Genomic DNA, 144,179 nt, shown 5'->3' on the forward strand with positions numbered 1-144,179 from the left:
AATGAAAGTATTAAACACGTTGATTTTATTCAGGGGTTTTCCCAGACTTTTTGTCCTTTTTAATGTGTTTTTTTATTTTTACAAAAAAACAGTATTTTTTTTTTAATTTTAACCAATTTATTTAATATTCCAAATACACTGATCAATTCTATCATTAATGTTTTAATATATGCATAATACATAAAAAAACAAACAGTATGCTCAACCTGGGCCCACAGCTTGGTGTCAGACCTGAGTCGTCAGCTCTGTGTTTTGGGTGCAAACAAAATAAGTGAAAACCAACCAGCGATTCTGTCAGTCAGTAAAACAAATCCCTCCCCCTTCTTGTTGAACAGTACAGTGAGCCCACAGCATCTCTTTGGTCTGACTTGTAAGTGGCTGACTTAATGAGCATATCAGGCTGGAGACAGACAGCTGGCTCCTAATTATAGCCTCATCCAAAGCTTGACTCCTGTGCCTTTTAGAGAGGCTCATTGATCTCCTCTGTTTACATGTTGCTTCTCTCAAGAACGGAGCTGGGTTGCGATCGAGTCTCAGAGGCCTCGCTTTAATCAGATGAGCGAGCCGAAGCGTGCGCATTTCCTCCCTTTCTGATGATGTCCCGTAATTGAACACTCGAAGCCTCTCATTAGTCATCATTATCTCCAGAAGTACGTAAACACTGTTCACATTCTTTCCATTAGGGTGGCTGCCATTCATCAAGGTGATTTGTTCCTTAATGTGCAGCATCACATTCAAGAGCATGTCGCCTTATGATGAAGTGTGTGGAAGCTTGTATAGCAAGCGCACTGAATACACCTGTAATTTCATGTTTCCGGGTAGGAACACACCCACTCCACATTTTTTAGTTCATGGTGATTCGTCTGTTCGGTAATGAGCCTTATAATCCGACTGAATTGCCATTTTGTCGATTCATTCATTGGATCACTGAGCAAATCTGAGACGTGTGATTCAAAAATGAGGATAAAATGTACCTGGATATCCAAAAAAACTATTACACAGCTTTCCACCAGAGAGAAGGGAGGGAAGTCGGGTCATGAAATGAGAAAACAATGTATTTGGGTTTTGGAGGGTTTCCCCCAACTCCTGTTTCTGACAACATAATGATGAATACATGATGAGAATGTATTAATGTTTAGTCACACATTCCACACTAAATTGTGTCGACGATGTTGAAGAATTGCTGAAACATTCTCAAATTACATATTGAATGACGTTCAACTGTCACGACCGGGTGTGGTAGGGCAGAGACTCAGATGCAGAAGGAAAATGACAGGAGTCACAGTGAGGCCACAATCAGAAAGTACTTTACTTAGTCACAAAAACAAATACAAAAAAGGGCAGGCGGGGAATCCAGAGTGAAAGACAGACAGATAAGGAATAGCAACAAAAAGCGTTTCATTGGTTTGACGCGTTTGACAGCTTGAACGTTTTGGCACCAAACTCTGCTTCATAAGACGCCTCAGTGTCCATCAACAATGTGGGGTTTGAGAGAGGAGATAGCGATAATTGTGAGTTCATAAGCACGTTCCAATGCCACTTCTATGAAATCTTACCTCACTAAAATGAGCTATAAAGGACAAATACTATTTATAATTCTGTTGGCATAAAAGTTTAGAGCGATAAAAATGTGAAGAAATCTACTCATTTGTAAATGTCTCCATAGTATAGTGGGTTACGTACATGCAGAATGGTCTATTTTGTTCTGTGTGGAGAGGTTCGAATCCCATCATGAACACGTCGTTTCATATTATTGACCTGCATTTAGTTTCATTGCAATATAAAAAACGACAGAAGCAACATCGATTATGGTTGTATATAACTTCAAATCTGTGAATGAACACGCAGCTTTCATTGACTTTTACTGCAGAGATGTGAGATTGAAACATTGAGGTGTTGTTCTAGTGCTTTGGTCACACTGTTAAACGGCTGCTTTGACTCCAGTCGGCCATCAGATGTCGCCATTTTTCTTCAAAGTGAAGTCCCAAAGCTTTGAATCATTTTCGGTACAAATAGGAAGAAAGCCTCAATGCTTCACAAGACTTCATCCGCCCATCCCTAGGAAACACAGGTGCAGAGCATGAACAATCAGGAGCCACAGAGAGGGGAAACACATGTGTAGGACATGAACAATCAGGACACACACAGAGGGGAAACACAGGTGCAGAGCATGAACAATCAGGACACAGAGGGGAAACACAGGTGTAGAGCATGAACAATCAGGACACAGAGGGGAAACACAGGTGTAGAGCATGAACAATCAGGAGACAGAGAGGAAACACAGGTGTAGAGCATGAACAATCAGGACACAAAGAGGGGAAACACAGGTGTAGAGCATGAACAATCAGGACACAAAGAGGGGAAACACAGGTGTAGAGCATGAACAATCAGGACACAGAGGGGAAACACAGGAGAAGGGAATGAACAATCAGGAGACACTCATACACACATAGAACTAACAGGGTGTTACATCAACATGACGACGGTATGACCAACGAACTTCTCGTGATGCGTGGCAAACGTTACAGTCATCCCTTCGATAAAGATATTTCACTCTGAATTATGAATGTCATTCTCATGATGGAGCTCGACAAAAAAATCAGGGGATCACCAGAGTTAGGATTCGTCCTCTGGGGACCACGAATGTACGTGTCAAAAATCATGTAGTTGTTGAGATATTTCAGTCTGAACCGAATTGATTTACCCTTAGCATTGCTCTCCACAAAGCCACGACTTTAGTATTGCAAAAAAAAAGAAAAGCCAATATCCAAACAGGTTCTCCTACAATAATAACACATTTAGATTATCCCTCACTCAGAGGTTTGTGCTCTCTGAGCGCTTCATACATGTGAAGTTTCTTTCACTCTGCACTGCATGCTAGAGTTGACGAGTTTGTGGCAGCTGTGGTTCTGCTTGTAAAGACACAAATGGAGCTCTGGGGAAGCGACTGCATGTTTCTCAAAGTGCCAATATTAAGGTTGTGAATCCGTGATACATAAAGCGGGAGATTAAGAGAAGACCTGCGGCCTGTGGGGGAATCGATCAGGGGTTTCTCACTAAAAGCTACGTCTCATGTGAAGCTCATCTCTGTTTATTGTGATGGATCAGCTGCCGTCCCTCGGGCAGCTTCTCTCTGAGCACGACACCAGGCAGACATGCTTTATAATCTATCATTATCCGCCAACTTCTTCTTTAAAAATGTTCAATCACATACTTCCTCATTCATGTGCCAGTCTCACTGCCGTCACGCGTCTCAGCTGTCCGGGGTTCTTAAAAGGAGAACATGGAAATATAAACCCACTCTGGGAGAAACTTTTGAAGTTGCAAATGAGACGGCGTTAACCTTTACGGTGCTAAATTATGCAGATTTAACATTGGCCAGCTGCCCCCTTTGTGAATACTTCCCATGGAGGGAAATGCTCATCATGATGGATGTCGATCCCAGTCCGACAGGAGCTGATGACATATGAAGCTCATAGAATAATCAAAGATCACCGAATTAATTTCAGTCTCAAGAGACATAAGCCACAAAGAGCCCTGTAAAGACAACTGTATTAACCCAGCTTGTGTGCTTTAATGACTTTTATGAGCACTAATGCTGACAGGTAATGAAAAGAACATACGGCTATATGAAAGTCATAATTCTCACAGGTGGAGAGGGGGAGGGGACAATAAAAGCCTTTCCTCTCATGGGAGAAGAGGAACTTTTTTATGTGTGTGAATTGATTTAAAGTGGATGGAGGTGTCCATAATAGCTTTAATGAATGTGTGATCTTTAATGCAAATGGTTTATTATAAGGAAAGAGGCAGGAGAAAAAAAGAAAAAAAAGACTCATTCAGATTTTTTTTTTAAAGGAAAAGGTGTGAATTACGGTCAGAAATAAAAATGTCCTAATAAATAAAATGATCGACTAGAAAAGCGTTGCCTACTCAGTAGAGTAAAGATCCCCCAAAAAAGCAAAGGTCGAATCCCATTCAGAGTGCTGCAGCAACAGGTCCTAAAACCAAACCAACCAATGAGTCACAATTTGTTTTTGCCCTTCCGGTTCCCTCGATTTGAAAGTCACTGGGTGCCTGAAATAAGGTATGTGGTTAACCTAAGCTTAAGATATATTTACGTTTTGTTCTATGTTATAAAATGCGCCTTTAGCTTAGTGGGGATGACGTGATGTTGTGCGACCGTAAAGGAGGAGTCCATTTATTCTCTAATGTTGCTCCGGAAGTCCTAAAAGTGGTGTTCATGTGAGAAGAAAACTTGCGTGACCCAAAAACTTGTACGTTTAATGAATCATAAATGTGTGTTTGCCACAGAGTTTATTTTCTGCAACTCAAAATGGCTTTTGGTCGAGGGATTGTTGTGATGCTAACTTCGGTTCCAGCCTCGTCCCTCAAGGCTCCTTTACAGTCAAAATGGTGGCGAACATACAAAAACAGGGGATTTATTCATCTCATATCGGGCCTTACTGGATCGTAACATATCGGCTGTGGGATCAATCTGCAGATGCACAAGTTCAAAATGAGACCCAGATTGTCTCCTTTTGAAATCCAGCTCAGATCTGGATTCATGTGTCAGAGTCTGCGTTGAGGACAGCAGAAAGACGTCATGTGACTTCCAGTCCATCAAGGCTGATAGTATTTGTTCCCCTTCCTACTGGAAGCTTCCTGACTGCACAGTGAGGACAAATGTGTTCAGATCTGAGATGGATAACAAGGACACACGATGTATTACGGAGCAGTATTTCTAATTTGTAGGGATCAGCAGGGAGGCGAATGTATTATTAGAGTTATACGAGTGCAGCTTTTCAATGTGCACTAGGGGACGTTTGTCTACTCTCCTTTGCACGACACCACCTTTAATTTATATATCCTTATATATATGTGCATATATATTGGTATTTTATGAGGTTTGTTTTTTGCCTAATACTTTCTTGTTTGTAATTACTGTTTCATGAGTGGGACATCCAAACTTTTACCATTTAAATATGCAATCTACAACAAGATGTGTGTATTACTGTGACCTGCAGACTCTCTGCATTCAGAGCGCATTATAGCGAGAAGTACTGCCGCTTCGGTCGTGTGTGTTTTATTACGCAGGCTCTATCTTCTTTCAACAAACCAATAACTTCAACTATGGCGCTCAGACCGGCACAACTCTCCCCAAAGCAATGTAAACACACACATGCAGGATCTGTACTTCTTTTTGCATAATGATGAATATGCTGGAAAATGCTGATCCGTGGAGTTGCGGGGCCGTATATTAAGACAAGGCTGCTCCGCTTGCCGTAGCTGGCCGTGCCCTCGGGTATACAAAAGAACCCACCTCATCACTGAGCACAGCACAGCACAGCACTCCTAACTAGCGTAGAGGTCAAACGCAGAGCTGATCACAGCGAGGCGGAGGGGGAGGGGGGGAACGCGGTGGACTGCAGGATCAAAAGCATCCGGAACCAAGACAAATATCCACTGAGGCATCGTTTGGAGAAAAAAAAAAAGATGAGACAGACAGAGTGAGAGGGCTGAGGAGAAGTACACTTTATAATGTAAAAATCCTTGCCGTGTATTCACGGCACGTGAAGTGGCGGTGCGAGAAACGCTGGACCGATGGAGATGAGGCTGCCGTGACACCAAAGCGCACACTTGAAAGCTGACGAAGCGGCGGTTTTTTTGTTGTACCTTAAGTGTAACAGACATTCCACACCCCAGCGAGCTTGTGAATCTGACTGTATGCCTTTTGAAGTGTGCAAAACAGTTAATTTCCTTCTTGTTTCACCGCTTTGCTTTCAAAAGGAGAAACACTCAAGTCAGCATGCGAGATGTGTGTTTGCAGCGAGTCAGAATCGGTGGAGGCGAACCCACGGAGAAAAGAGATCAGACTCTGTTGCATGCCAAGGTCATTGGATTTTCTCTAACTATTATTTTAATTAATTTAAAATTCCTAGTATTATAACAAGAAAATAGCTGTGGATGTGACCTCTGGTGACACAAGCCACTACTTTCAAGAGCTTGATCTTCATCTGAAAGTAGTCTCCTCAGTTGTGCTTATGTGAATAGATTAATGCTTTGGGATTGCCATTCATGACCGTACTCCTTCACAAGAGGAAACGAGGCTTGAAGAACAGGACTATAAATTGTATCCTATACTCTGATAATTGGTAAGGCATTGACGCTGTATGTGAATCTTGATCTGCAGAATTGTCCAACATGGGTATCGTTTATCAGGAGAATCGGTTAACCGTTTTGGCCACATTTGTAAACCAAGCAACCCAACTCAGGGAAATGTTTTTCTCCAAAGCATTTTGAAAAACCTTTCCAAGAGCAGTTCATATTTTATTGTTGATTTATGCGCTTGGGTCAATTGTTTCAAGAGAATACAGCTCACTCTCAGCATGGCCATCCCTCACAGACACATACAGAGGTACATATCTCACCTGCTGCCAAACATCCAGTAAACCTCAGTTCCATTGATCTTGCATTCAGGTACACCAATTTAAATTTTTTTTTTTTATTGTATTAAATGTCTAGATGTTTCATGTATACCACTTTAAATATGTTTTCAGTGCTTTGATAAAACCTCATCATATTTTTATTATATACGTATATATCTGATATGATGGGCTGGACTGGACAAAAGCGTACATTTTGAATTCAATCAATTGAACAACCAGAAGGTTTTTGTAAGATGACATGATGACCTGGTCTGGCTCATATCCGACTAGTCAGATATAGACAAAGAGGGAAAAGTAAAATTGTATTATCCCCCTTAAAATTGACATAAAACCAAAGCAAGGAGATCTGAGGACTGGTGGAATGACATCAGATTTTCACATTTAGTTTTAAAAAAGAAAATTGAAAGTACTGGGAGATAGATTTACAAACAAACTTTTACACGAAAATATGTTTTAAAAGGTACTTTACGTATTTTTCAACCTGGACCCTATTTTCCCAGGTTTTTGTGTCTAAATCTAGTTTCATTCTGAAATATTGCGTTGTATCCACTTTGTCATTGATTTCCATGACATAGAAATTAATTTAGAGAACACTAATCTCTGCTTTCTGTACTCCAAGACAACAAACTCTGACAACACCGGCACTCCTCTCTCCAGCTCTCATTCACAGCCACAAGTCACATGACGCACTACGAAAACGAAAGGTGAGATAGATCAGGAAAATGTAATGCTGCCGCATACAAAGCTCTGGAAATCAACGTCACAAATCAGAATTAAGGTTTGGGACCTGTGAGGTACTTTACAGAGACAGAAATGAGAACATATTTCCTGCTATTGAGGCACCAATACACATAATATATGTTTTGTCATTATTAAGTTGAAGGAAACTGTAAGACATCCAAGTTCATTTATGTCTTTAATACACTCAACCATTGACTTGGATGGCCTCCCTTTTCAGAAGAGAGAATACAAGTAGAAAGCTGAGCGTCATCAGCATATTTGATAGTAATATTGTAGTAAGCATGTCCAAACGGGAAGAGTTCCTGGGGGAAACCTAACAGTCAACCTTTATTGGGCAGATGAAGGACTTCCTCACAAACGTTTTACTTAATTTCAGGCCGTGGCCTTCTTCAATACAAATTCAGCAATTTGACACGTTTTAAAGTGTCTTGAGGGGAACTTGCAAGTATGATTCATATTTCTGTTTAACATGTTTTTTTTCTCCGCTCCACTGGTGCTCATGCAAGGGTGAGCAGTGCGCATCAAGATGGGAGTGAAACATATTCCCAGATTCACCTATACAGGTTTAACTTGCATGATGATCCACGGACTTGATGGGTACAATATTAATTAATTTTCATATTCCATGTTCAAAGGAATCTGAACAAGTGTTACTGTAAACCCAGATTTAAAAGAAAGCATTAAGGCACAATGGTGAGCTTGCTGAGCAAATCAATATCATTGTGTTTACAATAGCCCTGTTAAGTTAAATGTATTAAATCATTACTATGCTGTCTTCTTTGGTAGATTTTTTCATCTGCAACACCCATGCAATCTCAGTATAAAAATTGTAAATATAACTTTTATAGATAATTATCAAACACCAAGAGGAAACAGTAAACTACAAAAGCTTAATATTATAGTGCAACATTTGTCTTTTCTCCCAGATGCCAATAGCAGTGATTGTCAATTTTTTAAATGCAAAATGATTTCAATTCATACTCTTTTTTTCCTAAAGTATAGCAGACATGAAACCATGATAATGAATTCCCGGCCCCAGTGCAGACAATTGTACATATACGTATATATACACAGACACAAGTTTAAAATGGTTATGTCTGTACTTCCATACATTCTTTAAGAATAACAAACCAATCCGCAAATGTCATTACAAGAGCAGCGCAGGAGACACGTTTTTGTCTTTCTTCAAATTTACATTTTGTGCAATGAGCAAGCTGTGGGCTGGCGTCCCCTCAGCGATAGAGACACATGCTGGTGCTCTGATACAGGTACATGTAGGCGTCACAAAAGAGACGTTTGGCCACACCTTTCATGTCTCGAGGCACCTGATTGGCCAGCTCCACGGGAGACATTTCCAGGTACATGCCGACTTCAGGGCAGGCGTGAACCTCCGGGATGTTGAATCCGTCTCTCTCTCCTGAACACAACGCACACATGAGCCACTGAACGCCCTCATAAACGGTGACACGTGATGAGACGATGCATACAAAAAACCGGACTCACCTTGTCGGTCCGCCATGCTGTCAAAGAAGATCCAGTCTTGGTTGTCGGGTCCGTACTTAATGAAGGACACGTAGTGGCTCGTCTCGATGCACAGGACAGCGAACAGCTCCAGCTTGTCTCGGGTTAGAGCGTGAGGAATGCTGCGATCCAAATAACCCTTGGGGATGTCCAGAGCAGCCGGTTGATGGGACCGCCTTTGATGATGAGAGTGCACCTGGAAAAGCAGAAAACAAACAAAAGCTGTCGGGGCTGCATTTAAATGTTATGTTCATAATAGAATTAAAGGAATGTTGTTTGTTTTTACTGAAACATCCAACTGATTGCCAAAATCGTTATTGACTAATATTTGTCTCAATTGCCAGAGTTTCAGGACTACATACACCGTATGCAAAGTCTCCACTATTCCCACTCCCCCCTCAGTGGCAAACATGAAACAAGCAGCATCTGCTCTGGTTCTTTCAGTGGGTGGAAGAAAAGAAAAAACTGTAAGAAGCCGTTTCTGCTCGGTGGGAAACACTTTCTGCACAAACGGATTGAGCCACAGAAACAGAGTCACAAAGAATTCAACCATATTTTCTTTTTACAGGGCTGGTGAAGCGGTGCCGGACAGCAGACGGACGACACAAACACCGCACCTGAGATGAACACGTCGTGCAGAAGATTTTGAATCCCGTCTGGCCGAATATGGGATCTTTAAAACAGTCGGTGCAGTCTACCTGGGCCAAGTCTCCACACAGCATGCACTGCTGAGGACCTAAAACACACACACACACACACACACCACACGTTGTGTTCACTGTTTGCTTTCGACCACGTGAGTCCAAGTGTGTTGCTTGTGTGCGTTTAACAGTACCTTCAGAGAGGAGGTCGGTAATGTCCAGCTCCAGAGACGGAATGATCTTGTCAAACATCTTGAATTTCTTCCCGAAGCGAGGCATCTGGAGGATGAGGCAGGATGGCACCTGCAATTATAAGACAATCAAATAAAAAAAAAGATCACACACACACACTGACGCCATGCACACACACACCAAAGTGAACTCATTCCAGGAGACCTGCTAAGAAAACTGTCCAACAGGGACATCTACTGGAGAATCAAAGGAAAGCATCAAATATTTGATTTATGCAGAAAACGAGTTTTACATTTTGTGACACAGATCAGCATCAATTGAGTTGACACAGCAGCACAAACACCAGCCGTTAAATCTAGGAAAATGTTGCTACTAAAACAAATAGTTCTTTAAATTGATTATTTCATTATTACTTGTTCTACACAAGTATCCCATATCAAAAATGTGTCATAGAGTGATCTCACCTCTGCCAGCTTGAGTCCTGCCGTGTGGAAGGAATGCTCCAGCAGCTGCTGGACGGTCGGCAGCACCAGGCTGTGGTTCTGGTCTAAGAAGATCTGATAGCAGTAACTCTCCTGCACTTTACCCCCCGCTGAGCTAAATGGGAAAGAGGGAGGGGAATGCGAGGCGTGAATGCGAAATCCTTCGCAAGACGTATTGTATTTTAAAGCGATGCAGTGGGAGGTGGTATTAAAGCCGCGGTGGAACTGTACAGTTTGAGGAGAGGATCCAGCGCTAGAATGTGGTGCATGATGACGGTAAGAAACTCCTCTGGATCTGAGAGATTAAAAAAAAAAGAAGCCACATAAACAGTCACTTCAAACCAGAAAAACAAAAATCCGAGGTTTGAAAGCTTCCAGATTAAACGGACCCTTCTCATCTGTGGTGAAGGATTTACAGTAGCCGTGTTTCTGTAGCTGCTGCCGGAGCTTCATGATGTGCCGCCCTTCCACAAAGCCCTTACTGCAGAGAGCATGCACACGAGAGTATTTACACGTTATTCAAGTACCACAAAACCATTATTAAATGTTTTGCAAAAAATGCATAACGACGCACACATACTTGCGGAGGGGATTAACAATATCGTGGAGCAGTGTGCTTTGAATGGGGGCATCTTGAGGTTCTGTTGATTTAAACAGCATGGTGTCCAACACAGAGGAGCAGGAAAACAAGCTGAAAGCACAGACAAAAAGGAAAGAGTGTGGAGTTAAGTATTACATTCGGTTTCCTTTCAAATTTCTATTCCTGTCAGTGTGCTTACAGGGATCTGGAACCAGCCAATGAAAAAGACCAATCCTTGCAAATGCATTACCACTGACCATGATAAAGCTTCCCCTAAAAAAATATTGTAAGCAACTCAAGCATGTGTCTTGTGGCAAGACAAATTCCATAACGTGCAGAAATTAAAAGCCGTCAAAAATATATTGATGCGACTTGGATGATGGTCTGAAATAATGTTCAATGCAGGTGATTTGTAGAATAAATGGGATACAACCAGCCGAACCTTAAAGCGCACACTATTTGCCATCATCCTGACCTGAAGAGCGTGGCGTCCATGTAGCAGGAGTTGTAGTGGCCTTGGATCCCCTTCATTCGTCCAATCAAAATCTGGCTGACCTGCTTTGTGCTGATGGGAGGAACAGTCCCCAGCTTGTGCTCTTCATCAGTCTCTACAGGAACACACATGTAAATCATTACTGATGCAGCGTCGCCTCTTGTACAGTGATTAGAGAAACAGTTAACATACAATAAGCGTGTTCTGCACTATTCATGCCGTCTTCACACCTAAGTGTGTTTTTGTGTCTGGAGCTGTCTTTCATGATTGGCCCCTCACTGTGTGTACAACTTTATTGGTAATGTTTCTTGTTCTTTTACTTTATAAACTGTATCGGAGCTGACATATTGTTTTCGAAGACATTTCATCTATTAAACTCAGATAAATGTAACATGAATAACATTAAAACCTGATATGTTGCATCACTGTGTCCACAAGGGGGCACTGACTGACTTAAACTTGACCCATATAAGAGCACATGGATTTTCAGCACTCAACAACACAACAAAACTGTGAACAAAGGAGTTGCTCAAGACTGAGCCGAAACCGTTGGTCAGTGTTGTTCTGACCTGGGTCGTCCTGTTTCAGCGTCCTCTCGCTGCAACCGGCTGATGCGCTCTGAAACCGCGAGTCGGGACGGCAGGATCGAAGCTTCACGAACAGGGCTTTCTTCGGCGGACAGTCAAAGTAACGCTCCCTCTTGAAGGTGCCGTCACTCACCCCGTCGTCTTCGTCCTGGAGACGGACACAGGAAAGAGATTAATTTCATCCACGATCAAATGGAAGGAACCAAACAATGAAAAAGAAAAGCAATAATTTGCCATGGATCAGACTTACCAGCTCGAGTCCAGCCATGGTGTCCTTAACACCAGGCAGAGTGCCGATCCAGCGGATGATTCCATATGACGTGCCTTTGCCCAAGGTCACCTCCACCACAGAGTTCAGGCTCAGATCGCCACTGTCTTTTTCCACTGGTGTTGTATCAACGTCCATCCCCTCTGGCTCTACAGCGAAGAATACATTGGAGTCAGATTTCTTATACAAATGTAAAGAATAGCTTCACACATCATCATGTAAAAAGTTGCTCAAACCTTGGGGCACCTCCCCCTTCGCAACCAAATATAGTGGGACATCCACTTCGCCGCCTCTCTTTCCATTCTCATCTGTGTCCTGAAAACGGCAACAAAGACAAAATTATCAATGCGCTGTTGAATGAAGTGGCTCATCTCAATTCAAATCTGAACTGCTGGTTGTGTAAGAGAACTGGAGGACGAGCAGGAGCACATAAACTGTGACAGTGTGGCGATTCATAGCTAAAAGAAAACATGTGCATGGATGCGAGGAAGACAACAAACAGGATAATTGCAAGTTTTAGGATGTTTCAGACCTCAATTTTGAATTCCAAAAATAGATTAAAAAGCATACCAAAGTAGTCACACAATTTAAAATGAACAAAGCTCCCTCTTTACAAAGTTTGAAACCATCTTTTCTAAGATGTTTTGTATTATTTTACCCAATAAACATATAATAGTACTCGCCGAGGATATCCGAACAATATGTTCTCCGTCCTTCTCCTGCACATGCAGCACCATGCCATGGCGACAATTATCCCCGATGAAGTACGTGACCCGATCTCCTTGGGTTAGCTCTTCTGCTGTTTGAGAGTGCTCAGCGTTGGAGGGGGACAAGGAGCTGGGAACCACCGGCCTGACTCTGGAGAACGGGGCGAAAATGCCACAATCCTTCTTGCAGGAGAAGAGGGTTTTGTATTGGCATTTCCCATCAGTATTCCCCTTCCCCTTGTCTTCACCCTAGGTGGAACGAAGCAGAGCAGCACACACTTAACCACAAACCCAATTACATTTTGTGTTTGGGGTTTTCAGAGGTGAATGCAAGGCAGTAACAGTTTTGAAAGTCCCCACCTGTAGTTCAATGCCAAAGAACGTGCCTGGTGGACAGGAGTAGGATGGATCCTTCGTTCTTCCGATGTAGCGCACGATACCTCGGAGCCGCTCTCCTTCCTCGTCCACGGTCACGGTCACGGCGGTGCCCACGGAGAGTCCCCTCGCCGCTCGGAGGGCATCTCTCTCCAGGTACCACTTCAGTTTCTCGGCGTCCCCGGACAGGCCCAGCAGCAGCTCGGCTTCCTCTACGCTCAGCGGCTCCATGCAACTCGTCTCCAACTCGCACTCACGCCTGGCATGCGAGCCCACGAAGAAGACGGGCAACTTCACGGGAGAACATGTTCTCGTAAGTGAACTGTACTTGTGTTCAGTTAGGTAGCAGATGCTGCCAGGTTGGCTCAGATCACGGTATTCCGGATGTTTTGTTAGGATGAAGTACCGTTTGTTTGTTGACGTCATTGCCAAACAGAGGAACTGTATAGAAACACAAACACGCACAAACAGACACAATTTACACAGGTGTTGCTGCAACAGCGATACGAATATTATCTACTTTGTACAAAACGTTCAAGCTAGCTCGCTAACTAGCTAAGACTGAACTCGCAGTTAGCTGCCGTTAACTGAGCCGTTTCACCGACATGTGACGTCACAGCTTTGCTCTCGTGTCGCTCCGGCGGTTTCCCCTTTCTTTTCCCGTTTTGCGTGTGACAAGGTGAGCCTTACCTTGTGAGAGCTAGGCAACTTTTAAATGGGATTCCTGCGTTGCCTCCGAGCTTCTCTGTTTGGGTCCAAACCAGTTACTGTATAGTTTCACTTCCTCTTTCATTTCAGTTGACATGCGGCGTCATCGACATGTCGCGCTCTTCCTGATATAAATGTTTGTTGTTTGTTTTGGTTGTAGACCACTGAAACAACTTCTTGGCAATGTTTGGTCATTAATGTTGGGAACACATTTCCCAAGTGATGTTGTTTTAAAATCAGTTGACAGCCAGCAGCCGCTCGATGGCGTGGGCAGCTTGAGCCCCACAGTACGGTCTTACAGACAACCAGTAAGAAGGCCATTCACGCGGCTGCCGTGTTCAAATCCGGTTTCATGAGGCGTGCTGTTTGCTCCCTCCAAACTTCACTCTGCAGTTAATTATAGCTGAAAGTAGGTGCATTGTCACACGGACACAATCTATAATGTTGGCATCTTGGTTGAGCATACTGTCATTGTGTTATCCTGGATATTCTGTGAGCTACACTGTTTATAACCTTGTCATGCGGGGAGAGAGGGCCATCCTCAGTTGCTCCAATTAATGTTTCTTATATTTCTCCCGTCAAAATCAAGGGTATACGGTCAGGGGGCGTTGTATGCTTGAGGCAAATTTGTGATTTGTGGTATTGGGAATTAAAATTGCCCTGTATACCAGAACCATTGTGTTATGGTTGCAATGGTATTTTCATAACAATGTACAGCTTTGAATGGTCATCCCCATCAGAACAGCTCTCAAATGTGAGCAAACATTTTAGCTTTCTCTCCTTACTGGAATCCATCCATGTAGTTTTGGTTTGGTTTAGAGCAGTGGTTCTCAACTGGTCTGGCACCGGGACCCACCACCTCCCCTGAATGACAAGCCGCGACCCAAATCGAGGAACATTCTCAACTTCTCAAATTTATATAATGAAAAGATGGTGCAGTTTGACAAGTTTAATGATTAACTAAAACGAGCAGCTAGTGGCGATGCTAGAGTGGGAACTATTCCCTTTTACACTCAAATAGCTGGATTTGAATTAAAAACCAAAAAGTGCATCTTCAGGACACGAGGTATTACAACATACATAACAATTCAGAATCTTCATCCATTTTTAAATAAACTCAACAGCTTTCATGCACAAACAAAAAGTCCAACAACTAAGAAGTAGTTTCAAAAAGACTCAAATGACCTAACTTTAACTGAGAATACACACTCACTGAATCTATGACAAACACTTTTCTATGGAACCAGTCACTGTCTTGAAGAGCAGCTTTTCCACAAATTCAAAATAAATTAATTCAAAAGGATTCATGTATACAAAATTAACTTTCCTTGTGATTACCTCATCAGTAGGTAAATACTGAAAAACATTGTGCTTTACAGAAAATTAAGCAGCACTCAATTCTCCTCACAACCCCATTTTTCCTGTCATGCAGGCAGCGCCATCAGTTGTGGATTTTATATTCAGTAGGCTGTTTGATTTAATTATCCTACAAACCCAGAGTCTCCCCCATATCAGTATGGTTTGACCCAACCTGGCACACACTGCGGAAAACATGGAGGACAAGTGCAAAACAAGTTGAGACCAGAGCCGGCAAAATAACGACACTCCGCTGCATAGAAATAATATATTTTTAGAGATATCTTTCCTTTGATTTCTGAATTGTTTTTCTTTGTTGCACGTGTAGTATTACACAACAGCATTTCGTCTGCAGAGAAACATTCGCCCCAATGACTCCACAGACTGAATTGAGTACAGTTTTTACTGGAACTGCTTTCTGGCAAAAAAGGAGCTGAAAGTAAGGCCTGTGGATTAATTTGATGAAGGGCATTACATACTTCATATTCCATCATATAGTCTGGAGATACTGAAAAAACTAATTCTTTGCAAAACTGAAGAGACTTGAGATGCAAAAAACAAAAAAATCCAATCAACGAGTGTTTTGAACACTATATTTTGACAAAAGACATTTCTTCACTTCTTGAACACCAATTCTTGCTGGCTGTCACCTATGCCTAAATTATTGGTGTTTTGATCGACAGACTTTGGAAATCAGTTGTGTCAATATACATGAGCGAAACAAAACATACATAATTTTACAATTGACAAATGTATTATTTTATTTACAATTTACATACGCTGTCTTTTGTGTTGCTAATCATTGACAATTATTAATTTCATAATGTATTGTCTTTATTACTAATATCTGACACTTAACTATTGATGATTGTTTACTTCATAATGTCTCTTGTCGCTGTAACTAATGTACATTGTCCCTGGTTTTATTTTGTCCAGGGACAATTGGCCCCACAGATTTGACAGTGAATGAAGTGCCAACCTGTAAGACATGACTGAGGAATTAGAACCCTAATACAACGACCGCGTTCTGTGATTGGACGATGAAAGACGCATCATCCGTAAAGGCCTGTTTCGTCGCAGTCAGATGACGAAACGTTTCGGGTGTAAACATGGAGGAGAGAGAAGCGCTGAAGAGGCAAATTGAACTTCTACAAAGTAAAGCTCCCTGTACACTCCCGTTTCGGATGTTTGGTAGAAAGCGGGTTAGGCTACAGTTTTTTTAAATGAGCTGTCGTGTGGCTGCTGGGCGTTTTGAAGTAGTGTTACTGGTTTTATATAACAACTATTAACTGTTAGCTTTGCTGCACACATCGAAGAAGAGAGATGTTGGTGCCTTTATCTGACGTCAGCTTAGTGTACTGCATTTAGAGATACGTAGTGGTAGTTTGGTCATATATTCTAATAATAACTAGGTCGCTTTTTATGCAGTCAACAGGTTAGTTTAGCTCAGTTAACAAAACGTTAACAAATTGGCGCTAACATAGTTCTTGATTACATTTGGCGGTATTTAGCTGGCGCTGTATGCCATGGTATCGAGTAGATGGCACTGGTGGGTGACGAGGAAAAAGTAAAAACGCCACCAAGCAGGTGTTGCTCCAGAACAGTCCGCCAAAACAGCTTCAGTATTATGTTCACATTGACGTATAGCGTTATATATATATATATATATATATATATATATATATATATATATATAAATATATATATCCATAGAATTCCTTTCATCTTCAAGCTAAATTCCTCTCAAGCAAAGTGAGAAGTAGATTTTGTCCGCTGAATCGATCGACTCTTTTACATGGTTTGTGTGTCCTTATGCTCCTGTATCCCCTGTGATACGATTGTGCAACTACATAACTCCTATTTTTCAAATTCCCAGATCTCATCAATGAACATAAGAGTGTCCATGGCGACACGCCGTTTGCAAGAGATGAGCCGAGGCAACCGGAAGCTACAATGTCAGCGGGAGGCAGAGGTCACAAGGCATCTGTCGTCCAGCCTCCCAGCTCCAGAGGGGGACTGTATGCTCCTCAGAGCCGTGGAAGTTGGAGGAAGACGTACTCGCTGAGCAACAAGAACCCCCAGCCATCTGTCGGGCGTCCCTCAGCTTCTACTTTCTCCACTGTATATCAGTCCAGTTCCCACAGTGTGTCTCACAGCGCCTCACTGCCCACTACTGCCCAGCCACTGCCCCAACAAAAGGATGAGCGACATATAAACAGCACCACAGGGGGAGTTGCAACTGAGAATGAGAAAAAACCCACGGATACTCTTACAAAAACAGGACCAGCTGTGTCTCGATATGAAGATGTAATAGGAGAGTCAAGATCAACAAGCACGAGTGAGCCACATGAAACGATGCATAGACAGACTCAAGATCTGCAGCAGAGTACCGAAAGTAGGCGTGCAGTCCTGCCAGAGAAGAAAGTCAGTAGTTCTTTAGAAGTGCCGTCCTCAGTTAAGGCCAACACCTCGACCAGTTTGCAGAGCATCCCTCAAGCGCGGATCAAACCTACCATGGCATGCCAAACCAGCAGTACTGAGACCAAACCAACTATTACCAAGCCAACTCCAGCAGTTCCTAATGCCAACGCCATACCACCTCTCGCTGCTCTGCCTGATGTGTCAAAGCATTCAATCGACCCCGCATCTCACACCAGCCAGGGCCAAGTCAATGCCTCCTTTTTGAAGAAGTCTAAGTTCACTTGGATAAAGAGCCAGAACGTAAGAGGTGTGGGGCTGAAACAAGCCAGCTCAATTTCCTCCCCCACTTCAGTCTCGAAAGCTGGAGTTGCCAGTGGAAGCTCCCCCTCATTCACAGCGAAGAGAACGCCCGGCAAGAAGTTACCTCGAAAGCTAAGCTTACTCAATGTAGCCCCCAAAACCTCCAAGTACAGGTGGGTCTCCATCTCCGCTGGAGCCCAAGCTAAAATGCCTCGAAAGTCCATATCGCCCAAAGCCCTGGCTCTTGCCCAAAGAGCTCTGGAGAAGGGAGAGGTTAACAAGAAGCTAAGAGCAGAAGATAAGACAAAAAAGGGAGTCACGGGTTCCTCTGCCAGCTCCTCGCCGATTAGCCGTTACCGCTGGAAGGCTGGAGGTCAGAGTACCTCTGGGGCAGCGGCAGGAGGGGCAACAGTGGCCCGTCGTCGATCTGCCTTCCACTGGACGTCAGAAAGAAGCAACAAAGGAGGGAAAGGAGGGCTTGCTCCTTCCCCGTCTGGAACCCAACGTTCCCAACGTACCCACCTGATGCCATCCTCCTCCCCTTCTGGGTTCAAGCTCCGAAGCAGGATGAAAATCATTAGGAAGTCTGCTACTAGGTAAGTTTTGGAAACCTGGACATGATCTGCTTTACTGTCCTCTCGTCTATCTGTACTTTGACACCTCTTTTTAATATGCCAGACGGTGGCAGAATGCTTTCATTAAATAGATCTTTCTCAATGTAATTAGCTAAATCGCAGCTTCTAGTGTATTGCTCATCGCACCGTTTCTCCTTTGCCGTCTGTCCTGTGACCACAGTGGAAGTGGGTCAGAGGTGAAGTGCTCCCCGCGGGGCCGGTTGCCCAGCTCGAGCAGGAGTCCCGTCGGAGCGAGGAGGACACCCACCAGGGAGCTTGTGTCTTTTGGCCGACACAAGTTGAGGCGGCTCTCCCCCACCTCATCCAGGACAAGTAAGAAGCACGCACTTCAGACTGTCGTCTATGGTGTTGCTCCGCTCGGTTTCACAAAGAGCATTTACTCTCCACAGTTCTTCTCTCATTGGTTTACCATAACAGATTACTCCAAATGAGCTGTCACCTAAATGCTCATCCATGGTCAAGAGGGAACATATCTAATCTGGCTGGTGACGGTACAACTGTGTTGTCTGCGGTCTGATGGTAGAAATTATAGAACTGTGTAGTTACTTCTGATGAATCTATTTTTAATACTCCTTCACCTCTCCCTCACTTACAAGTATGTGGGTCTAAATTCTCACCCACTACTTAGTCCATAAGAATTACACCTTATGACCATCTGGTGGTGCTGTGACAACTTGTTTTAACGGTCCATCAGGCATTCAAGTTCTTAAATCACAACCAAATTACACAATTAATATGTATGTTTAATCTGCCAAACGAGCAGGTTTGTTCTTTATGTAATTACACAGAATCATAAAAGTACTTTGTCTTTTTGTATGCCTTTTTTTTTTTTTTATTTACACCGTTGCAATGATTCACACAGTCACTATGTTTGCTAGATTTGCCACGACAAATATGACAAACATCCAATCAAACTGATGCTTACCGTAGACTCTCTGCCAAAGATGTTTTGTTTTGTGCTCTGTTCTGTCATAAAAATATCAGTGCATTTGCATTAAGCTCTTACAGCCTAAAGAAAACAAAGACTTGCTAATGGGCTTTGGCATCCTCATACATAGAAGCGACCCTCAGAGGGCACAGTTTTCTCTCTCTCCCAGTCCATACATACAAGATGTATTTGTTGCCACTTTCTTTGTCAGCCTCTGAAACATCACTGTGTATCACGCACAGAGATTTTTCTGTGGATTCTCACTTGGTTTGTTTCTCTTTGCTTTTTGTTGACTTCATTTTCTTTCCCCTGTTTATGGCATCGTCTCCCTTTCGGTGCTTGTTTTCAGTTCTGCTCAACCTGTGCCCCAGTGTTATCGCACTACTGCCTCTACTATGTACGAGAATATCGTTTGCACTACTGCTTATTGTCGTAGTGCATTGTTTTTTTTCTAGTTGATGTAATACACGTGCTGACCATTCAATTAACCTGAGATTTTGATGTAATGCTGCAGGGTTCCCTCCCCCCCCCATTAGTATACTTTTATTCTTTAATTTTTCCAGTGTGAGCACACTACTTAACTGGTATGTTGTCTGGAATTGGGAGAAAGCGGCTCTGACAGCGGCTGTTACAGCTCTCTCCAGTAGAGGGCAGGAGCTCACATCCTAGTGGTCCTAGTAGGGGCTTTGTGTTGCTGTCTGTCAGTATATCGAAGCTTACAGGCACGCTTTAAGAGGAGGAGGAGGAGGTGGGGGGAGGTTAATTGATTGCCCAATTCAGCCGTGATGGCGAACAAGTGCCGATAGCGGGTAATTTGCAGAGGTGGAGGCGGGCAGCGCCACTGCTATCAAGCCCTGGCACCGCTCTCCCTCCAGTAGATAAAAAGGAGCTAATGCATAATTATCCTTTTGCAAATTGGATTGTTTTAACGAACTGTAGAATATAGGCTTAACCTGATGGAAAGCAATCATTGTTTTTTTTGTTGTTTTTTTTCCGCCCCTCCCCCTCCTCCTCTTGCCCCTCCACCCCTCCGGTCATTCTGCGTGTACCCTACACGCCTCATGCCCGTCTTGGTGTAATCTCCCATACTCAATGAAGTCAGAAGACATTAGAAAAGCCATCACTATTAACATTAGGTTGTATTCGTCCCAATGGCTCTGCGTCCATCAGTCTGCCTCTCTTTTTCTGGTTCTTTAACTTTTTGTGTCCTTCCTCACACCACCTGCATCCTCCACCCCCTCCTCCCCTTTCCCCTTCATCGTTTCTCCGTGCACTTTTAACGTTTGGGGACCCTGCATGGCCCGCAGCGGGAACACAGGCGCCTCTAATTAAAGACGGGGACTCCGAATGGGAGACACGGGAAAGGTGGAGCAGGGGTGCGCGCAAAGGAAGATGGAGTGAGGAAAGCTGCTCGTAGCCGTCTGTGCCTCCGATAAGAGCTGCTAATAAAGAGCAAATTGAATTACTAATGATGGGAAGCAAGAGTCCCTATAGATGAGCCCGTTAAAAAAAACAACCTTATGACCACTCACACATGCATGATAATACGCTCGCAAACAATGTTTCTTAATTTCCTCCCCAATGGCCGGCTCGAGCCTTTCCTCTCTCCGCGTTAGGGGGACGGGGGGATTTCCTGAGGTGTTCGGTTATCTGTGGTTTAATTTAAAGAGGGCATAAACCTAAGTAAGCAGTTAGGCCTGTAATGAATCCAGAGGTGTGTGTGAATGAATACATCTGTGCTTGCGTGTGCTCGGAGACAGCCACGTAGCCCAGATAATCTAATAAAGCAGATAAATGTCAGGAGCGGTCGGAACACGGAGAGGAAGAGTGCTGAGCCGTGCGCCTTCAAGCCCCATGTGACGGGCTTCTAGAGCGTTTTTAGGTCTCTATCTCGCTCCGGTTTCTCTCCCCCCTCCTCACCATCTCTCATCCAGTCTTTTTTTCTCCGTGGTTGTCGTCACCGTTCTGCTAATATGCCTTGTGACTTTTTAAGCCCAGCACCGCGAATCACTTTGCAGACTGCAGGCAATTTCTGCAAAATCGTATTCTTAGTCTGAAGTGAAATGTCAAGGGAGTTCATCTGACTGTAGGAATTACTTTCTGGAGAAAAACAATAAATCTTAAGAGTTATCAAACCCATCATACAATCTTTATTTACTATATGGGGTATTGTTTCCTATTTATTTGCTAAATTTTTTTTGCCAACTAACCATCTCAACTCTGCAGGGACTATTAGCACCTGAAGGAAGATCTGCCCCTTTTTTATTTGATCAAAAAGACACTTAAATATGAAACTGCCACAACATATTATCGTAAAAAAAAAACAGAAGCTATAGTTGTGCAAAAGTTACGTGAGCATTCCAATGGAAGTCGTTGTACATGAAGGTTAAAAGGAAATGTCGCTCATCATCGTCCAGTAGAAACGCACACGTCCAAGTTTTGGAAATACATTTCACATTTGTCTTTGTTTGAAAGTCCACATCCGCGGTTTATGTTGATGATGGTGCTATTGATCGAATAAGTGCAGGAGCACATTCCTGGTAGAGGTATCATGAATGGTGCAATTTAACTGTTTACATCGCGACTGTCGAGGCTGAGGGTGAAATAATGTTGCATTGGAGTTGTAAAATCCTGTCTTTGGTTTGGTGTCCCGTGCATCTTAAAACGAGTTAGTAACTTTAATGAAAATACATTTTCTTCACATTTGCTCAAACTGTCACTATATCCTGACAGAAGTACACAAGATGGATAATCGTTGGGGAAAAAAAAACGGGTTCCTTTTTCTCCCCCTAGTGCTCCTAATGGCACTTCCACCGCTCCCGTAGGAAGCGACCAAAGACTTGAGCTGTTGATCACTGCACGTGAAGCGCGTGAACTCCGATCCAACAGCCAAACTAGGCATCGCTGATCAAACTTGAATCGACACTCGGTTACTGTATTACCCATTTCTCGCCTCAAATGTTTCCAGATAGACATTTGAGCTTTTTGTGACCGCTCCGCTGTAAATTGAGTGTTTTCTGTGGGCGGTGGACTCTTGCAAAGGCCATTCAGAGCTCCAGGGGGAGGCAGAGGAACCAGTCTTGCGTAGCACTTGTCAAGATAATGTTACATTTTGAGCACGTGTGACAAAGAGTTATGTTCAATAAAGTGACCAGCTGTGGCCGTAAAATGGGACTCTTCTCCGGTACCTGCAGCAACACGCCGTCACCAATTCAGACCCCCTACATCTTTTTTTTTCTCCAAACTAAACTCTTCTCTTATTTCTCCTGAGTTATGTATTTAGAATTGGATGTATCCATTGGCCACTCTAGTTTTACTGCTCGGCTCGTACCCTGTTTGTGTAAGTCATAAAACATGCGCGCACACACACGCACACTTGTCAGATTGTTTGTGTGCTGTAGTAGGAGTGGCTCTCTTACAGTGGCAGCGTACCAACACGCTGAACCCCCGCCCAAACCCAATACCTTGGAGCCCATTACCACCACATACTAATCCCTCCTGCTCCTTCAGGGATCCTGTTACCGTGCCTACAGTGATCCCATTTATTTCACCCATAAATCATGTGTGCTGCTCTGCATCGGGGTCTGGCTCCCTCTGACCTTTTCCCACTTTCTCCAGTGATCTGCATGTACCAACTACTGTATGTACGCCACGTGCAAACACGGATGAAACTTCCGCGTATAACAGAAATTCTGCAGATTGCGGGTTCTCTAAATGAAGGAGGGCACCGACATCGTTTGACAGGCGTCAAAACACGCGTCAATGCTTCTCAAAGTCGTTGTGCTCGTTGTTGTGCACGCACTCATCAGGGTGAACCTACTTCCCAGCATTGATGCACTGAAACGCTTCAGAAAAAAAAAACATAGGCTGATTTCTGGCATATTTTGTTTTTCCATAAACAACTCACATCTAATAGTACTGGTCGTTGGATGTTTGTCAGCCGATTACAGCAGAAGTTTACTGTCCATGTTCTGAATATTCCTAAAATGAACTTGCTGATTTAAATGTAGTTCAGGTCCCACCCATGACATTTGTGATTGGTTCAAGGAATTTCCAAAATTCAGACTGTAGTAGTAGAGAAGAGATAGTTTACTCCCACCTTTTCGTTCTTTAAGACTTTGAGATGTAAAAGGGAAATTTAACGACATTCAGATGAACGTTAGATGTACCTGCTGCAGCTGCACAGAGGGGGACTATTTTTGCACTGCTGTCTGTGCAGACCAATTTGTAAACATCTAACTCTACTTTTGCCACACAATATTACAGCTTTGTATATCGCGAGTCGTCTCTATGTTCTCTTGTGTCGGCCTCAGTCTGGATTAGAACAATGCTTAGTGGCTGCACCTTGTGCCAGAAAGTAAGAAAATTAGCAAAGTTTTTCTTTCCGACGTTGCTCTTTTTAATATGATGCGTATGTGCAAAGCAAAGAGAATCACCTCGTCTTTGGGACTGCACTCTAAAGCCCAGTCTGTCCTTTTTTGACTTCATCTTTGCTCGACGCCCGCTCGTTTATTTTTGTTTGTTTCTTCGCATCACTCTCTGGTTCACACTTGCTCCAGTTTCTCCCACTTTTCCTTCACACCGCGCTCCCCTCTCGCATGCACACGCACACAGAAACGGCTTATAGAGAGGTCCTTTGGACATTAACTCACTGTTTGTTTGGACATCGCGGCACACAGCTGGTATTGCTATGTGCATACTGGAAGCGCCACTCTATATCTAATGTGTGTGTGTGTGCGTCTATGCTGATCTTTCTCAGAACATTTTATTGGCCAAATCATTTTAATAGTTTGTTTGTCGGTATGTGTGTATATATGTATGTGTGTGTGTTTGTTGGTGACATGTTTAATTCTCCCATCAGCTGCTTTTCTGCATACCGTTCTCTGAATGCCATTCTCTAGTGCTCTCATAGTATTATCAGTTGGATGACACACACACACACATTTGCACTGTGTGGACCTTAACCTAATGGACACACAGACGCACACAACCACGCACACACTGGCATTCTGCTCATTCCTCTGCACTTTCTCAGGCTCTCTGTGTCAAACAGGTGGACCCCTGTCCTCTCTGTGTCTGTGTCTCTGTCTGTGGCGTTCGTTCTCCTCCTTTCTCTTTATATCTGTCACCATTTGTCTCACACACACACGCACGCTCTGCAGGACACCCACACACATTCATCGAATCCCGCGTCCAGAATTAGGCGATTACCATAATGATTAGGGCAGAAACTGCTGTTGCCAGAGTAGGAGTGGTCCAAATGTTTTTGATTGTTTTTCTGTGGGGGAAGTATAGCTCCAACTGTTGCGTTTATCTTAGTGCCTGCTATAAACGGTATAGCTATTCGGTTGCGTGAATGATTCAGTTTCTCATGTTAGATGGTGTCTTGTGCAGGACGGGCTCAGTATAGCTCTCCGCTACGGTGCACAGTAACATTTGGCATTTTGATTAACCTCTAAGGACCCAGGGAGGCCAGTGATCAGAGCCCTGTACCTACAGTATGTCCACATGAGTAACTCCTACCCATCTGTGTTTTGCGAGACTCCTTCCTCCCTTCACGCACTCTCATCAAACTGTCAACTGGCCATAATTAAAGACCGGACTCATTTGAGATCTCGCTGGCCCTCGAGGGCGACTGGAGATTAGTGAGCACGCGAAACCATGATCAAATGACTTTTTATGTTTAAAAAAAAATTCTTATGGTTCTTGATGTTGCAACAGTGCCATTTGGTGTTTTTATCCTATGCATCTACGTGGGTAGAGGGGGTTAGCGGCATGTGTTGAAATGTGTTATCAATACTATTGACTCCATAAACTTTAGCCTGAGATGACTGTGCCTCCTACCCAGTTAAGGAGGTAAATGTTTTCTTGGTATCCAGAGGAGCGGCCCGTGTGCCAGGCTGTCTGAGTAAATCAGAAACCTAACAGCACGCAGGCAGAGCCTTACTAATTATTTGAGAACACATGACTGGCACCGCCAGTGTCATTGATTTGGTAAATGGCTTGGGTTGGGGGTGTCGCAGTTTTTTAGCTTTAGGGATATGAATTCTGCCGATAGTCAAACTTTCCAGTATTTAATAAAGATTCCTCATGATGTCGTCTTCTGCCTACAGACTGAAATAAATAGCACACTGCAAAGTCATCAAACATCGGAATCATCGCGCGTGTGTGTGTGTGTGTGTGTGTGTGCGCGTGTGTGCGCGTGCGTGCGTGTGCGTGCGTGTGCGTGCGTGTGCGTGCGTGTGCGTGCGTGTGCGTGCGTGTGTGTGTTCTGGTAACAGGGCGGGGAAAAGTTAAAGAGGCCATTAGGCGCAACTCCATAAATCTTCACCTTTTGTCAGCTGGAGAGCAGGCTGGTATAGCTGCCCAGCCCTTCACCCTGCTGTACTCCCGACCCTATGAGGGTAACCCTATCTCTCTCTCTCTCTCTCTCCATATGTCTGCACTCACTGACGTGTTACCATAATAATCATTGGGGGTTTGTCGTTTACGTGGGAAGACGAGCAAAGAGCCTGAGAAGCGCTTGGCATGTTAATTATGTCGCGCACACACAGGCACATGGACACATGGACACATGGGAGTGCAGGGATTGTATGACTGGGGGGGGTCGCTGCTCATTATGACCAGGGCAGGGTTATCTGGGCACTGGGCATAGCTGTTGACATGATGGGTGGTTTATGACTTCAGGGTCTTGTTGGAGATTTCTCGGAGGTTTATAAATTGCTTTTGTTTAATTGTGTAACGCAATCTTTTTTAAAGGGTTTAACTTGAGGACCTCTATATCAGCCTTACAGAGTCGAGCTGCGGCTTCGTCTAAATCAGTCGTCGGGCCTTTCTTTTTGCTTGAGGCGCTCATTCCAGCAGCCTAATGGGACACTTGTGGACAGATTTTAAAGGCTGTGTAAAAACTCAATTAACAAATATACCTTCTCGCTTACATTCTTACTTTGAGCGACGGCTGCCCGACATGAACGCACACCTGTGACTGGTTTGTTTTCATCAAATGGGAGTTGTCACATTGCTTTTTCTTGTCTTTCTCTCTGGTTTGAAGGGCATGGCTCAGTTTTGGGGGGAAACAGGTGATGCCACCTGTTTCGTTATACTGCTGTCAACCAAGTGTTACCAAACCAACACCCACACAGCCCTCATGATGATTAGCTGATTGTTCTGAGAGTTTCAGTGTCTGATTTTGTGATTACTTTGTCATGTGTTTGTCATGTCATGAACACTTTAACCATGCTTTTAAAGGTTTAAAAAGAAAAACCATGGAGACAATATTAGTTTAAATTGTCCTTTGTCATGATATCTTCTGTTGGCCTAGCAGAAACATTTTACTGGCCTACAACTATACGGGTTCCACCTGTTTTCATCTGATTGGTCAACAGAAGTTTTTTTTTTACTCTCGAGTTAAATATTTATCAACATTGAGAACTTGAGTGAGTCAGGTAGTAAAATAACACTTCTCATACAAGCAGAACGCTAAATGCTTCCAATCTTTTATGTCCGCTCTAATTTTATTGTGTGTACATATGCTAATAGCTATAAATGAAAGTTTAGACAACGTGTAGCTCTCATATCAGGATGAAATGTTATGTTAATGCATCACCCAGCTCTTCTGTCTCTGCCACAACTCTAGTGTGATCCTCTGGTGTGATCCACCTCTAGTGTCTCACCGGCCACACACAGAGGGAACACAAGCTATTCTCAATACTTTGCTCACTTCACTCTTCCTCTTTTTGGTCCTCTATCTGCAGTCACATTCTTCTGATTGCTCGCCCGCACCATCACTCTACTACCGTACTTCCTCCCCGTCCACTGGGACTAAACGTATTCCCCTAATGAACGTCTTGGCTGCAAGTCTCGGTATGCTGGTGGAGCCAAGACCCATATTCCTGTAATGTTAGTGAATTTTGTCATGTGAACTGATCATCCCTCCTAGCTCAGTACTCTGGTTTTATGACCGTAAGCTCTTATCGTTTTTATCTCTATCTTTCTGTCTATCTCCATCTTTCTGTCCCACTTTCAATCTTATGCCCTCCCCCCCCGTTCGCTCCACCTGGCTCTCCATCCACAGTCCAGTGCCAGGCTTGAGGTCCAAGTCCCAGGCTGAGGAGAAACCTGATCCTTTATCTTCTTGGCTTTTTTTTTTTTTTGTTGCCATTCCAACTTTCCATTTCAGTCATACCGGCTTGGACAACCGAACCCCCCCGAGTCTATTCTGGTCTTGTTGAGTTAGTCACTGACCCTCTACTATTCCCCCACCACCACCACACCGGCTCCTACTACTCCTTTTCCTCCCATCCAAGTCCTGTCCTTTCTCTCCTTTGCGTCTTTGTCTCTCCCATGGGGAACCTTAAGTGTTGTCCACTCACTCAGCCCCTCCTGGTATTTGACTGTGTTCCTCCAGCCACGATTGGCATGCAAGCCTCTGAGCTCGATTCCCAGACTTTCCCTTATGTCCCTGACCTCCCTACTTGCAGAGAGAGTGTAAGCTTCTTAAGCCCACCATAACCCCCCTAAGCCAACCATAACCTCCCTACAGGTGTGTGTGTGTGTCTCTCTCTCTCTCCCCCCAGATTTAACCATTAGGAAATATGTTGTCGGTGTTTGCTGAAGAATCTGCTCCGGATTCTTCAGCAGAGACACGATGGACAGGTGTAAACCGAATGATTGGTCCTGTCGGCCGCTCTATTTTCTCCCTCTCTTAAAATGCTAATTCTAGTTTAGTACAACTTGTTTTTTTATAGTTTGAAGCCAGCAACCTGTGAATTGTGTTGTGTTGCATCATTCCAAGGATAATGCAATTGAAATTGATGTCAACTGCAACTTGACTGGTTGGCAGGGGCATACAAACGAGAGGCGGTAATTCTAGTTTGTTTTAATATAGGGCTTCCCTTCTGGATATGTTTTTATTTATTGAGCTTTGAGCTTTTTTTAATATAATGATTATCCATAATATTGTAGTGCTGCAGCTTTCAATTATTTCCATTCATCTAGCCGTTATTTTAACAGTCGTGAAAAATGCAGATAACAATTCTTTAAAAAACTGTAAATATGTTCAGTTTATTATCACATAAGACATTTATAAGCAGCAGATGCTCACAAATAAGAAGTTGGAACACAGATAATGTTTAAAAGGTTTGCTTGAATAATGACTAAATAATCAAGTTTCATCTTCAGTTTGTATTTGGTGAATGAAGATGGTGAACTCCCTCACACTATTGAAAAAGCAATGTTTGGCTCAAAGACACAAGGGCTCAGACATTTTCTATTTTGGTAACAACGGCCACTTTAAAGACTAGTTGTCCCATCTGGCTCGCTACTCAGACATGTTAACAATCAGACAATCACAGGTGTTCAGCACATCCCCGGACAGCCAAAGGATATACAATTCTGCTTGCACAGTGTTCCTGTGCAATGAGGGGTTACTACCCACATTTGGGGTTGTTTCTACTCAAAATACAGGGACGTAGATAATGTGGATAAACCGAATGCATCTGCGTATCACTCCAGTCCTAAAAGACCTCCCCTGACTTCTTGTCTCCCAACGGATCAACTACGAACTCCTGCTCTTCACTTACAAAGCCCTTCACCAACTGCCATGGTGGCCGAAACTATGGAAATATGATCCATGTTGCAATAAAGTAGAATTTCTCCATTTCACTCATCTGCTTCTCCCTGTTCCTCAATCCCACCCATCACCCAACTCCCTCACCCCACTCATACCAACAGTGTTTTCATGTCCTCCTCCTCCTCCTCCACAGGGCCTCGGTTGTGTTTTGGTATTTAATAATGGATGATTGTTTGTGTTTGTCAGTCAGCACGCTCTTGTTAAAGGGCTTTAAGATAACTGCTAATTCCAGCAGGGCTGTATTGATTAGCCGCGCTGGGTGTGGATTGTTTTATAGCTGGAGAAGAGCTCTGCATCCCCCTCCATCACCCTTCCCATGCTCCTTCAGTACCCACCCATCTTCGAGGGTCTCTCTCTCTCGCTCTCTCTATTTGGTTGAATAATTAATGCTTAACCTATTTAATTAGTGAGCTTTGCTCTGAACAGAAGCAGAGTAATTGAGTCCTCGACTCTGTGTGCGGTTGTGTGTGTGTGTGTGTGTGAGAGAGAGAGTGAGTGTTTGTGTTTATCTGTGTGTCTGTGTGTATCCGCCGCACGTATCGTGATCGCCGCGTGACGTGGCTCACTTCCTCGCGCTCCCTCCGTTGAAACTGCCCGTGTGATTTACAGTGGCACCGTGGCTTCGACGGGACTGTCAGTGAGTTGACATTAGCGCCATTGGCATCCGCCGGTAGCGGAGGTGTGACCGTTTTGGTATTTGGTATGGCAACTCCGGTGCTGGAAGCTGTGGTACTTTCCAGCAGTGGTCATGCCAGCGGGGGGCTGGCATGGAGGTCGGAGAGGGGGTGGGGGTGTGGGGGGGTATGCAGCGATAGGTGGAGAGTTCAGACTGTGAGCTCTAGTTGTGATATTATTAACTGTTATCAAAGGCCAAAATGGATTTGTTGATCATCTTTGCTGTTGTAATTGAGGCTCAACACTTTGACCCTGCATACTGATCGAATGTTCTGGCACTGAATGTTCCAGGAGTCACACTGCTCTGTCGGGAACATGGCTACCGGGTTGTTGCTTTTTTTCCTGAGATGCCGATATTGTCAATTGAGCACAGCAAGACAGTCATCGAATATGTGCCCCTGTACTACATCCACAATTTCAAACTGATGCAAATGTTTCTGCAGGCACCAAAATGCTGTTATTATATAGGTTCAGAAAAAGGTTTACGCTTGTAAATGTGGAAAGTCTTCAGATGCTGTTATGTGTTTTCGTAGCTGTAGGGCTTGTGATCAATGAATGGACATTTTTATTATATACCACTAAACGTTCATTCTATAAAATGTGAGAAAATTGTGAAAAATGTCTGACTGTTTTGCAGGTGAAACCATTGATATTGAATTTACAATTATATAAATCGGAGAAAAGCACCGCCGCCTCACAGCAAGATGGTTGTTTTTTGCCAATACATTTTCTTATTATTGGTTCAATCAAGTAATTGTTTCAGCAAAACAAACATCGGTGAATATGATAATTGGATGATGTCTTGATGATTAGTTGGTCTGCTCCTAATTTAGAGCCTGGCCGGTGGTGGGGTATCAGTGGTCAGTCAGCTGGCAGTGATAATGGTTTGACTCCGATCCCACATTGAGCCCCAGCAGGCCGCATCACTGAGCTCAGAGAACGCTGTAGGTCTCGATTCCATCACGTCTTCTTGGGTCAGGGGGGGTCAGTACTATTTATACTCACCTGTGAGCGGGTGTTCAAATTCTAGACTCTGAAACACACACACACACACACACACACACACACACACACACACACACACACACACACACACACACACACACACACACACTTAAAACATGCACCTGCAATGTACGCACACATGGACCAGTGGCTCCCACTGCTGCATTCCTGCCAGTGAGCTGCAGAGGGGGCTCTGCACATGTTTACTGCTGGCTCAGCAACCTGAGCAACTGGTGAACTCCTGCCCCTGTGCACTGTTCATTTGACAGTATATATATATATATATATATATATATATATATATATATATATATATACACACACACAAACATTTTTCCAAAGATGTATGTGACAGTGAAGCCGATATATTCACTTACTTACATTCTATGTTCGTGTCTGATTTACATGTGCGTTCACTACGTTGTGCGTCTGCAGCACGCTGTTTTGATCGTATTTCATGCTTGCTACCCCAACAAGTTGTACGGCTACTTGCAATATCTGCAAAGCCAATATTTCGAGGAGTGGGACTAGCACTGCGAAATACAACAAAACCAACGTAATTATGGACCTCCAGTCAAAAACGCAGAAGACAAGATTTGACAAAACAATTATTTTATCAAGTTGCTGGTGCCCGATTTATTCTTTTAAATATTAAATAACAATTCAGTAATTTTATGTATTTATTTGTTACGTTTTGTCTTGCAAAGTTAGGAAAACAATGTCTCAATCAAGCCTCCTGTTGCCTTGCACATGAATGTCACGTCTCACACAGTGAGGCTAAAAGCTTATTCATTAAACACTGGTATCAGATGGATACTCCGTTTCAGACGATGCCCAAATTCCGGGGATGGGTATCGTAATCCGGACTGAAGAGGTCAGATCGGTGCGTCCTTAACTTTGTCTGCTCAGCGGGTTCTGTTTCAATGACTTCCCCAATGAAAAATCTGATAGAAATCACTGCCTCGCCAACACAAAAGTATTGAGTTTGATCAGTGTAACGCGCTCCCGTTACCCCAGTGAGTTTCCCCTCAGCACAATGACGCCAGCACACCAGGGTTCAAGGTTCATAACGTTTTATTTGGTTCTGGCTCTAACGGGCCGTCTTGCGTCGGTCTCCCCGTCTCTCGAGCGTCTAGCCTACTCCTGCTTATGTTGGGACAAACACACAATTAGTACAGCTGAGGCAAATCAGGCCTCTTCCAGGCACCGTCCCCCGAGCCACCCACAACCACACCCCTCTGCAGCTGAGCATAACCACAATCATGAAGATCAACTCTCAGCTGAGGGCATTGAGCAAAACACAAACTGTACATTTCAAAAGCGTACGACAACATTACAACAACATAAAAAAAATATAGAATAGAATCGTGACTCATCATATCAACAACTGGCAAATTTCAAAATGTAATGAATGTACAGAACATTTGGCGTCGAGGACATTTTTATCTGTGGGGGTGTTGCTCCAGGTAAATTGGTTTATTCATGGGAGCAGGGCTGTTGAGTTGCTACGTTGTAAGCTGCATGTAAGCAGGTTGACCTTAACCAGCGTACAACAAATAGCCGGGCTGTGGAATGAATGCAAACACACAACAATAGACTAACATGGGTTACCTGCATCTTCATCAGTGTCCAGGATTCTCACTTGTGGTTGACGGTACTTGCACACATGCACTTTAATTAATGCATGCAAACACTCATTCTGAACAACTCAAACCCTTAAAAAAAAGTGTCTTTTTCCTGGGGGCCACACTTTGCTGTGCATCTGTGGAGGAGAGTGGAGAATGACTGCGAGAGAGAGTGCAGTATTGATCTGGGGCAGTTCATTTTCTGCTGTCCCTGGTGAGTTGCTCTGGGGGAAATAGCTAGTTTGTCTCCTGTCATTGTAGCTTCAGAGTTAAAGAGGAGTACAGGGAAAAAAAACGAGAGGTGGAGGAAGAAAGCCACTTGTCCAACGGGGGACAAGAGCATCACGACCAGAAAGACTTCCTCACTTGCGCACCGGGATCGAACCGTCCTCATTCGAGACCTGTAGAATATTATGTCCATGCACAGGATTGACACACCTGGAGACCGGGACACGTGTAAGGCTACGGTTTGCACATGTGTTCCTGGTAAATGCATCTACGTGTGGGGCTAATATTGTGTGGGCGCTGCTGGAGAAAGCGATATTGATCATTTGCCGTTTACTGTCCCCTGCTCCCTTGTGAATTGCTCTGTGGGAAATGGTTAATTTGTCTCCTGTCTGGAGGGCTTGTGTGTGTGTGTGTGTGTGTGTGTGTGTGTGTGTGTGTGTGTGTGTGTGTGTGTGTGTGTGTGTGTGTGTGTGAGCGAGCCTGTGGTGTGTGTGGTTAATTTGTGTCCTGTCTTCGGGGGGCTTAGCTGTTAAATACTTCACTCTGTCTCTATGGAGACACACATGCACACACACTGATATCATTGACCGTGTTGTTCAATGACAGTAATCCTGGACTGATTGCCAAATAGCCGCCATTAATAATATAAAGTATTGTAAACAGAAGGGGGAAAAAAGAGCAGTTTACCTTGCCCTCCTGTTAACAAGCGGGGCAGAGGGACCCATTAGACACGTATATTTTGCCAATTTAATGAAGAAGATAATTTCTTTTAATCTTTTAAAAAGAATTGTGCAGGCTCAGCTTACTGTCTTTCAGAGGCTGTAGCCAGCTCTGTTTCAAAGCTAAGCCCAAGGAATCCATCCATTGGTACCAGCCATGTCATAAGAAGAAGAGAAGAAGGCTAAATAACACTCCAAAAGAAAAACAACTGCCATGGCCATTTTTATTGGTGGTCCTTTGCATCTACCAAGTCACAGTGTGGCTAAGATCGGCACACCTCTGCCACGGTACCTTGACCATTGTCTGCCTGCGTGGTTTCCTTCAGAATGTGCTACGGGTGTCAAATGGCATGCCACAGTGACACACGGAACGAGTTGCACTTAGTTTGCTTTCACATTGACTAATAATGGGACATCACCAAGCAGGCAGTGTTGTCTTATTTAACTGTGCTGGAATACACACTGAAAAACTGATATTTCTTCGTAAATTACACACTTTGTGACTCTGTAGTCAAGCCATGTTATGACTTCATGCATCAAGTCCTTTCAAACGTTTACACTTCAGTAACTAATAGTCCCAAAGCAAAGCCTGAAACTGACACATGACAATCCAGTAAGCGCAGATTTATTTGTGACTTTATGTAACGAATAACTTGACTGCCGTGAGTCCAATCTAAAAGTTATCGGCTTTCAGCTGCTGTGACTTTGAAGGACCTTTTATTCGTACATATGCCTATGTGTATATATGTTTGTGAGCGGACCATGCCAGTGGTTCAGCAGCGGTGTCCGTTCCTAGCAGATGCCCGCTCCCCCTGGTTGCGTTCAGCAATTTTAGCGGGCCGCTGCCAGCTCCTCCCTGACCCAATGGGACCAATTAGATGCTTGGCAGCTGCACCCAGAATGCCCCCGTGGAATGAAGGGGGCTGTCGGGTGGGTGAAAATGCTGCACAAGAGAAGGGCAGACGGGGCTAAGGACAAACGTGTAGAGGTGGAACGTTACATCACTGAGTTATTGCAGAAATCTTCCTCCACTGAGTCCGACATGAGGATAGGTTGGTGTGAGCATGAAGCTGCTGGAGAGCAGCAGATGACGATGAGCAAGGTGGAAAGCAGTCGGAGGGGCAGATTGTTTATTCGGCGCTGGTCTTCTTCAGAGCACCTGCTGGTCCTCTAATGATCAGAAAGGGGGCGTGGCCACCTCTTGGCCTCCTGCCGTCACCAAATTAGCGCCAAAGCCGACGGGCGACTTGACCGTCGCTCATCGCGCCGGCGCCCCCTTTTTCCTCCCTCCTGACCTTTAGCCCCTGAACCCTCACTTTTCACTCCGGTAAATGCAGTGCCCCTGTCACTGAGCTGACCATGGCCCGGGGCCAGAGTGAACCATTAGACACAAGTTCTGTAGTTATTCCAGCAGGCACTCTTCATTACACGGGGACCCAAAGGTCAAATATCAGTGTCATTGCAAAGGGGCTTCTGTAAATCTACGCACTATAAAAAATGTTGGACACGCCAACCGCTACAAGCCACTTTCTTATCCTAATGCTGTCGTCAAAATATATAATGGCGTCATACAAACAACTAAGGCTAAACAGTTACAACATCGGGATACGCACACAATCAAGCACAATAAATAAAAGGATCCCACAATCAATTTGGGTTTCAGATAAGAAAACAATGCATTCTTAAATTAACCAAATGAGGACAACGATCGCCAATGTACAGGTAAATTATTCCAACCAAAGGAAGCCGTGAACTTAAATGCTGTTTTTTTTCCAATTTCCCATGTGGACCAATAAAAAAGAGCTGATCAGAGCGCCTCAGTGAGTAATGGGAAATGGAGGAGAGAACGTTTTTTTTTTAACAAAACAGAATCTTCAAATGCACGGACTTACATCTATGCCCTGTGCTAAAGTATACGAACACCTAAAAAATACACAGTTTGAACATGTCACTTCAAAACCATGGGCATTCCTCTACCTCACTCTTTTAAGGAAGGTCCCCCCCAAGGGTGTGATGCATATTGTGTACAATTTAGATGTAGTAAACTGCTCTTAACACACCTAATGAACCCATTCTTGCCCGTTCCTTCTTTGCAAAATCAACATGGAACAACGTACTCATTTTTATTCCAGATTGATCTGTGGCGTGTTTTCTTTACTATATTTACTATAATGTATTCCTCTGAAACCATCAAATCTTCAACATTTCTAATTGCCTAATACTTGCCTCAGGATTAATTGATCGTCCAAATAATTCGCTGCTGATCATTTCGGCTAAAACGCACAAGAAAGCTTAATTGCAAACCTTTGGCAATGTTTTTCACTCTCTGACCTCGAGTGCTGAATCTGAGCCCGACCTTTATCCTTTTTATGAAAGAAGTGTAAAGAACCCCTAAAGCCTCCCTTTACAGCTGTTGTCCTGTTTGTATGGTTCTCGCTCCCTCTGCCTTCTCCTCGACCCGTCCTCCCCACCCCCCTTCTATCTTAACACTCTGACACATTCATGATGCTTGTGTGTCCCCCTGCGGGCTTGTACATCACCTCCTTGTCTCTCACTCAGTCGTTGAAACAGAAGTTGAGGGCCGGTGTTCGACCGGCTGACTGCGGTCCATCACTCACTGGCCCAGAAGAATCAGCAGCATGATGGATGAGAACCGTGCTGGCAACCTCAGTCCTGGTTTAAATCTACACCACTAAGCCACCACTGAGCCACCTTTGCTCCCTGTGTGTGTGTGTGCCTGTGTGTGCATGTGGTGACTGACGTACAGTACTGCATGTGTCTTCAAACCATCACTCAGTACGAGGAAACAAAGTCAACCAGCTCCTCTTTCCCAATATTACTTTGTTCCAGCGCATGAATGTTGTCAACCAAGACCTCCAAGACAAACTATTTCTGGTTGCAGCAACAACACTCAACAAAACAAAGTCTGATGGCAGGTGGGCACCAGAGCTCAACCAAAACTGTGTTTTTAAGTACCCCTCAAATTTGGGTATTTCAGCATATTCAATATACAGTAATAATAATAATAATACTTTAAGTTGATATAGCGCTTTTCCAAATGCTCAAAGAGCCTTATAATGAAAGGGTCCGTTAAAACAACATTGTCTGTGCTCTCTGGAAGACTATAAATTAAACTGTCTGTTATTTTCCTAATATAGGAAACATGACAAACAATAATATAACATTAAATAGAAACAAAAATCACAAATTAAAACATGGCTTATTGGGCCCTAAATGCTACAAATGGTAGCATAGCTAACTCGTTTCTTTTGAGCCATTTAGAGCGCTTGCTCTAAGCGTTTTTTAAAGAAATATCTATGTTTGGCACCAGTGTATCGCAAGAGGAAGTAATACAAATGCAATATACAAAGTAGAATTTATGAATAGTGTCGAGGTCAGCAATACTAACATTTTCCATTTTTAAAGTGGAAAAAAAAAAAGGACCCACTCTTCGGTCCCCGTCTTTTCCTTCTGTCTTTTCCCTCCCTCCCCATCCACGCTCCTGGGGGCAGCTAACTTGCTCGGGGCGTCTTGACGTGTATCGCCCGGGGCAGAGGTTCACATCCCTCGTGGAATCTTGTGTTGCCCTTAAGGGATGCACTCACTTAACCTTGAAGCGCCCGTGTCACACTTGCAGAAGGTTTCGTGAGGCACGCTTACCGCCCAAGCTCTTCACGGAAACACACACACGTACATTTTCTGCGCTCACAAACAGATGCGCATGTAACGTATGTAAAAATGTTGGTCCTTAAGTGGACAAAGCCCCGGGCTCTTCCTCTTGATGCGTCTAATGGGATCGGCTGATTGACAGCCCCAGTCAACCCTTTGACCAAACACGACACCGCGGGCATGTGTGTGTGTGTGTGTGTGTGATAGACACATGTCATGGGACACACAGGAAATATTTGCGGCGAATCCCAACCTGACAGATTCCTGATCAACACAACAGATTTTGTCAGCTCTCAGGGTTGGGGTCAGGGTCAAGGTCGGGTTCAGAGGAAATGCATGTTTTCATCATGTCTTGTTTACATTATTGATGTACTTTATGGCTACAGGAGCATATGGCTACTCTGGAAAAACACACACAGGGGCTATTATCATTTAATTATTCATCAAGGATGCTGTCAAGTCTCCTTGCATATTATTCAACAATTGGAAAAATACTTAGATATGGATTGTGCTCTCAACATGTGGACATTAGTGTGCCTTTTATTATGATGGTGTAGTTTTTGAAAATGTTGAGATTCATAGTTTTATAATTAGACATGATGGTCAAGAAAAATTGCTCACTTCATCATTGTTAAAGCACGGTTATGTGTGGCCTGATTTATTACAAGGGCTTGATATTCAACATTTAATATTTGAGAAGGATTCATCTTTTAAACATGGAGCATTTTGGGAAATACTTCTTTTTTTTTTTTTTTACCTCGAGGTTGGTGAGAAGGTGATTAGCTTAGCATAAAGACCATAACTAAATCCTGTTTCATGTATCATGCTTGCAGTCAGCTTGGTATGACCAGTCTCATTTGTTTCACATGTACAAAAAGTAATGCAGTTTGTGGATTCTCTGGGTTGTGTGTAGTTACTGGGTTAGGGTTCATTTTAACAAGCTATTATTAGCGAATTATTAACACTGTATACCATAGCAACAACCTACCAGCACACCTGTGTGTTTGTTGCAGTTGCCTGTGTGTGTGTGAGAGTGTGAGGCTGAGCGGTAGAATTGCCCCTCCCCTGGTCGTCCTGAGGTTCCCTGGGTCAGCTGGTATATGTTACAGCTGATGGCTCCACTCCGATGATGGACGAGGCCACAAGCCAGGAGCCCCCCACCCCCTACCCATCATCACTAGCACCACCACCCTCCTTCCCAAAACACACTCGTCCCGCTGAACACGCCTCTATGTGGTGACATCACCACCACACTGGCTGACAGCTGGTGGCACGCACCAGGGGCCGCCTGTGTCAGTATGTGGCCCCCACACAGCCATAAGCCTGTCAGTTTGTGTTAACTCTTCATCCACATGCACATTAATGGAGCTCCTGAGTGCTCCTCTTAAAGAATGCAGCAGGTCCACCATATAGAAATACTTTTTATTAAAGAATATAATACTGTTTATTTTCTGAGGTCTTACTTGCAGGCGAGTGCTAATTTGGTCATGATGCAAGGCAAGTGTATTTGTAGAGCACATTTCAACAACAAGGCGATTCAAAGTGCTTCACATAAAACCATTAAACGCATCAACAATTAAGGACATTTATTAAAACATAAAAAAAACTGTCAAAAAGCAAAAAATAGAATAAAAGGTGCAGTTTAAGAAATAAAATGCAGTAGTAAGATGCAGAAAAGAAATATCCTTAAATCTGGTTCAATTAAAGGCAACAGCAAACGGAAACATCTTCAATCTGGATTTGAAGGAGCTGAGGGTCTCTGCAGACGGAACCAAAGTGCAATTGATTAATGTCAAGCCATTCGTCTGTCATCACACTTACAGTTACTCCAGTTTCTCCGAAGGCAGGTCTATTTTTAGTCTGCAAGGAATGAATGAAGATCACATGCAGTGTTTCTTTAAGGATGTATGTGCTGTACCTTCAAGTTAGCTGAAAACAAGATTGCGGTGTCAGGTTTCCATCACGGACGATTGGAGCTGGAGCTGACAACCCGTGACTACTGCAGAGTCATTTGTCTGGGGAATGAATGCCGATTGTGACCTTTTTTTAAATGAACTTGTCCGTGCTTTCTGGTGGTCAAACTTTTTAATAATATTTTTGTTCTAACTACATATCTTTGTTGTTTAGTAATAAGAAATTGCAGCACAAAAAGCTCAAACATCCAGACCACTGTATCTGCGATAAGCTACAAATTGCCGAAATAATTGTTGACAAATGATTAAATAAGTTTATTTCCTATTGCGGTGTCAAATGTCAGCAGCTAACGGGAACTAAACTTGGACCTGAGGTATTTTCGAGCAACGTAATTCATACTCTAAAGAGGACATGATCTACTCTGATGCAGTATTTTTAAGACCATGGAACGCAGTTCTCCGTTGCCAGGGCGGGGCACCAAACTCGGTCGACATCTCGGGGGTAGTTTGTCAGAAAGTATGACTGCGTGTCAAATACACAGATCATATTATCATAACCACTCTGGCTTACAGCGGGTTATTAGAATGTGGTTACTCCCTTGTTAAGTCTGATGTTAGCATGGTGCCGCCATCTCCCGTAAGAGCGCTGGAGCAGTGGGAGTCAGAAGATGAGCCCCAGGGGACGGGAACATGGGATGGCAGGGGGAACAGGCCCTGTCAATAATAAGATTTATTATCCATCGGGTCGTCCCAGGGAGGGGGCAGACGGAGACCGCTGTTCCCTGGAATTAGCCGTCAGGTATGGAGGGGGGTGGGGGATCACTCGGGGATCCCTAAGAGGATGGAGGAGGAGGAGGGGGGGTAGTGTGCAGTGGCCTGTCAGTAGCCCCAGTCAGAGGGCTGAGGATACAGAGATAGGGAGCAGGAAAGTGTGGAAGCCAACTTTAGTTACAGTCTAGCCCACGCCACTGAGATGAGGCTCCGTCGTCTTAGGGACGTGACTCTAGTTCGACGCTCCCAGATCCACTTATGTGATGCTACATCTGCCGCTTTATGTTTGTGATTTGTCATGAGCTTTGAGTCGGACTAACAGGAGAGGATCAGACCTGTTATATATATCACATAGAGGATAATCGAGGAATGAAATAACCTTTCATTTTATTTTGAAGGGCTGGTTCATCAAATTTCTAGGGGGTTTCTAGCAAACAGACTGTTAATGAAACTAATGAAAAAAATGGTTAGTCGCAGCGAGGACTGGGCGATGCCGAGAAAATCAAACGGCATGACCTCAAATACCTTGATATTGCAACAATATTGTAGGGTTGACCATTGGTGCTTTCACAAAATATTTACACAAGATTTTTTTATTTTAAAAAGAAATACAGTAGGTTTTGTGAATATAATAACCAAGTGGGAAAAGGTAAATAATAAACAGTCTGGTAAGTTAGTAAGACACTTGCTATATTATATAATAATATATTACAACATTACAGTATCCCAAATCTGAAACGATATAAAGTCTCTTATCAAGATGTTGATATACTATCTGTACATTGCCCAGCTGTATTCGCAGCCCTTAAAGTAACTATTGTGCATTAGACATCAGACCCTATTTGCTCCGCCAGGCGCTAATACGTATCGTACCAAGTGAACCGGTACATCCGTAGACGCGAGCATCACAAGACACAATCTCCTCTCGCCCCTCGTGTACTGGAGGCACAAGTCTCAGAAACGCAAATCTCAAAACCTAAACCAATAAAGGGGGAAAACTATTTGCATTGACAGATTCCACAAAATAAAACATTGAAACCAACCCTTTTCAATGTGGCGCTGAGGCTGCAGGCCAGGCCGCTTGCAGAAGGAGCGATGTGTGCAGCGCGAGGCGGCTCGACTAGATCATCTGTGGTTTCACGGCGGCGTCTCGCCGTCAGATGGATGGATGGATGGCGAGCGAGCTGCATGCGTCCGCAAACGCTGTCTTCACAGCACAGACCGCCACTTGGCTCGCTCCCGCCCACACATTGCAAGGCAGGCCACTGTCAGAGGTCTATTAAGGGAAGATTGAGACCCCAGGTGAACGTGTGTGTGTGTGTGTGTGTGTGTGTGTGTGTGTGTGTGTGTGTGTGTGTGTGTGTGTGTGTGTGTGTGTGTTCTCACATGCTCATTGGTCATGGTCCTATAGTGGAAGATTGAGACCCCATTGCTCTCAGAGCCACTCAACCAACACAACCTGCAGTGGTTTACAATCAGAGCAACACCGTCCATCCATCCCTGCTGACACACACACACACACACACACACACACACACACACACACACACACACACACACACACACACACACACACACACACACACACACACACACACACACACACACACACACACTCTCTCTCTCTCTCTCTAACGGAAGCGCACCAACAGTACAGCTCACTGTAGATGTCATTAAACAATAGCTGAGGTGGAACAGCTGTGTGACAGCGCCGTGGACATTGCGGGTGTCACGATGTTGGGCCGAGGGTTTAGCGGGCAGATTGAGGTGCAGGTTGGGGATGCTGGGGGGAGGGGGGGGAGGGTGTGAGGATGTGAGGCGGGTGTGTGAGGTTGCACGGTGGGAATCGTTGCAGCACCTTTGACAAGCCCTATTTGTCATCTGCCGGGACGCCCAAATAGCTCTGACTGCAATACCGATGGATTATGGGGGGAAAAAGAGACTACGAGCCAGGCAACTAATCCTATACAAACACCCCCACCTCCACCATATACTTTCTTGTGCTGCCTCGCTTTTTTAGGTAGTAGGTTTATCTTTCATAACCCAACACACACCCTTTTAAGCTACCAGCGATATGGTTGAAAGCAGTAACACTGTATTGATAACTATATGTTTCTGAGCTGTTGTTAGAATGCAGACATGGAGCAAAGCAGCGTTTTCCTACTGGTGTCACACCACTCTTGCTTATTATCGGAACAATTGGAATAATCTGCTGAGATGAAGATGAATGAGAATGAATCAGTCAAATGAGAAGCTGCAAAATCCAATCGGCGCCAATTCAATCCAACTCTGAACAGAACAAAAACTAGAGCGACAGACGCTCACCGGCGGCCCAAGATTAGTCGGCCGTTGACCGGTTAAGTGTTAGGGCCTTAAAAGGAACGTTCAGACGGGTTTTAATAGTTTAGGCTGATTCAATAAAAAACAACTACGTTCATTAAAAATTTGTAAAAGGGTTGTTCATTTCTGCTGTAAAGTGGAGGACTTTAACATGGGGGTCTTTGGGGATTGGCTTGCTTTTGTAACCAGCCTCAAGTGGACTTTAGAAGAACTGCAGGTTTTTTGGCACTTACAAATAAAATGATAAATATATATAAATTGGCAACCTTTGTTGGTAATAACCCCTCATTACACAGGAAACCTGTAAGTACACAATAACAAGTATGAAAGGTCAAAGTCCTGTGAACTGCGAGTCATTTTACTATTTTTACTTTGTGTTCGCTTCCAAATAGGTTTATATAACCTTGAGGTTTGTTCGAAACACGTGTGTGTGTGTGTGTGTGTGTGTGTGTGTGTGCGTGTGCGTGTGAACATGCAGTCAGTATTCCGGCAGCCCCCCAGCTCGCAGTGATTTGTTCAACAGTAAATGTTTGTCTGAGATGAATTCTCCAGCTGATCCAGAGCTGCATCCCGGCTGACAAATGAAACCAGCGCCTGGGGGGAGGAAGAGTGTGTGTGTGGGGGTATGTGTGTGGGATGGAGTGAGAAGCTGGCATGTGTAGAAGTGGAAATCGAATCATTTTATTGTTTGTCACCGCGGCCCTCGTGGTCACGGTTTGTTATTGGATGCTAATTAAAACGGCAACAATCTTGGCAATTGGCAATTAAAGACTTGTGAAAGAGGTGACGGCAAATGAGCTCCTCATCGGGTGCATAAACTCATTCTTTATCCCTCTTTCACACCTCTCTTCACTCTGTCTTTTCTCTACTCATTAGGAAGACAGAGTGCTGTCACTGACCACCACAGTGAATGATTGGTGGAGGAGGAAGACGTAGTGCAGATAATGACATGCAAGAGGGTTTTTTTGAAGAGGGGGAATGGAATAATGTAAATGAATACAGTGAACAATTGATTCATGTTGCATTAAATCTTGCTTTTCGGGCTGTGGAAGTTTTTTTTAACCTTTTTTTTTAAGAAACAACACGCAGCTTGTGGCGAATTGATTCATGAATGGCTTTTTATTTTATTCACAAACTACTGTAATTATCCACAAAGCTTTGAATCCGTGTCTGTGAAATAATAATTCAGCACTGATTTCTGTCAATTTGGCCACTAAGTCTGTCTGTAATAATTATATTGTACACACCCAAGTAAATTGCTGAGATCTGGGAACATGATGTCATCCTTAAAGTCAAGAAACACAAACAACCAGACGGGTTATGTTCAACAGGGAAGCCAAACTTGATTCAGCCAGGCAAGACTAATTTGATAGAAAGGCTTAAGGACCTCTTAGAAATTAAATGCATTTAATGATTTGAGCGAGCACAATAGGAAAAGATGAGCAGATTATGGGGACATGTTTTGAGTCGTGATTTCATGATTTTACACTCCATGAGGCGCATAGGACTATTGCTCAAATAGGTCGTGGCAAATTCTGATTGGTCGAAGCGAAAAGTGTGAGTCTTTGGTCTTTGAACCGAACGGGGACTTAGACAGCTCACAATGCAAATTCTGTTCTTTGTGCGAGTACGTCAGCCTGAGCGGGCCATCATAAAACAACATGATGGATACACAGCCAAAGAAATAAATAAATAAAAACACTTTGTCCCTTTTTTTTTTGTGTTCTTCTATTCCGCTCTCGTCTCTTGCGCCTCTTCACTGATGGATCTGTAAAATGATATAACGAATGAGACTTAAAGTGAGGAGGAGGAGGGAGGGAGGCCAGGCAGGAGGGATGAAGGCAGCGAGGGAAGAGACAGAGGATATGATTTATTAGGCTCATAAAAATTCTGCCTTTGTTATTCCCTCTCATTTTTATATGTGAGGCTTATTAAAGAGCACACCTGCCAGAGTCCTCAGACAAACTTGTGTGTGTCTGCACAGTTGTATGCACTCACAATGATGTTCATTATTTGAATTTGTTCACATACTTACTGCACGCTTAGCTATCGCCTCCGTTTCTGTGCGCGGTCGGATTCTAATTGGCAGACTTTCGTACTGATCTACCGACTTCTCCGTCCTCAGGTCCCGCCTCCTCCCCCCACCGTAGCCCCGCCTCCCAGCGGGTGTTCAGGACACGCTACAAGATGGTGACCCGCCCGGGCTCCAGCCCCGCACACACCGTCCACTACAACCCCGCCCTCTCCTGGAGAGCCAAGAGGATCCAGTCTGCCAGGTAATCCACATTAACAGAGACAAACACACACAAATACACACACACACACACACACATGCACAACTCCTGCAGGTCTGGGTTTAATGTGTCTCAGTGGCTAATATCCCTCAGGGCAGAGCAGCGCCCTGTCCTTAAAGTCACTGTCATGTGCAGCATGAGTGGAAGAGGTCGGAAATTTATGGCGCTCATTTTTACACAGTAGATAACCCAGAGAATAAACCATTTACACCAGCGTGCTCCTCACATTAATTTACACCAGCAAGGGAAAGTGTCTCACCCAGGACGGATACAGACAGAGAGAGAGGGAGGGAGGAAGGGCGGGTGGTTCTTTTAATGCCATTACAACTCTCTTTTTTCACCCTCCCTTCATTTATCTAACTTTCAATCCATTAATTCTCACCTGAGGTTTAATAGATAGGACTGTAATTATGAATATTTGTCATTATTTGTTCATCTAAATTTTTTTTTTTTTTAAAGTAAAATGTAGGGAAATGCCAAAGTGCAAAATGACATTGCTTGTTTGGTCTGACAAATGGTAAAAATAAATAAAAATAAATAATCATATAACATTATTTTTCTTATCTGACTGCGTAAAATCTTTTTGAATGAGAGATAGTTCGTTGTGGTGTTTTGGTCATTATTTGGTGACAAACCACTTTATCACTATTAATAAAAGACCCACCACGATGAGGTTGATTAACCCAGTGGTGTGGAGCTTCTCTGCCTGCAGTGGTTTCATACTAAGCTGTGAACAGGTTGTTGTGGTCGGGTTTGATGATCTGTTAATGTGTAGAGAATTAACGGGATGCTCTTTGTGAAAAGTGACTGTGGTATGACTAGCCTGTCTCTCACACACACACACACACACACACGCACACACTACAAACCACACTGGGTAAAAAGTGGCAGGAGTTCTGAGTTATGCCCTCTTCTAGTTGGGTTTCAGATTAAATCTAATCCTGATATCCCCAAAGGTTCCCAGTCCTGTTGTGAGCACAACAAACGAAATGCCACGCAAACGTCTGAGGCAGTTATCACAAAACCTGAGCACATACAGACGAATCTATCTGCTCTGTTGTTCGTCCGTAATAACGGTGAACCTACTCTTGAAGGCGTCTTAAGTTTGGGTATGTTTGGCTAGCTCTCTATATAAAAGGCTTTATGTGCTTCTTTGCGTGTGTGTTGGCTCATTTGTATAATCCAGATTTGGTGAGACAGAGCGGCCTGGACTCAGCCTCTGGTGACTTATTACTATTCATTTAGCTGCTGCAGTAAATATTGATTCATCAAGGGATTTTCAATTTGAGCCCTGTGACATCTTGTGAAATATCACCAAGTGTGTAGAAGTGAGGAAAGAGATAGGGAGGGAGGAGGGGGACAGGTCGGGTCCCCAGGGATAGTGGATTACCCCTCTCCCCGACACACACACACACACACACACACACACACACACACACACACACACACACACACACACACACACCCTCCCATGCACTCCTTTCTCATGCTTATCTATGTTTAACTCCAAAGACCCTCCACTTGTATCAGTTTGAAGCCATTGAGTGGAGCATGAGCTCATATTCTCTGCTCTTAACTACTGAGTGCTGCTCTTCATCGTTGCCCTATCAGACCCACTGATCCCTGTCCTCATGTGTTCTCAGCTCTTATCTCTGGGCTCGCTCAGAGCCGGGCCCCTCACTCGGGGCCTTGCATTTAAAAAGAAAGAAAAATCCCATTTTTATTATTTAAATTTGAATATTTTATATATATCTCACAAAATGGCAACAGTATGCAACATTACATTTAGGATAATATGTGAGTTGAAGTCTAGCACAATGAACTGTTGCATCAGAGGATGTATAACTTTGTAATTAAACCTCAGTAATTGATATTCACGCCTGTCTGTTGTTGAGTAAAAGTATCGGTGTGATTTGTGTTGAGACATTTCAAACTGTGGTACACAACAAAGAGCACCAATGGATCATTTAAGAACATGGATTACAAGACGGAGTTCATACCAATGACACATTAAAGAGGCAAATAGAAATCGGTGGTACATTTTTCCCCACCACACTCGGCCCGGGCGTTTCCTCCCACGGGGAGAGAGGCTTCCCGACCCCAGCGCGCCGCTCTCTTACCTGTTTTCAGCCATAACGAGCGTGGCAGGTGATTTAGTGCCGGGCGGCAGTTTGAAGGAGCGAGGGAATCGGCAGCGGTATTTCAACCCCCCGCCAGCAGAAAATAGATATAATCTCAACATTAACTCCATTAATAGTAGCAGGAGTTGAATTAAGAAAGCCGTAAAGCATGCACACTGGAGGATAAATTACAGCCCAACCCCTCCCTCCCTCTTCATCGCTCTCGCATCCTGCCTATTTTTCTCTCCGCCGTCTCTTCTTTAATTTTCTATAGTAATGCGTTGGCTTTGTTGCTGTTCTTTGTTTTGGTTGTCCGTCCTCACTATTTAATGACATATAATCCCATCCTACAAATCTTGTTTACCTGTTTTTTGAGTTCATCTCATTTCTTGGCTTCATCTTTTTCTAACTCACTTCTGGCATAAATGTTAAAGGCCCCCCCTTAAATGTAGCGGGACCCTCCAACCCCCAAATAAGTATACTACCTTTGAGCGTATCCATCTGAACACACACACACACACACACACACACACACTCACACTCTCTCTGTCCGCGCGCTCATCTCCTTTAGTGCTTCGGTATCGATCAGTACAGGATGTAAGAGACTGAGCAATAAAGTGAAGCAGCGCTCCCTCTTCTTCACTTCTCTCCTGCACTTTTCCCGCATTCATCCCCTTTAATACCTCCCCTCTCCCTCCCCCCGCACACAATTCATTCATTTGCTCATTACTTATCACATTAGTCATCTACCAGTCACCTGCAGCCGTGTGTGTGTTGTGGTCGTCCTCGGCTGCTGTTCACACTGTGTACTCCCTGTGCCGCTTCTTAATGATATTTTCCCTCCAGGAAAGAGGATTCTGTTCATTACAGTCGGCTCTCTTTTTTTTTTTGTTGGATTTGATCGGAGCGCGATACGTAATGACACTGCTTTGGTTTTCCGTTAAGTGCCTCAAGAAGAGCAGCAGTCCCCGCTGTTGGAATTAGCCAGATGACTGTTTCTGCTGTGCTCTGTTTCAAGGGTAACTGTTTCCCCAATATGAGCTTACTAATGCTTGGGTTGCAGACAAAATAGACAAGGGCAGCATTATTCGGAGCAGTCGCGCGACCCTCCGAATTCTTCCCTGTCACTAAAACAAAAGTCGGATCATTCATCAACGGCGGCGGTAGTGCTGAATCGCGCTCTCCTTTTATCTGCGCATCGCATGGTCAGAGCAGTGCACGTACGCACACCTGCCTGTGTGCACACAAACACACACACACACTCGTACGTGCACACCAGTCACAGGGGAGTTTCTGCATGCCCTTGCCCCCGCGCCTTCACTTCTTCCTCTTCTCAACATATTTCACCTTTTTCTTTTTGGTGAGTTAATGTTCTTTTACTGCGACCTCCAGTCATTGTCTTTTGTATGTTTTACAACTAAATGGAGGTAATGCACAGATGTTGTACTTCAGGGCACAATTGGCTGATTCATCGAATGACAGAAATTTTACGGAAAAAATAAATTGGATTTTGTCGTTCAAGTTATTCGTCAACATTCTCTCGTTCCAGCTTTGTGTAATGTGGTGATCTTCTCCTCACTCTCACGTTTCATTGTCATTTGAATTGGGCATTTGACCTTTTTAGTCGGCCAAAATAAGACATTTGGAGATGTAACTTTGGGTTTTCGCTGTATTTCTTTTGTTGCAATTTAATAAACCAAATGGCTACATAAGAAACCAGAAGTCTCTTGGATTGACTGCTCATGAACCGATTGCGATCAAGCTTCTTTCAAACTGATTTTGAGCCCAAAACAAGAAGCATACTGTGACTGGACCGTGCAGTAAATGTACCTTAAACCCAAAAGAAGGAGCTAAAAGAGCCTCGTCACTATGAGCGACACATTTTGTGTTGTTCCTTGATCCATAGTTAAATATAGAAAACGCAGATTAGCACGGCTATAATAGTTAGTATGACGGCTGTGTGGAGGCGTCCCTCAGAGGCCCCGGAGCAGAGAGGAAGGCAGTAATGTACAGTCTGTGTGCAACATTGAAAGGGCTCCCCCATGGTGGTCCAGCTGGGGGGATTTGTGCATCAGATGTGCCTGGAGTGTGTCTGATAACAGATATCCATCTGGAGGTCAAGGACATCACTGGGGATGTTGCAAGGAGAGGCCGGAGACAATAATACAAAAAAACAAACATCTGATATATGTTTTAAATGATGTTATTACTTTCTCTGATGGTTTAATTGTACGTTGCTTCCTCTCTTTGCCTCTAGTTTTCCTCCCACCCCCTTTCCCTCTCATTACGGGCAGATTATCTTATTGCAGAGGTAATCTGCTCCTGCAGAGGCGGTTTCCACTAATGGCGTTTCGGCCTGAGGGTGAAACCCATTCACGTGGCTGTGCACGGACGTCTGAGAACTTCATTTGAGCGCAGCATTTTTAACGACTCTCAATTCAGATTCCTTGAGCGGCGGGGTCAATTGATGGCACGTGCTTATTTCACAGAAGGGGAAATTTGTATTTATTTTGAAAGACTTTTACACAGTACTGATTCACAATTCACTTCATACAGTTTATGGAACCGGTAAATTTAATTTATTTCTGTTTTATTTGGTTACTTCTCTAAAATAGTTTGGTTCAATAATAGGCTTTTGTCATTTACTGCCTGATCGAGCAGTGTTGGGGGGGAAAAAGTCATTTCTTTTAAATAATGTTTCAGACGTCTCTTACAACGCCTGCTCTACTCTCCCAGATTTCACTCTGCTCTTTTCTGTGTCTGTGTCCGTCTCACAGAACAGATGCTACGGGTGGAGAGTAAGAAAGACAGACGGGTAGATTTGTTTATTTCATAGATAAACGGTGCACATCCCTAACCAGACTCATTTGCTTGCTCTTACTTATCTTCCCGTAGTGCAGAGACAAGACCAAATATATCGGCCATGTGTATTTGTTTGGGAACCGATGTGCAGAATCTAATTTTACTTTAGCAACGATTCCCCCCCGTCCTCCCACCCCCGACTGCGGCCCTGTGTCAGGGTTAACTACCGTCTGTGTTAACTGTTCATGTCATATCCCCATTAACCTCCATTGTGGCTCCCCAGGCCGCCCGGTCCTTGTTTAAGCCTCCCTGGGTGGCAGTCAGCGCTCCGGCATTAGCCTCCATTACGGCTCCCCTGGCTGCAGTTGCCCTGTGTAGGGCAGCCACTGATCTTGTATCAGTGAAACTGAGTGTCTGTGCGGCTGAGTTATGGCGCGCAGTCAGGTAGGCCGCGTACGTGAACGCAGCTGACGGCTGATATTTGCACCGTTTCTTTCGTCTTTTTTTTTCTTCTTCTTCTTCTCTCATTCACAGCAGTGCAGCAGCTCCCCGCCGGCTGCCGCGCGTTAAGCATCCGTGTCAGTTGTTCTCTGCGCTGCGTGCATTCGGGGTAACCCTCTCTCTTCTCTGTAATGGGAGGCATGAACTCTCGCTCTAAACCCATTTCCAGCCCATCTGAAATACGGCAGCAAATTACCTCCAGCGGCACCCTGCACACCAGCCCCAATCCGCCCCAAATAGAAGTGACAGGACAGCGCAATTTATCGCCATAACCCCTGCACCGCCTCAACACCACCCAGCAGCCCCACACACTGCAGGCGCGCACGAACAGCCCCCCTACACACACACACACACACACACACACACACACACACACATGCACACACGAGTGCTTCTGAATGACTTCTGAATGGTGAGCATGTGTGTGTAGAGGCCTGTGATTGTGTGTACTGTACATACTGTGGAAGGATTGTGATACTGTGTGTGTGTGTGTGTGTGTGTGTGTGTGTGTGTGTGTGAGTGTGTGTGGTCTCTTCGCTCCAGTGTAGGGGCCAACCTCGCTGCTCTGGCCCCCTGCCCTGCCTATTATCTCATTGATTTCCTCCTCTCCTCTTTTCAATTCTCTCCATTTCCACACTGCCGTCCTTTCCATTAGAGGAGCAATTTAACAGAGTGCTGTGACATGGGAGGGAGAGAGAGAGAGAGAGAAAGAGAGAGAGGAAGGGAGGGCAGGGGAGACCGGAGGATTGGAATCATAAAGTGAGGAGGGGAGATAGAAGTGAAAACGCTTGAGGAAGAAGACGGAGAAAAGAGGGGTGGAACTGAGGGAGTGATGAGCAGATTGTATCGCCCCACATCACAGTGGCATGACTGAAAATTTCACACAGTTTGTAAACAGAGCTTCACGGATAATTGCAATCATTCAAAGTTGTAATAAACAAAATGATCCTTTAAGTGAATATATAACTTGAAAGGTAATTTCCACATGTCTTCCTATCCATTATTTCCTCGACTGCTCTCCATCTCTTATTCTTCTTCTGTCCCTCTTCCTCTCAGGAGTTTCCTTCAGAGCCGTTTGCGAGCGCCCCACGACAGACACCCGTCATCCGCCCAGCACTGGAGAGGAAGCAGCATGTGCTGGATCCGTGGTTCCCTGTACCGGGTGTCAGCCAATAAGCTGTCCCGCACCGTGGCGTCTAGCATGTCCATCAACCGAACAGGTACGCCGCCACGGCCTCTGACCACACCGACGGCATGCAGGGTTTGTGCAATCCAATCACATGTAGTTCTTTCTCAATCAAAGATGACGATTACAGGACTCTGATATTTCCCAGTTCAGACACAGTATTTAAATTCAACTATAGAAAACCATTTTTACTTGTTTGTACGGCGCCCCAAAGGATCCTTGTTCTTTGGCTTCATTAAAACGCATTCAATTACGTGTTGTCTCTCATTAAGTTTGGCCTTCCTTCGCACACCCTTTGCATTCCCTCTGACACAAAAAGGCTGGACTCTACTCTGATATGGTATTTTGTACTATGTAGTCGACCCCCGCTGGTTGTGACCACTTGTAACACATCGATCATCTGTTTTAAGCACCGCCGGTTTAAATGCTGTGTGGCTCAACAATGTTTTGGTGACTCTTAGTAGGAGCAGCAAAGAGAAGCCACAGCACTTTGGCCAAAACATTTTTTATTCAAACAATTTGTTTGTATAAACTCCCAACATTTTCAGATGAATGTAATTTGCTGAATGTGTAGATTATCACAGATTATAAAGATGTAATGACACTATTTATTTATTCACTTGCTTTGGAATCAATAGCAGCTTTGAATTTTAATCTGATAATATATATGCATCAATGTATTGATTGTTGGCACACATCAGATCAAAGGGGTCAGAGGTTATTGGGTGCTGCACACGCCTACATTACATGTTTGTTCTCCCCAAGACTGTGGCTGGGTATCATTGGAAATGTTTGGCCATTATGATATCCGGGACAATAGCAATACCTAAAGTATTTTCTTTTTTCAATACGTAGGAAAAATGTAATGTTTTTCTACATATGTCGTTGATCAAAAGACGCAAGGCTTCTTAAATGATGTCGACACTGAATCAGCTGTACAACGACTTTGCCTGGATGAAGCACAGTCTGAAATTGGCCGAGAAAAAATCAGTCTAAATAAGGAAAAGGCGCACCGACGTGGCCTGTTATTTAATAGTAGCATTTGATATGATAGGCAGCGGCGCTACGGACACGTTTCAGTCACTACCAAAAATGTACTGAGGTTTGATACCCGGCCCTATTCTGGACCTGGATTTCAGGGCAGCAAGTCTGTGTGCACCCCGAGGTGATAAAGGAGTGTTTATTCATGTTTGTGGCTGCAGCTCTGCCCACATGCTCTCTAATAGACTTACGGGAGCTGGCTGGATTTGCCATCTGAAATAATAAAGTTGTCATCTGTCAGAGCAGAGAAGGGGGAGGGTCTGGAGAACTGGACGGTGCAGATTAAAGCCTCTGCCTCCCTCACACTTCTCTCCTCTCCGCGTTCTGGAGCAACTACACCTGCAGGTGAAATGGAAGCGCTCCATTCTGTTAAACTCGTGACCGGCATCCCAACACACACATTCTGCTGCCCCCCAGAAACACACCGCCAGTGTCTTCGCAGCAGGACTTGTGATTTCACATCTTCCCCCCGGAGAGCTTCACATTTGGCCCTGGTCTTCAACCACTGGCCTGTAATTCTGCTCCGCTTGAATTGCATCCGAGGATCACACCGCTTGGTGAGAGACCCCCAAAAAAAAGTTCCAAAATTAGAGGTATAAGATCAACTGCCATCTGTAACTTCAGCCTCCTCGCCTTTCTTGTCCTCCTCCTCCACTCCTCTCATGGCCTCCAACAACCCTTCATGCACACTCTGTGTGTGTGTGTGTGTGTGTGTGTGTGTGTGTGTGTGTGTGTGTGTGTGTGTGTGTGTGTGTGTGTGGAGTGCAATGGGTACACAGTGTTTATGATGTTCTCAGACAGAGCTGGACGTCACGTTTGGCTTTGGCACCAATGCGTCAAACCACCGCCGTATTAATAACCGGCACATATCGGGTTGTTATTGCATCTGGCTGCACAAACACACACTTGGACTCAGCCTCACTTCTGTCATATGTGGATGGTTCTCATGGCATTATTTTTTATTATGTTGCGTTTAAGATACTACTAGATACTTTCAAAATGTTTCCAGGTCCTCATCACCATGCCAAACTAATTACTTTAAATATTGTGGTAACATTTCACAACATAAGTCAGTTAGGAGGAGTTAATGCATTGTAGATCTTGCACAAACACTGCTGTTGGACATTGTGTCATGTTAGTACTGGTAACATAAGCGAAGCGTGAAAACACGACTGGCTCCTGTATTTGTGCTCTCAGAGCAAAATGACAATTGTGAAAAACAAAATATGTTTGTGCGGATGTCATTTTTGCATTGTTTTGCGACTAAAACGGCTCAGTTGGGTGCATCTGGACATCTACATGAGGCACAGTAGCGAGAAGGAACTGCTGCTGCTGGAGAGAAAGTTTTCATTATATGTAAAATAACTAAGGAAAATAAATATGCAGACCATGGGCCAAAAACGACAAACCCAAATAGTGGATTAGGAGTTCAACGCTCCACCCTTCTTGTTGATTTACTGTGGAGATTATATGCCTGATTAAATGGAACACAGGGTGCTTTTTTTTTGCTCATATGTCCTTCATTCTCCACATGCAGGAAGGTCTTTCAGCCCCTCCCAGGTCTCATCCACGAGTCCTGCTTTCAACGGGCCCTTCAGTCCTCGTCATTTAGCCAGGTAAGCCGGTTTCATCTGTTCTCATCAGAGGCACTCGAGCAGCAAGTGGTGCAAACATTTCCGTGTACAGTATATCCGACAACTTTTGACTTACTTTTTAAGCTTGCATGTGAGCCGTCTTGCTGGCTCTCTTCCTACGACAGCAGCACCAAGAAATCCAATGCAGCCAAGACTTTTGCATTTGATCCCCCTCTCTCCCTCACAACATTAAATGCCTTTCGTCACTCTCAGCGGAGGGCTGTAAACCCAGAAGATACCTTTTAGAAGTAAAATTAGCGTATGGTAGATGCCTTCATCCCAAATTTCTCACAGGGATGAGGGTGGAAACTTTAACCTGTGACTATTTCCTCTTCAGTTCCCACAAGCTGCTTGTGATTGGTGTGTGGATACCTGTGGTTTGTCTGTGTTTTCTGAAACCAGCCGCGCAGTCCAGCGCAGCCTTGCCATAATTCGACACGCTCATCAGAAGAAGCAGCAGAAGCAGTACTGCATGTACTACAACCGCTTCGGCAAGTGTAACCGCGGCAACAGCTGTCCCTACATCCACGACCCAGACAAGGTGGCCGTCTGCACCAGGTAGCGCACAGCAACGCGCCGTTTGGGTCAATTTGAATATGAATTCAGCAACAATCGCACAGTGTTTTGTTCCCATATGCTACAACAGAGTTTGAGAAAACCCTCATGAACCAGCAGCTCCTCTTACTTTGCTTTTCTGTCAGCACCTGCGTTCTCAGACCGGTTTGCGTTGTTCATGTGCAGGTTTCTGCGAGGGACGTGCAAGCAGGCAGACGGGACCTGCCCGTTCTCCCATAAGGTGGCGAAGGAGAAGGTAACGTGCTCCCTCACACCGCCCAGGGCGTTCGACAACATGGTGTTTTATGGGTTTTCATTGCAAAGGCCAAGGGTGGCTACAGTGTGTAGGTATAAGGTGACACAGTATTGGGTACAGTCATCGAGGATCGTATTTGCGTTCTGGGTACGGCTCCTTTTTCCATGGCTCGGAAAGGAGTGAGGAAGACTTAACCTGATTGAGGGGTTAAGGGGAGGGGCTAACAATTAATCACATTGTGAGAAATGTATGCAAAAATCTAAAGTCGTCTAGTGCAGTGGTCCTCAGATGTGGGTATGTGAGATTTTTTTTAAATCCATTTTAAATTTAATTTAAAATTGTTTTCTAATAAATATTCAATAAAATATAGGTGTATGTTTATAAACTGCATTTTATATATTCTATATTAAATCAGATGATTGGCACAGCGCTGTGTACTACATCTTTTTTTTTTCGACCAACATTTTTTAGGGGGTACATCTCTGAAAAAAGTTTGAGAACCACTGGCCTAGTGGAAGGAACCATACTCCTGTTGTGCTTTCAAAACTCTTTTGTTTTGTTGGTTTTAATGAACAATTTCCTGAAATCATCGTTTCATTTTCTATATTGATTATGTTGTGGCAAATGAAGCGAGTTTCATTTCAATTCAAGTTTTTCTTCAACAATATTATTTTGTGACAATATGATTCCACTGCAGGATTAGTAATACAGCGAGATCGCAGCCAAAACTCAACTTCAGCCAACCCAGTTTATTCCAGACAGACAGTATGAATATCTCAACAACCAATCACATAAATAAATTAAAAGGAATTGTTCCTGTGTAGCATCTTTGCCCCCCACAATTCAAATTGATCCTTTTGTGTGTGTGTGTGTGTGTGTGTGTGTGTGTGTGTGTGTGTGTGTGTGTGTGTGTGTGTGTGTGTGTGTGTGTGTGAACCACTCAAAAAGGGAACGCTGTTCTAGTTTTTCTCCTTCCTTTCCCTTAAGACAAACAACCCAACAACAGGTGCTCTGCCTCCCCTACCCCACACACACACACACACACACACACAATGCCCTGCACCTGTGTTGGCTGTCACCCTGCGGCCTGTAAGTGCTGAGAGCCCAGCTGTCTGTCTGTAATGCCCCCTCTCCAACAGTCCCCCCTCACCCCCAAACCTTTGGCCCAACCCTCCACAGGATACTCCCGCTCTTATTTCACGTGGCCCCCTTAAACAGGACCGTATGGGGGGTGCAGTGGGGGTGGATGCAGGGTCCTGCACCCACCCCCTTCTCGCCTGGCCCTCCACCACTGGCCAAGTTTGTGCACACACACCCAGAGCCCATAAACACATCATGTGAGCTGGATGAGCTGCAGCCTGGATAAATATTTCGGTTGCAGTTAATTAGATCAAACTGATCCCATCCCAACAAGGTGGAGTCCCTTTCACCCTCCGACCTCCTCCAACCTACCCCCCTCTTTCTTCACAGAACTCCCTCATAGATATATTTAGACCGGCATCCACCAGACTCACCCACACACACACCAAACCGTAGAACACACGCACACCACACACATGCTGTCAAAACGCACATGCACTCTCACTCTACCACTGTCAACTGCAATTAAGGTAATTTAACAGCTCTGTGTGACAGATTGCTCGGTACACGGGACACGTCTGAACTGTACATGACGGTGGTTTTAGAACCGCATGTCTGTTAACAAACTCTCAGTCTCCTGTCATCGTCTACTCACGGGGAGACGACCTTGATGGAGGACTGGAAATAAAGTAGAAAATACATGTTACTTGTTTTTAACTGATGCGTTAGTGTCATGTTCTCTACGGCCTAAACCACGTTTTGTTTTCTTGCTCATCTGATATGTTTTCAGGAAGACTGACTGAATAAAGCACTTTGGACTCTTGGCAGAGACAGTTTGATACCCAAAATCAATCAAAAATATGTTGGAGTCAGACTTTTTACGAAAGGAAATTATATTTAAATCCCCCAAGTACGGCTCTTTTTTTCAGATTTTTATATTGTAACCTTTAGCACCTTTTCATTTATCTGTTTATATTGTATTAAATACCAGTTTTTTCTCAAGTGCTATGGAAAGGGGTGTCATATTTCTCTCTCTCTCTCGCTCTCTCTCTCTCTCTCTCTCTAGATGCCGGTGTGTTCCTACTTCCTGAAGGGAATCTGTAACAACAGCGACTGTCCCTACAGTCACGTCTACGTGTCCCGTAAAGCCGAAGTGTGTGAGGACTTTGTCAAAGGCTACTGTCCTGAAGGAGAGAAGGTACCACACAGACACGCCAAAGAAATGCAATCAGAGACATTATGGCCGTACTGTATCAGCCCTCTTTTATCCCAGCCATAGAAAACAACATGAACACTATCAAACTTGCACAAGAGTTCACTCCCCAGCCCCACCACCTATTTCCTGCCATGATATGACCAGAGACAAAACTGACAGCGAAACACCAAAAAGCAGAACAAATAGGGATGGAAGAGAAAACCAATACATGAATAATACTTTTTTTGTGTGTGTTTTAAGATAAAGCGCACAATCTGGAAAGTGAATTTGGAGAGCTGATCTGGATTGACTCAGACATATGAAACTTGTCACAGGGTAACCACTGGTTGTCTAGAAGTTGCTCTGCCAGAACACAGAATTACAAAGCATGACAAAGCACCAAATAATGTCGGCTTTCACTTTCACTTCTCTCCGTCTTGTCCTCCACCCGTGGTCACATTGGACTGCTCTCTCTCTCTCTCTCCTTCATTCTCTCTCTTTCTTTGAGGAAACATTCAAATGGCACTTAAACATCAATCTCTTCAAATGAAGTCTGGCTCCAAGTACAGACACCTGTTCACCAAAGCCAGGCAGCATCTGCCCCGAGTTCAGCCCAGGTCAGACCGTGGGTCATGGACACTGGTCAGCGGAGGCGTGTCGACCCCGTTCAGATAGATGGTCATCACCTGTATCACTGTGTCAATCTGGTTGGAAGTGGAATGATTTAAAACAATCGATGTCACGGCCTCGGCTCTCGTAACGGCGTTTCTCGGCTCGATCTCGTTCGGTTTTAACTGAGCATCGTGTCGACGCCTCACTCGACTTCTACGGTCTTTGTCTAAGCTGGATTGTTCATTTGAACGTATAATTACATGGTATAACATGTATGCACTTCTTCTGAAGTTAAACCCGGGCTTAGGTAAACAAGTAGTTTGGTAACCAATCTCCCCTGCACACACGCACACACACACACGCACAGTGACACACAGGCAGCAACAGCTGCAGAGGGTGGTGGTCCATAATGGCATAACTGTAGTGTCTGAGTGACACATTGCGACCCTCCCACCCACACACACACACGCACACAAACACTCCACCTAAAAAAAAAAAACTCACCCCCTTCCCCCTCTTGCGTATTTACCTCCCTTTGTCTCCCCCTCTCTTCCCCTCTCCTCCTCTCTCTGCTTGTTTTCCAGCATCGAGTGTGAAACAGATGCTTTTTCACACTGTCAGACCTCATTTAAATAGTGCATGGGGAAATGAGGATATAGAAAACAAAAGGGATATTAATATTTATTCTATTAGCTGAAGTGCTTAGGTCTGTGATTTGTGTGTGTGTGTGTGTGTGTGTGTGTGTGTGTGTGTGTGTGTGTGTATGGAGCGCTGTGCTGTGAGGCTCTGGTGGCTCTATGATGGATAGCAGGCAGTAATTATAGATGGGAAAACTGCTGAGGATGGCACAATGGGCCAGGCAGGCAGACACTCCAGCAGCTCAGGGGTTAAGTCTGCTCCTCGCCTCCATCCTCCTCTCGCCTCATCCTGGCTTTGTCTCACACTCACCCTCCACCTCGCAGGATCCGTCTCTGCCTTCTTAATTGTCCCTCTCGTTTCTTTACTCCCCAAAAATCAATTTTTTAGCAGTTTTTAATTATTTTCCCCCCCTTTTTTTTTCTCTTACCTCAAATCAGGCTCCTGTATCACGTCCATTTTCTCGCAGGTTCCTGACACGACAGGGCCGTCATCTGTCAACTGTCATCTCCAGGTTTTTGCGAGGTTGGCGATAGTCATCTCTTATTGGCTCTTATCAGAGGCCATTCGGCTGATTCAGCCTTGAAACCTTGTCGGCAGCCGTCGATAATAGAGCTAACTGATCGGCTGTTTAGCCAAACAAATCCGTGGTTCTACCCTTTTTAAAGTAGTTTGTCTTTTTTTTATCACCTCCAAAAACAAAACCTCACAGTGCCATATACAGATATATTCTCAATGTGTATTCCAAATATATGACGAGACCGTTGGAGACAATTTGTTATCGAAATGCACACAAACATGCACGTCTCCACTGAAAGCTGCTCCTGCCAAGCAGATGCAAAACATAGTTTGTTAGCGCCTTTCTTACTTGGATACTTTTTCTTCCTGTAAACCCTGCAGTTACTAAACCGACGCACACACTGGCAGCATGTTGGCATGCGTCGACTCGGGATAGGTCCCATTTCCCGGCATTGCTTTTTCTGTAGATGCCATTTTATCACAATTGTTTCCTGGACGGACGTCCCGGGCCATGCTCCTCTACCTCGACTACTTCGTCGGACACACCTGGTGCGCACCAGTTCATCGTTCATGGTACATATTCTACCTGGGGTGTGTTTCTTGCACATGCGTTTTCCTGCTAATGGCGCTTTGAGTAGCAGCAAAAGCAGCTGCGCGATGTTCCATCTTTTCAACACAGCGATCTGTGGCTCACAGGGGCCTCATTGAAATGAATGAGGAGGCAGAGACTTAACGAGACCTAAGATCAAGTAACGGTGTGAACTTTCTTTTTTCTCTCTCAACATAACCCTCTATACGTGAATACTCTGAGCTCATTTATTGTTCCACTCGCTCAAGACGAGAGTGTCAGCTTAATGCCCGAGAGGTAAATGCATGCAATGTCCCTTTTTTATATTTTACTGTCTTTTCCATCTCCTCCCCTCCATCCCGCTCTATCTCTTTCTTGCTTCTTTTGCTCATTCTCTCTCTCTTGCTAAATGTGCTGACTCCTCCTGGTTTTGGCCCAGCAGAGAGCTCTCTAATAGGCCCCAGAGACATCCCAGCATTCCTTAAATCAAGTGGAAAATTGTTAACTTGGTGTGGGATAAAGATGTTCTGTCCACTTTAGCGTTTTCCTCCCGTTTCCAACGCGCTCTCTCTCTCTCTCTCGCTCTCTCGCTCTCTCTCTCTCTCTCTCTCTCTCTCTCTCTCTTTCTCTCTTTCTCTCTCTGTCTTTTATGAAAATGAGGATGTATAGAGCTGTAGGGAGTGGCCGGAGCTTTTACAGTAAATTTATCATACACTCTCTGTTTTTCCACACTGAAAATGCTTTGGCTTTGTTTACTCCTGTTGTCCCGTCACACTCTGAATCAGAACTCAGTGGGAGACGCTACCATTTTTACAAGTCAACGTTCTGATGTGGCTCAGCCACATTGACGTAAACATGTTAGGTTTGCACAGTTTAGGTCCAATATGACGAACGCTCCTGATGATTGGACTGCATGATAATTTTGGCTGCGCGATTTATGGCTAAAATGGTTCTCATAATAATTAGGATCTTAACTGCGATCACAGTTGTAATCTAGCACGACAGATCTATCTTTGTAAGGATGCAATCAAATGTTGTAAATGAACAGATAAACAATTTTTTTTAATCTATTAAATCATTGTATTTTCTTGAAGCCATACTTCATGTATTTATAGTCAGAACTACGTGATCAGAAAGTCATTGAAATGTGTGTGATTGGTCAGGCAGTTTCCCTCCGTTTGAAGCATCTCGGTAGGCGCAAAGGTTTGTTATCGCAGCAAATTAAGTTTTATTAAATCCCTTTTGAGCAAAAATCCAGGATCACAGCTCTCATACAGTCAGTTGTGCAGCCCTGGTGGAATCAGGACGTCTAACGGGTACTGTCACTTTAAAAAACACTGGCCGTTCAATTAGACTTAAAAGAAAGTTAACTCATCAGACATTTTTTATCATTTACTGATCATTTAAGTCTTCCATCAAGCCAAATATTCTCTCATTCAATTTCTCAAATGTTGTTTTATTTAATTTGGGTTTTTGACATATTTGCGCTAAACAAGCATTTTAAAGATGATATCATCAGCAGCTCTCAGATATTATGATAGACGAACCAATAAGTGGGAAAAGTATATTGAGAGACAAGTCACAGAAGAAAATAATAAAGTTTCAGCCATAAAAAAATGCACAGCAACACAATTCAAACAGAGACTGATCAATATTGGTGTGTTTCTCGGGCCTTTGTGGAGCTGACGGGTTCAGGCCTGATGTCAGACGCCAAATATAAAACCATGACCACCACCGACACCAGCAGCGCATCTGATTTGTTAAGCGAAACGTTGTGTCAACCGCAGCCCTATAAGATGATCCAGAGAAACATTTGACAGCGAGCTCCCACCTGGCACCCACGGGTGCAGGAACACGGGTGTGAGGGCGACTAGAGGGGCTCTGATGGCAGCGGGTCAGGACTGCTGGGCCGAGAGAGAGTTGACCAAGGGTCCAGAGTGTTCTTGGAAAATCGATCTCAAGATTCCTCTCCCCTCTGCGCACGCGCACACACACACACGCCACACACACACGCACATACATGCACCCAGATACACACTCTATTTCTGGACCAATCTGCTCCCCAGTCCCTCCACACACACACACACACACACACACACACACACACACACACACTCTCTCTCCTCGCAGCCTGAATATAATTAGCTTTTCTGACAGGTGGGAGGGATCGGATCTCGTGGAGAATGAAGCTACCAATTTACACCCGTATTACACTGTCATACACACTGGGTTGCAGACATGCATGTGAAAGCTGGCTCTCTCATGCACAATGCTCTCCAGAATGACGCAAACTGTGACCCACTTGCTCAACCTGCATGCCAATGGAGAGCGGGCAACGGAGAGCGCGTCTCCTTAAAAGTAGTAACTTCCAACTGGAGTGGCTTGAATAATAACGGAACAGAATTTCAGTGATCAGGATATATCCTCCCTTTTGGAAATGCCGTCACACACTTTCTTAACTTGTGGTGAGATCGTTGCAGCGCTACTCGAGACAGAACCCCTATGTCTTTGAGGGAATAAAAAAATAAAGAAACATTTTCTCTTATAGACACATCCCATATAGGTTTAAACAGGCTTACATCTGTGACTTTAGAGGACGTAAAATGCGCTAGACTCCGTCCTTGTAACCATAGAACCAATTTAGATTTTCAGCCGTTAAATGTAAAAGCCTGTGTGTCTGTGTTCCCCTTTCTCCAACCGCCAGTGTAAGAAGAAACACACTCTGGTGTGTCCAGACTTCTCCAAGACGGGATCCTGCCCTCGAGAGGCCCGCTGCAAGCTGCAGCACCGCCAACGAGCCAAGCGCGGCGCCAGCAACACCTCCAGCGCCCCGGCCAAGAGAGGCCGGACCAAGGAGCCCGCGAAGAGGTCAGGGAGGCCCTTTGTTCACAGCACAGGTCGACAGGAATCATGGAATCTCCGGTTTATTGTTGTTTTCATTCTCTCTCCAAGGCCCCGCCTGTCTATCGCCATGCCGCCGGCCGCTCCGGGGACTCCCACCAAAGGCCCTCTGGCGCTGCCGTCCTTCATCTCGCTCTCCAGCTCGCCGGAGGAGGCAGACGCACCTGAACCACTGCCGGCGGAAAGCTCACAGGTTAAAGGTAACCGAAATGCATGACCCGACAGAGTCCCTTCAGTGTAGACGAAAAACAAAAAACTGTGGTCATGTGTCACAGTTATCTGATTACAAACCTACTTTTCTTTCTTTTTTTCAACAATCTGTCTCTCCTTGAACATCTATTAGATTTTCTAGTTTAACGGTAATCCACCGTACATACCACGGTTGTTCACATACTTATTTTCAGTGCATGGGGGATTGTTACTGACATCAGGAAAGCATTCACTTCTACTTCCAAATATGCCGTTTAGATAATCTGGTAAGTTTGGGGTTGAGCTGGCAGCTGGCAATTCTGCCCTTGTTGGACTCCACATCTCCAGGTCTGGCGAGTCAAATATTTTAATCGATAGGAATTATATGGACGAGTTGGATAAAATACATCTAGGTTGTCAAGAAAATGTAAGGTTCCTTAAGAGGACTAACTGTGCTCTTTACGGAGTGCTGACTGTCGCCATATTGTCCAGAGATGTTTTGTGGAACGATCATGTTGGTCATGAAAGCCACAGGATCATTCCGGAGTTCATGAGAATGGGGAGTGGTGATTCGTCTAAGCTGCAGACAGATAATGATGATCAGAGCCGGGCCTTAAGAGTGCGATGATGCTCAGGGGAGGAGTAATAATGCTCAGAGGACAGAGGTAATAATATTTAGCTTTTGGGCCGGACGGAGGCACAGCTGAACTCTCTGTTGACAGACGTGACAGATAGAGGATTAGGAGAGAAGCGGCCTTCCTCCTCCAACCGCCTCCATCCTCCTCCCACCAGGCGCTCACACACACACACACACACACACACACATGCTGACTTGCACTGCAAAGCAACAATTAATCCTTTTCAACGGTGTTTAACGTGTTTAATTTTAATGAAGATTTTCTCTCTTTTGACACATTTTTAACAATTTATTCTTTTATTTTGCTGTCCGTTATGGATGTGTTATGCTTTAAATAAATGAGGTTTGGAAAATGTCCCAAAAGATTGTGCTTTGGTGTAGAAGCTGGACATGGATCATCAAACACATTTTAACTGCAGTTAGTTATTGAGAGTAGAGTAAAATAAGGCTGATGATATATTTCATTACTAACTTAACATACTCAAGATTCCCCAAAGTACATATCTATTAGGGATGTTTCTGGTCACTCTTACTTTTACTCTTCACTATTTGAAGGTAATCCTCCTCCTCTTTCATGGTTTATCTTTAGCCTCCACTGCTTGGAAACAACAGGACCTCTGACCTGACCCGAGTCATCTTGGCCTCTGACCTTCTCCACACACGTACACGCACGCGCACACGCACACACACACAGACCACACAACCCAAAAGCTTGAATAGTATTGTCGCTGGAGATGTTTTCATGCGTCCTCATGAGTTTAAATTATGTTTTATTTGACGTGATCGCTCCATCGTTCTGCCACCCACCCCGTCCGGCTGGTTTGTGCTTATGAAGTATTACTAATGACGCTCCGGTCCTTCAGTAACGCACTGCACCGCCCAGAGCCTCATTACAGGTGGAAGTGAGCCAAAGAAGCTTCTCTACACTTTGCATAAATTAGCTCCGACGCAATGTATCACTGCCAGACTGCAACCTCACACACACTCGCACACACACTTCATGCACAGACACCTCCATCCATCCCCGTTGTCCTGGTCTCTTCCTCATTTACTCATCAGCTGAGATGTCATCACTCAGCGTTTAAGCAGGATTCAACACACAGACGATCCGAGTCAGTTCCACATGACTGAGTGCTCGGGCGCGCACCTCGTCTTTTTGTCATTTAATTTCTGCCAATACTCTTCTTCTTTTTCATTTTCACTTCGCAGAGAAAAAGCTGCAGATCAAGCCTCGGCTGTGAGACTACAGAGACCAGCAGCCCCGGAGGTGTAAAACACTCATCGATGATTTCTGTGCTCCAGGTTTGTCCTGACAGGTGCATCTGTGTCCTCCTCCCTCTGAATTCCTTCACTCAGGGCCAGAAAGTTTTATTTTCTATATCTATACTGTATACACATCTGTTTTACATATCAATCTAGGTGTTAACAGTGCAATTTTCTTTCTCATCAGGTTGTGTACATTTTTAAGAAATGACAAATAAAGTATCAACTCTTTTAACTGCCTGTTGTTTCACAGACTCTTCTTTCGACATGTGAGGTCAGTGCCGTGAGAGTGTTCATAATGCGTTTCCCTTGTGGCGGCGGGGTCACGTGACCCGGGTGCGTTTGTGAGCGTTTTCATTTGGAAGGTGGTGACAGAAGCAGCAGCGCCCCTCACTTTAAAGCCTGCGGGGCGAGACAGTGACTTCATGCTCACCATGCTGCCAGTGTGCGTGCGAGTTATTTGAGAGTCCACGAGCACAGAAAGGAGTCTTTTTTTATTTTTTTTGCTTTGTATTTAGAAGCTAATTTTCTGTCCTCTGCTTTCATTTACACTAAAGCCCCACTCGGACGGTAGTGAGGTAACTTAACAAAGTGAGGTAACTTAAGGGAACTGCTCCAGGATCTGGTCTGTAGACATGGACGTGCCGACCGACCTGTAGCGGATCTCCCAATGGCTTTCCTGCCGTTTTACTGGTGCCTAAATAGGCCTGAATGTCGGAGTTAACATGGTCTACGTGATTCCCTTTTCGCACAAAAATGAAAAGAAACTAAATTAGGATAAGATGTTATTCATCTAAGAGGGGGGAAAAAAACTGGTGAAATACAAAATTATTTAAAAAAAAGAACCTAACCCTTATCGTTATTGGGTCGCTGTGATAATTTATCCAAACACAAGCTGCAGATGAAGATGGGATTAAAATCATTGACCAGCTGACATAATGTGAAAATCCAATCCAAATGTAACTCAACGCCTTCCTAAAGCCTCAGTGTGTCCTCCGAGGAAAAATAGTCTAATCTGATTGGTCAAGTCTGTGTGTTTTTGTTGCTCTTTTATCATTGTCCGTGTAAACTTAATTTACCTATAAAAAGAAAGTTAAAGCAACAGAATTCTCAGCCTGGATTCACGTGACTATCGCTTCGCTGTGGTCGATTCAGTGATGCCTAAACGTCCTGCAACAGAACGACGAGCCTGGTTTCTCACCTGCCGGCTTTTCGTTCTCATAAATAGAGCATTTGGCCCAAGTAGTTGGTCTACATGGTTATTTTATTGATGCACACTAAAAAGATTTAAGCTGATGCATTTCATCCCGTAGTTAAAGAAACACATTTGAAGCCTGGATCCCCTTAGACATGTCCAACAGTGTTTTATAACATGTATTCACATCATATTCATTTGTCTTCAGCTTCATTCCTCACAACACTCCCCTCGATCCTTCCTCTGCCTTTATTCATTTCCCGTCATCTCGTCTGTATGTGATATAAATGACTGTCTGTGTACAGTGTAACAGAGAGGATGCTGGGATAAGTAACTCATCCACTGCTCTCAGGCCTCAGCTAATAAAACTATTAATACGCTGTTTGTGTGTAAGTGAGAGTGTGGAGCCTCATATTTACAGCATTACCACGCCATTTATCCGAGGTGTTGTCACGGCGACAAACAAGCAGCGTGACACACATGGGGAGCAACACACATTAATGCACATCGAGGAGGACACACGTCTGTTAATCCCCGCTGATAATGCATAGAAATGAGTTTTACGTCTGGGGTTCAACCCTTGTTAAAGGGGAAGATTGTTTTTGTATTATTTACCAGGCAAAGTGAAATGCTCAAACACTGAAACAAGTTGTACTTCTTTTTCTTCCTTCTCTTTCGGTCGACACAAATAAACCTTTATATAGTGTTTCTGCAAAAAAGCGTGTTAATAAATAGTTCCACCACAAAATGTCTTTTTGTGTCCGGTCGCTTAGCTAGCTCCTGAGCTGCTGCTAATCTGTTGCTGCTAGCCGGGTTAGCTAGCTGGGCTAGCTGTTTGTGTTAGCACGAAACCAGAAAGCAAATGAAACAGCTAAGCTAGTTTGCTCACGTCCTGACCCCAGCTCCGTACTAAATAACACAAGACATAAGAGTGACGTCAGTCCTCGCATCTCATTCTCGGAAAGAACGTAATCCCAGACGGCTGAACTATTCCTTTAAGACGCTGAGTCTTAAGGGTGTGACGACCTCTTGCACAATCAGCTAACGCACACCAGGAGAGATCCCAGAGGTGATTGTTGACATTCTCACACCCACTTCCCCCCCAATGTCACAATGCTTTGGGGAGAATCCAAATGTCCTTTTCCCAAAGCTGACTTTAATGGGACAAAGAAATGCACGTGAATGTATTTCTTAAATTGATCAGCATTATCGCAGACGAGGCCTCAAACACGAGAGAGATCCGTTGGGTCGATGACTGTGCAACAACTTGGACAACTTAAGTTCATGTACGGAATGTCACACTGCCATTGAGTCAGGGTGAATATTTAAATTGTGTGTGTGTGTTAGCGTGTGCGTGCGTGACAGTTCAACTCTATTTTCTCCCACGTATTGACAGCAGCGAGCGGAGATGGAGAGCTCGACATGTTTCTCAGAAAAGGCAGGAGACAGGGAGCCATCACTCTTCTCTTCTCACCACACAGGGTTTTTTTTCCTTTCCTTCCTCCTCCTCCTCACCCACGTTGCTCCTCTCCTGCACAGAAGACGTAAGTGCCTGAGACAGATGTCTGCTGCCTCTTGTCTAAAACCCTCAACGCGAGCTGCTGAGCTCGGCAAACTCTAATTAAGATCAATATTTCAATTTTTAGTAAAAGCGCACAAGACGGAGAGAAGACGGAGGGAGAGAAATCATCTGTCCGCGTAGACTCGGAGAGACAAAAAGAAAGGTCAACTGTGATTCTTCATTGTGTGTGTGTGTTTGAGAGACTTGATATAAACGTGTGTGTGGTGTTTGAGAGACTTGATATGAGCTTGTGTGTGGTACACTTGTTCATAATCCTCTTCTCTTTCTATGAGGCTTCACCTTTTGAGCTTTGCTCCCTTTGAAGTATAATTCCATTTTATCACAACTTTCAGCACATTTATTTTCAGTGCATTGGCCGTCGTTCCTATTGGTTATGACAACATTGTACTCAGGTGGTTGGATGAATGGATGGATGGATACCCAAACAACACAGAAAACATGCAAATATCCCATCATTCAAAAGTATCTTTTAGCTGTACCTCCAAAGTGTGAAGAGACAAGGCGTCTGTGGCCGGTCACTCGATAAGCTATAAGACACGATACAGTTTGAACTTTCTCCTGGTTCTCTTCCCAACAACAACCGTGTCTAATGAACTGTGTGGCAAATTATAGCACCAGCTTTTCTTTTCCTATTCATAAGTCTCCATCCTTTTTCTTTCGTATACACAAGCGTAAAGCGAGGCAGTGATTGGGAAAAACATTCACGAGGACAGGGAACGCAAGCCGGATTGCGCTCTCAACAATTTCCGGAAAATGTTTCAGTCTGTTTCGGGTAAAGCGTTCTCGGTAACCGGACCTTCCTGGTCGCAGCCCGTCTGCCTCCGCTTTAAGATGGCGACACACCTCGTGATTGATGGGACGACGGGCTGAACGTGAAAACAGTCAACACCAACCGTCTGCAGGGAGATGAAGTTGTACCGTGTTGAAGGTTTGTATTGGTGCTGCTGGTTCCCTTCCATTTGTTCTCCAGTACGCTGTTGGCCGTTCTGTTCTAACTGATTCCACGGGCGAGTTACCAACCCACCATGATATCTCCCAAAACTCACCCACCCCCGAGTACCACCCATCACTCCTTCTGATCCAGCCTACGATTGGCAAATGATTTTCTGAAGTGCGTTCAATAACTTAGAACTTTTGTAAAAACCTTAACCACTCTTTAGGTTTCAGAGCAGCAGTTCACCTGAAGCTTACCTTTCTATGAAAGAAGTTTCAGCGCCGCATCACCCAAGAGTCCAAAGTAAACCGCCTGTGTTTGACGGTGGAAACGCGACCACGTTTGCGTCGTCCAGTCTCCATAGGGTCTTTGTGTATAGTTTTCCTGGCCTAGTTTCCTAGTTTTTCGTCGCCAAAACAAATGGTGGTCAAACTATTTTTTTCAGATCGGAATTTCCTTCGCCTCCGCCCAGATTCTGTGTCATCACATCTGCGGCTCCTTTGAGACCAAAAAAACCTTTCATCGGCCCCCGGGCGAACAAACCTGACTCCCGTGCAGGCGAGGCCTCCGACATGTGGCGGAGCCCCAGATTTCTAAAGTAAACCTCCCTGTTAACTTCACCGTCCGTGTGCACACGCGTGTGTGCGTCCGTGTCACATCCCCGCACAATTAAAGCTGATTCCTCTTCAGCGGCATTAGTGACTTAACGGCAGCGACAAAAAGAAGAGAAAAAAACTTCCGGGCCTCGGATAACCTCGAGCCACCTCCTGCAGCCGGCCTCTTTGGTTCTGGAGGCTGGCTGTACCTCGGCTCAAAGCTCGCCTCGCCGTCGATCCTCCACCTTGCTGATGTCCGTTTTGCTTAAATCGGTAGAACTGCACTTGCAGCGAAGTACCAATGTGCGGAGGCACAATGAAAAACCCTGACTTCAAACATTTATGTCTCAAGCCCTCGGCCGCAGACGCTCCCCTTCCCCTGACAATGAATGGACCACAGCAGATCTTCTTAAATGTGCCATTTCAATGCAGAATGCTTAGCTTGGCGTTTAGGGGCCAGCTCATGCTTATTTGATATATCAAAAAAAGAAAACCCTCTCCTAATGACTTAGCGCACCTAAACTTAAAAAACCTTGATATGATTTCCATCCCTTCATCTCATACTATTCTTTTCATCCTCGCCAGCAGATTTGAGGAAGTGGGGGGAGTGTATTTCATGGCCATTTTCGGACTGGAAGTTAAGCTCAGCAGCTGCGCAAGGTTTTCCTGTTCACATCTGACCAAGTTTAAACTTACGGCCACCTGTTTTTTTTCTACTTCTTCTTCCACCCTGCAGATAGGCACTTAATTCCGCAGATATATCACTCACATATCGGTGGGTAGATGGGACTCCTGGGGGGTGCGGCTGCTGCTGAAGAGGCTAAACGGGTCAGGTGCAGCGGTGTCCGGGTTTAAGTCATGATACCATCAACATCCTGCTCGAATTTGCACCTCTCTCTTTCTCCCACCTCCATCCCTCCATCCCTGCAAGATAAAAGACGTATATGTGTCCAGAATGGAGACGCGCGCGGCGGGGCTTAATTATCCGTCGATCCGCGGAGATGAGACGGGATGCAATTTGTGGTTAATTGCGAATGAAGAGCCCGCAGACCACCGCCAGGACTATCCAATCATACTTAACCCGCGCGCCGCCTCCGCGCGGCCTCCTCACAGCCTCGCGGAAATGCGGATTGATTTTTGGCAGAAGGGGCGCTCGGCCTCGCATCGACCAGTATTGATAGATCTGGTAGTTTGTGGTGTCAGACGCATTCCTTTCACAGACATAAATGGGTAAAGTAGATACAATAAGCTGTTTTTAATAAAGCCAGTCAGGCAGAATGTGTTTTACATGTTTGATCTTTTTACTTCACTGTATAAGTTTGTTTTGCTCTTTTAGTTGTGGAGCAGTTAACACCAGACACAATCTCGTGGACAAGAAGCAGTAACAGATAACTCTGTGTTCAAACTAGATTGTCGTATTTAGGCTGCAGATAATTTTTTTTTTTTACAAAATAAAACAATATAAATTGCAATCATTCATATTTACTATATCCTCTTTTCCCAATAGTCATATTACCTGTATGTGTAATTTGGCAAATTCACTTGGTGATCATGACTTAACCTCAATGGTTCCTTTTTTTATTTAATTGGTTGGTTTCATAATCCAGAAAACATACCGCAACAACAACAACAACCTGGATCTATGTAACTCACTGAAATGATTTCCTTCCAGAAATTAAATATTAAAGATTATATTAAGTGTTTCTAAATACGTTATTAAGTGTGGGCCACAATAACAGGTATTATATATAAGTAAGGATATAGTGGTGATTAAACCATTTATAACCAATTAAAAAAACACAAGTGTTGTGTTACATAAGATCATTATATAGAGGGTCCGAGAGTCTAAAACATATTCACTTTTTCAATTGGTTGCTTGACAAATACCATGAATTAACGACCATTTCTTCCCAACATGCTGACAGCTTTGTTGCATAACTGACGCGCCGTTATGAAACAGTAAAAACCGTGAACTCTGTTCCGAGTAAACATTTGTGTTCTCTCTCTCTCTCTCTCTCTCTCTCTCTCTCTCTCTCTCTCTCTCTCTCTCTCTCTCTCTCTCTCTCTCTCTCTCTCTCTCTGAGAAACCACCGGAGCTTCTCGTCTTCCTCCGCCGTGCAGTAGCATCTGCTCGGTCACTAGAGGGGGGATCTGCTGCACCTGTTCTCTCAATGCGCGCTCCGCTTCCCTTCGGCTGCGCTCGGGTCCGCTTCGGCTCCACTCGGCCGACCCGCAAAAAAAGCCCTGGAGCTCCAGGCAGGCATCCCAGCCCGGGTTGGGCTTCCCCCTGTAAGAGAGCATGCAAATGCACCGCTGTGATCTCCTCCCATTGGCCCGTCACACCTCCGTGTGGGAGGGTCGCGGGCCACGCGTTCTTTATAAGAGCAGCTTGCCTCGCAGCGTCTCAGTGCAGCGTGCAGCGCCTATAGAAACCATACGTGAGGGGGAAACCAACTGGAATGTATCACCTCTTGCATAATATTACACACAAGTCAACACGAAAGGTCAACAGTGAGGAGGAACGGCACCGCGGGGACCCGAAGCTGTCAGTAACCCGCTGCGTGAATCCGATATCTGGACTGAACGCAACAACAGGGGACCTGGCTCTCCTGCCCCTCAAAGTAGGAGCAACTACCCGCAACTTCTGATCAACATCAGATGCATATTAACTTTGAAAACGTATGCACGTGTCATTCCATATTTTGTCCTCTTTTTTGGGGGATTCCTGGGATTTTTTCTTGGCACGCTTTTACGCACGCTTGCGCTGCGCCCTGTGGCTGTCACGCACACACACACACACACAGAGAGACACACACTGATCTAACACGCTTCTCATTTCTCACACGTCTGATCTAATCGTGTGAGAAAACTTTCGAGCCGGGGCCATGCTGCAGTGACTTCGCGATCAAGTACAGCAGACTGCAAAGGAGGCGAAGAAGGATGCTTGGATCATATTTATAACGCGGCGCGCGGAAGGGGACCAAGTCGCTTCTGCCACTCGATCGAGCCCAGAACGAGGACAGTTAATCACAAGGAGGCAAGTGGGCTGCAGAGGTGAAGCGAGGACAAGACAGGTTGGTGTCTCCAAATTCACCCGGCTCGAGTTTCAGCCTGCCCCGGGTGGCTCCTGGTATTTAAGCGTGCATTTGACCTGGGATAAGTTGTCAACAAGAGCCGCGAGCAGAGGCGAACTGGCAGGTGTACAAGTTCATTTACATGCATACGTATATTCACGCCACTATATATAGAAGTTGTCTTAGGGACGAGCAGCCTTAATAAGTTTCGGCCGGCCCTGCAGCAGCAGCAGCAGCTCTGTGCACCGGGCGTGTGCGCGTGTCTATATATATAAATATATATACACACCAACCGGGCTGTTATTCCCCCTCGCACTCTGTATCCGAGAGGGCTGCCCGCCGTCGGTTTGGCTGTGAGGGCAGGAGTCGTCGCATGGACTGACATGGCTACCGACCTCGCCATGAGCGCAGAGCTGCCCAACAGCCCCCTGGCCATCGAGTACGTCAACGACTTTGACCTCATGAAGTTCGAGGTGAAGAAGGAGCCTCCGGAGGCCGACCGCTACTGCCACCGCCTCCCGTCGGGCTCGCTGTCCTCCACCCCGATCAGCACGCCCTGCTCCTCCGTGCCTTCCTCTCCGAGCTTCTGCGCGCCGAGCCCCGGCGGCGCGCCGCCCAACCAGAGCCTCACCAGCGGGGTCAACAGCAGCGGCAGCAGCAGCAACAACAGCAGCGGCGGCGGCAACAACAACCACGGCAACGGGGGCAAGCCGCAGCTGGAGGACTTGTACTGGATCCCCAGCTACCAACACCACATCAACCCGGAGGCGCTCAACCTGACGCCGGAGGACGCGGTAGAGGCCCTGATCGGCAACGCGCACCACCATCACCACCACCACCAGGCCTACGACGGCTTCCGCGGGCAGCAGTACGTCGGGGAGGACCTGTCCACGGCCTCGGCGACGCACCACCACGCGCAGGGCCACCACCACCACCACCACCACCACCACGGACACCACGCCCGCCTGGAGGACCGCTTCTCGGACGACCAGCTGGTCAGCATGACGGTGCGCGAGCTCAACCGCCAGCTGCGCGGCTTCAGCAAGGAGGAGGTGATCCGCCTGAAGCAGAAGCGGCGCACCCTGAAGAACCGGGGCTACGCGCAGTCCTGCCGCTTCAAGCGCGTGCAGCAGAGGCACATGCTGGAGTCCGAGAAGTGCACGCTGCTGAGCCAAGTGGAGCAGCTGAAGCAGGACGTGGTGCGCCTCGCCAAGGAGAGGGATCTGTACAAGGAGAAGTATGAGAAGCTGGCCAGCCGGACCTACACGGCCGGTGGACCCGGGAACACGAGAGACCCGTCCGGGAAACAGGCCAACACCGAGTTCTTCATGTGAAGAGAGACATGGCGCTTTGTATAGCATATAGACTCTGAATTACAGCCCCACCTAAAACACCCTTGTTACGTTCATTTATATATTTCTCCGCGTCTGTATTGTGTTTACGGTGATTCCCTTGAAAGAGACTTGAAATACACGAGTAAACAAATACGCATTTAGATGCGCGCTAAAGTCATCCTCGGGCGCGTTTTTTTTTAGTCTTAAAGATGTTTTGGCTGAACTTCTGTCAGCGCGCCACAAGCTGTCAGGTGGGCACGTGGGATCACTTAGCCGGGAGACTTTCCTCTGGCGCAGCAGAACTTAGTCAGAAGTCTTATTGAACCGATCTGACATGTAATGACTGTCTTAATTCAGAGAAAGAGAGAGGTGATTTTGTCTTAAAAGTGGAAGAGTGTTTTTTTTTTTTTTAAATAATCAGATTTGGACTGAAATAGAAGCAGAAAAAGCAATACACCGCCTCTCTCTCTCTTTGTGTGTGTGTGTGGCTCCAGAAAGCTCAACAGACTGTGTGTGTGAGCGCGAGGCGATCTGTGATGCAGAGACGAGACCTTTCAATATTGCAAGTCTATAGTTCCCCTTATTTGCAACCCTGCATGCAGGACATGTATGGTAGCCTCCAGCCATCTCCCAGAATCCTTCCACGTGTATGGAAAGCATGGCCCACGGTTCTCTCCTCCTCTTCCTCCTCCACATCCCTCCTCCTCAGCCACCAATAAGGCCTGGGTATGCAAGAACCACAAACTGTCTCCCCCCCTTCCTCCTCTTCCTCCTTCAAAACCCCCCGAGAGGTGCAAGGACTGCGGACGAACATGCAAAACCAATCTGCTACAATGGATGCGTCTTTAACTGCTATTTTCAATCAATTTTTCTATTGTTTTAAAAAGAAAAAGGAGAAGAAAAAAAACGACAAAAAGAGATTACCTGAGCCAGATTTTAGACTGTATTTATTTCCACCTGTACATAATGTGTAGAGAAAAACAGTTAACTGTGTTATTTTACCCTTTTTTCTGTCTCTCTCTCTCTCTCTCTCTTTTTAAAGAAAACTTGCTTTCAAGTTGCTCGGATTATTGGACATGTCTTAATACAAAGTGTTTGTATGTTACAGCATGCAACTCGTCATGGTATCCTCCTCCTCCTGAACATAATGTCAAAGGCAAGCCTATACTGCACTAAGAAGAGATCAAACATGGACAAACGTTTTGTTTTCTACTGATAGGACCTTTGATCTGTTACTCTCCAAAAAACAATAACAAAAAAAAAGAAACCTGGATGTAAATTTGATGAGGCGGAAGCTTCGTTTATTAGACGGACAAGGACTGCATTCGCTGCTAAAACTCTATGCACCAACCCGATGATTAAAAATACTTAGTTTATTTGTTGTTGTTGTTTTCTTTTCTTTTTTTACTTTGAATATTTGTAGACGAGAATCTTTTCTAGGGCCCTGTGGTTTTCTGATCCGCAGCCCGCTGTCTTAATAATGCGCTCCTGTGTCTGAGAGGATGCTTGATTGCTTAGAGAGAGGAGACTTATAATGTTATAATGTTCTTGGAGGAACTCGATGCTTTATTCATGTCAACAAGAACCCCCGGTGCGTCTGTGTTCTGCTGCCTAGATATATGTGCAATATTGTGCAGAAGGGTCCGATGCTCAGACTGTAGAGGCAACCTGTTGGATGGCGGGAACGTGCAGGAAGGGGAAAGGCTGCTTGTAGTACGTTTCGATCAAAAATGGCACTAAAAAAATGCTAAATGAATGCAAGATTAATATTTTGTATTGGTGTGAGCCAGAAGAACCAAAACGATCAAAAATGAATACTCATCTGATTTATTTTATTAACAATAATAAAAAGGCAGTAACAGTTTCCCTTCAGTAACGTTCTCTGTTTTGATTTATTTGTGATTGATTTTGTTTCAAATTTTATTTTTTACTCTTTTTTTTTTTTTTTACAAAAAGCAATGCCAGCCTAATAATCCTAATTTGATTTTGAAGGAGACTGCGAGACATAAAAAGGAGATACAAAGGAAAGCAAACTTCTGCACAGTGCTGTTGATGTATATCTGTACATATAATTTCTATATTTATTCAATGAACGTGTCCTAACGTGTCGACAAGTGAAAAACCTACAAAGTGGAACGTTGTTGAGAATCTTGTTTTCATAATGTTTAATAAAAATTTCTGTCCCAAATCTGCCAGACTGCTGCTGCCGTCATTGTTACAGAAAATAAACACTGTTTTATTTTGAAACAAACAAACGAGAAGGCTTCCTGCCTCTAAATAATTGAAGCTGTGGGTTTACGTAAGAATGTCACATTGTTTCTTATTTTAGGCCAGCGGGGCTTCGTCGCAGCTTTATGAACGTGGTAAAAAAAATAATCTAAAGCCCAACAACTTGTGAAATAGCCTTTTCATATTTATAATATTAAGAATTATTATAAACAATTATTTTTATATTTGTGAAAGACAAATCTAAAATAAGCATCAATAGAGATGCTTACGGTTTACACAAAGATAATTAAAGGTTCACATGTTATTTATTATCCTAACATTAATAATAGTTATAATAATAAATAGGCCAAATTAATTCGTTTAATTAATGACAGTAAACAATACCATGAGCTGTAAGGACATGCTTACGAAAGTGTCAACAAAAATCATAATGTAAAAAAGATATTGTGAGCGATCTTTATTATGAATATCATCATTAGTGTTGTTCTAATTATTTTGTTATTCATATTTTTATTAGGAGAAGGCTCATAAAGGCGCCGCAATAATAACGTATTATTGCGTAATTCCCCCCTTAATTTGTGCTTTTACATTTTTCCTAATTTATGTTCGTTTTTTCCTCCTGCGAATTAATATTTCCTGGCTGTAGTTTGTCTGTAAGAGCTCCAGCCGCCCCGTTCCTCGGCCCGCTGACCCGGCTCTGGCCGCCTGTCAGCGGGCCTCAGTGAGCTCCATCAGCCGGTGATGGATGGAGCTCTGCTCTCTGCCTCCTCCTGCCAACAGAACAACAAGGTAGATGAGCTTCTCTCTCTCTCTCTCTCTGTCTCTCTCTCTCTCTCTCTCTCTCTCCCTCTCTCCCCACGTATGTTTTGAGTGTGTCCATAGGGCAGCTTTGCTCGATGCCCACTTTGTGTGCACGCGCCCTTAACTGCATTAAGTGGTCTGTCCTTCCTCCTCCTACGGGTTGAGACACATGTCACCCCGCGTTGGTGCTGATGTGACACCGCTGGTCGGTGGCGGCTCACTTCAAACACATTTGGTAACTCAATGTGAATGTGTGTATGTGTGCGCGCGCGTGTGTAGGCCAGTAGCCAGTCAATAAAAGAGTGTTCTTACGTGAAATGTTTAAGCCCGCGTTTGTAGCTGTGTGTAATTTTTATTTTATTGTTTTACTTTAAAATACTTTATTTGAACACAAACGTGTTAAACAGAGATGCAAAAAAAAAGACAGGCTGTCAAATAAGCTGAATATGGTCTCACCAAAACAGGCACATTTAAGGTCGTGTAGTGGTGCTCTGAATAATTAAGCGTGTGCATGTGAGTGAAAGAGCCAGAGAGACAGGTGCATTTTAGTTTGTACCTTTTCCTTTTCCCCCAAAACATGTGATTATTAAAGATTTCCATTTCACATTTGTGTCCTTGCAAACACATAATATGCAACATTTCTGTCCCATGAAACACCTTGGATATTAAACCTTTGTGCACACAGTGTGTCATTCACATCCAGCTGCTCCACACACACACACACACACACACACACACACACACACACACACACACACACACACACACACACACACACACCATATATTACCTGTGCACATTGTGCAGAAACACTCACATAAAGCACCTCGCCACACCGACACAGGACGTCCAATTTCCTCGCCCTACTATTTAAGTTGGACTACATTTCTGCCTCTAATTTTTCTGTTCACCAACTTGTAAAACTAATTAAATTTCTGAATGATGAAATCTCTTTTTGGGGGAAAAACACACAGCTCTCCCCTCAAATTTGAATTTTCTCTTAATAACTCTCCCCATCTCCTCCATCACCTCCTCCTCTCTCTCCTTTCAGCCTCTCCATCACTCTCCTCCTCTTTCTGTTTTTTGCTGACTCAGAGGAAACGTTGAGCAGTGTGACAGCCATCACCTCAGAGAGAGAGAGAGAGAGAGAGAGAGAGAAGAGAAGAGAGAGAGAAGAGAGAGAGAGAACGCTTATAACACACACAGACACACACAGATTGAAATGCAGGGGAATGAAGGAGCAGGTGTGTGTCATGTTTGTGTGTAAATGTGTTTTATGTGTGTGTGGGACAGAGAGAGAGAGAGAGAGAGAGTGAGAGAGAGAAAGAGAGTGAGAGTGAGAGAGAGAGAGAGAGAGAGATCACCATGACCATACTGTGGGCTTTTCTATCCATAAATCAGGGCAAAGTCCATCTGAGCTGCATCTGATAAACAAAACAAGTGAAGCAGCGAGAAGGATGGAGAGAGAGACCAAGAGAGAGAGCGAAAGAGAGAGAGAGAGAGAAAGAGAGAGAGAGAGAGAAAGAGAGAGAGAGAGAGAGAGAGAGAGAGAGAGGTGCAGTGTGTCTCTGGCGTCTGGAGCTGCTGAGATTTAACACAGTCAGCGTCTCTTCGGCTCAGCTTACCTACAGTATACCCGCGCACAGACACACACACACACCCACACACACACACACACACACTCATAATGTCCAGACAAACACTGGAAGCAGCTTGCGGCTGATAGATTCACATCATTTTAATTAAGACTGATAACAACCTCAGCCTCCACCTTCTCTATCTGTTGTTGTTTTTGTTGTCGAGGACTTATTACCCCGTGGCCTCCTCTAAACCAGGTGCACTGTCAAAGTCAGGTCCCATGTTGTTACTAATGTCGGGGCCCTTTCTTCTAAATGGCCCGGTGTCAAGTGTGTTAGTTTCCATTGGGCTTGCATGGTTATTCCTGAGTAAAGTGTTGAATCAAACCACTGACACATAAATCCTCACGATAGAATTCCAGGTCAGGAGCATCGGTTGGTTTCCAGGTTAATAACGAGGCGCGTTCACATTATTGAGAGAATTCTCTTATTTTTGAGTCGGTATAGATGATACGTGAGGCTGCACTTTATTACACTCTCCTCTGACTCTGGTTCCACTGAGTGTTCACCGAGACAGAAGTTCTTCAAGTCCTGTAGTCCTGCAGTCCTAACAGGAAACATCACGTCGACCTTCCACCGCCCTGCAACATATATGCAATAACTATTTAAAAGTCCTAGTTCTTGGAAAAGATAAGAAAAGGTATCCGTCAGAGGGGAGAGTTTATTTCTTTGTCAAGAGATTAAGATCACTAAGAATAATACTAGTAGTAGTAACATCTCCTCCTCTCTCACTCTCCACCAGTGCTATAGACTGGTAATAAGATAAGCTAAAAGCATTGTGTTGCTGCAGGGGAAGAAAACACAGCTTCAACATCAACAGTAGCCGCCATTGTGCAGCAACAGGTGGAATTTGGAGGAGGAGGGACAGGTGAAACAAGTCAGGCTCTGAACCATCGATAGATAAAAGGTACTTCAGGATGCGCCTGAGAGTTGGAGGGAGAAGTGTGCGTGTGATTTGGTGAGTTCAGCCTGAAACGTCTCATTGAGCAGCAGAAAGTGAAAGCGATAGATGCCGTGGTTTCAAAGAATTCTGTGGCTGCATGAATAAATATCCTCCCTGATGCCATGCAGGCCTTTTCATTTAGCAGAAGTGTGCCGGTGCTCCAGTTAGGCCTCGCTCCCCGGGGAGGCGTCCGGCTTTAAAATGTTGTCACCCTGCGTAAAATGTAATCGACATTTTTGATAAATCACCTGTGTGCTGTTAACGCTCACGGGGTATTAATAATTATTACTTCTGATCTGGTGATTGAGTTAGTGACCCGGGGCCAGGAGCCCCCACAGAGCAGGGGGGCCAGGGGGAGGGGCCCCGCACCGCCGGCCCTCTTTCCCCAACGCACCCAGGAAAGCAATTTGGCACCGGTGGCGGCGTACTGCTGCTGCGACCCCTGAACGCATGCCACTGCCTCCACTGGCTCCATACTGTCACACACACACACACACACACACACACACACACACACACACACACACACACACACACACACACACACACACACACACACACACTGAGACACACACACACACATTCTCTGACACGCTGCATGCTGAGTAGACAAATTCAAACATGCTATCACAGGAGAAAATGTGCCCAAACAGCAAATATAACCTTGTCCCGTGCTTTGAAAATACAATAAACAAACCTAACTGGCAAACAAACAAATAAATGAGACCGGTGGGATGATGTGCTGATCTCTAAACAAGGAGGAGGAGGCGTGGGACTACATTTAACCTGAAAGACGATAAAAAAACATGCCATAAAGGGGACATTACCTCAGCGTTTATGCAGAGAAACGGTCATCAAGGTAATTTGCAATACCACAAAAAACACTACAAGCAATGTTATAATTCTGTGTGTGTTGTGCTGAAGACTATTATTATTATTTTTTGCATATCTTCTTTATGCTTAGTAGGCATTTTAAGCGTATTACTGGTTGCCAGGAATTCACTTTCAGAGAATTTCCTTCATGTTATTTTATTTCCAGGTCACAAGGCGATTCTCTGAGTCAACCTTTTAACGAGGGGTCGAGTTCCTGCTGAATCCCTCGAACCACCACTTTCTCTTCCATTCATGTTTCACTTCCCTATTCCTCACTGTGTGTGTGTGTGTGTGTGTGTGTGTGTGTGTGTGTGTGTGTGTGTGTGTGTGTGTGTGTGTGTGTGTGTGTGAAAGTGAGAGAGTGATTCAGCATTTTCTCTGAATCAACCTGCCGTTATTTCTCAAACGTCATTATTTCTCCATAAAACAAATAGTTATTGGTTTGTGGCTGTGGTTTGCAGATGGATGGCACACACACACGCGCACACAAACACACACACACACGCACACACACACACGCACACACACACACACACACACACACACGCACACACACACACATGCACACGCACACACACACAGAGTTGAGAGGGTGCACATACGTTGTTGACCAGAGGAGTCTGTGCAGTAATGCAGTGAGAGGACTGTCCTCAGTGGCAGTGGAGGGTCAATCAGCAATCAATTATTCCACTCAGCCTGGCCTGCAGCCATACCACAGACTCACTTCCTGCACCAAACACACACACACACACACACGCCTAAGTCTCCATGTTTCACTAAAAAAACCTCATATCTTCATGTCTTACTTTGCAAAGTATAACACGGGACAAAGTAGCAACATATTACAGTTTTGTAAAAATGCAAAATCTGCATGGATGGGTGAACAAAAAAGCTTTATAGAAACATTAGAATGCACCTGGTTGAAGTTTTAAACGTTTTGTTTCGTTGTTTTTTATTGATTGACTGATTCATTCATTAAATCTTTATCAAAAGCACAACACTTTTTTTTCTTCTTCTGGGGATTCAGGCTGCCATAAACAAGGATATGTCATAAATGACGAGGAATGTTTAGATAATGTTTGGTCGCAAAAATAAGTTTACAAAAATTGAATAATTACTACATCCGAACTTGATTTTTGATTGTTTATCATTTCTCCAGCCCAGATATTGTCTGATGATGACACACTAAACGTCTCACTTGCTTCACATAACCTGACCTGTGTGATGTTTTTTTTATAAAGAACTATCTGAGAAGCCTTCATTAGAAACTGTTTAAAAAGGGGCAAGCACTTTAAAGACAAATACTTGGCAGGTGATTGAATAGACCACATGTCAATACAACTCTTCAAAAGCCTTCTTTCAATGAAGAAATACTCCCCTGTGTCGGCACTGAACGCTGTCATTCAAGTTAAACTGTAATGTGCAGAATTTTCAAATGGGAACATAATTGGATGAAGTGTTTGGTTTAGTTGGCCATGATAGCTTCAACTGGAGAAAGTAGAAACACAGCACTTATATACTTTCTGCAGAAAATGTTTTTATCAGTGTACAATTTTTTTCCCACTGTACTTTAAAACCCCCTTTGGACTCTCAGACCAATAAGTAAGCAGCATGGTGTGCGCAGCGTCTCACTCTGTCCTGTACTCTCACGACATGAAGCCGCACCAGGTTTTAAACACATCTTGTCTCATGCGGCACAGGATCAGTTGTATCTCCCTGAGTGACTCCTCTTCAGTCCTGAGGGTGGATCTTTGTTTGCTCGGTGCCAAACGGACTCTCACAGCTGACACGGGAGTGCAAGTGCCACGCCGCCCGCTGTCATGCACCCTGTCACCCACTGCACCCGCAAAATGCCGCGTGGGCACTCCCGGTGGCTACGACGGTGCAGCTGCAGAGCCGAAGTGACTGAGGTGTCACTGAGCCTGACACACACACCCGGGACCAGGACCCAGAGGCAGACACACACTGTCCGGGCTGATGCACATCTAAAAGGTAACTCCACCCCCAGACAGAGGGACAGTGTGTGTGTGTGTGTGTGTGTGTGTGTGTGTGTTGCTTGTTAAGTGTTTATCATGCAGGAGGACGTGCCGGCAGGAGTGTGGATGGACTATAAAGGGGACACGTTTCCTCCTCAGCAAGATACTCTTTCAGCACAAGGTTCTCATCCTCTAATATGGATGAAACATTGTACATGGTGCAAATGATACTTTCCATGTCTGCAAAAGCCATAAAGGCCCATGGGGTTGTACATTTGGGTGTGTTGTCTGTTAGGGACCAGAAGAAATATGTGTGCAGTCCAAAATGGGTTACCATGTGGTCGTCGTCTGCATCTGTTTCAGAGTATCTTCTTTCTAAAGTTTTAGTTCTCATGAAGATTAGACTTAATTTAGGCCTCAAAAGGCCTAAATGGATGATTTGTCATTGCCTTCAATGACCCTTTAACAAACAAACCCTGGACTTTCACCCTGGAGATTGCTGTTCGTGTCCCATGTGAAACCAAAAGTAAACGTTGACTTTACGCTTGTTACGTAACGTTGTTTACTGACAGTACTTACGTTGTCACGTTGCGATGCTAGATTACATTGTGATGTGAATTTGAACACGTCTTGTGTTAACACCAAGACGTTTTTTCTCACCAATCGTTTCACAACATCCCCCGCACGTCAATGTGCGTTTCTGCAAGCGCGATACAAGGCTGACAGGAAACGTTTTCGTGAAACTGAATTTCAGTTCGAAAACGTCGTCATTCAACATATCTTGATGCCAAGTTAACGGTTCTCATGCCTATGGTTTCATAGGAAAATGACATATGTTGATTTAAGTTATTTCAGTTATTTCTGCATCGACCTCATTCAATCGTGTGGATATCGTTTGACATTGTTCTGGCCCTCGCACACGGGAATGACGTTATTTTACTAAATCCTTCCAACAAAGCTTTGATCGATGTTTTTTTTTTCCCAATCGGGGAAGCAACCAGCACCTGAACTATTTGGAAGTCTGTGACATGATCGGCAAACCGGAGGTCTGGATAAGACAGAACAACCATGACAGAAATGTAGACCTACGTTGTTTCATCTGAACAAAAGTCCAAAGCACCGTTTCTCTACATGCTCAGTGTTGTAAGGTTCTACATGTGTTGGTAGAAGTTCGGTAACTACGTAACTCCTCAAAGTTTTCCTCAATTAAATGCACAATAAGAGCATCGCAGAGAGACACAGAGCGAGCGAGTATCTGACAGACTGTCGGAGTGACAGAAAGCGACGGTACAACGTCCTCTTTCTTCTGCGATCTAACTTAAACTGGGGTACACTCAAAGCCCCTGCCTTATAAAAGCATGTCCCCATTTAGCCTGTTTAATACCGAGCGCTGGAACCGTTCTGCGGGAAGAGGAAGACGAGGAGAAATAAACAGAATGAAAAAGTGTTTGTGGTGCAGGAGTGCAGACTCAGCGCTGCCGCCGGCGTGCGGAGGAGACGGAGACGGAGTGCCGAAACTGTCATGGCAGCCCTCGCTCGGTGACAGAGAGACGAGGAGGAGGAGGAGGAGGAAGAAACGGAGGGAAACTAAAGGGAGTTCGTGAAAGAGAGGAGCTACTTGTCTGACATGTTGCCTTTTCATTTATAGGTGTTTTTTTTTTGTGGCGAGAGACGTTGGCAGTTTGGGGCCAGCGTTTCTATTCTTTCTGTCTCTAACTGATAATGTTCTCCACCTTCACTGCTGCTGTTGTTGTGGTAGTTGTTTCTTTTGGTTCCAGCCTTCTTGTTCGGTTTTCGGCTCACTGTTTCCCCGTTATAGTCATTCGCTCCAGTGAACAAGTTAGTTCAGGTTCTTTGTCAGTTAAATGGTAAGAGATGCTCAGCCATCTTTCTTTCCATATTCTCCTTGAAGTCGGAGAGCCAAACACTTTCCTTCGCTCCGCAATGTTCTAGATTGATCGAGGCATCTAGTTCAAGAAGGGAGGCAATAACAATTTTGGTCATGTTCTCGGAAAAGTTTAAATACAAATGAATTATGTACGTATACAACATGTAGTGGAAGTAGGTGCAAGTAAACAACGATGTCATGCTTTTTAATAGCTTTTTAAAGATGGTCATGAAATATGTGGAGGAGATCCTGTAGAACCTGCCTCCTGGTGAACTACATCCACACAAGTGTAGTGCAAGCAAGCTTATTATAGTTAAATAAACCATCTCAACAGATCCATTTACTGTTTCACGCGCTTGTATCGTCATCGGTTATCATCAGTGGATTACGTTTGATCAGTGACCATGAACTTGTGGACGTTCTAACTGTCCTTGCCTCTCTGAGTACCTTTATGATCCTTTGTGTTGACTTTTTGTTTATTTTAATCTTAAAAAAAAGAAAATAAAAAACCAGAGATAGACCATTTTTAATAGACACCTCGGTCATCTTTAAAATGCAAATCACAAAAAAAACAAAAAAAATGTACAAGGTAGGGCTGTTATCCAAAGTGAGTAAAATTAGTTTTAATTAAATCCACACCTTTCTGCTCCATGAAATCCTCACATAAAGTCCAGAGCTTTAGTTTTTCAGTCTACGAAGGGAACCTCACTTAATTTAATTATGCGTTTTATATGATTACATTACAAAAAGTATGGATTCCAAGTTTGTCGATCAATAATCATATGCTAACTGAGAAAATGTAGTCTGCCAGCAGAAATATGTCACAACACATCCATTCTGTGGACGATGGTCAACTCAAGAGTTCACTTTAGTGATACTGCTGTTGCTTAAGAAAGCAGATTACACTGTACGGGCAACCATGTGCTGTGGAGTATTAATATCCTGCAAGTTTGCACCACAAACTAAAATAGACATACATACACTATCGTTCAAAAGTATGGGGTCACCCAGACACATTTCCAGTTTCTTCTAAATTTCTCGCATGGAATAGCCTTCATTTCTAAGAACAAGAACAGACTGGCAAGTTTCACATGAAAGTTCTCTTTTTCTGGCCAGTTTGAGAGTATAATCGAACCCACAAATGTGATGCTCCAGATACTGAACTACCTCAAAGGAAGGCCAGGTGTATAGCTTCTCTCACCAGCATAACTGTTTTAAGCTCTGCTAACATAATTGCACGAGGGTTTTCTAATCATCCATTAGTCTTCATATGCGATTAGCAAACACAATGTACCATTAGAACACTGGAGTGATAGTTGCTGGAAATGTGCCTCTATACACCATCTATGTAAATATTTCATTAAAAACCATACGTTTCCACCTAGAATAGTCATTTACCACATTAACCAGGTATAGTGTATCTCTGATTAATTTAATGTTATCTTCATTGAAAAAAACTGTGCTTTTCTTTGAAAAATAAGGACATTTCTAAGTGACCCCAAACTTTTGAACGGTAGTGTATATATAATATACCTGATAAACACGGAGAGGAGGAAGTGATCAGAGAAAGCTGCACATCTTGGTGCATCCTCGTCTCTCGTGGCGGGAGACTCTCTGCACATCGCCCTCGTCAGTTCCTCCTACAGAATGTCTTCATGTTCACTCGACCACCTGTAATTCTCGGCGGTGTAGATCAGCAATCGAGCATTATGACGTTCACACGCAATCAGCCTGATGAGCGGTTGGACACACATTACCCCCCCGTCCCCCCACTGCCAGCAGGTCTCGGTCAGATAGGCCTCCATGAATAAGTTATCGGCCACAGTCCACTCACCTGCCCCTGTTTACGTGGATTAAATTTGCATGGGCTTTATTAACATTTAAGGACGGAGGCCCAAAACATTCTCACTGTCTGAATAAAACACAAACCCCGAGTTAAATTACTTTTTTTTGCGTTTGTCTTAAATTGGGTTGGAGTCTCGGTGAACAGCTGTGATGAGGCAGAACAACTGTCTTGGGTGGAGTTCAGCTTAAAAGAAGAGTCACGCTAAATATTCGGAGAAGATTCACGTGTTTCCATTTACTTGTACACTTTCAGTTCATGGATTCTGCCAAAAGGGGAAGTGATCAATCACATTTACTCAAACAGAAGAAAAAAAAAATAGTTCCTCTCCGGCAGTGACACTGTGACCTCTGCAGTTTTTATTGACACCCAAAATTTTCAGCTTGGCATCAAACGTTCTAGAAACCTCCAAAGCTTTAGAACCGTGCCAACATCCCTCTAAGCCGCTCTTGTTTTGACCTTTGGTGATTATCCAGGTACTTTATGTTCTTAAATACACATTTGTGATTTCTGTTTGACGACCACGTCCATTTCACACAGTCATTGGCTGAGTGTGTGTTGGGGAAAAAAAGCTTGCTCATTTCAATAAACGATCAATGTCTGAATAAAGACTGCCCAGATGTGTGTGCGGTCATCTTCCTCCTTTCAATGACCCTTTCACCTCACCTTGGAGTGTGGCCGCAAGGAGCAGCTAACGGCACTTTTGCCGTCCAACGAGGCTGAACGACACGCTGTATGAACTAGTTCTGCTGAAGGATACTTCAGTCTTTAACTCGCATACTTTCTAATGGCCATCCAGGGGCGACTCCTCTGGTTGTTAAAAAATGTCCAATTGTATAGAAGTCTATAAGAAAATGACTTCTTCTCACCTGATTTATTACCGCATTAAACATTGTACACACGAGTTTATGGTCCCAGTTACTTGTTGTCAGACTTCCACAGTTTGTTATCAGTTGATGAAAGTTAATTGTGACCTTTTTGGTCTCTTAAAATGCCTTATTCAGCCTTAGTTTGTATTTAGCTCCACCCCCTTGTGTCACCTCTGGAAAACCAAGATGGCGACGGCCAAAATGCTGAACTTAAGGGCCTCAAAACCTTACTTCACAAACCAATGGATGATGTCACGGGGACTACGTTCCACTTCTTATATACACTCTATGGTTTTTAGAGACAGAATATGACACTTGATGTGTAGGTTGTTCTGGGAGTTTCGGGTGGAGTGGTTACTGTGCACTGGACTGTTGGTAAGGAAGATGTTGATGTTACCATGTCTGCTAGAAATTAAGTTTATGTACAACTAAGTAACAACAGCAAATATGCAAAGCACCCATAATGTACATTTTCACTGAGGACGTACTTCATTTGTCTTCTGCCAAAATATCCTTCTTCTGGTCCTTCCTTACTGACTTCCTTGTTTATGCCCTTCTTTCTTTCACTTCTTTCTTTCCTCCTTCTTTCTTTCCTCCTTTTGTTATACTTTCACATCTTTGGATGTTCTTCAAGTTATTTATAAAGTAACACATGTGGACATACTGTATGGTATTTTTGCCCAACAGTGAAACCAAACTACTTCTCACTATGAGCGCTTTCACTTTTGACCCAACTGAAAGGCCACGTTTACTTTCATTTAAGTATAAATTTGAAGGAGGCATATTTACTTGTAATTGCAAACATTTATGTTATTATCTCACTTTGTTGTTTAAAAAAAATAAAAGATTTGAATACGTGGTCCCCCACTGGATTCTGTTGACTTTGAGCAGAGAGCAGAAGGACGAGTCACATCTGCAGCCTGTCAGGTCGAGCTGGGCTGAAGCCGAGGTTGAAATGTCACGTCTCTCATTAGTGAAATGTCCCACAGTCCGTCTCCAGCTCCTCTGAAAGATGGATCAGTGGTGCGTTTGGTTAAAACCTCAAGATTTGCGTCCGGCATAGAGGGGAAGTGGAGATTCATCAAACCTGTCAGGAGGGGAGCGGTTGGGAATCCCCCTGGAGAGGGAGCTCACCCTGCTCCTGATGAGACAGATTCATCTTCCACATCATGTCAGACCACCGGACCTCCGTGTTGGCTAGGAGAACCAGGAATGAGTGACAGCTGTGTGAAATCCACTGGAGGAATCAGTGGGAAGAGGTATTTTCCGGCTTTTTTATCCTGCAGTAAAGTCTGATTCATTGTCGGCACATGCAATGTTAGGCGACTAACAGCTGGAGGCTTAGATAGTCCTGCAGCTCTCCTTGACTCATCAGAACTAAAGATGAACAACTGTGTTAGAAAATATCTGGCTGCTTGATTAAAAGTAAAACAATTACAAGCCTGTGAACGTAAACGCTAAAGCAGAGAAGTCCAATACGACTCCCATGGTGCAATTCTGTAATCACTGAACTTAATGAACCTTAAAAAATGTGTTTTGCTTCTTGTTATGTCACTTGGGTATTTCAGCTTAGCTATGCAGAAAGATGTATGTGCAGAGTTTGATTAAAACATCACATGATCATAATTTCACACCTGTGAAAAAACCTAAACCAAGACAGTAAATCCACCTGCTAAAGAGTAGTGGCTACATGCTCCAGCAAACCAAGTCAGTAAACCTTGTGATTATTATTACTGACTTATTTTGTCAAAAATCCAGTCAATATATTGGTTTGCAACCATGAAACTTTTTGGATTTGGCTTCTTCTCTATAGCAACAGCAGCTGAGGCTCATGGGTGAAATAGCCTTCAAGGTCATACGCAAACCAACATGGGACGAAAATGTGATTTCTGAAAAATAAATATTAATAAAAATAAACTTTGAAATTTCTAATACCAATAGCATAGCTTTACAGAATGGTTCAAATATTCTGGTTTGAGGAATGTTAAGAACAACATACAATACATATTTTAACAACATTTTAAGCTACTCAATTAGAAACTAGAATGACGTCTATCCGCAGATTTGAATAAGTTGAAAGTGCAGAATCACTCCTGTCATCCATCTGTCATCCGGGTCTCAACAGGAGGACACATGATGGAATAATGACACTCAACACATGACTTGTCCCCTTTTGTTCCAATAATTAGAAACAACATCTCTGTCAGCCCACCTTTGTATCTCATCTTCCCACAGCGGTGATCTGTTGAAAGAGGTGGAGAGATGAGAGCATCCTGTGGTCTGGAGAAGTGTATTCACACTGAACATGAAACTGAGTTTAGAGGATATGATTCCATACATATTTTATGAGAAATATGCTATTTATTTGTGCCATATATAGGTGATTAAGTCACACAATAATATAACATTTCAACATATTCTTCTTCATACACAGTGTATTTGTATGTGTGTGAGGGCGTGTCCCTTCTGCACTCTGACGGGTTAATAATCTCTCAGTGGAGCTCAGATGGGGATGTTTCTGCACTGGTCTGATACTGCATGTCATAAGACCAGTTCTGATTAAATATACATGAGGTAGGAAGCATGTGTGTGTGTGTGTGTGTGTGTGTGTGTGTGTGTGTGTGTGTGTGTGTGTGTGTGTGTGTGTGTTTGGATGGGGTGGATGGGATGGGACAGGGGTGTCGGTGCGCTCAGCGGGAGGTCAACTTCAGGAGGGAGAGAGGGGAAAGGTGCTGAGTTACCAAGGAGATAGTTCTCACTACAGCCGGGCAGAATGAAATACACACTGCATACACATTAATACTAAGAAATTGTATCCACAATGTTTATTTTATTGAATAACTCGTGTTTCAGGGAGTATCGTAACACACATGAACCGCCGCAGTTGCCATGTTTAGAGGCACACTTCACACCCTCAGCTCAGCTCAGCTCTGCCGCCTGGAGAGGATTCTTCCTGCTGAGGTGTGACCTTTGGACACCTGAAGGCTTCTACCTGATTCTATTGGTATGTAGGAAAGTCACTGCTCTGTAAGACGCTAGAACTAACAATGATGTCACACATTTCCACCAAAACAGCGGTGTAAAATATCAACGATTTTTATTCAGGCTTATTTTCTGAGAGTATACTCAGCGTTTCCAAGTGGTGTTAGTGATATTGTTGTTGGCGCCGCCGTCACAGAGACAACCGGATCACTTTCCGTCTCCCTGAGAGCCCAGCAACTTCCAACAACACAGGACACGCTGCATTTTGTTTTCCACTGTTACTTTGTTTTTTCCACAGGCGGTCAGCGATGTCCTCGCAGTGGTTGCTGCACTTTCTTTGCGTCATAAATCGAGCCTTCATTTCCTGGGAGATTGTATCCGGGGTCAGACAGAATTGCGGCGTATAGGGAACCTATCCAAACGCAGATGATGTCATTATTCGATAGACATTACATTGTGCAATCGAGATGTATCTCATAACGAAAAGTTAAAGCAAATAAACACTTTGCATAATGCCGTTGCATAACGTGTATGTTTTTCAGAAAGAGTACTAAAGTTGTCTTGATTTGAAACCAATTTTAAAGTCGCGAGATGGAAAAAGATTCACAATACATTCATGGCCGTGCAATAAATATATGGAGCTAGAGCTAGGAGGCCGTTAGGCTAGCATAGCATAAAGACCGAGTGTACGGGAAAACAAAGGCCCATGCTGGCAGTGAGAGTACCCCTGGTGCTTTATGATAAGCTACGCTCAATGGCACTGCTAACGTGCAAGTCTTTAGCAAGCCATGTTTACCATGGTTACTTATTTCATCATGGTTGCAAAGTAGCATTCGCTATTTAGCACTACAAACGTGTAAAGCTGAAGCTGATGGGAATGTCACGTGTTTTGCAGGAATTTTGTCATAAACCAAAGTAAGTCAAAGGTTGACCTGATTAGAGGAAAAGTCAGAGGATCACCAGAGTCAGTATGATTGATCCTCTGGAGACCGTAACCGTCTGTACAAAACGTCATTGCATTTCTGTCCATTCGTTGTTGAGACATGTCAGTCTGAACCAAAGTGGTGGACTGACTGACCTCCCTAGTGGGAGTGAACATACACCTCTCAATTCCTCTAAAACTCCCTCATTGCACAAAATAAGGAGGACAATTTGTGTATTTCTGTTGGCGAACGACAGCCAGAGGCAGTGACTGTGCTTAGCTTAGCGTCCCGATGGCGTCACAGTGAGGTTGCCAGGTTTGGTACCATCGGACACCCATACCAAAACTGGCATCCTGCACTTTTGCCGGAGACTTGTTGGGTTGATGGCTTGATCTTTGACCAACACAGTAACATTTCACCACTAAACACTACTTTCCCGCTTCTTTTCCATCTTTATCTCCCTCCTCAGTGTTCCCTTCTTTTCTCGTATGCCTGTTTACTGTTTATTTGCCTCTTCTTTCTCCTTGACTATCTTCATTCACTTGTGTTCTTCACTGTTGTCCTGCCACTAGCTTCATATTTCTCAACCACATGTTCATTTTTGTAGAAGCTACATATATATTTGCTGGTTTTGTAAAGAAGTAAAATATTCAAAGTGGAGCGTTTCTCCCTACCTGTCTCCAATTAGGAGTTTAGTTCCCATGATGCTTATTGTGCTGGGAGTCAGGGTCCACAGAGACTGAACACCGATGTTGTCTGTTTCTGTGTGTGTGTGTGTGTGTGTGTGTGTGTGTGTGTGTGTGTGTGTGTGAGAGATAGCCTTGTATGTGCGTAGAGTATCAACTCTGATGAGGAAATGCACAGTCAGCAGGCATTAAACACACAAGAGGAAGACGTGATAAGAGGAAAGACAAGGTGGAGGACGGAGAGGGGACGAAACAGATCCGAAAGTAGGAAATAGAAGAATGAAAGTAAACCAAAATAAAAGTGGGAAGGACTGTTTTGCAGATGTTCATGTTCAGAGTTTTAAGCCATTTGAAGTTTCTTTGCAAATGTTAGAAGTTTTTCTGTAAAAGGATAACTGAAACTTGGACACAGTCCAGTTTACTACTGAGGCAAGAGTTCTTTAGCTATCATTGTGATGATAGATAGCAGTGTTCCCCCCATTAAGAATGTTTCTGTGTTTCAGCTCAACCCACCTTTTGTCTCCTTCTAACACCCAGTTGCTTCCCTCCCACCATCGTGTCCGTTGAAATGTCCGACCAAGGCGTCCACACTGGAGGTACCACTACTGGGAGTGAAACTTAAGATCGTTTCTTTACCCCATGCAGCCAATAAAGACACTTTGATGAGGAAAAATACTTCTGGTAACAGTTTTTCCACAATGACAAAGTGACAAAACTATATTAAAATTGGGCAACATACTATTAATGCCCATTATCTTTCAACTGCACCTTGTGTTAATAGAGTTTGTGGAGTTGTTATCACGTGAACTTCTCGTGTTAGCGGTATCAATCCTGGTCCTAAATAATGGATTAGGATCATATCAATCATTCCTTTCTCCCCAGAAGAGATTGTTTTGACAAACTGCTGTTCCTAATGTACACAAAAATACACATTTACTACATTTTGTTTATTTGGGCCTGTATATTTCTCCATAATTCACCAAAAGTTAACATAAAAAAATTACTCATTTGCTTATCTAAATAGTTCAGACAATGTGTAATACATTTATTTTTTCTTAATTTAAGTAATCAATTGGCAAAGTTTCATGTATTTATATAAGGACAATTTATTTCCCTTTTTCAACGGATATTGAACTGCTTTGCGTGGTCATTCGACTAGAAGAAAAGAAAATGGCGATTGTTGTTAGTTGTTATTGTGACAATCCACATCAGTGTTGTTGCAGCTTGCCAGGAAGAGGGCGGAGTTTTCTAGCCACTAGCAAGCTGTGTGCTTGTTATATTCCATAATGCTTTTAATGCTACCTCACCTCAGTCTTTCCATAACTTTTCCGTAAGTCAGTTTAGTTTCATATGGTAGAAAGCCTTCAACAACAATGGCGCCATTACGAGTGAATGTGGTCACCTCTCTGACCGTCGTACTACGTTGATTGTCTACACTTCATATTACTTTGTCTCTAAAGGCACGATCATGTTTTGGCTGTTGTTGGAATTTCGCCTGAAAAAAAAAAGAAAACATTAAAGGTAAAATAAGAAATGACCAGAACACAACAATATTATGGAAAACAGTACAAATGACCTGATGATCTCGTGTTTAAAATGTGACTAACACCAGTGTACTAAATGAAAATCAGGTACCAGGTTGAATGCTGGAGGATGAAGAGGGAAGTTAAAAGCAGCAGGAGCAGGAAATATGAACAGAGTGATCAACAGAGAGATGAAATCTTGCCAGACCACTCACTGAATTATTCAGGCCTCCCTTTTCCGCACCTGTCATTCCACCTTTACGTTCCTCTCTCTCTCTCTCTCTCTCTCTCAAGCTCACAGTTTCTCTTTGGTTTGGTCTCTTTGTAAAACAAGTGAGTCACAAACAGCTGGACACAGGCGTAACATTGTGAGTGCTCGTTCTGTGTTTGTGGGTAGAACAGATTGATTTTATTGCGGTTACCTTCACTCAATGGGAGAGCTACTAATTAATAGATACAGTCGGTGGATTTAACGGTGATGCAGAGTAAATATATGAGGCGGCTGTGTGACAGCTCTGTGATGGACAGGTGGCTCTAATGGGGACAGTCCATTTCTAACTCCATTTTCCTGAATTATTCAAGGCGGGGCCAAATCCAGGTGAATGAATGAAGCTAACTCACCTGAATGAGTCCGCTTTGAGACCATTCATGCACTTTCCACTTCTTGACAAGCGCACGCATATTTCTTAAGATTCAATAAGAACTTTAACTTGAGGCTCATCATTTTCAGTTTTGACCCCAGAATACACAGATTTTGTCTTTTTTTAAAAGCAGATGAGTTTAAATTGATTTTGATGTGGCCTTCATGGCCCCATGGAGGCAACAGTTGTTCACTGATTCAAAATGAAACTGATCACTGAGGTTATGTTTCTAACACCAATTTATATTTTAGATACAGTTCCTGGATAGGAAAATACCTAATTTAGCTCCCACACTCTTTAAATTAGATACAAATATTGATATTTCTCGAGGTATTGTGTCAAAGTAAAAAATGTAATACTTATAGTGTATACTAACAGAAGATGTGATGATAATACAGCACTTGCCTTGGATTCCTTAGATACAGCTGTGAAGTGTTCTTTGCTGATCTTTACAACCATAAGAGACTTGTAAAGAAATGACACGTGAGGATCTCCGCTTGAAGGTGACATAGCCAGGTGTATCAGTTCTCCAACACACTTACAGACTTAGACAACTGTTTGTGTCCCCTGTGAAACCAGAAGTAAGCATACGGGCCGTTGTATGAGGATATGTTGCGTCGTTACATTTTAGTTGCGTTGTTAGATTATTATTTTAACACAAAACATAATCTTTTCTTCTCACCTTAAGGAAATTGTTTTGTTTCCTAGATCTAATCAATCGTTTCGCAACATTTAACGACGTGGCATTGTGTGTTTCTGCTGATGTTAAACATACTTATGGATCGTATCCAACAACAATGCAATGCCAACATTCCATCTGCCGACCGGGTCGAGCATTTCACATTTCAGTGACAATGTAAATGTAGTGAATCTCAGCTTCATTTCCCTGCTACTTCCCTCCTGCTGCAGCTAAACACTTTCATTTTTGACTTACAATACGGTGTTGCAATGGTGCTCAGGCTGAGAGGCGCCTCACCGCCCCTCTCGTGCCTCTTCAAGTCGACTAATGTGTTAACATGCACGGGTCATAATCAAGCCTTTGTGGAAAGCTGCATGTCAGCAATCCCAGGATCTCATCAATATTTATCAGAGCTGGTCAGAGAATGCATAAGCATTCATTAGGCCTCATAAAACCTAATCATGGGCAGCATCTAAGGTCGCAGGACACCCAGGCTCGCTTGACAACGCGCTGCAGGGGACACTCGTCAGGTTATACACACCCAGAGTTCAGGCTGCCAGCGCAAACCCCTCCAAACTCTTTCCCTCTTCCATTTAATTCATTCAAAACCCCATTAACATTATCCCCCAAGTAGTGAAGGACTTTGAATGTTAATACAAACACATTTCTCACCATGGTACTTCTTGCACAATCATGTGTAGCTTTTTAAATCCAGTATATCTTCATTTATTTTGTACTGTGTGCTTTTCATCACATTGAAGACACGCTTCTTCCTCTCTTTGTTGGACAATGTTGTTATCTGAACTTTAACCCTAGAACACTAACGTTAAAAATAGTAACACCGTCACTAAAGTCGGGTATATTTCACCTGATATAATGTACCTGATAAAATATACTTCTCATCAAAATATATTAAAATACAACAATTCAAGGCAAATTGAAGTATTCTTCTTTTATTTTACCATATAGAACTTCTCATAAAAGGATAAACAGGTATTATGGGGGGACCCTAAAAAAAGGTTCAAAATCGGGTGAAAAATTTGGGAATTGTCAATAAAACATGATTATAAATAATGGAGCTATGAACTTGTTCTTTGGTCCACCCGTTCCTGGGACATGTGAGCCTGTCCTGTGAAGGAAAAGTCTCCCTTCAACGGTAAAACCCATCCGAAATCTTTTCACCCTCTATCACTAAGAGGCACGTGTTTTTTCAAGGTGGAGCACAACCATATTGGTCTCATATTGGACCAGATGGTCCGTCCTGACTGGCCGAACTTTCTCAAAGTAAAATGAGAAATGAGCAATTTTGACCCGGCAGCTTGTCTCTTGTGTCTGTTTGCAACAATCCAGATTTTGCCCTGATGTGCGATGTCAGTCCAGCCCGCAGCTAAAACACACACCGAGGCCGACGTGCACATGAAGGAGCTGAGCGAGAGTGTAAATGTGAGCACTTATGTCAGTGTAAACTTTGAAGAAATTGAGGAGAGTTTCAAGTTCAGCAATGCCCTCGGAGCTCGGTATCTAAACTGGACAGACCTTGTGTCAGCAGGTTGGTTTAAGAGAACACACGCGCATACACACCAGCGACATGAACGCGCACACACACACACACACACACACACACACACACACACACACACACACACACACACACACACACACACACACACACACACACACACACACAGTGGCTGAGCAAACAACATCACCAGCACATAAACAGGTGTAATCAAACGGGCAAAGTGCTGAAGAGGGTGGAATCTGTGACGTGCATGATTAAAGGACCCTTTGAGCAGCTAAAAAGCAGACGCTGAAAACCAGAGAAGAAGAAGAACAGAGAAGAAGAGAGATGAAGAAGAGGCCTTGGCCGGAGGCTTGTTAGTTTGTGTCTCTAACAGCAGTTTGTTTGAACCTCTGCGTGGCCGGTTTTCTTATTGACAGCTTCTCCTTCATCACCCTGCCAGGCTACGGGGCCACAGGGGGGTGGGCAGGGAGCTCCCGGGTGGAGGTGGGTGGGTGGGGTGAGCAGCCCAACACCCCCACCCCACTCAATGGTGGACGCTTCAGCTAAAGCGCTGATGGTTAGCTAGCACAGCTCCCTTTGTGCTGAAGCCCGAGCTTTAAAATGCTGCGTCTGCCCCTGACACACACGTACGTCCACACGCGCACACACACACACACACACACACACACACACACACACCTCAGCAAAAACACACACCCGGCCCGATCGATACACACCCGTCACCTGGCGCTGGGAAACGAGCGAGCAAAGTGTGGACGACACACACATGCGTGAGCTAATACACATGCAGCCACAGGCGGCGCTGTGTGACATCACCTGGGCCCAGAGCGGCCTGCCGCCATATGCACTGTCCCGATTAGACACACACACACACACACACACACACACACACACACACACACACACACACACACACACACACACACACATACAGATCACCTCTGGTCATGTACGCAGAGGACGCCGCCTATCCCACCAGCACTGATGCGGTCATCAGTAGGGTCATTAATTGTGGTGTCCCTCAGGGGGCAGCACACCGAGGCAGGATGGCGAAGGTGTGCGTGTGTATGTCTGTGTTTGTTTGTTGTTGTGTTTGTGTCTTTGTGAGGACCAATTTGAGTTTCGGCCCCTAAGTGAGGACATTTGGGAGTCAAGGGCATTTTCGCAAAGTAAGACATTTTTTTAAAGTTCAGCACACATTTTTTAAAGTGTTAGTGTAAGTCCCCATTTTTAAGTAAAGATGTGGACCTTCATGCAAAGTAAGGATATTTTGAAACGTCATTAGGAAGTGTGGATATTATTACAAAGTGACTACATTTTGTAATGTGGAAACATTTTGGGAATTTGCTTTTGGTTGGAAAACAGGAAGATGTTCCTGAAAGTGAAGACCTAATTGGAAAATTGGATCCATTTTTACAAATGAAGACATGTTTGAAAGTCGGGTCCTTTCGGAAAAAGCTATATTCTTTGAAAGTGAACATGTTTGTGAAAGTGAGTACGTTGTGCAAAGAGAGGACAATTCGTCTGGTCTTCACCTTTTCAAACTGCCATTTAAGGTTTCAGGTTTTAGGGTTAAATTCAACTGTAGGGATTAGGGATTAGAAATGCATTCAGTCAACGGGGGTCCTCAAAAGTGTAGAGGAACAAAATTATTTGTGTGTGTGCACATATGCGTGTGTGTATGTGTGTGTGAGGGGGCAGTTGATGTCTGCCCCAAGCCGATGCTGCATCTGGCGTGGGACAGACAAAGTGCTGGCGAAGCATTTTAGCCTGCTGCTGCCTGCATTGTGTGTACTGTACAGTAGGAACATGCATGGAGTGGCTGGGCTTGTGCTCTCTTTAATAATAGCATAATAATACCAACATGTATTTCGAACACTTTTACTATAAGGATTTACAAAGTTACAAAACAACAACAAAAAGAAAAAAACTGTAAATAAAAAACAAGTATTTTTTATACCTGAAGCTGGACCCAATTACTTTTGTTTGTACATACATTTATTTTGGAGTGCAGTTTATTTACACAGCAAATTAGTTTATATATATATATATATATATATATATATATATATATATATATATATATATATATATATATATATTTATTTATTTATATATTTATTTATTTATATATTTTTTTATTTATATATTTATACTCATAATTGCTGGTCTCTCTCTCTCAAAGCTTCTGTCTCCTCTTTTCCCGAATGTTTGTGTGTCTGTTTTAGTGAGTGTGACAGTGCAATAGTGTGCATGTGTTGTGCTGTAAATCCCCTATGTTTGTCTGGTTTCCCCCTCATTAGTGAGAGAGAGTTAACGTTAGCACAAGTGTCCTGCGCTGGACCGTGAGATTAGTAATTAACGGCGAGTCTAACGAAGGGAGAAAAAACAACACCTCGACAAAGTGCGACCATCAAGCAGCCAGACCTGCTGACGGCGACAAACCGATCCACTGACACTTCCAAACTCTGCCTGGGCTGCACACTCATGTGGTGAGTGTGTGTGTTTATTGAGGATATTTTGTATCTAGTTCATGGTGATGTGTGAAGCGAAAAAGAAAGCGGGTACAAAGAAGACAGACATATAAATCTTCCTCTGTAGCTCTCTATTTCCTCCTCCAACTTTAATTTCTTTTCAAATTTGAAATTCATTCACAACATCAGCTTTACGGTCAATCGCATGCTCCTGTCTCTTCCCTCCCGACCAGTCGGCCTCTCCCAACCCTTCACCGTCTGGCTTATAGAAATCCCAGAAATCCAAGCGGATGGAAGTTCCCCGTGGTTAATGATGTCACAGGCTGATCCATTCCTGTGTCCGCTACGCTCCCACTCAAATCCCCCACAATTCCCATATGTGCTCCATGATAAGTCCCATCATGCCTTTCTGCTGACCCTCCTCGGCCCCCTTATTCATTTCAGACGGTCTCCTCCAGAGCCCGGATTTGGGTGGACTGGGGGCAGGTTTGGAAGGGTTAATAGGAAGCTAAGAGGTAGGAAACGATTGAAGGAGGAGGAGACAGGAGGCGTTTAGCTCACCTTAGAGAACAAGAAGTGTTCAATAGAGGCATCAAAGGGAACAGGAGATGTCCTCCATTCTACACAAAGCTGGAAATCCTTTTATTGGCCCAGTGGGGATGTAATGGGAGGAGAAGGAGCCAGGAACGTTATCTTGGTTATGTTTAATTTTTATATTCCTATTCATTTTGATTATATGTCTTACAAGCTACTCAGCTATATATTTCAATCTGCTTTTCATTTTAGTTTTTTCCACAATGTGAAGCATGTTTTCATATAGGTGTTGTTTGATATGTAGACATCTGATTTTGAGTCCTTTGAAAATTGGAAAGTTTAATGGGGATAAAAGAGATAATACAGTTGTTAAACTGATTGCTTAGTTTATGCCACTGCCACAAAAATTACTGCACTTGTTTTTCATTGGCTGGCAGGTTTTTGTTAAAATCCAATAATAACTGCACAAAACCATCATTACCACCATCTGCTGCTGCTGCTGCTGCTGATGAAAGTAAGTGGACCTTGAGTTGCGATAATTATTAAACTATACTGTTTCCAAGGTCAACAATGAACTTTAATGCTTAACTTTTAGTTTTAGTCAACAGAGACATCTCCATCTGCTGAATGTAAACTGTGCGATACGGTTGAAAGCCAAAATTAGATACTTAATTTAATTATTACTGTGAAAAATACATAACCCTAATATGAGTTTAAAATGATTCAAAGACAGTTACAGCTGTGTACTGCTTTATTGTGAGTTAGTGCGTACATCATTTTGAGGTATACTCAAAAAGTTGTGTTTTCACTTCATGTATCTATTTATTTCTCCTTACCACTTCAACCAGCGAAAACATGATCAAGTTGCTTATGTGTGGTGATCCATAATAATAATAACAATAATAATAATTAAATAATACATCTAGAAGAATAAATGAATGGGGCAGTACTGTTTTAAATACCTCGGTTACCGTAAAAGTCGGGTTACAAGCCGCTGCTACCTTCGGTCAGTGTCTCCGTTTGCTCTCCGCTGTAGCCAGCTAGCGCTCCAGCTAGCGCTCCGCTAACTCCCCGACAACCACCGAAGGTAGCGGGACCAGCCCCGGGTCGGGTGTCGAGCCGGGGCTGCTGCTGCAGAGGGGACGCGGGCAGTAGCAACAGCAGCGGCTAGCTAGCGCTGCTACTGGCCCCACCGGAGGTAGAAGCGGCTTGTAACCCGACTTTTACGGTATTAATTATGCTGATACCACTTATCTAATTGTACTTTCATGAAATCCTTTTGACATGACTTCACTGCTGAAATCCGAATATATTCTGGTACTTACTTGAGTTTCAGACATAGTGAGAACAGTTTTGGAGTCTCTGGTCCTCATTTGTTCACAGGGCTGGATGAGGGTTAAGAGTTGCTTTTAGTGCTCCTGTTTTGGTGAAGGTGAGGTCAGTGGTGGGGTAAGCCATGCAGTTGAGACGGTTAATGTCGCGGTTGAGGAAAGCTCGACGTCAAAGAGAGCACAAATGTGTGTGTGTGTTTTGGTGCTTGTTTGTGTGTGCCACTGAGTAAGTCGCTCAGCCTCTACCTGCCATGTTGTTGTAGGACTGAGAGACTGAGAGAGGTGTGTCTGTGAATAATTGATAATAAGTAGATTTCAATAGGCTGAACACGTCCCTCCTGATGAGCGACCTGTCAATCAGCCGGACCTCCCTGTCATTGGGTCGGAGGGGAGGGTGCTGATGGACCATACATAGAGCGAATGGATGGAGCGGGACAAAGGAGAGAAGATGCAAGAGGAGATATGGGAAGTGAGGTACGCTTCATAGAAATCCAGCCGCCCCCTCCATTTCCCCACTCTTCCACTTCCTCAACTCACCTGAAGAAACTCATGCGTAGCTTTTCTCCTCAGACCTCAGGGACGTCAAACCCAAAACACGTCTGGAGCGGAACACTGTGAACCCGGGCCGTGACGAGGAGCTGAATTAGAGGAAGAAAGTGGCTAAAAAGCTCTGAGGAAGTTGCTGACGGAGGCAGTTGTGTGGATCAACTCTCTCAGGTGGCTTCCAGCCTCACTCCGTTCCTTCCAGGCCTTCCAAACTCTGTAAACTGTGTGTGTGTGTGTGTGTGTGTGTGTGTGTGCACACGCGTGGAAGAGAGGCGAGGTTGGTATTGTCTGCAGCGACCGGCCGTCTCTCGGATAAAATGGGCCTCAGCTGTCAGCTGTGGTCGAGCTAAACTGAGTTCAGGGGAGATTAACGCAGAATGACATCCTGTTTGCTTCAGTCTAATCAAATCTGATGGGGCTGCATGTGGGGAAATGTTGCGCTCACTTCGCCTCCCCGAAAAGCTTTGTTTTACGTTCCTTTCATTGTGTCAAACAAGTTATTAGTTCAATCCTGGTTGGTGAATTTGTGTCCATGGGTGCCTCTTTGGAACCGACTAACGTATGGAAGGATGACTGGATGGATGTGTCAGTGGATGGATGGATGAGTGGCCGAACAGAGAAACAAATGGACTGATGGATAGAGAGACGGATGGATGGAGTGAAAGGTATCCGACTGGATGGAAAAGTGTTTTCAACTTCAGCATAAACATGGAGCACCACACAGTAAACACAACACACATGCACATGAATGTTGGGGCATTACAGTTACACATGTACTTCACTCATTCAACATGTATCGACTTAAGTGCTCCTTTACTGCCCCCCTCCCCCATGGACCCTTTCTCCCTCTACCACACACACACACACGCACACAGACGCACACACGTGTGTGATATAAATTTTTCACTGCGTTGATCTCTGCTGTAAGTGGCAGACCACCCGACTCTTCTCCCCGCCGTCTCTGCTGGGAGCTTCTCCACACATGTGAAACTCTGCTAACAGCTACCCAGGGAGGACGAGGTGGGAGTGTGTGTGTGTGTGTGTTCATGCATGCCTGTGTGTATGTGTGTGTGTGTCCTTTCATTTCAGCTCCTCTGGCTACAGCAGAGGGAATAAATAAATAAACTATTCTTTCGGATTCTTTTGTAATCTTTCTAAGAAATGCGTATCCTCTGCCACAGCTCTCAGACCACTCTGTGCTATTTAAAATCTGTATAGGAACAAGGAACACATGTGCAGACGCCTGCTTCTTTTTGGGCTCCGAACACATTCTTTCAGGTGAGTGGAGCTGCTGGGTGGACCGCCGCGTGTCCTTGACAGTCCTATTGAAAAATTAAACTCCCTCTCCTCCCCCTCCCCTTCTCATGCACCCGTTTCTCCTGTCAACCCTCTTGTGCACGGGGACAGGTCAAAGGTCAAGTTGCTAGGATTTCCAGTCTGTGCTTTCCTCTGAGGCTTTCGCTGCTCATTCTGTCATGAAAATAAACTTCCAGCTTTGTTTACAATGTGCATCAAAGCGCAATCTCCCGCCATCAATCATTTTTTAACCAAAAAAGATTTTTTTTTAAAATGAGCAAATCTGTTTTCTCAATATCAAACATTTGTATAATATTTGTTGTCGCCATTTTTTTTTTTAAATCGACAGAGATTCATGTTTACATTCTGTGGTAGAGATTTTTTCTTTGCCATCGTTGGAGTCTGCCTTTTCTGTGCAGGATTTTAACTGGATGTCATACAGAAGGCATACGGCGAGCATTTCATGTGATATGTCAGAAAAAATTGTATCATGAGTCCAGTGTGAACACGTTGGACAACGCGACTGACACGACATGATGAATCTTCTCACATTTTTTATGATTTACACAGGATGTTTAGAACCAAAACTTTATTATCAAAACACACTGGGATTATTTTTGAGCAATGTGTATTGTGTATTGTCATAACTCCAACTCCCACTCATTTATATATGAGTGAGTATGTATATATATATATATATATATATATATATATATATATATATATATATATATATATACACGTTCTCTCTCTCTCTCTCTCGCTCTCTCTCTTTATATATATATATATATATATGTATATATATATATATATATATATATATATATATATATATATATACATATATATATATATATGTATATATATATATATATATACATATATATATATATATATATATATATATATATATATATATATATATATATATATATATATATATATATATATATATGCGCGTGTGTGTGTGTGTGTGTGTTTTGGGGACATTACATTGACTTGCATTCATTTTTGGGAGACTTACCCTTCCATATCCGCTACCAGCCTAATCCTAACCTGATATGTTGTGATCAACATATTGTCTGTCTCTAAAGCCATAAGCTCCTCATGGCTTGTGCAGTGTATACACTGTGTGCGTGCATGTGTGTGTGTGTGTGTGTGTGTGTGTGTGTGTGTGTGTGTGTGTGTGTGTGTGTGTGTGTGTGTGTGTGTGTGTAGCAGCTCCCTGATGCTCTCCATGCTCTGTGATTTTATTGACATCACTTATTCATGTCCCTGCTGTCCCACACAGGTCCACTCAAGACCATTGTCACTACACCCAGTTTGAGTGGTACTGATCTGCATGTGTCATGTGATGCATGAATGTGTGTGTGTTTGTCAGTCTTTGTGAAGGTAATTCAACCAGTGTTTTAATCAGAGCTCTGTTTCCTGTGTGTGTGTGTGTGTGTGTGTGTGTGTGTGTGTGTGTGTGTGTGTGTGTGTGTGTGTGTGTGTGTGTGTGTGTGTGTGTGTGTGTGTGTGTGATATCTGTGACCTGGTCAAACATTGGATGTGACAACAGGCAGACAGTCAATATCAGTCAATGCACTCTGTTAGAAATATCAAACCGACATCATCCATCACTTGATCACCTCTTTGTTTACTTGTCTTATCATCGCCCTCTGCACAGAAACACAATCTTTATCTAAATAACTTGTTTTGTTCTTTATCCTCAAAGAAAAGCTCCAAGCTGCAGGCCGAGGCATGATTGTGGACTTCAGTCTGTCTCACATGACGTCCTTTTCTTTCTCCTCTCAAATCTGTGTCTCCGGCAGCCTCCCTCTAAGCCGTGGAGAGTGGCCTTCTTGATCCTGTGGAAGCTGTTTGAAGAGTTTCAGTGCTCCCGCCTGCTCTGACTGACAGCCGAGCTCCGCTGGCCAGTCCCTGGCCTGAATCCCCCGGCTTTGGGCCTCTGCAGCCGGCTCTCATCCAGGCCTGATCCCACAGAGGAAAGCCGCAATGCCGTCAGGACGGATTTGACAGTCCTCGCTCATCCCAGGGATGTCCAAAGTGCTTTCACAGTGGGTGAACGAACCCCTCCCATCCTTGCTCCCCGCTGCCCCAGCCAACTAGAGTGGGACAAGCAAGTGTGTGTGTACACCAGGTATGTGAGTGTGTATCTGTAGCTGGAATCCACTTTGTTACCTTTCCCAAAGAGGCTATAGTTTCTATTTAATACCACTATATAAAAACAAGTACCTAACAGGGGTAGAAATCCAGTGAACAGTGAGTAAGGGCCAAGCACGAATTGTCAGTTGTTGGTGTGGATAGCGTCACCATGTGGACGTTTATAAAGAACGCGTATGGCCCTTTGTCGTATGGCCTTTTCACTCCAGTGACATGTGGGAGCTGTTGTATAATCCAGTAAGTCATTACATCACTTTATGTTCGGCTCACAACTCCTAAACTGTGAAGCGTAGATGCTAAATTCCGTGTATCCTGGTTGGGTTGGTCTAAGATGAAGATGGTCTAATCATAAACCACGCCCACAGCTGCCTGAACAACCATTTTTACGTTTTTTGCACAAACCACTCTTGAGGAAAACCCTTCTAGAAACTTTCTCTTTACCAATTTTGGTTGAATTGTTTTTGGGAGATAAGGTATTTTTATGTGCCATATTCATTACACAATACAATAGATACAGGCATACCATACACATCATAATTCAAGTTTATTTTCATATGCACTAGAAGCAGTGCATACCAATGCAATGACATGCTTGTTTACAAATAACTTAAGATATGCAATACACAAAATATATGTGCATAAATATACAAATCAGGGAAAGTTTAGAACACAACCAGTACAGACACTGTAAAGGTATTAGAAGAAGAATACACTTTATTTGTACATACATACATACATGAAATGTATTCTCTGCATTTGACCCATCCTAAGTATTTTAAGGAGCAGTGGGCAGCCCCTAGTGAAGCTTAGGGTTAAGTGTCTTGCTCAGGGACACTTCGACATGTGAACGATGGGGAGACTGGGGATGGAACCGGCCACCCTGTGGTTGCAGGACGACTACTCGTCCCCATAGTTCACAATTGCTATCGGTCTGGTCCATTTGACACATCACTCTGTAATACATTATTCAATTCCAACCAACAGCACACATACTTGCACCCTATAAATCCTGAAAAAATATGACGCAGCTACATGATAAATGCAGCAACATAAGAGATAAACTGCTATTTTGAACATATAATGCAAAAGAATGGAATTAATCAAAAAATAGGACCAAGACATATTTTGTTTTTTTATTGATTTTGTTCAGGCGGTGGCATAAATCATCTGCATGACTATCATTGAAGTCATGTTTGTTTGTCATTTGTTTGTTGACCCTTTGAAGATTATTCCAAGGCAGTGGCCAAGGTTCTTTGTTGGTGCAACTTTTTCCCCTCTGGATCATTATTCAGTGAACATGTGTGTCAGGAGACAGACAGGACATTGACTGGGTCAGGAAGTGGCTGCAGTGTGTAGACAGAAGAGTGGGAGCTGAACTCCACTGATAAACCTCTTTCAGTCCCAGAAGAGGAAGGAAGCCGTGCAGGCTGCGGGGAGGGAGACGCTATAGATACAGTATTGGGACAGGAGTCCAGCCACTGCCAGCCATTGATCAGGATCACAATCAATCAGGAAACCATTGAGCAGCCTGCTCCAAAAATAGAGTGGAAAAGCACCTGAGAGTGAGCAGTGAACCCGGTCAGCTAGAGGAGTCACAGCTGACCGGCCCAAGACACCGTCTCCTCTCGCTCAGATCGCTGGAGGCAGGAAGTGATTCACATCGCCGCTGTAAACCTCTGAGATGTGTTTCATAATTGGAGCGAGCAGGTTTATGCCACTTGAACTCTGACCCTCAAACGTTATTGACATGTTTCCTTGCTCTAACTTGTCTAAGAGGAGGAGAATCGTGTCCTCATCTTTTCTCACAAGGCTGGAACGTGCAACGACCAGTCTGCTTCTCTAATGTCAACATACTGAAAAACAGGTGTGAGTGTTGTAGTGCAAAGCGTGGAACCTTGAGGAACAGACAACAGGACTGTTCTCACAGAAACTTCTCACAGAAAGTATTTGTTAAATTGACCTCGCACAACCTGAACTCTAATAGACATAAGAATAATGAAATGAAGAATATCTACACAATATAACGATTTATATTATCACCATACACAAGGGAAGAAACATTAGATAATCATTGTTAAAATAGTGTCGGTCTAAATCGGCCAATATAATCAAATAAACGGATTCACCAAATCAATGAAAATAATCTGCCTTTCTTTGTGTGCAGATGTTCCTACCTGTACTCGTTGGGAGATAGACCAACAGCCCTGAGGACAACTCAAAAGGGTTTTGCTTTCATTCTCTTAATCATCACATTTTCAACAGTCCCCCCCCCCCACCTTTCCACCTGCAGCCCCTGGAGACATATTTAAAAACCTAAAAGTAGAGGCAAAACTTTACAATCAGCAACTGACCCACATAAAAGCCTCTCTTTTTTTGTGTGTAGCCCAAAATATCCAGAGTTACAAGAGTTAAAAAAAAAACAGCTTGAACCCGGCAGCAGTCAATTCCTGGACATACCTGTGTGATAACAGAGGGAATAAAAACGTTCCCCTGGAGTGAGATATCACTTTAGGCAGCTTCACTTTGTTTGGGAGCCAGCGAGCCGACGGCGGTGCCAGTGTGGAGTAAATCTTCCCGGGTTTGTGTGTTAAAGCCTCAGAGAGGGAAGGAGGAGGTCAGAGGAAGACTGGGGAGGAAGAGGGCCATGCGAGGCCAGCGGTAAGACTCCCCGGTCCTGCCCACGGGAGATAAGTGTCTGTCCACCTCCACTTCATACACCAGACCCTGAGAATATGTACAGTATGTATATATATATATGGAGACACACTCACACACACACACACACACACACACACACACACACACACACACACACACACACACACACGCACACACAGTATCTCGTTTATCTGCTGGAAGAGTTTTACACGGACCTCACATCCTGAGCCCAGCGTCCACACAAACATTCACATATACACATGCATTTTTTACACACATGAACATATCTAAAGATAGCGTTAAATGTGGCGGGGACGGCGTGCATCCGACGGTGGCTGTGTGGAAAATCGGCCTGACTAAGCTCTGAATTTACATGGCTAAGCAAAGTTGTTAACCCTGAGAGGCAGGGCCAGAGAGGGAGCTAATGGGATTTCTCTGTTAATGAAATTTATGAAAGAGAGTGAGAGAAAGAGAGAGGGAAGGAGTGTGAGGGAGGGATGGAAAGATAGGAGGAGTGGTAGTAGTAGTGGGGAAGGACCATGCAGCTCCTGCACAGGGTTTTTGGCAGCAAGAAGGGAGTACTTGTGTTTACATATACATATTTTATGCACATTTAAGAAAAATAGCGCAGTAGGAATGCACAGAATGAATAATGAAAAGTTTTTTATGTGTCACAAAAAACTTGGCTCATGAGGCAAAGTTTGCATATCAGAAAGGAGAAGATGCTCAAGCTCACCCGCTCAGGTGATCAGATGGACATATTTATATTATATATTTCATAGATTTATAGTGTCACTTCATACAAACCACAAATATAAGTATTTAGCTTTATACATGTCTTACTTCCATCTGAATGTGTCCATGTTTGAAAAGTTGCTTCTTCTGCTTTTGGAAACCTTTCAAAAACACAACTTGCGTTTTCCAGGAATGATGTTTTGGTAACTCAGAATAATGTTCAAAACCTCGGTAGTTTTCATTGGAGGGGCTTTTCAAGTGAAGAATTTGAGCGTTTCTATAATTAAACACACCGAAAGGAGGCATTTATAACACTGCAACATCACAACCTCTCACTTGAGTTGACTTAAATAAGACATTAGGTCTATTCACACATACTTGCAGAAAAAGTTGACATGTTGGTTTGTGTTTTGTCTCCAGGGTTCAGTGCTGAAGTCGACAGATGCCCTCCAGCTGTGTGAGCTGGATCTCGGCCTCTCAACACAAACCTTGCAGCAGCAAGAAGGTCTTGTTCCCCCTGTTTGCCCCGGAGTGAGTGGGCAGAAGATTGTGATGAGCGGGGAAGAAGAAAGGGGCAAGTGTTGAAGTGAGTGAGGGTGTGCTGATGGGGGAGGAAATTACCCCGGAGTCTGCACATTCTCCTGCGTAAACACACAAACACAAACACACACATACACACCTACGTTGTCCTGGGTTTGGTTTGCTGTTTTAGTTTGATGCTGAGGCAGATTTTAGCCCCCCCCCCCCCCTCACAACACCACTAACACACACATACACACCTCCCTCCCCCCAACACACACACACACACACACACACCTCACCCCTTCGCCCCTCTCACCCTCCGAACCCGGCACAGTCAGCATCGTCGCGGCGACGCCAATCGATGCTCCGCGCCCCGCTGAGCGTGTCCACACAAGGCCGAGCGAAGGGCCCCTCCGCAGGGGATTGTGGGAAATCTGATTTATGATGCTCGCGGTGTTGCTGACCACTAACTTTCGCTCCCTCTCTCTTCGTATTTCCCTTTGTCTCTCCATCTCTCTCCCCGCTCTCGCTCCCTTCTTCCCGTGACTTACCTGTTTAACTCTCTCTTTCCGCACAACGTCGTCGCTTTATGAAAATGAGAGCGAACCGTCTAAGAAGCACCTGGAGCCTCGAAAAGAGACTATAGAGAAAGAACAGATGTTAAGTGAGCTCCACCGTGGGGCAATAAGAGGGGACTTTGTGCACAAGGGATGGACCAGGGATTGAGAAGGGGTTTGTGAAGGAGGATGGGATGAGATAAAGAAAAAATGATTCCATTTCATAGGGATCTGGTTGCAGAAGGAGGAGGATGTAGAGAGGATTTCCATGGCTGCTTTGGTGCTCAGCCCCTCTCATCTGCTGTTGTCCCTGCCCTGGCACTCCTGGTGGTGTTTTAACCAGCAGGCAGAGCGCACACCATCTGTACTGCATCTCATCACATCACAAAGGTGCTGTGTTTGCATCCCGATCGCTGAGGGTCAGTTATGGGGAAATGACTGGATTGATCATCAAACAAACAAATGCACTTTTCTTCCTGCGTGCCTTGAAAGCAAACAGGGACGTTGTCTATATGACAAACACGTTTTAAGTGGATGCAACCACTGGTGCAGAACTGTGAGCTTTGATTCTGGCAAGAGAATAAGTCTGTCGGTTTGAGTGAGCCAGGAAACGGTGTTGGCTTGCCGTGTTCGTGTCAAGCAAGGACAATTAGCTAGCAAAAATGTGGCCCTAAAAGTTGATGAAAACACTGAGTATACAAAGAGGGCATTTTTGTAATTCCTTTTTTTGATTTAGTGACCTATATGATTTGCCGAAGACAGCTGATTCCTAACAACATGTAAAACCCCACTTTACCTTGTTAGCTTGTGGATATTAGCATAACAATATAATCTGTGCTGTGGAAAATTACCGTAAAATGCGGGTTATAAGGCGCACCCTTTTATAAGCCGCATCTACTAAATTTAAAGAAAAAGTCGTATTTAATCATTAACAAGCTCTCGAGCGCTAGCTGCAGCTGCCAGATACACTGTTTGAGCTCAAGTAAACAACAGTGTTGTCAGCGCTAGCTCCCCGCTTGCTAGCTAGCGCTCCCCGCTTGCTAGCTAGCGCTCCCGTATGTCGCTGCAACTGCTGCTAAATTTACAATCGGAAAAATCCACAAATTAGCTGCACCGATAATTAAGCCGCATGGGTCAAAGTTGAGAAAAAAAAATAATAGTTGCAGTTTATAACCCAAATTTTTCGGTAATGTAACAGTACTTTTTTTGAGTGGAAGATATGGATTATTATGATGAGTAGGCTACAGTAGGGCTACCTGTGCCTAAAGACGTAACAATGCAAATGAAATGCATAGCGCAGGCTGTTGTCAAGGTAAATAAATACATGCAAACACACACACACACACACACACACACACACACACACTAATCTCATCACGATGACACCCACTGTGTCGACGGTGTGTGTATCACAGTGACACTCAGACTGTCTGAGTGTGTGTCCTGGCTGCAGGGGGCCTCCCAGCCCCCGCTGAGTGAGGGACCGGCTCCTCCTCAGAACGTTCATCCGCCATCTCCTCCACTTCAAGAACACAGTAAATTAGAACGTTAACGCACTGATGGGGCGGAAGATTGCTCTGCTGGGCTGATGTTTCTGTGTGTGTGTGAGCAGTGAAAGCAGCTCCCCAAACAGCAGGTATGCATTAGACTAATGTGTGATTAAACACATCCATGCATGTGATTGGTTGATTTATCTGCTTTGACAGTGGTAACTAGTTGATTTTATAGATCAATCGTGAGGCGGTGGGGAGGGCGGGGCAGGTGATACATGCTTGTTAGGATAGTGAAGCATCAATATTGTAATCTTTATTAAGCAAAAGCATTCATTTCACTTTCCATCCCTACCTAAACGTTTAGGAACCAACACTACATGACCATACCAATGTTTTGACAGGTTTATCCACTTAGCTACAAATAATCATACCAATCATTGATACTTTGTGCAAATAAATAAAAAATCAAATTCATGCAGCACCAAGAAGGCAGTTCAAGGTCCACTCCTTATCCTGAGCTTTCAACTGCATCTCATTGTTTTCCTCAGCTGATGTTGATGGTTTGTCATGTTTGCTCAGTTGACATGGAAATGGCTCAGCTACTTACATAGGTCACGTCATGTTGAAACATGTTTTTGTCAAACGCAAATGTGTATGCAACACGCTGAGTGGTTGGCTACACTTGCATAGTGAAAGAACAGATGACACAAAATAAAACACAAATGCATCACAGTAGGATTGAAGGCGGGATTAGCCACCGGACAAAGTGCTTTAGAACTTCAGGTGCTTTAAAAGTTTCAGATTAATTGACACGTTAAGGGAATCAAGGTGGGTCTTAATCATGTTTACTAATGTTGAATAGGGTATCTCTAATATTGTATTTAGTTTTAAGACCGACATTGTTTTCATGTTTTTTCGCTCACATTTAACGTAATTATAGAACAATACATCTACTATCAGTGAGTATAGAAAAACAGAAACAGGTTGTTGCCCCTTGCTGAAAATTTTTGAAAATGCATAAAAGCAGATGAGAAAAAGATCATCCTAAATCTGGAATTCAAGCATGTATCCAGAGCCTTCTTGTCATGTATGTATGTCTGTCAGTAGCCAACACACAGCAGCACGGTAGCTTTCTGTGAGAGAAACCATACACTGCGTGGTTTGTAAACATGCAAAGCCGATGGTGTTGTCCTTTAACCTCAACTCCATAGCAGACTGCTGTACGCGAAAAAAGAAAACATCCTGAGGATCATTAAAAGGGTTTTAGTTGCATCCTATCGCTCTCCGAGTTGTAATTCTATAATCACTGTGAAAGGAAGATGTATATTTAATACCTCATCTTGCTGTGCTGATGATGTGGCATGTTTTGAAACATTGGTTTCATAACTATATCAATACCTCATCTCTTTTTCATGCCATTGATGATCGTCTCTATTCAGAGGCAACATCCGCCTCAGAGGCAAATAGAAGCACTTAGCTCGGCTTATTTCAATACCTGATTGAAATATCTGCTGCTTTGCTTTATTGAGACATCACCACTCTTCAAGATGACCCTGTCGTAAAGTGGTGGGGAAACAAATAGTTTGTGGTCAACTACGTGAGGAGGTGGACGGATTTCACAGAACATTAAGTTGGTGAATACGAAGCAGATTTGTTGAAAGCAGTTTTTTGTTTTCAGGGCGGTCCAGCTTTGTCCCGCGTGTTTTATCTGTGTGGTCGCCTCTTGAATCGGCAAAAGGCAGAAAGTTTGTTTTCATCGGCTCTCTTTTGAGACTAAGCAGCTCTGACATCTCTGCTACCCACAATCCCCTGCGGGAGGAGTTGGCTGTTAGCGATATTTCCCCGGTGACGGCTTGGGCTTTGGCTTTACACCGTGTTACAGCAATTAGATCTCAATTAGCTCAAGAGTAAACACACACAGGGAGAGAGACGGTGTGTGTTGGAGGGAGAGCTGTTAGCAGGTGTAAAGCGGGCCTGTTCTCTCTGGGGTCTTGTTTGAACCTCTGTGTCCCGCGAGCACGTACTGTAGCCCTGCGGGCAGGATTCAATCTGCAGCTGAACACACACACACACACACACACACACACACACACACACACACACACACACACAAGCACAGCGGCAAAGACAACAGAGACGACTAAAACACACAAACCACAAACTGAAACCATGGTGATGCATCATGAGGCGTTCAGGTACTTTGTCTTTGACACAGGTTCAGAGCAAATGTTGGGGATTGTCAGTCCTCCACTTTTTCCTCCTCTTCTTCATTTCGTTTCCTCTCCTTTATTTCTTCCCACTTCGTTCTCCTCTTTTCTTCCTCTACTCTCTTCATGTTTTTGTCGTCTCTACTTCTCTCTTCTCCTGCTCTCCTCTCACCTGTCTCGCCATCTTTCCATCCTCTCGACTCTTTTGTTTGGTCTCCTTTCCTTATTCCTACTTGTTAATCTCCTCTCTTCGTCTCCTTTCTTCTCTCCTACTCCTTTTTCCACTGTACTTTTTTCTCTCTCCTGTCCTTCTTATCCATCTTCCTCTCTTTCCTTCTTTCCTCACGTATCCTTTTCTCTCCTTCGTCATGTCTCCTCCTCGGTTGCTTCCGGTTTCCTCTACTTACCTTCTCTCCTCCCTCTTCTCTGGTCTCTTTTCCTTCTTCCTTTCCTCTCTTCTCCTGCCCGTTTTATCCTCCCCTTCACCCTTCATCATTTTCTCTCCTCTTGTGCTCTTCACTTCTGTTTTTAATCCTTTCATATTCTCTTTTTACGTCATTCCTTACTTATTATATCCTATATTTAACTTGTCTCTTCTCCTTTTTCCCCTCAACTTCTCCCTTTCAATCTGTTCAATCTGCTCAATCTGCTCACTTCTTCTCTTGTATCCTCTCCTCTATGACTTTTCATCCTCTTCTTCTCTTCTTACATAGTCTTCCTCTTACCTGCTTCAATCCTCACATGTTCTCTTTCCTTCTCACCCTCTGGCTGCTCTCCTCTTCTCCTTCCCATCTTTTCCTTCTCTCACCCGGCTTTCGTAACCCTCATCTCCTTTCCTTCTTCTTCTCCTCTTGTCCCCTCTCCCCTTCTCTCCTCTCTTCCTTCCTCTACCTTCTACCTTCCTCTCCTTCTGGCTGGGTCTCTGCTGGGTCGCTGTGCTTGTTGCGGGTGATAATCCGTGTCACGGCGGCTGATTGGGGATTAGGACTAGCAGTTTATTCACGGCAGGGAGAATGATACAGCGCTTAGCGGCACAGGCTCCTGTGGCAGCCGCTCTCTGCTGAATTAGCAACATGTTTGAATGAGATAAAAGAGACAGCTTACCCCACCGCACTCCACCACCTAATCCCTATACAGCTGTGAAATGAGCCGGGCCAGCCGCACCACACCTAGACCCACGCTGGCTGTCTCTCGTCCTCCCTCTCTCTCTCCCACACACACATGCCCACACTGTTTGTACTGTACCTGCTTGCACACACACACACACTAGTAAACTCTAATTCCTCACTAGAAAGCCCTCAGAGAGCACATACCTCCACCGAGGCTGCACAATCCTCTGAATGTGTCATTTTATTAATAATATAAAAAAATATTTTTTATGTTTTTGTATTTTTTTAATCAAAATACACATAGTGATAAACAATAATGTCCACTGGTTGTGATTTCTGCACAATACCTAAATGCTGCATGGGAATTTTAGGGTTCTGCACGAGGACGAATGTGCAAGTTTCAAGCGAGTCATGTTGCTGCAGCGCTGCCTGTAGATTAATTGCCATCCCATTTAAAAGGATCACTCAGGTCTTTTCTTGGTAGAAATTGTATAATGTGTTCATGAGTCATGACAGCCAAGTGTGGGAAAAAAGTGTGAGATAAAATTTGCAAGAATAATTTTTCTTAAAGAGAGAAAAATAGATTATAATGATTTTCTTGAGTTAAAAGAGCTGTATTTAACATTTTCAACATAAATAAAGCAGTAAACACATATTAGCTACCTGAGCATAGAAGGAGGTCACTTTCTCTCTGTGTGTATTGTTATTCCAGCTTCTCTTTGCTTTGTTGACATAGCCGGGCCGGCGTGTTTTTTGTGCATATTTGTGTATACGAGCGTGCCCCACTGCTTCGCTCCGTGGTGATCGCTGGTTACGTCGTTTCAACCCACAGCGTCGTCGTGGAAGCGAAATACCACCTCCGGTTCTCTCTGTTAGCTCTGTGAGGACTTTCATCATTGGCTGCACTGTTAGCGTTGTTAGCGCTGTTAGCGTTGTTAGCTCTGAGCCGCCAGCTCACAGTAGCCATGTAGAGGGCTGTGGAGAGGCAACTGAAACGCTCCCAATATCAGATATTGCACCTTTATGTAATTGAATTTGAGTAATTACAAATGTTTTACTTTGGTAAACATTGACATTACGCTGACCAACAGAAAAAGACTGAACTATAAGTGAACAGAGGAAGCTATCCTATTAGTGGTGTCACACCATCCAGTTTTATATATGATAATATGAAACTCTACCAGAGTGTAAAGTGCTCTATAACAGAGCATGGTCTGCAGCTTAAAGCTGGAGTCGATGATACGAAATATGTTAACGTATTGCCTTGTGCTTGCATTAAAGCTATTATAGCTTGTTTTGTGAGGTTAACTGTTTTGATCAAAATATAAATGTAGCATTTAAATGGCCGCATTGTGGCACAACTGTGTCCCAATCTGCACCAAAACATACTCATGTATTTCTGTTAAACTCTTAACATTCACAAACTTTCATCAGAATGTACATGCATCCTGCTAACTATCAGACAAACAAAAAAAATGGAACCAAAAGCCTAACCTAATATAAAAAATAAAGGCTCTTTTTTTTGTCATTCACACCCAGATATACTTACACTTTTTAATGAATCTCCAGCTCTATTAGTTATAATGGATAACACAGTGACAGCTGCACATTATGGGCAACATTTGGGATCTAGGTTTCAGTTTGCAGTTGCATTTATTTTACACACTACCATTTACATTTTCACACTACCTTTGCAGAAATCTCCAGACAGCTGAAAGTTAAGTTGATTTGTTATTTTCTACATGTGATTAAGCTCTAAAAATAGCCTCCTCCTCCTCCTCAAAACACCACAAATTGAAAACCGCTAGGAGACAAAGTGTGGTCCATTTTGTTAATGGTTTTGGCCAGAGGGGGATTGGCCATCTCCACCAATAAGCCTGGCCGTATATCTCACTTCATTTGGCTGGTGTTGTGTCAGCAAAATAAGGCAGGGAAATAATAATGTGCGGCTATCTACATATGGAGAAGTAATGAAGGAGAGAGGGATGGAGTGGAGGGAGGACAAGTGAGGGGAATGAGCACAAGAGTGGAGAATTACAGCTGATATTAGAACTGTAGGATTTGCAGTCGTCTCTCTTATTCTGTGAGGTGAACAAAGGTGATTCACTTAAAAAAGCAAAGCAAGCAGTTTATTTTTCACTGTCTTATCAGCAAGCAGTGAGACGTCCTGCACTCGCCCTTTTTTAGTTGCACCATCTGTGTGTCTCCATAGTGGTCCATCCATGGGACGCTGGACCCAGCCTGGTCACAGGTTTTTATTTTTACCCCGACGGACGTGTGTGGAGTTGACGCATATCTCGTCATGTAAATAAACCTGGAAGTTATCTGACACAACTTTTGTAACCAGCAGGACTGATATGAGGGGCAGATGTTTTCTCCAGGGTTTGGTTTTCATTTTCTTTGTCACTACGCCTGAAATTTTCATCAGAAAGTGTGAGACGATGTCCTGAATTGAAGGGAAACGTCACGGGAAGCACCTCAACACGAGTCTTACTGCCCCAGGCTGCTTTTAATGAGAGCCATGTAACACAAATCTCATTGATTTGTTCGTGATAAGCACACGGCTTCTCAACACCTTTTAAACCCAAAGAGGAACCAACATATATGTGCCACCAAAAATGAATGTTACTCAAAGAGACAGCAAGCAGAAAAGTTATATTATACGCTCCATATTAATGGCTTAAAATGTGTCTTTATCAGAATAGAGATTGATTACACCTGATACAATAAACCAAACATCACTCCATCACATGTGATCCCAAGATTACATTATGTGTGATTTTCAGATCCTGATACGGACAATAAAACTAAAAGAAACTTTCCACCAAACCAAATTTTGCATTACAATTATTTGTTTTGGATTATATTTTAATATTACAGGGAATCAAGAACAGTTTAAGTCTACACAATTTTTAGAATATTTTCCAATGGAGAACTGAACTGAAAATTGCAATGGAATCTTGTGGCTTTTAAGAGATTATAGTTAAGTTTCACTTTCTGTTCAGTTTCAGTAGTAAATGGTTCTAAATACAGTGCACACTTAGGGGGATATTGATTTTTTATGTGGTCTTTTTTTCAAATGGCTAAAATACAACGGTACATTGCTTTGTTCCCACGCTGGTACTCTGGTCTGTTTCTCTGAACTGGGGGTGTGCCGACCGTCATCTACAGTAGGTTATTCTCTGACTAACTCAAAGTAACTAATTCAACCCCACTTCTAAACACCCAAACTATCCCTATATCAGCAATAACTCTTACATGCATCGTTTAGTAGCGACCACATTTAGATTACACGTGGCACAAATCAATTATCAATTATTATCAATTATCAAGATAGACCCCCAAGCAGGCAAAACAAAATCATCATAAAATCTGAACATAATGTTCCTGATTGAGGTCATGGCCACCATCAGCCAATTGGCATGATTGTCATGTGTATCCAACCCATTCTTATTCCTCACTTGGTAACTATCAACGCTTGGTAAATGCCCCATGACATCAGAGCTCAATGTAGTAGGTACCCTTCTAGCGATAATTCACAACGTGTCGGGATCTGTATCAATAGACGCTCTTTACTAGTGTTCTTTTAAAATAAATTCCCGTCATCACTGGAAGTTTGGTTTCGGCAACAAAACCACTAAGTTGGTGGACATTAACTTCAGGACACGAGAGAGTGACAGACGAGCCACGTGACTCACGTGACTAGCAACTCACGTGACTAGCAACTCACGTGACTACCAACGCACGTGACTAGTGACTAGTGACGCACGTGACTAGTGACTAGCGACGCACGTGACTAGCGTCGCACGTGACTAGTGACTAGCGACGCACGTGACTAGTGACTAGCGACGCACGTGACTAGCGTCGCACGTGACTAGTGACTAGCGACGCACGTGACTAGTGACTAGCGACGCACGTGACTAGCGACTAGCGACGCACGTGACTAGTGACTAGCGACGCATGTGACTAGTGACTAGCGACGCACATGACTAGCGTCGCACGTGACTAGTGACTAGCGACGCACGTGACTAGTGACTAGCGACGAACGTGACTAGCGACTAGCGACGCACGTGACTAGTGACTAGCGTCGCACGTGACTAGCGACGCACGTGACTAGCGACTAGCAACGCACGTGACTAGTGACTAGCGACGCACGTGACTAGTGACTAGCGACGCACGTGACTAGTGACTAGCGACGCACGTAACTAGTGACTAGCGACGCACGTGACTAGTGACTAGCGACGCACGTGACTAGTGATTAGCGACGCACGTGACTAGTGACTAGCGACGCACGTGACTAGCGACGCACGTGACTAGCAACTCACGTTAGTGAATAACATGACTAGCTACACACGTGTCTATGACACATGTGATTAGCGACTCACTTTACTAGCTACGCTCATAACTAGCGACTCACGTGACTAGCTCTTATGTGTGGGGAGGGTTTACATGGGAGTTAGTTGAATGCCTGGTGTGCAGCCGCTAAAGGTGGCCTTCTTGTGCCGATGCCGAGGGCCACTGGCCAACTGTTGGTATTTGACGAGGAGTGAGTGAGAATGTTGGTGTTTTCTGATCCAGATCAAACTGCGGATTGAAAAATATTTCAAGCTTCTTCTGTGATAAGTTCATGCAGTAATGTCCGAGGTATGTTTCCTCAGATTTTGTTTTTGTTCTTGATCTCCGTCTCGAGGCTCAGAGGCCATGTCAGTGTCACCTCCGTGCGCCGCCGCCTCAGAGTCATCTTTGGTTACCAGCGGAAAAGCACTTTTCCCCTGATTGGTTTAGCTGGCGTCTCTTAATATCATATTGATGATAATTTCCCTGTAATGCGCCATTTGCACTAATTGTGATGCAGGGAGTGAGTAATGGCATGTGACTGCAGCCGCTCCCCAGCCACTCCTCAACACTTAATCTCCTGATTGTCCCAGAGACACGAAACGTGACAAGATCTCCATAAACAACATGCTTCCCCCAAACACACGCACACGCACACACACACACACACACACACACGCACACGCACACGCACACGCACACACACACGCTCTGGTCTCCATTACTGACCTCTGTCCTCCCCTACGTCTCTCTCCCTCTAAATGTAGTTTTTTACTTTTTGTTTTTTTTCTCTCTCACTACTACACTCTCACAAGACCCAGTAAAAGACCGGCTTTTTCATTTTTTTTAAAGGGACCTCATTTAAATGAGACAATCAGAACAGGTTGGAATAATACCTGGTCAAAAGTACAGTGGACTCAATAGAGAGAAAACACGCAATTATTCCTCTGCCAAGACAGACGCAAACATGTCTGTGGATCTTTGCAGAGTAGGGTGTTATCCTAAACTCGCAATTGGGAGCTGATGTCCACATGTCTCGAATCCCAACAACAAGCAGATTGGTTGATGTTGGGAGGTGCGATTGAAATGGATTTTTTTTTTTTTTCACATTTTGTGAAAGTAAAAAGAATGCCCAGCAAAATGAAAGGTGTCTATTAAAAACATTCACTCAAACCTTCCAAATTGCTGCCGATGGCCAGGCCGCTTTGGATGAAAGCAGTTCTCTATAAATGCAGCGACTCACGAAAAGCACGTTATTATCCTGCAATGATGTGAACCTAGAGGACCTGTGAAGACCTCTGCCACCTGTGTACGTGACTTTTATTTGTCAACATAAGCTAAATTAGTCTTGATTCAATATCAAATAAGTAACCAGAAATACAGTCTGTCTACTCTTGTAGAGGCACATATAACTAGATATATATGGTAATACCACTTACGTAAATTAAATCATATATTTCGCCATAACAGTTTAACCTTTGAACAATGAATTACCACATGTCTGTACTCCATATGCAAACCATTTACATAAGAGTGCATAATTTAAATGCACTCTTGTTCATACCTTTCATTAAGCTACTAAATCCTCTACCTCAGTGCAGTTTTTGTTCACAGAGGTTTCATTTTGCGCACACACACACTGAACAATCACACATGATAGTGGACCAGCTGATTTACTCCTCTTTATCTGTGGTTTGGGTGTGAAATCGATGTAGGTGGCCCATCTCCAGCCCTGCAGGGGGGAGAACATCAACGGACCTCGAGAGAGTGGGATGCAGTGGGATGGAAATCTGAAGAAATTATGATAGTAATCATGGAAACGTATAATTCTATTGGTCATAGGTAGAATCACAGATAGGAAATTGCCATCTGTCTTTATAAATATACACAAACTGATTTATATCTCTTTGCGAGGAAAATAAATTAGATATTTGAAAGAAGAAGAAAAAAAGGTATTTTCTTGCACTGGATTGTTTTCTCATCCTCCCTTCTCTCTGAGCTGGAAAAGAGGATGAGCTGCTTGTTGGGGGTGTAAAATGGAGAGCAGAGGGTTGTCAGGGACTGTTAACCCCAGGGGAGGTTCAGAGCATCGGACCTGATTCCCAGGCCATCTCATTGTTCCCGGCCCGGCTGTAATTTAGGAGGAAAGCGGCGTCAAAGCGGCCATAAATCCTCCGTGTGCCGAAAGCGTCCCAATCTCAATCTGTCAGCGAGACACTGGTCAGCCGGTAAATACCTATCGCCCGCTCTTCTTCAAGTGATCGCACACATGGGAACATATACACACACACACTCAGTTTTGTTTGTGTGCATGTACGTACGCTTCTAGTTCTACATGACGCTGCTCTTGCTGAGGCGGCAAGTTTTCAAGATGAGTGCTAAATTCACAGATGTGCAAACACACTCACACAGCACACTTAGCATGTGTAGGCTGCCTGAAACAAAGAAAAGAGGATAATAACAGCACGTTACACAGTTTAGATTACAGCAGGTGCTGATTGTTAAACTACATAGTCCTATTAGCGTTCACTGATATACTTAAAGCAGCAACAAAGCAATGTACAAAATAATCAGCTGCATGCAAAAGTTCAAAATAGCATGCAGTTTTGGGGGGATTTTCATACCTTCAGAGGAAAGAGGGCAGGAAGGCTGGACATTGGAAGGAGGAACACCATAAAGAAGAAAGGACAGAAGAAAGGATAAATAGAAAAGAATGAGGAAATAAAAGAAAAATTACTGAAAAATAAGATAGAGAACAAGGGAGAGCAAAATAAGAAAAGAGAGGAGGACAGATGAAAGGAGAGAAGAATAGGAAATTAATAAGTAAAGACAGTAGAAAAAAGGATACAAGAAATATGAAAAGAAGGGGAGAAAGGAAGGGTGAGAAAAGCAAGAAAAGGGAACATAATGAGGAAAGAAGGGAGGACTGAAGGAAAGAAATAAGGAATAATTGGAGGAAAGATTTACAAATCGAAGAACAGAGGCAAAAGGAGGGACGTACAATCTAAAAAAGGAATGGAGAGAAGGAGTAGAGAGAAAGACAAACATTACAAAAATGATAAAAGTAGGAAAGTAAAAAAGTCTCTCAAGCTGAACAAACGGTGAATCTGCAAAACTGCAAACTTTAACGATAAGAAAACCTTCTATAACGTGTCAACGATGTAAATACTCAAGTACAAGTACCGCTTAAAAATTATAATTTACTTTTACTCTGTTGTCCTTTTTTTTTGTTTGTTTTTGTTGTCCATTTTACTTAAAACAAGGTTACTGTGAGACGTCGGCTCCTCATACAGGAAGCTCCACTTATTACCAATCAATCATTCACCTGAAGCCAGTATGCTACCACACACACACACACACACACACACACACACACACACACACACACACACACACACACACACACACACACACACACACACACACACACACACATTTCTTGATGATCTCTGGGTCTTTGTCTTTTTTTTTTTTTACTTAATTAAAAGTCTCTATAGACAGACATAAACAGATAAACACACACGTCCACACAGTCAGCTGTGTATAGAGACATCCTTGTGTCGATCAATAACGCTCATAGATTGTCAATTAAGCTCTGGAAGGGGAATGAATAGGATTTGCATATATATAGAGCAGGGTTTACCCATGCGCTCACAGGACGTCCTAAAACTGCTGCCCTCAGCAGGCTGACCCATCGGAGGAGGAGGGGGGTGAATGGGTGTAGAACAAGAAAACCCGAAATATGGGCGCAGACACCTGAGATATTCAGATGAATTGTCACCCTGGTTGCTACAAATCATTGGGAGTTGATATTACTACCAACACTAATATATAACTACTTAAAAAAATAACAACAACAATAGTAATAATAATAACATTACAAATAATGTATATAACATAAAATGAAGTTAGGTTTAGCGTTGTTCAAACTCACCTAACTTTTATACCTTAATATTCTAGAGGAAAGGAACAGAATATGAATTTGAAGGAAATGTTTATAAAATAATGTACAAGCCATTTAGAATATATTCATTTCATGTAAATCTGCACCCATAATACTACGTCTTGGATTTTATCATAACATGAAACATCACCAAACTTAAATAAATAGTTTGAACAATGTTTATACTGCATGTAACGTGTGTGATCAATCTTTCTAAATTAAAATCAGGGAAGAATCGAGAATTTTAAACATAAACTGTTTTGGCGTCAATTATTGATATCCTCCTGATTTAAAGACATTATTGCAGACAGAAATGTTTTAACCTTTTCTTTCATTGACCAAAGGACAAAGTTCTCAATTGTTATGAATGGTTTGAACACAAACAGCTGCACAAGAGCTTTGCTTCAATAAAAACAACAGTTTGCTGTAAATTGGGAAATATCTGGTCATAAAATAAACACACAAGGCTACAAATTGGAACAGACATTTAATACCAATTTTGGTTTCTTCACAGTTTGTGCTATGTGGACTCAAAATCTCTCCTAAAAAGAGCGATATCAAACCAATAATAATAATAATAATTCCATCTACATACATTTAGCTGTATTTCAAACTGCAGCTTCAATTTTCACTTTGACTCGCTTGCCTGTTTTACTTGTGTGTGCATGTGATCATTCCTCTACCGCTGTGTGCGTGTGTTGTGTGTGCAGTCGTGTGAGTATGTCTTTCTGCGTACCTGAGTCACTGCAGTGGCATCGGGGGCCAATTAACGGGGTGGATTATGTGTCTGAACTCTGTTCCTGAGGGAACTTACACCCGCACCAAACATATCAGCTCATTGTCCCAATCCTGCATGTGAGCTGCCAGCGGTGTGTGTGTGTGTGTGAGTGACAGTTGAGATGTCTCTCATCTACACTACTATATATAGATATACATTATATTACATTTTATTAATACGGCAAGTGACTTACAAAAAGTGCATTACAGCTGAAATAAGTTGATTTATTGACAGACAATGAATGGCAACTAATGTTTTAATCCGTTATTTACCTGAGTCACATGACCAAGTCTCAATGCTCCATTATGTGGGGAATTTGCTGTTTGTCTTGTTCTTTGTGAAGGGTAAATTTAATATGTTAGCGATTTGAATAAGATGATTGAATCAGCCCGAAAGTGAATTTAAACATTCCACAGGAATGAACACATTTGCATATCCCAAACAAAAAAGTTTGAGTGTGTTCACTGCTACGCTACAGTACTAGTGCATATTTATATTGATTCAACACTTTTGGCGACAGTCAGTGTATTTCGGTATTGCAATAGAAATGAACAAAGAGCAGTCAGCTAGAATTGTGTGTTTTTATAAATAAATGTTGTTCAGTGGCTGTACACACACAGGACAAGCAGTGAGGGCTTTAGGATCTGTGTGTGTGTGTGTGTGTGTGTGTGTGTGTGTGTGTGTGAGCCAGTCAATGGGGACATGAAGCGTTAGCTCGAGCACCAGCGTGTCCAATGGGATTGATCGATTTGTTGTTGATTGCCATAGCGACTCCCAGAGAGTGTGTTTAATATCTCTATTCTTCGGCAGGTGTTCACACTTGGACCGCTGAGCAGGTTTTAGTTACAGCACGACATGCAGGGTTTGTCCCCTTTTTTTCTCTCCATTTATTTTGGCCCGCAAACAAAACAAAACAAAATCAGTCGACTGTCCTCTGACGGGACGAGCGCAGGCCCCTCCCTCCCCGTGAGGCTGACGTGGTGTCAGTGTTGGTGTGATGTTGTGCGGATGTTATCGCTCTCTGGCAGCATCAAGCTAATATTGTCGCCCCGTTAGGAGGTCCTGCTACGCTAAATCTGTGCCGAGCGAGTTGAGGGGATCAGACTCCCGGTGTCGGGGGTTAATATATGTGTCTGGGAGACGGCCTTCATCCCACACCTCCCCCAGAACCTCCCTCATTCTGTCCATCTCTCCCCCCTCCAGGCACACCCCTCACTCTCTATCCAATCTGTTTCCTTTTGTCAACGGCCCTGGCCTGTGATGTAGGGAGGCTCGGTTCACCAGGACACACACACACACACACACACACACACACACACACACACACACACACCATGGTGCATTAGACTGGTGATTTCCCCTCCTTCATGCCTATGCTATGGCCTTATTTATCATAATTTATCATTTTACCATACCCACTCCCCTCGCTATTCACATGGGCATTATCATATTGTGTTGTGGCTGCAGGGTATATAGAGCACAGAGGGCTGGTGTAAGAGTGTGCACAGTGTAACTGAATTAGAGTTCATCCCTTTAAATACCCTCCTCAAACAGCTCCTAACGGCTATACAACAGGATGTTTTGTCAGGGAAATAAGGATATGAAACGCATAAGAGTAAAGATGTATGGTATTTATGATCCTATATCATGCTGGTCCTCGATTAGTTGAGCTTCAGACATGCAGACAGTCCACCATAGGGGAGGAAGAGTGCAATATCTAGGTTCATATTTGTATATGATATTGTGGAGAAAAAAGTTGAGATTATTGATTAATCAATAATTAAAAAATATAATTTCTGTATTTATTACTGCCTATTTGCCTAGCCATGATCATCAAATGATGCTACTTTGAATACATTTTCTTTTAATATTCCGGGCGGTCCTTCTGCGTGGAGTCTGCACGTTCTCCCCGTGGCAGCGTGGGTTCCCTTCAGGTTCTCCGGCTTCCTCCCACAGTCCGGTTGTCTGTCTCTATATGTGCCCGGAGATTAACTGGTGACCTGTCCAGGTGAACCCTGCCTTCGCCCAATGTCAGCCGGGATCGGCTCCAGCTCCCCGCGACCCTGAATAGGATAAGCGGTTCAGATAATGGAATGGAATGGAACATGCTGGATGCTGAAAGAGTTCCACCTGGACCCTTAAAGCTTACATTGTTCCTTTGATTGTATTATTATACGGGGAAGTCGAGGAGATGCCTGTGAAACACAAGCATACAGCATATGTGTGCTGAGATAACCTCAAAAAATGAGCAAAAAAATTATTCTAAAAGCTGACGACAGGCCCGTCACTCCAGAACTTTTCATGGGTAAAATTTGGCAGCAAAATCATTTCATAAAAGTATTTGTTTGTGTTGGCTAAATAAATCAGACCAATATTTCATGCTTTTTGGTCAACTTTGAAACAAAACCTGTGGCACCAACATGTTGACAGCGCTGACCTTTTGAGGGAACGGAGAGGCCAGAGAGTCCAAAAGAGGAGAAGCTAGCATATTCCTTTTATTTAACCTCAGTTTGTTTATGACCTGCTCCATGAAAAAGAAACAGTTATAAGTCCATGGTACAAATATGTCTTCTGAATAAACTGTGTGGAATCTAATTTCCTGTATAGTTTGCTCGCCGAGCTACTGGCCCTTTTCATGGCAGACGTCAGTAACATAAATGATGGCTGCGTTCCATTTAGGTGAGCCAGATCCAGGCCTCTGGGTCACTGACATGGCTTACTGGGACTCCTAGAGCTGAGCCATATATAATGTTCATATTTACACCTGTGCGCTCCCTGCTTCGAGTCAAAATGTCTGCCGTGAAAAGGGTTTATTGTGACTGACAAGCGGTTTCTTCACTGGAAAGTGCTCACTCCGTCAACAGGCTTCTACTGTATACACAAGAAGTGCACATTATCATTACACGAGGATAAGTGAATGCATTTCGCCGTGTCACTTTCTGTTGTCTGCCGATCTTGATGCAGCAGAGTTGGGACAGTTTTGATGATCACCTTGTGTCTTTGTAGGCCATTTGTATTAAATGTGAATATGAAAAGATACCATGGAATCCATTAATGATCGGCATACTGTTGAGGTAAAGAAAAGCTGTGCTCTTTTGAAGCTCAGGATCACGTCCTTGTCGCTGCTAAATTAACCTCCACTCCAAAAGAAACGAGGCCATTTGAAGCGTTAAAGGACGGCTAATAAGAGCTTTGAAAAGAATAAACTCTTCTGAATAAATTATTGTCATCCGTTATGCCGACAAAGAGGAATAATGTAGATTTAATGATTATCTCAGCCTCAGTAAAAAGATACGGATGCACTGAGCAGATTAAATCCCCATCCAACAGACCACACACACACACACACACACACACACACACACACACACACACACACACACACACACACACACACACACACACACACACTCACCCTCAGTATTACTTTGCTCTCTAGATCCTAATGAGAAGAGAAAAACCTAATTTGATCCATCTCAGTCCTTCACTCAGCCTCCCTGCCCCTCCCTCCCCCCTCCTCGGCTGGTCATGGGCTATTCCCGCTGCTCTGATTATTGTTAATCTCATCATATGTCTCTTTCCGCTCAATAAACCCCCCCTCCTCCGTCCGTGCTCCCCATTTTCACTCAAATCAAATTGTTACCGAACATAACCTGCCTGAGCCCCGGCGCGCCGCTGCAGTAATGCAGTTTGTCATAATTAAGTGCCGAGCCTAATTAATTAAATGGTCAGAGGGCTAATCAGTGCATTCTGCGGGCCGCACTGCTGCATGATGGGAAAGAAGTAAGGATGAATAGAGATTGAGTGACAGATTTCACTATTGACGGTTAAGGCTGAACAGGAATGACAAAGTGAATTGTGGAGCCATCTTGGTGCATCTTCAAAGTTTAGGGCTCCAAGCACACACGCGCGGACACACACACATACACACACACACACACACACACACACACACACACACACACACACACACACACACACACACACACACACACATACACACATACAGACACAGTTGTGTTTTCATGTTTTCTTTTGGAGTCAGTACATTGACTATATTACTTTTGACTTCACCCTCAAGTGTAATAACTTACGTCGTGGGTACATGCATTTTGTCCCCATAAGGAAGGACGAGTCCCCACAATGTGACAGCGTAATCAAATTTATGTCCCCACAAGAGATGTAAAACACGCCCGCACACACGCTTATTCACATACATACATATATGCATTTAAATATATATGCAAACATGTGCCCATACACAAATAAACGCAATGCAAAATGCCCATGCACACACACACACACACACACACACACACACACACACACACACACACACACACACACACACACACACACACACACACACACAGAAACACACAAACAAACACACAGCTCCTTTCCAATCCAACCATCACATTATAGTTTTCATTGAATTGCTTGAATACACAGTGCTTATTGATTGAGTAAATGTGCTAATGAAAGTGATGCACAAAGACAGTTCATTAAAGTTGGGCTTGATTAAAAGAGAGAGAACCCAACGGTTTCCCCCAACACACACACATACACACACACACATGCACACACCTTCGGTTCACTGGTCTCGCTGCATTTTTTAATCTCTGGACTTTTACAGAGGTTTACCGTTGCTTTGGTTAAGTTTTCAGCTCAGAGGACAAAACTCTTAATGCAAATGTCCAGATTCATTATTCTGAATCCTGAACATTACAGCGTGCAGAGAAGATAAAGAACTTGGTCAAGTGGGACGTAGTGCAAAAGGTTTCAGCCTGGGAACTCACATGTGCTCCATGTAAATAATTTAAAACGGTTCAAAGAAAAGTATGAAATTTGGGTGAACTTTTTAAATAAGAACGACTTTCTAACAAAATCAAATACAGCAGTGTGAGAATATTACTGTTCATCTGTATCTGTAGTATGCTTCGAGTAACATATTCCCATGTAATGCTCTGTTTATGACTTCATAAAAAATCATGTTATTATATGTCTTGTGCATCACTCTGGTTCCAATGCTGTTTATCAGAACAACTTAATGTTGTAATAATGAAGCCGACAGTAGTTCCAGCAAATGTTATGCACATTAAAACTGTTCTGAGAGCTGAGCCAAACGATTTTATGACATCAGTGGTTATGTTTATGGCATCAAAAGCCCCAAATAACAATTCATTTTCATTGTTTCCTGTCAGACTAAGAGTTTATCAGATGAGAGATTAGATGTCAGTCTACATTCTGCATGTCTTTAAAGAAAAAAGCCCTCTGCCCTCTCCTCACTGAGGGCATTGTGAGAGCAGTAAGTGCTTGACCACGGAGGGGAAGTTGGCTCGGAGAATAGGAAGTGCTTGCCACAGCAAGTCAGGGACTAAAAACTTCGCTAAGTTTCTCTCTATCCATCCTTCCTGCCTTCGTCTCTCTCTCTCTCTCTCTCTCTCTCTCTCTCTCTCTCTCTCTCTCACCCTCACTCTCTTATTTCTTCCCTTGAAATTTCTCTTAGGAGATTATCCGCAGGTAAGCTTGTTACCTCTGCCGGCCTGCGTCAGCAGCTCTTCCCCCTGCACTGACCACTGAGCGATGAGGCGGGATGGGGATGGAGGGGAGAGTGGCGAGGGTGGGTCAACGATCCGGGGCGGGGGGGGTAGGAGGAAGCGGCGGTGAGGCGGCGAGCGGCAGGGGGGCGTGGGGAGGGCTGTGTTGGCGTGAGGGCCTCGCCAGTAGCCACTAACACAGCGTGACGACATCATAAGACTGAGCAAATGACTCCGCTGCCTCTCCGGGGGTGGGGGGGCTGGGAAGGACGGGGGGGAGGGAGACACAAAGCCTCCCCCCAACCCCAACGACACACACAACTACACCCATCCTCACACACAGTCCAGCTGTGGTGACCAGGTAGTCAGACACGCTGGAAATGGGACTAAATTGATTGCATACACTCACTTACAAAGCACATTAATGGAGAAAAAAGGATATTACCAGACTTCAGCTAAGCCATATTGACTCTCTCACTCTATCTGTGTGTGTGTGTGTGTGTGTGTGTGTGTGTGTGTGTGTGTCCACTTCTCAGCAAACCATATCCCTATTTTATGTTTTATTAAGCAGCTTGTTCAACCTGTTTTTTTCCAGGAGGTTCAGACTTTAGATACCTGGATTATTTTTTGCACCAGATGGAGAGATCCGTAATACGTTTTTTTGCTTCACACGTGTGTAGTAACAACCTCACATGTAGGTGTGTTTGTAAGTGGCGTCTTGAGATTCACAAGACATTTTAAGTGAAGACATTTTGTCTGTTTGCAGGTTCAGATTTAGTTTTTGGGTAAAGGTATATCTGGGTGTGTTTGTTTGAGTGTGAACAATGTGAGGACATTTTTTAGGAACATTTTGGAGAAGAAACATTTAGGCAGGGAGGAAGTCTTTGGAAAGTGAAGACGTTTTTTTAAAAGTAAGTTGGGACAATGAGTACACCTGTCACTTTTGAAAGTGTTCAAGATAATTTAGGAGACACGGTTTTATTCAGAAAGTGAACGTTTTATCCGCCCCTCACTTTTTTTTTCGTCTTGTTTTTACGGTTAAAGGAGTATTCCACAGATGTAGGATTCCCCTTTAAAACATTGTTTGAAAGTGTCATTTTTTTACTCCAAGTATTCTTCTTCCTTGTTAAAACCTGCGGCCTACATTACCCACAATACAACGTGACAGCTGCTGGTTCCGTCAGAGTTGTGTGAGCGTGATGCTCGGAGCAGCTAATGTTGCTTTGAGTTGCTAGCCTCGGGCGGAGAAGAGGAGTGGGCTGCAGAGGATTTTCAAACAATATTTTCAAACTTGTATAGTCTTCAGCCCCGACCGGCATAGACTCAAATGACATCACTTGAGGCAATTTAGCAGACTTCATACAATAAGCTTTATAAACCGATTACTTCTTTCCCCACATCAACAGACTCTGTAAACAGACTTTGACGTGACGTGTTAAGGTCACATTTAGTGTTTAGGTAAAGGTGAGCTATGGGCCGGTCCTCACAAGTAGTACAGTATGAGCATCAGTGTGTGTGTGTGTGTGTGTGTGTGTGTGTGTGTGTGTGTGTGTGTGTGCAGTGGGAGGCTTACTGAATCCTTCTCAAACAGGGTTCCCCCCTTCTTGCAGGCTTTGGAGCTTGGGTGGAGGGATTGGAGGTGCTCTTCGGAAGAGTGGAGAGATAAACGGGAGAAGTGAGGGGGATGAAAGGGATGTATTCCTCTAGGCATGGAGGGGAAATCTCCTTGAATCTTCCCTTGTTAGAGGACAGGAGAGAGGGATCATTACAGTCACTCTCCTCTCTGTCTGAGCCTCCTCTCCAGCGCAGTTGGAAAAACTCTTCAGCTCCCTCTTTTCTCTCCTCACCTTCTCTCCCATCTGATTTCACTTTTGTCTTTGCTCCTCTGTCTCGTTCCAAATATATATATTTTTCAAGCCAACAGCCCAGGTGTTTGACGTGAGAACCAACCACACAGGGAAGGAAAGAAAAGACGGAAAATATAGCATTTCAATTCTCAGAAGTTTTAATTAATAAGTCAGTTTTCCTTTTGTGTCATGAGGACTCCCAGAGGAGCGAGAGGGAGCAAAGACAGTGGAGGAGAGAGAGAGAGAGAGAGGAGGTGTGTAGCAACACAATGCTAGGAAGGAGGTACATGTCTAGGAGGAGGTACAGGTAAAGGTGGGATCAGGGCCACAAGGGAGCCCCAGGGCCAACTGGGTATCAACTACCTGTCATGAATTAATCAATCTCCAACGTGAATTCATTCGCAGTTACAGCTCCTGCATCTTCACAGTTTCATATATTAATTAATGAAAAAAGGTGAGACAGAGTTATGCTCCAAAATAAACTCCACAGCTGGAGAGGATCAACCAGGCGATTCATTCCTTTGTTTCATCTCACACAGAGAACTTCCTAATCTTTGGAAATAACAAGATTTCACTTTCTTTGGGTGCATGTGGTCACATTGAGTTTTTTTGGGGACAAAGTATACAAATGGTAATTCTATAGCTTTATTTAATATTAGTTATTAGTCAATTAGGAGATTTGTATTCTGTCATCCCCTTCTTTTTATATCAAGCACCATTTTGACAGCATTATTTCAGCATCAGTCAATTTTGTATATCTCTCTCTCTATACTGTTTATATAGTGTACTATTGCGTATAGTTTGTTACCTGTGTTGTGTGTGTGACTGTTTTCTACGTGCTTGATTTAACTTATGTAGCTACAATCAACTAAACTGATCGTGACGCAGAAGGGAAAAAACACTCTGCATGGTCATATTTAATGTAAGCTAGGCATCTGGTTGTGGGCCTCATTGTTGGCTGTCGGTACGTGTTCTTACCACCAGTAACCACAGGCGTTGCCAAATAAACCAAGAATAAAATACTATGGATTATTACTTTAAAGGATTATGATTATTTACTTTCTTGCCAAGAGTTAGATCAATACCGCGGTCATGTCCGTAAGTTATAATGCATACAGAAATACAAATGTTACAACCTGGACTAAAAACAGTTTTGGTCTCTGAAGCTTATTTTTCCTTTTGTATATACAGGGGGTGATTTTAAAATATATAATTTACACATTTACATTATGTTAAGGCTTAAAGTTAGAAATAATTAAGGGAATGGCCTTTTTAAGTGACAAGCGTCGCAGGTCGCAGGTTGCTAGCCGCTAAGTGCCTCCTCTACAATCTAAAGTCCCCCTTTGCAGAGAATGACGTCGCTCTCCCTCTGTGTGTGTTGTACTACGGGCTTCTTTCTGCTTTGTTTACATATCCGTGTACGCCTTTTAGTGCATGTTAGTGCACGTTAGTGCTCGTGAGCGCGTCCCACCAGTTAGCTCATGGCCGCCGCTCTGCACTGGGATCCGTTTCCGTTTTTTGCACTGTTGGCGCTGGTAGCCACGTTAGCTTCTAGCCGCCAGCTCTGTTGGCGCCATGTTGAGAGCCGCATTGAGATAATAGCTTTTCTCTGAATGTCATATTGAGAAGCTTTAAGTCCAATTTAACTGAACAACACTCAAATAAAATCCAACATACGCAAACTGTCAATTATCTGCATCGATTGCACTAAGAGACATCAAACATGCATGAGTACGGTAAAGTAAAGCTTTGCAAGGCAATTGGTGTGAAGTTGCATCAGGCTGTCACCGCATTTCCATGTCTCTGCAGTAGAGATTGTGAAAACTTCAAATAAGGAGACCGAACATCACAAAAACTATTAAAATAACACCCGACAAGAACAACATTTCCTTTCCCTCCACCGATCACGGCCATGGCCGAACCTATTCCCTGCCTGCCTTGTTTTTTGCTGACCACTGTGAATAGATTAATGAGCGTGAGATCTTAGCAATGTTAATTAATTTGATGATGTGTACGTCGGGGAGGGGTCTATGCTTAGGTGGAGTGGGATGTGGGCGTGTGGGGGCCGGGGTTTTATTGAGGCGGGGGGCATTCTGCAGAAGATGAATAGGTCCTCCGGCTTGAGCCGCTGGCAAGCTGGCTGTGCCTGGTCTTAATATATAGCACGAGCTGCCACATAGTCAATGCGCTTTTAATTCACCTCTTACTACACACACACACACACACACAGACAGTCCCGTATGCACGTGAACACACACACACACACACACCGGGTGTTTATTACCCCTTTAACTAATGGAAATCTAATCATTACTCCACCTGCTTGTTCACACACACACACATCTCTGTGGTTTATCCTCATTGATATCGCCTGGTGTATTAATACAGGGCCACAGGGGGGTGTTTATATGCTTATGAAGCCACAGGCCAAAGCCAGACTAATTGTATTAACCAACCCAAAGAGCAGCTCATGGTTCTGACCCCGAGCTGTTTATGACCCGCAGATCAATCGACCTCCTCACCCAGTTTTCTCTGATTTTCTCCTCCGGCTCCCTCCAGTCCATCGCTTTTCTCCAGTATGTTTTGGTGTGGCTAAATCATCCCTGCAGCCCGCTGTCTAATTACCTTCATCGTTAAGATACTGTATATGATTGAGCCCTGACCGTAAAAACACAGCAGTAAGATGGAGAGGAGCAAACAAACATGAGCTTTACTGCTCCGGCCTGGCGATGCTGATATGGGACAGCAGTTATGGCCATTTGGTGTCTATTCCTCTGACATTTTCATTTCATATTTAATTGCACACTGGTGATTATGGCACTTATGGCTTTATTTTGCATTTATCTAATGGTTCTCTGGTGGCGTCGCGGTGACACCTTTATTTTATTTGCTGCTCAATCAGGCTGAATTTACTGTCACTTTGCAGCTTTCTATTATGCACTGAATATCTGCTAAAGGACTGAATGAATGGTATGAAGGCTCGGTGGCTGCTTCCAGGTCAGTGTGTATGTGGCTGTGTGTCAGTGCAGTCCAATGTGGGTTTATTTGGGGTGCAAATAAATTATTTCTATGTTTTCTGGTCTCCGTTCGTCTTCACTTCTTTTCTTCCTTCTTTTCTTGATTTATTCTTTCTGTCCTACTCTTTGGTTTTCATTATTTCCTCATTACTTTCCATTTTACTTCCTTCCATTCTGCTGTCTGTCTTCTTTAATCTATTTCCTTAGATTATTTTTCTTCTTTCCATTGGTTCCATTTCTTCTGTCACTCTTCACTTCTTGTGTCCTTCCTTCTCTTGTTAATTTCCTTCTGTTGTTTGTTTGTTTAGATCTTTCCCTATTACTTCCCTTCTTTCCTGTCTTCTGTCCATTTTACTTAACTTCCTTTTCTTGTTTTACTGGCTTAAAAAAAAAAATCCTTCTTTGCAAATTGCTAAAGTTAATGATTGGAGTTACCAACATATATAGCCTACCATATCTCACCAATAATATAATTGCTTCTTTATGTTTGGCATGTGGTTTTCTTCTAATGTGACTTTCCGAGTCACCTGTGCTGCACCATATGTCTCAACACGTCCCAGCACCAGCGAGGAAACCGGCAGGTGTTTCCTCCAACAGCCTCTGACAGCCCTGTCACCATGGAGACGGCCCAGTCTCCACAAACTCTGCGTCACCGCGGGGATGGGGCGACGCGGGGCCGGGACGGCGCTTGTCACAACGGCCCAGCGTCCCGAACCAGCCGCTCTCGCAGTCAGAGCTCATCGCGCGGCGGCGTCTCCGGCAGTCAGCGGCAGTCTGCGAGAACAGACAGGTGGAGGAGGAGAAGAGGGAGATGAGAGGAAAGAAGAGAGGACAGGTGGGGAGGGGGGGGGGGGGGGGGGGGGGTGGAGGAGCTGGGAGATGAAGGAGACGGAGGGCCTCTTGTTTACTGAAAGGAGCCATTAAAATATTTCTCTTTGTCTCTTTATTGGCATTTTGTTATGATCTGGTAACGCCGGTGTTCATCATTCACCTTATTTGTGTAGAAAGGATCTATTGTGCCTCACGGGGCGAAGCTGCGATCACATTAGCTTCTCGCTGCTGTCCTGTCGGGGAAGAAGCGCGCGCTGCGACAGCTTCTGCTGTTTTATTAATAACAACTCATGGCTTTAAAGCGCAATCACCCCGTCTATAGGATGGGCCATTAGCCTTTTGTTTCACGCCTCTTTCTTCTTCACTCCATCTTTGTGAGAGGGGAGGTAAACAAAGTCTTCTGACTGGAGCCCGTGGAGAGAGAGGAAGCCGAGAGGGTGTCAGGGTGACAGCTGTTTGGATCAGGGAGAACTCTGTGTTTACGGAATACGACAATACATACAATACTTTTTCTTATTGTCAAAAAAACCCGCGAGAAAATCAATACTTTCTGACTTCCTGTCTGCGGCTCTCAGCCTCGTGCCAATGGTTTCTACTGACGACCGAATCCTTTAAATATCCACCATGTGTCATTTTGGGCTACATGTGACATATCAAATCCATTCCCAGTTGTACAGCTTTTGTAATTATTGTGAATTGGAAAAAAAAGTATTTGGGCAATGTGGTTGTATAATCCTTCAATAGCAAGAGTGGCCACAACGCCAAATTTGCTTCACATCCCAGTGCTGTTCTGGTGGCTTATCGGCGATAATATTGGCTTATTGGGAAGAATAAAAACTACGGTGCCCACGGACATCTTAATGAAGATATAGTGCTCAGTTTTATTGGGACAACAATGGAGGGGTATGTCAGGTGTTGACACAAAGACAATACTTGTTCGTAGACACATCCATAGTTACTTTTGACCAGAAGACATATAAACATCCCGAGTTATGTCCTTTAAGTACATTTTATCAGAAAAATACTTTTGATACTTAAGTTCAGAAAATATCAAATACTTTTACTCAAGTAGTATTTTAATAGGTGACTTTTACTTTTACTGGAGTAATTTTCCAGTAAGGTATCTTTACTTTTCCTCAAGTACGACTTTTGGGTACTTTATGCACCACTGTACACTACATGTATTATAGTTGTTTTTGGAGAGGATGTCGGAGCTTCAGAGGCTGGAGGATTTTATTCCTGAGATAAAGAGGACAACGCCAATAAAAGGGATCCATTTGAGATGGGTAAGTGTATTTATACAATACAATATAATACAATAGACGTAGCCATATTTATCTCATTCAATGTAACATATGTGTCATTTAGGTACTTTAACGCTGTACTTCAAGCACAGTACTTGAGTAAAAGTGCGTTGTGCGTCACAGAGCCTGAACCCTGCAGCTGCTCCTGCAGGCGGACACTTCCTGTGACCCGGTGGTGTCTTCACTCTGCAGTGCAGGGAGGGAGGCCCGACTGCACGAAGGGAGTCGAATTTAAAAGAAGCCCCTCATTTGATCCATAATTGATCGCCTTCATATGAGATGGCTGGTGAGTAGAAAACAGAGGGAGTCTGATCTCGATAACAAGCGCACCACCCCGCGTCGTGACGGCTGTACGTGACCGCAGGTTGGAGAGAGGCGAGCGATGAGAATGCCTCGCTTCCATCTCTTGATGTTTTTCCCCTCTTTTCTCTTTTAATGAGTGTCAGAATGCAGGTTTTTTTTTGTAAAGGAAGAGGGGAGGGAGGGGATGGGAGATGTGTGTGTGTGTATGTGTGTGTGTGTGTTGGGGGGGAGAAAAACAAAACAACATGAAAGCAGAAAAAGACCAAAAGAACAAGCATTTCCGGTAAAGTGCTTACGGAGCGTTTATAGCAAGTTCCTCAGACGCGCGGTGGAGCGCTGATGTAGGGCACGAGCCCACAAGTCGTGGGGGGTTTATCTCATTGATTAGAGGCACACAGCAGAAACAGAGAGGGAAACACAGGTGAGCCTGGGCACAATACACTGTCACATGGTGTACAATCAATTATATAATAGTATATAAGTATCTTATTTGCTTCTGAACGGTGGCCTGTCGAGGCTTAAAGGACATAACTCGGGATGTTTATATGTCTTCTGGTCAAAAGTAACTATGGATGTGTCTACGGACAAGTATTGTCTAAAGTACCTAAATGACACATATGTAACATTGAATGAGATAAACATGGCTACGTCTATTGTTTTTTCGCCTCTGCCCTCTCCTCCTTTTCTCTTTCTATCCACCCTTTTTTCTTTTACATCCTTACACACTTTTAACTTGTCTCATATTTTATTTCCTGCATTCTTTCCTTCCCTTCATACTGCTTTTCTTCTTTCTCGCCTCGTTTTGTTTATGTATTTATTTCCTAACACGTCTTTCTTGTTTATTTCTTCAATCATTTCCTCAATCACTTCCATATCTTTTCAGCAGTTACCTTGTTTTCACACTACCGCTCTTTATGTGCTTCTTCCCTTTTTTCTGTTTCCATCTGTCCTTACCTCCGAACATATTTTTCTTCCTTCTCCTTTTTCCATTTTCTACTATCCTTCCTCCAGTTGCCTCACACATTCCTTATTCATTTCCTTCCTTCATTATTTTTGTCTCTCTCATTCTGTCTTTTTATCCTTGCTTACTTATTTCCCTCTACTTTCCTTTTTCTGTCTCTCATTTCCTCTTTCCTTCCTTTCTTTTACCTTCTTCTGGCCTTACACCTGTTCCTAATTACTTTCCTCTGATGCTTCCTCTATGTCTTATAACCATCGTTGTTTTCTCGCTCTCTAGTTACTTATCTTTTTTTCCATTGTCGCTTCCTCTTATTCCCATGTTGCTATTGTGTCTGCCTTTTGCGTCCATCCATCCTCTTGTTCTTACATATTTTCTTTTCTGCCATTTTCCCTTCTTGTCCACTGTTCATGCACTAGTCCAACATTGTGCAGTGGATTCAAGTTTACTTTTCCTTAAAAAGTAATAGGTGGGAATTTGGGACTGTGCACTATGGCTCTAACTGTGTGTGTGTGTGTGTGTGTGTGTGTGTGTGTGTGTGTGTGTGTGTGTGTGTCACTTATCTCCCTCTCAGCTCTCCAGCTGTTTCAGTAAAACAGAAGATAACACTATAACGTCATACCTCCCCCTTCCGTCTCTACCTCCCTCCTCCTCTTATCCCCTCCATCACTCTCATTCATAATTTATCCGGAGGCTGACTTTTTGCCGACACAATCCCACCGTAGCGCTGCAAACACTCTCTCCAGTTTCACTCGGGCTGCGTGCTGCGTGGCCACTTCCTCCTGCAACAGGAAGCAGGTGTCGATAAGTACAGGAAGTGAAAACTGGCACCAGCCTCAGGTGAGTCTGTCCTCTTAGGTGTTAGATATCCCTTACCAACTATCCCTCTGACACACACACACACACATACACACACACACACACACACACACACACACACACACACACACACACACACACACACACACACACACACACACACTCCTGCTGCATGTAAACACTGCTGTATATGTAATCATGCTCAGGAATATATAATATTACATTATATATGTATATCACCTGAGCAGTCTATATTTTTACATCTTTTAGAATGAATGAATTCCCTTTTTTATTCCAGCCAGAACTCCAACTTACTTGTTCTTAATGTTTGAGTGAAGAATAAAAAACTTCCTTGAGAAAACAAGTTTATATGGACTTTTTCGTCCTGTTACCAATACACTTTTATGTTTGTTTTCTTGTTGAAGTTTGCATGTCATACATAATGAGAAATAACATGAACGCATTTTGTTATAACAGCGAGGACATTTCGCTATAATGACCTTTTTTCCATTGTAATGAAATGTTTTATGTTCCACATATTTGATGTTAATGTTAAATGTTTTGCATTTGTTCATAGTTAACTGTGTTTCTGTCAATCATTTTGATCATCTGTGTTAAAGAATATTGCAGCTTTAAAATACAACATATTTAAAACTATAACTGCAAAGACTATCACAAGAATTGGATATTAGTATGTGTGCAAACCTAAAGTCATGTGTTCTGTATTGACAGAGACACAATAGGCAGCAGAGGAGGCCTGCAGTGACACACAGGTGAGAGTGTCCTCCGCGGTGTTAAATATCCCTTACCTGTGGGCTTCACTGGGGCTGCAGTACACAAATCAATTGTTTCTTCTAACAGGTGGAAGAGGTCTCTGTTAACCCCGGTGTCAAACTGTGAAGCAAGGAGGCTGAAGAGCAAATAAGACAATCTATATATTTCTTTTAATATATTTTAGTCCACTAAAAACATATTCTGTAGTGCCGATCACTTTCTAGGGCAGGTTGAGTCTGGGTGTGCATATGTTTAATGCATTTTTTTTTTAAATCATTCATAGCATCTAGCAAACCAACTATAAACACTTACAGCAGCCTGAAAAACACCTTTTACAAAAGGTAGTGCAACTTTTTTTTGTGTGCTTCTCAGTGGATTATTGGATTTTTTATTTAATATTATTTTCGTTTTTAAATAATGACCATAGCTTGTCCTCTTTTGAGAACAATGAAATGTTCTTTCTTCCATGTGATTAATTATCTATTGCAGATTGCATCTCCTCTCTGGGTAACAACAGTGAGCAGAAATCAATTATTTTAAAACCTTCATTTGATGGTGTTTGGAAGCGGTTTGTTGTCTTTTCTTATCTAATCATGATTACATCAGGTTAGAAGTTACTTTAGTAATGTGCATAAATGTAGTAAATTAATATTAGTATTGTCATCTGCACTGAATACATCCTGTCATTGGTGAATGTGTTGTTGTAGAGAATATAGAAAAGAAGGCTCACAGATATACTGTATATATATATAAAAATAAAGATTATATTTATCATTCCATTTGCCTCCATTTAGTGGTAACCTCACTGATAAAATCCATAGTGCTTCAGACAGTCTGTCACTGTTGGTTTCTATGATGCTTATTTTAATAACACTAAACATTGAGTGAAAAGTATTTTTGTGTTCAGTATCTGAGATTCTGTTAAATTCTGCTGCTTATTTTTCAATTTGACCTGTTTTCAATTGAAGTGAAAGGTGATCTGAGAGGTGTAAAGGTGGGTCAACAAATATATAAAATAAATTAAAACAGCACTCCATTAATATGGTAGTTTACTGATTGTCTTTTGGGCACATCGCTTCATCAAGTAATTCATAGTTATGATAACCTCAATTTAGTTTTCCTATTTAGCGTCAGGTCGGCCATTGAGTGAGCCAGGAGAGTTCTGACCAATAGAGAGGAGACGGCCACAAACAAACCACCTGTTCCTTCATTGATTGTGTTCAGTCATGGAGACTAAATCAGATCATTTTGCGATTCTTTTGGTGAAAATATGATCGTTTGAAACATGCAAAGCTTATAGACCGGCAGAAATGAAGTGAATAATGCTGCACTGCTTTGAGAAGCTCGTCATGCATGCTATTTATTTATGTTTCCACTCCGTTCCATGTTCACTGTCAAACCGCTTCTTTTTACAGCCATTTATCGAGTCTACATGGTGTGAGTGTTTCTTTTGCTCACCCCACAGACACACTTCCAAAACAGAGAGATGTTTTGTAGTCTACAGTAGTCACAGCTCCTTGACAGAAACATTGAGCTCAGACACAGAGTCTTGACTTTGACATTCGCCCTGCCGCAGTCAGAGCAGGATGGTTTCATTCTCAACAGTCGATTGGACACCGACTCCCCGTTTCTCCTTGACCTCCCCAACACTCTGGCTGGGAAAATGTGTGTGTAGGTGTGTGTGTGTGTCTGTGTGTGACAGTCGATCCATGTTAAGTTTAAATCAGACAAGATGGATTTTTGTATTATGTGATATTCCTCTGTGGCTGCAGCCCCTCCTGAGGGAGAGGAGACTGTGAACACAGGGCCGGATCCCTGAGAGGGTTGTTAGTGCGCAGGTTCAATTAAAGAGCGGGCTGGAGAGACTCGGGATGGGTGAAGACTCTAAGTGATTATGAGCTTCCTCTTCTTAATGAGACGCAGGAGTCCTTGTATTTATTTACAGTAGAGGTCAGACAGTAGTCGGGACTGAGAGAGAGAGAGAGAGAGAGAGAGAGAGAGAGAGAGAGATGAAAGGACAATGTAAAATAATGTTGTATCAGTCAGAGAGTGTGCATACAGCATGGAATACTTGCAGCTTAATGTTATTGCTCATGCCATTTTATTCACTAAAATAAACATATATTTTACTTTTATTTCAGATTTTATTTTTGAGTTCACATTTTATTAATTAAAAAAAAACGTTTTATCCAATATGTAATCAAGAGGCTGTATTTAACAGTCTGTCATTCACTAATCTAATACTTGTACGATGTACCCAAACATATCACTAAGAATCCTAATTATCAGGGACACAACTGAATTAAATGCAGCCATTATTCTTGGACCTATTGGACTATTTTTAGTCACCATCATAGTATCTTTGTTCTTTCCGTTGTGGAAACTATTCCGGATAAAACATGGGAAACTTTTCCATCTCTAACATCCGTTCCATTTGATATTGGTTCCCTGCCTTCTAGTCCTGACGGCCCCGAGGGCTCATGAGATGAATCTGCTCTCTTCCCGGCGAGCTGGGGGAACACTTTCCTCCCCAACTGACATGTGTTGTCACCATCACAACAAACAACTAATGCCATTTTACTTTAAACAGTTCACTATCCTTTTTTCCTCCGAGTCTTTTTCTTTCATCCTGCATATCTCTGCACGGCAAATATTCTCTCAGACTTTGCCCTCCTGAAAAAAGTAACCCGAGTCGGAAATACAGATTTCATCTTCTGACAGGGTCCAAGAGTCCTAAAAATACAAGTCAAACAAGTCCTCAAACTGACAGACCTTAGATGACCCATTCTCAGCTTCCCCAGCATGAAAAGCTCCCTCTTCGTCGCATCTAACCCTCTCTCTCTCTCTCTCTCTCTCTCTCTCTCTCTCTCTCTCTCTCTCTCTCTCTCTCTCGCTCTCTCTCCCTCTGGTTGTGATGGCATTCCCAGGAGACCGTTTTCCGGACGGTTTTTCCGCGAGCAGGATGGGATGAACTCCACATCTCTCACCCGTAAAGAGACAGAGCAAAAAGCAGCTGCCTCAGCACCTGCTGGCCCGCAGTGAAAATCAAAATATCAATAAGCTCTTATAGCATTAAGGAAAATGCCTAAATCTGACACTTTCTCTCCCTCCATCGCCTCCTCACTCCCTTTGCCAATATCACTCAACCACTTACACTTGGCATGGGCCCACTGGAGAGTTTTACATGTACATTAAGAGAGGCTTTCTGCCTCTATTTGTCCTCCTCCGCCTCTTCCTCCTCTCCACTATATCTATTAAAGTAAATATACACTGGCTGGCCAGTGACACATAGTCCATCCTCATTCATTTTTGAGCAGGTGATTGACATGACTTGAGTTATCGCTTAAAGGAAATAGCCACAGAATAGGATTTCCCTGCCAGTCTTATAATAAAGTTAATGTTTTATTACATGAGGGAAAACGTGGAAAAACAACCCGACTGGTTGTTCCTGTAGAATAAGGTGGGAATCAGTCATGTTTAGTTAATCCATAAAGCACCGGCCGACCTCATGAAAAAGTGCCTTGCCAAGGGAAAAAGGACGAAGATATGATACACATAAAAGGGCTGGAAAAGTGGGCCGAATAAGCAAAAAGAGATATCAGAGCGAGAGGAGTTTAAGTAGGGAGTAAGGTGTGCAAGGGAAGAATGGCCGAGGGCAGGAAGTGGATAAAGAGAGGGATAAGGGACAGAGAGAGAGAGAGAGAGAGAGGTGGTAAAGCTGAATGATTGCTCTGTGAGAATTATTATTGATGATTCAGGCAGTGTGAATTATTAATGGGGAACGAAAAGCATCTTTGAACGTGTCTCTGACATTCAATACTGACAGAGATCAATGAGCTGGCGTGGACATGAAGAGAGGAAGGAGGAGGCAAGTTAGGAAGAGAGGAAAAATTAAAAGGAAAAAATGGAGAAGAGTAGGAGGAGGAGAAGGAGGAGGAGGAGGAGGAGAGAGGAGAGGAAGGTATGTTTGGACAAGTGGAGTCCTTCAGATGGGGGCTTGTCAGAAAGACTTAGGAGGGAGGAAGCATGACGAGACGGCCAACTGCGGGGAGTCATGTGACAGTGTTGAAGGTGATTGGCTGTGACATTGTCTTGGGTCTAATGCTCCTCCTCAGACGCAGGAAACAGCAGAGCAGCTCCTCCTCCCCCACGTCTTGGAACCTGTCTCTTCTTCCTGTCTGCCACACCGCTTTCCTGCTATGTGTGTGTGTGTGTGTGTGTGTGTGTGTGTGTGTGTGTGTGTGTGTGTGTGTGTGTGTGTGTGTGTGTGTGTGTGTGTGTGAATATGAGGTTTGTCTCACAACATCTCACACATTTGGTTAAAAATTGACTTTTTTACACTCTCCACCTCTGTAATAACATACATCGCCTTGGCCTCCACTTCTACGCTGATGATGTCCAGATCTACACATCCTCTAAATACATAAAGCTTGTTTCTGCTCCACAAGCGGCTACATGAAGTCTTCGAAATTAAAATCACGTGAGTCAGCATCAGTTGGGCTGAAATGAAAAAATGTGTAGAGCAAGTAAGAAGTAAGCGTACCAGACATCTGTAGCCCGCTGCAGAGGAGGCTACAGCTTCTAGCGCGAATGATTCTCTGACGGATGTAGACTTTGGGTATAAGCCTGCCATTAGCGGACGCTTTCAGCCTTTGACCCCCACCAAAGACGAGTGTGATTGAATAAAAAAAAATACATACAAGCCAGAGCGTTTTTCTCTCTAACACCAGAATGATAATGTGTGGACAGACCTTTCTTTAGCCCTGACACAGTGCTGTGGAGATGAGTCTACCTATGTGAGACTACATTTTGGAGGATAGTCTTTCAAATGTCGTCTATCCAGATACGATTGAGAGACCTTTCTTTTACACATAGCCACATACATGTATCTTCATTGGCTATTTCTTATATCGGATTGCAATCCGTCTTTGGGATCCTGGGCTACATAGGTTTGCCTTTTCTCCAGTACAGGTGGTGATGCAGCTGAAGCTGTTTGGTAGCTGCCAAAAGCACCAGAAGAAGAATAACTAATCCACTTAAGTGGTTCAGTCACATCACTAAGAGCAACTATTTAAACAAACTCAAATGTGTGGATGAATCTTAATCAGTGAGATAAAAGATTATTCCATTTTACCTCATATTTTTGTACATCTATCTTACGGTAGCGTAATGTTAAAAAAAACTCCACTGTGTTGTGTGTGTGTGTGTGTGTGTGTGTGTGTGTGTGTGTGTGTGTGTGTGTGTGTGTGTGTGTGTGTGTGTAGGGGCCAGAAGGTCATGCAGGAAAGATTGATCCTAAAGGACAGACTGCCAGGGCCACTCAGCTGCTCCCCCCAAAACACAAACACATACACACACACTCATGCCATTCGTTTGGACTGACATGACATGGACGTCGCCGGGGCTGACACTAAAAGGGGACAGAGCTCAGCTCCTATCGTCACGGTAACAGACTGATGGGGAGACAGACAAGCTCCAACCGCCACACCTGATCATGTAGCGGGACCGGAGTTTCTCTGAAACAATCGGGAGCCGCACACCGAGCATTCACTTTCTCTCACTGTCACACACACACACACACACACACTGACATGCATTCAGCTTGATGGGCCAACATGGACTTTGCAACATGTGTCTTTGCTTGTGTGTGTGTGTGTGTGTGTGTGTGTGTGTGTGTGTGTGTGTGTGTGTGTGTGTGTGTGTGTGTATGTGAGTGTGTGTGTGTGTGTGTTTTCAGAGACATCTGACGGCCATATTCAGCCATTTCTGAAGTTGAATAAAATGTTGCACATAATCAGGAAGTCTGGCATACAGACAAGTGCCCACATATATAAAAGTAGGCGATGAACCTGAGGCCTTTATCATCATCATAAACCATTGTGTAGCCTAATTCAATTTAAATCAACGCTATCTGACAGTCAGCCCGACATCTTGCCCAAAGTATCATAATGAAGGTTTTTTGTGTATATACAGTGCATGTTGTAAATAAATTATTGTGTGCTTCAGCATTTCAAATGTGGACTCTTGGAAGATTAGCCAGCGAGCTAAAAGAGATCCAAATAAACATCAAATCAAATGAATGAAGCTTATAAGCTTCCAGCTATTCAGCAACAGCCCAACTTATTGTCTTACATTGATGATGTTTGTTTCACATTGTGTTTACTGGTTAGGAAGACACTCCATCTCGTATTTGTCGCTGTTATTGACGGGGTGCTGAATTAATGTTGGCTTCAACTATTGTGAACAAGGAAAAGCTTTCAAAACGTCTGTAGCTTTAAAATGCTGGCGGGAGGCTAATCCGAGCGTATTGGTAGCGTTAATTAAAGCAATAAAATATGGATCAATCTGTACCTAAACGTTAAAAGCAGGCGGGTGTTTTTTTGTGCATAGCCAACTACCAAATATAATCCTGCTGGCGCCACTGGCAACCCACCTGACCAGTCTTGAAACACGGTCCCTGTCTCGTTCACCATGTCTTGCAGGTGTGACTTTTATGTCATCACCTTTCATATCTATGCGATGTGTTTATGATTAAATTGTTATATAAAAGTGCACCAGATTGATGCGTTTAACTTTAAATTGTACAACATTTGAATGTAGACTCCTTTAGGTTATCTACACTCTCATGGTTAGTGACTGAAGTGGTTGCTGGGTCCCTAAATTTGTATTTACTGACAACATGCCGACTGTTTGGTAAAGAAAAGTACACAAAATAGATTTGTATGCATTTATTTAAGTTTGGGACATGGGGTCAAAACACTTGTTTACTACCAAATGATGATGATGTGCATATGAATGATGAACATGTATGACTGAGCGCTCATGGCTGGCGCTGTGTTCATATTAATGTGTTTTGTTGAGGTCTGATGTTCAGCTTATATCGCAGCCTGAAAGTGGCTGTTATGCATTTATCTAATTTTGTTTGTGCAGTACTTTTTCCAGCTCTCCCTCTCTTTGCTTCCAGGTTTTGCTCAGTTCCCATCACCAGGCAAGCCTGAACGCTGACATGCCTGTTTTTTTATGATCTGAGAGCAATGTGAGCAAAATCCAATTTTTTTGCATCCAGATACAGTCATTTAATGCATAAAACTGCATTGAGACGGTAACTGTAACCAGAGCATGTAGACTTCACAGACATGTCTATTTGTAGTCGTTGAGTCAGATGAAATGTTTATATATGTAGTTGTTTGCAGTTGCTAACATAGGTTGTTTTTTTTTGTTTTGTTTTTGTCATTGACAGTGTAATTGCCGGGATATTGAGGCACTTTATTGTTTGTATAATTAGCTTTTATAACTATGAAATGATATAACAGCTGGCTGCTGATTAGCACTATTTTTAATTCAGGGAGGAGAGAATGTTACAGTTTTGTTCTTTACAAACTGTTTGGACATCTAGAACATTACTTATTGTGTATTTTACCCA

General features: G+C 43.7%; 3 protein-coding genes across 3 annotated transcripts; 2 read left to right on the forward strand and 1 right to left on the reverse strand.

The window, feature by feature from the left end:
• Positions 1-7,266: 7,266 nt before the first annotated feature.
• On the reverse strand, positions 7,267-13,264 carry cyldl (cylindromatosis (turban tumor syndrome), like; the record flags this gene model as incomplete). Its single annotated transcript, XM_079221525.1, has 14 exons — positions 7,267-8,604; positions 8,691-8,904; positions 9,326-9,444; positions 9,544-9,652; positions 10,006-10,138; positions 10,255-10,318; positions 10,413-10,504; positions 10,604-10,714; positions 11,079-11,211; positions 11,666-11,831; positions 11,934-12,100; positions 12,188-12,266; positions 12,635-12,907; positions 13,019-13,264. The coding sequence occupies 14 exons, from the start codon at positions 13,262-13,264 to the stop codon at positions 8,420-8,422; spliced, it is 2,091 nt and encodes a 696-aa protein (XP_079077651.1). The 3' UTR covers positions 7,267-8,419.
• Positions 13,265-16,206: 2,942 nt separating this feature from the next.
• Positions 16,207-64,172, forward strand: zc3h3 (zinc finger CCCH-type containing 3; the record flags this gene model as incomplete). Its single annotated transcript, XM_079221366.1, has 12 exons — positions 16,207-16,252; positions 16,974-18,414; positions 18,614-18,765; positions 44,083-44,233; positions 50,731-50,894; positions 53,439-53,517; positions 53,938-54,093; positions 54,277-54,346; positions 56,493-56,624; positions 61,661-61,824; positions 61,909-62,057; positions 63,893-64,172. 12 exons carry the CDS (start codon positions 16,207-16,209, stop codon positions 63,922-63,924), a joined length of 2,736 nt encoding a protein of 911 aa, XP_079077492.1. The 3' UTR covers positions 63,925-64,172.
• Positions 64,173-71,710: 7,538 nt separating this feature from the next.
• mafaa (MAF bZIP transcription factor Aa) lies at positions 71,711-72,701 on the forward strand (the record flags this gene model as incomplete). Its single annotated transcript, XM_079221209.1, has 1 exon — positions 71,711-72,701. The coding sequence occupies one exon, from the start codon at positions 71,711-71,713 to the stop codon at positions 72,659-72,661; it is 951 nt and encodes a 316-aa protein (XP_079077335.1). The 3' UTR covers positions 72,662-72,701.
• Positions 72,702-144,179: the final 71,478 nt, after the last annotated feature.

The sequence above is a fragment of the Taurulus bubalis genome (genome assembly GCF_910589615.1).
Source record: "Taurulus bubalis genome assembly, chromosome: 7".
Lineage (NCBI taxonomy): Eukaryota > Metazoa > Chordata > Actinopteri > Perciformes > Cottidae > Taurulus > Taurulus bubalis.